Source organism: Corvus kubaryi, unplaced genomic scaffold (assembly GCF_017639235.1).
Source record: "Corvus kubaryi isolate FWS band 111438036 unplaced genomic scaffold, C.kubaryi_AGA036_p1.0 37397, whole genome shotgun sequence".
Lineage (NCBI taxonomy): Eukaryota > Metazoa > Chordata > Aves > Passeriformes > Corvidae > Corvus > Corvus kubaryi.
Window position 1 is genome coordinate 15,217,928 of NW_024581136.1, and position 144,179 is coordinate 15,362,106.

Sequence of the window (144,179 nt, forward strand, 5' to 3'; positions counted from 1 at the left end):
TCTGTGAGATAATCTGTTTGATCTCCTACGAGGGCCAGATATGTCTTGCTTGAAACTTCAGAGGTGTTCGAGAGCAGCTGGGACACACCCTTTTTCGTAACTGTGTTAAAATAAAACAAGTTTGGATTTGCTCAGCCACTGTAGGATGTAACATCTGAGTTACAAGCCCGCTGTGAAGGGAGCTTTGCCATAACCTTGGCGTTAACAGGGGCCTCTTCCATCTTAAAAAATGTGCATATTTACATATGCAAAAAACCCCAAAACTCAAAAGCCAAAAAAACACACCAAAACAAGAAAGGAACCCAATCCTTAGCAAATGATTAAAGCCAAACAGAAATTTGTTCCCATGCCTGTAACAACCCCAGTTCACACTGGAGCTACAGTGCTGCATCTGCAATAACTAAACCCGCTGAGGTCAGTTTGTGTCACTGCCCAGAGTGAGGTCTATATCAGCATCTTTCCTTGTCATTCACTCATTTTTCTCCTCTTCTTGTGTGAAACCTCCACCAGTCCTCCTGGGACTGGATTCTGGATAGCGAGGGACGATATTCAGCTTTTATTTTGTCCTCCCTCTTATGCCAGGAACCACAGTGGGAGCTCAGGTGGGCAGGGATGTTCTCTGCCCTAAATGACAGCCCTCCATGGGCAGGGAGGCCCTGGGACTGCAGCAACAAACCCACTGGTTTTACTCTCCAAAAAAAAAAGGGACAACGCACCCCAGTAGAAGCCAAGGTGCAGGAACTTGGTGCAGGGTGCTTGAAGGAGTTCAAGGAGTAGGCATCTCTTATCCTTTGTTCCTCTCACTTTTCCTTTAAAAATCTGTTTATCTGGCACTGATCTGGAAGCTCTCCTTGGTGTGGCACATCCACACACCCATCTGTGTTCCTCTTAAAGCCTTCATGGGATGCTGGGCCTCTGGGTGGGAGGTTGGCAGCAATAAAACAGTGAGGCCGGACTCTGCTTGGTAAGTATCCCCATCCTGCAGCAGTCCTGACCTTGGTCATTGGTGGGATGTGCTATTTTTTGGGGTCTTGTGGTAGATTTTGAAAATAGCAATGTGAAATTGCCCGTGTGCAGCAGGGCCAAGACCAGCAGCTGTGTCCTGCAGAAGCTCTGTGCACCACAGAGGGGCTGACCAGTTCCCATGTCCAAACACCAAGCTAAAGATGAACATGCTCTGAGCAGCATAACTTGTGTCCTGAAACTTCTGAAAGAATCACTTCATGGCTTTGGATCACACAGTTCATCAACTGCCTGTGAATGAGGGACTGTTCACCTGGTCACACTGTTCCTCTGCTCTTGCTGTTTATTCTGGGAAGCAGAAGCCTCCCAGATCGATCTGGTAAGTGTATCAATGAGAAGATTGCTTTGGGATTGACTCCTCCCTGCTTTATGGAGGTCTACAAGGTTATCTGTGCTTCGAAGCAACTGATGAAACTAGTGGTACTGGTATGTTGATCACCAGTGTTGGACATTTTTTACCATATGTGATCAATAAATGATGAATTACCAATGAATTTATGCTAGGGTGGGGTAGAAGATGCTCCCTACACAGAAAGAAGCCCTTTTCCAGCATGTCCTCTCCTGCAAAGAATCACTGTCAGCAGCCTCAAAAGGAATAAAACCCGTGCCTTCAGACCAGTGAACCTCCATTTCCTTTCTCAGTATGCACAACACAAGGACAAATAATTTAGAGGGTTTTTTATTTTATTTTGTTTTCTTTATGTTGATATCTCCCTCAAATTAAGGAAAAAAAAAATTAACTCTTAGAGTATGAAGGCCTCCAGGCCTAACTGTTCAGTGCTTCCGATCCAGAGCTCGCTGTCATAGGGAAGTCACGGGGAAATCGTGGTGGAATTGCAAGGGTGTGGGTGTACCTGCTCATTAGGATTAAAGTGCCCTTGTGGTTCACGTTAATCCACTTTGGGATGCAAACCGACAAAAGCATCTTTGTGGGGGATCCATCCACGTGGGGAGCCCAGTCCCTCCCCTGCCCTGCCTAGCCCGGAGCTCCCCCGTGGGAGCCTGATGGTTCTTCTGTTTAAATCAGCAGGGTTTAAGTCCCGCTGGTTTAAATATCAGGTTTAACTGGGGCTTGCCTGCATATCAAAGGCGCTATGGTAATTTTTACGAGGGAAAGTGTTGAGGGAAAGTGTTTGCCTGCTGCTGTCCAGGCTCCTCCCTGCCCTCCCCGTTGCTCAGAGCGGTGCTGAGTCACTGCCCTTTCTCACCCAGCGAGCGCCTGAGCTTTCCTGGTGCTGTGTTTGTGCAGGATGGGGTCACGCACGCCCAGGCTGGGGGAGCCCCTGCATAAACAAGAGCTAAAAATGAGCAGAGAGCCTTCCTGGTTCGCTGGTATTTATTTACGCGCTGCCCTGCGTGGCGAGCTCCATTCTGGCACCTGGATTGCATGCGGACTGGGCTTGAACTTCTCTGGAGCCAGCCATCCGCTTCCTGCTGATGCCTTGCTGTGCCTTCAGTCTCTGCACAAGATTTATGGATGGATATTATATAGATTTAACACAATACCATGGGTTTTATTATTTGCTGGAAAATGTTAATAAACCCCAAGTATTACAGATGCATTTTAATCCCTGAAGTGATTTTTGAGTAGAATGCATGAATTATTAATTGTTGTTATTGTTATTATTGCAGTGCATACCTACCTCACAGGGCATTGTGAGGATTAATTAATTCTTGTAAAGATGTAAAAGGCCGTACAGGTGTCAAGGGTTATGACTAAAGTGCTTTGAAAATGGAAACCACTCTGCAAGTGCCAAGTGTTTTTATTTATGGAGTCCAGGCAGTGTGCTTGGTGCTGTGCAAACACTGGGCCAGTTATTGCAAATATTTGCTTATATGTGCTTGGTAGGCCGAGCACTCCCTGTTACAAGTCATTTCAACTATTTTAAGGATATGTCTTTAAAATATGGGTGTGAGAAGACTTTCCAGTCATTGGGATGATGCAGCCACTGGCTGTGAGCAGCTGTGTCACTGAAGAACTTCGGAAGTGCACTTTTATTCAAACACAGGGATGAACCAAGACCTCGGATCTCCTCCAGTTATACATCTGAAAGTTAGGGGTTTATCCCATCTTTCTTGCTGCTTTGGGAAGGGAAACATAACAAGATTTATTGTTTAGAAGTGGCTCTCCCAGAAGGCAAAGCCAACTCCCTGAGATCAGCTCGCTCACACCGAACAATCCGCTGTAACCACAACCTGCTCAACTGCCCCGTGTTGCCCAACATCCGTTCTTGGAAACCTCCGAAAGTGAGAACTTCCTTCCCATACGCTCTGGAAGTGTCCCCTGTAGCTCTGAGTCCAGCTGCACATTTGGGCAAGAGAACTGCAAAATCTAAAGCCCATCACAGAGAGTGAGAGCCCTTTGTGCAGTCCTGCGGGGTGTTTGCCTTCGTGAAAAAAGAGAAACCAGAACAAAAGGGATGGGGGACCACTATTAAAGCATAAATCTGCCAGAATGCACTTTGTAGATCCTGCAGAGCAGAACTTCTCCTCGGGAAATCGCCCAGTTGAGCACGTCATCGTGTTAAAAAAGAGGGCCCGGCACTCCAGAGCCGCAGCTGAACATTTGGAGAACACCAGACCACGGAAACCTTCAGCCAGATGACTTCAGCTCAGCACATTGTTGCTGCTCAGCAGATGGATGGGAAGACAGTGTTTGTAGTTCCTGAGGGCCAAACAACGCACACTTCAGGGATTCTCCCTCCCCCGTTTCTCACACAAGCTTTCTGAACGTCACACCTCTCACCCCCATTTCATGGACTTCTCACATATCCTTCTTTAGGCCCCTGCTGGTCCCCAGTCCCCCAGAAGAGCTCCCTTTCCTCTTGCCTTAAGCTATGTGCATATTCCCATTTCCCTTCCTTCATACACTATTACTGCTTATCTTCTTCCACCTGGGAAATAAATCAGAGTATCAAGAGGTCAAACTCCTTTAGAAGCATGGACAGATCTAAGATTATAATGCATGAACTTATTAATGCCACTTTTTCTGCCCCTCTTAAATTTCTTGGCTTTCAGCAAATTTTGGAATTGGACTGGATGTAGTCTTCAAAATTATCACCTCTTTACATACCTAAAGCAGACAGCCTACACACCATTAGTGAGAAGAGAAAGTTGCCCACTTAGGCCACCAAAATCATTACAGAAATAAATGCTGCACACCAAGTGATTTGCAATTACAAATATGCTTCCTGGCTTTCTAGAGAGATTTAGGTTTTATGCAACTCTGGCCTCTTCAAGCAAGTGATCTGAAGGGCCAGGGTTTTCCCAGAATTAAATAATTTTGCAATGCAAAAAAAAAAAAAAAAAAAAGCACTCCATCCATGGCCATCTCTTTATCCACTTCCAGCTGCAGTGAAATCAAGTTCTGAAACTGAGAGTGGTGATGTGGATGCCCTGTTTGAGCAGCACCAGGGCTGGGCTGGGGTGCATGGCAAACCTTTGGAATGAGCTGGGATAACATCGGATGTTGCCATAGGATCTGTGCAGGGTTTGTGGTCATTGGGACTCTGCACGGGTGCCAATGTCCAGACATGAGAGTGCTGGACCATCGCCCAAGAGTGTGAAATGCTGTTGCAAAACCATTTTAAGATGGAAAGGGCTGCCTGGTGACGAATGTGGTTTTGATTAACAAAGCTCGCTTTCAAAAACAAACAATGCGGCCATATAGATGACAAACAGCATTTCAATTCTAAAAATGAGCAGCACCCAGGTAGGACACTGCACTACCGCTGCGGAGGATTATTTTCATTAAATAAAATGAGGGGGCAGAGGCGGTAGCGGGGCGGCCGCGCGGGGCCGGATCCCCGTGCCAGGTGCCATGGCCAACCGCGACGGGCTGCGAGCAAAGAGGCAAAACCACCATGTTACATCCTGCATTTACATAAGCTCTGTTGGCACCGCACTTTAATGCCTTTCCTAGAAAAGCTCCGCGGCCCGGGGCCTGCCGTGCCCGGGCGGCCTCCCTTTCCCTTCCCTCCCTTTCCCCGCGGCCGCCTCCCCTCCCGCACTGCCGGGCGCGGCGGGGAAGGGCGGGCGGGCGGCAGGGAAGGGGTCAGGGAGCGGGTCCCCGTCCCCGACCCCCGCGCTGGGCTTGTGTGGCCGGGCCGGGCCGCTCCTCCTCGCCTGGCCTCGCCTCCCGGCTCCGCTGCTTCCCTTCCTCCTTCCTTCCCTCCCTTCCTTCCCTTCCCTCCGCCGGCGCCCATTTCGGCGCGGCCGGGCACCCGGAGTGTCTGCGGGCCGCCGGCTGCTCCGCGCCGCTTGGCTCCTTCCCCCAGTAACAGCTCCTACATTCCGCCCCGATCCCTCCTCAATCTCAATCACACACACACATATTACTTTTTTTTTTTCCCCTCCTTCCTCGGGACTTAATCTCCAGCCCCCCCCCCTCGCCCTCCCCACCCTCCCCTCCCCCGGCCCCTGGCTCGGATATAATTGAATATCACAGCGCTACGCGCTGGGTATTTTTTTTCCTTCCTCCTCCTGTGTGTGTGTGGTGGTTTTGTTGTTTTTTTTTTTTTTTCCTGTTTTTTTTTTTCTCCTCCTCCTCTCGGTGTGGACACCTTAAAAATACATATATATATATATATATATTATCGATAACTATACGCGTGTACACACACACACTCACACAGGCAGGGATGTGCGCGTATATACACGCGGCGGTATAAAACACACGGGAGGAGGAGAGACAATCCAGGGTGAATTCCTCGTGCCTCCATTCCCTGGGAAAGGGGGGAGCAGCCGCTCGCAAGGTAAGAACCGGGGGGCTCCGAGCCCCGGGGGCGGGCAGGGGCCGGGGATGGGGGTGGGGGGCGGCCGCCCTGTTTGTGTCGGTGGAGGCGGGAGGGGGATGGGACCAGAACGCCTCTGTGACCCCCCCTTTTTTATTAATATGTGTATATATACATATATATACACACACATACATATATATACATATTTACCCCTTCCCCTCCCCCACCCCGCGCCGCTGGCTTCCCCTCCCCCACCCGCATTCATTTTTTTTTTTAATTAAAAAAAAAAAAAAAAAGGTGTAATGGAGCGGGGGATGGGGGGGACACCGGCCTCGGCAGCGAATGGCACACGGGAGCCATGGCGAGAGGCCTATTTTTAGCCCGATTTATGTGGAAGAGCGGCTTCCCCTCCCCCCCTTCCCGCATATTTACTTGGGGGGGGGGAGGGGAAGGGGGGGGCGGGGCCGGGTCGGGTGGGGGGAGGGGGGAGGCCCTGCCCCTCCCCCACTCCGCGGAGTTCTCCCCCATCCCGACCCGGCCATTCCTTGGAAGGGGATACACCCCCCACCCCCCCGGGCCATTCCCGATGTTGCTCCCCCCAGAGCCAAGTTATTGATCAGTTTTCCGGCGAAGTTCAGGGCGGAACATGCAATACCCCACGGTGGCAGGGAGCGGGCCCGGTTCGGGGCATAAAATAAGCTTTTATTTTCCCATTTCACAGCGTCTCTCTTTCCCAGGGCTTATCCCTGTCCGAAACCCTGGTGTAAATTGTGTGTCGCATCAATTCGACGGGCTCGCACGGTTGATGCAATGTGTACTGTTTCCTTGGTGGAGGATTTAAGTCCTGAAATATGTGGCTTGTTATTGTTGTACCCTCGAAAAGGTTAAAATTTATCGTGTTGTTCCAGGTGAATTTAATCTTTCATCACCGAATTTCCTTTTAAGGCAGCTTGACAGAATAAAAGTCTCTCCCTCGCTTGTCTTTATCCCCAGAACAGCAAAACTTTGTCTGTGCTTTATGGCAGGGGCTGGTTGCTGCAGATGACACGTGAGTCTGGAGGAAAGTTTGGTTTGTAGGTCGCTGTGTAGGAAAGTGAAGTTTGCTGGTGAAGTTTTTACTACTCTCCAGTGTGCTCAACTTCCTCATTTTCCTGTCTGTGTAAATCAAATTCCTAACTGATTTATGGGGGAGGGGATCACAAAACATATTCCTTCCTTATTGTTAAGGCATGGGAGGGAGGCATGATCAGGAGAACCAGGTCTTTGTTGCGTAAAAAAGAAAGTGTTGTGGGCTTGTCTGACTTGCTTTGCTGTCCTTGGGTGCTAAAATAAATGTCTGAGCATTGTGTGCATTAACAAGGTTCTTTGCTGTTGGTGGTCTCTTCCCTTTGGGTGTTGTGAGTTGTGCTCCTTTGGCAGCGAGGGCACCATTTGCAAAATTGGTGCTTGGGGTTTGGTTGTACCTGAGTTTTTGGGCAGTTTTGTGCTCTGAAGGCTGGTCCTCGTGAGGCTCACGTTGGTTTTGTGGCCTTCCTTTGGACAGGTGTGTTAACGGGCTTTTCAGAATGCATTCCAAATGAGGACTGAAGCTGCAAGTTCCTGTGTGTGTCCTTAAATTTAGTGGGTATGTGTTTGTGGAAGAGCTGTGAAGGGTTTATTCCCCTTACCCATTGAAAAAAAAGGGGCTCGTGATGGTGCTTAGGGCGCAGGTGGTGCCCTGTAATTGATTGTAACAAACTTTCTGTGGTTTTCTCTAGTGTTGGTTTTTTTTTTTTTTTTTTTCCTTTGCTTTTGATTAAGATCTAATGGAATGGTAACATTTTGCATTATTTACCTAAGGTCACCTGAGCTGGTACACTGTTGCTGTCTTAAGTTTTCTTGGGGGAAGTTGGGTTTTTCTCCGTGAGAACTGTGTCTTCTGGTACTGTGTCTTGGGAGCGTGGTGGCCTGCCTCCCAAACTGTTATTAGGAACACCTGGAGAACACTTAGCTCTCATTCCTTGAGGAAGGGAGAAGGAAATGTAATTTAAATGTATGAAAGGAGTTGGGGTTTGGCTTTTGGGCTTTATAATTTATTTTTAAGACTGTGCAAGAGTTTATAATTTTTGTTTGTTTGAACGTGCACAGCCATAACACATGTGTGTAGCATAAAGAGCGCAATAATTACAGAAGATTCTGTTGCTTAAGCTTTTTTCCCCCCTTCAAACAGATAGTTAAGATTTTTTTTTTCCTGTGAGTTTCTTTTTTAATATGAATACTTCTTTCAGTTTTACTCTATATATGGTAATTATTGATGTTTGTGTAATGCTTTGAAGTTGTAAGGCAGGGTATAAGCGCTAAGTACCCAACAGCAATACTTCATAGTCATTTCCCCATCATGAAAGAGTTTGATGCTAAAAAGTGCTACAGCCCTAAGCATAAAGAGGCTCTGGATGGATTAGGGAAAATGGCCAAAATTGCTGATAATGTTGTTTTCAGATAATAGTTTTAAGTTAGGAAGAACAGATCTGGATAATGTAAAGCAAACTGAGTTATTTTACCTAACTTCATTTTGGTCTGGAATTTAATTGAATGTGGACTTCACATTTGAGTCAGAATGTGTTTGCTGTTACAAGTTTTGTAGTGGCAGTGAAGACCCACATCCTACAAGTATGTAATCGTGCAGAAGTCAGGAAGTCCTGTAAAACACACAACTTTGTGAACATCAGCGGTCTCGTTTGGCTGAATGAGCTCTGCAGCTGTCTGTGAAGTTGCTCCCAGAAGCTGGGTGTGTTTTGTATTAGTGGTGGGCAGTAGGATGTGACTCTCTCATTACATTGATGCTGTTTTGGTATCACAGCACTGTAAAGTGTTTTGGGAAGGCTGAGGTAGTGGCAGGTGTGACACCCTTCCATCACTAATTCCTTTGCTCATTGGGAGTCCCAAGTGATGGTGGTCACCTCTCCCCCCCCAGGTTTTGCTTGCTTTGCCTGTCTCTTCTGTCTCCCCAGTCCCACAGGCGCTGAGGATCGTGGTGCCCGTGTGAATTCTGACACCTTGCTGGTGAGGACACTGCTGGCAAGCGGAGGAGAGACAGACACAAACCTCCCGCCAGCTCTTTCCCTTCCCAGCTGGGGTAGGGTGGTGGTAAAGTGGTCTGGTCTCTGCTTTGGACAGGAGGGCAAGGACAGGGTGTGCTGCAGGTCAGTGTAGTGTTGATACTGCAATATTGTGATGCTGAAATGTATCGTATCCAAGTGTGACTCATTCATAATCTAATTCATGTTGTTTATATTGAGTGGTGTGATACAGGTCTGCATGCTGGCCATCCTCATAGGGTGTTTGCACATGTGTGCACCCAGAGTTCAGGGTGTAGTAATGACTGTATTTAATGCCCTAAATATCAGCTCATGCAAGTAGCTGCAGGTTGGCAGAGAAGTGAAAGTGTGTGTGTGCACACTCTGTAATTATGCATGTTTGGCTCCTGCAAAAAGTAACTGCTTTGAGAATATACTCATTGCATGCTCATTTTTAAATACAAATTTAAGTGTTTGTGTTATGTGAAGAAGTGTCAGTAGCTTCCCATTAGGAACTATGATTGACAGCTCTTCTCTGTTTTTGAGTTGCATTGCTGCATTAATGTAGTAGCTTCAAATTAACAGGTGATGAAGAAACTATTTTTATGTTCCTGCTATTGATTTAGCTACCCCTGTCCCAAATGTGCTCAATTTTTTAAGTGTTGAAGTATGAAGTGATGGTCTTAATTTCTGTAAAGTCACTTAATGATGAGTGACTTTACTAGAAAAAGGTTCACCAGTGATCCCGAGCAGAATACATGGAGACTGCTTTATTCATCTCATAATTGGTTTCCTCTGAGATAAAGTGTGACAATGAAATGAGGAAGACGGAGTATCTTTTGATATGAAATTGTAGGGGAATATATTGGCTTTCTTTTAATTTTGCAAAATTGAATTAGCTAACTGGAGGTAAGAAGCTGTGAAAATGAGGCAGCATAGCTGTCACTTTGGGAGAGTTGATTGCTTGAGTGAAAAGGTTTGGAAGTCTGGTCTGGAAATTACTCTGCCAGCATGTATGAAAATTGGAGAACTTCTTAGGGTTCTGTCTTGTGGTATCTAATCCAAGATGAGAAGGCCCTTTCCTTCCTTCCTTCTCATAAAAAAACAAGCTGAACTTGTTTGTACAAAATACCCATGAATCTTAGTGGCCTTGTTTGAGCTCAAATTAAACGTTCCTTTGGTTCTGAAGGATCTACAGAACCGTAACTCAGCTTACACTCTGGAACCTTGGTCTTTAATACTTTACTGCTTAGCTTTCTGTGATGTCCTTTAGACTTACATTTTTATATTGATAAGAAGCCTTAAAAAAAATTCTTCCTTGATAAAAAGCGGTCATTCCAAGCTGGAGGTTGTGTAATTGCAGGGGAAAATGCACACACTGGTTGGGTGTGTAGGATTTTGCTGGCTTGGCTAGCCAAGGATTGAAATTGCTGGTGTCGTAGCTCACCCCTGCTCACTTGCTTTCTTGGATGGGCTGATTGCAGGGAAGGCTTTTGAGCATATTTCCTTACCTGTAGAAGTAGTAATCAAAAGGTCTGGTGAATTGGTGTAGCTTTCTGAAGAGCCTACTGAAAGAATCTCCGAAGCAATGAGGGAGAACGTTACGGAATTTTCTTGGCCAATATATGCAACATCTTTCAGAGTCTCCTTTTACTTTGAATGTAATTGTGCGTGGCCTAACCCAGTGCTACGTGGAGATACTGAGGCCCTTCAGAATATGGTAGCTGAAACGCCAGAAGCAACATCCCTAGGTATGCTATCAGCCTAACACACCATTTTTTGAGGATGAGTAATGCAGGCAGATTGGGTGTTAACCTGGCTGTGTGGCCCTTCCTGGTGCTCTGTGTGTCCTGCTTGTCTCCAGGAGCTGGATGGTGTGGTGGCAGTGGGGATCTGAATTTGTGCTGTAGTTGTGCTTGGTGCAAGCATGACTCCTCTTAAGAAGAGTATAAGCTGGCATCTGCATCACTAAAGTAAGATATTAATAGTCTTATTTTCAAAGATGCTGAGTCCCCTCAGTTGCATGTGAAGTTGGCAGTCTGTGTGTGTGCTTAGCATTTCTAAAAATCAACTCTTGTGTGTGGTTTGCCGGCTTTTACAAACTCCCGGGAGGGTGTAGTTTCTGTTCCTGGGAGCAGTATTAGTAAAAGGCTATGTTGTGTGCTCTGACTTGTGTTTATTGTTGTAATTCTGAAGTCTCCATGTTGCAGAGGAGCAATCTTGCTCACTAGTAATGTCTAGCAGTAAAAAATCAGAATCATCCAGAGAAAACAGTTGCGTGGGTTTTTTTGTTTTATGATCTGAGGCTCTGTTCAATCTCTGTTCAATGTCAGTGTGTTACAGACACTCTCTGTAACCGTGTGCCATATGCAGGCATGCTGGGTGTCATTTTGGATTGCTGGAGGTGCGTTGCTGGAAGTTTTAGCTGGTGGGGTGTGAGTAGTAGACCTTCCCTTCCCCTTCAGCGGGGCAATCGTTTTGCCAGCCTGTCAGGGCAGGCGAGCAGCTGTCCCTGCAGTAATGCTGGTGCTTCTTTTAACCCCTTGTGGGTTTGGGGGATAATTCAGTTGCTTCTCTGGCTGCATGCAGAGGTCCCTCTCACCCGCTGACATCAGGCTGATGGTAGATTTTTATGAATTGGGACTGTGAAAGTGGAAACTTTGCTCTGTGCACAGCTACGTGCCTGTTGGTGGTGATCAGAGAGCTACAGAAAAGATCTCTGTGCTGCCTATTCCTGGAACACTTTTCCAAGGTTATGAGTTAAGGGTCATATATTTACTGTTTGTGAACATGTAGTGCTAAATACTGTGCCCAGTGCCAAAACCACAGAAATTGTCAGGGTCTAGAGCCCTAAATAGAACCCGTCCTAAAAGTTGCATCCATTTGACATTAACGATGTTAAAGAGTTCAGGCTCTTCGCATGGGTGACCTATCGCCAGCAAACTGAGTGGGGAATTATGGATGGTGAGCACATGTGAGATGGATTTCAGTCCCCTGATGGTTCCCTAAAAGTACCAGGCAAAGAGGACACCGTTTGATTTCCTGGAATAAGTTGCCCAGGCTGGCTGAGGAGTGGAATAACAAGTTTCATAGCTCTTTAGTGGGTTTTGGACAGACTGATTCATGCTTGAGTGTCAGTATGACTTCTGAAAATACAGTTTTGCTTTGTAAAAATAGTATTAAAAAGACGTAGTTATTTTTCATTTATTATTGATATTGGTCTAACTTGCAGTCCTCTTGGACAAATAAGCGTTTTTGCCATTAAATTCAGCAGTTGAGAGAGGATCTTACCTTAAAATACCGATTGATCTTAAGAGAGATGAGTGAGTCTGACCCTCCCCCCCGCTTCCTGGTCTCTCTAGCTCACAATAAGCATGAGCACTTTTCCTCTTTTAGGTTATGTCTAAATTTATGGGGAAAAAATAGTTTTGATATTGCATAGACCTGTGGGGGAATAACAAGAGATCTGGGTCAAAAAAGTAGGACGTGCAAGATTTAGAAGCTGTTGAAGTGTATTTATTTGTCCTATATTAGGTTAAAGGAAGTATTGGTGCTCTCAGTTTGGCAACGTGTCCTTCAGTCTGCGGTGTGCTGTAAAGGGAAGACAACTGTTAGACAGTGAATCACCACTAATTTTTGTATGGATGTCCACATTCTTCTCTAGTGCAGAAATTTCTGCTTGGATATCAACAAGCCTTCCTAAATACAGACTCTTGGAGATAAATTTTAATTAGGAAGTGCTTTGTAAAAATACGGATTTTGGCCATGATGATGTTTGTGACTCTGTAACATATTTACTTTGGGGTTACATTTGTTCAGATTAAATACTTTTTAATGTATTTATAAAGCAAAGTTAGCATGAATGTGGATGGAGGAAAATGAGGCACAGTGTTGTCAAACCATCTATTAATGCTGACGTCAAATAAATTGTGCTAGAAACATATCTTGTATAGCAATGGGTTAGCTGTTTCCCATTGCTAGTGCAACAGCTCTGAGGTTTATGGGAATGGGGTCTGTACTTGCTGAACAACATGAATGTTTTGCTGATGCAGACATGGTACCTGATATTCTACTTTATTTTGAATGCACAACTAAATTTCACAATCTGGTGTCTTGTTTAGACTGTAAGTATCTAGCATTGTGGAAGATGAAAAAAGTATGACAAATATGAAACTTCAATATGTTGAGTTGTGATAAAACTTGAACACAAATACAATGAAACAATCTACTAAGCAGTTTTGGTGAGCTTGATCTGATAGCAGGAACGGATGTCTAAATGTAGCTGATTGATAGAAACCAACTTATTTTCCTTTTTTTTTTTTTTTTAACAGCTTTTGCCATTATAGTAAATATATGTCACAGTTGTTTAAGTTGTAAGAAAAATGCTTTGTATTTCTGTGAATGTCTTCCAGGGCAGATTGTGAATGGCCTTTGATTATGTTATTTAATGTGTTTATCTTGCTGTTGGCAAAGTCCACACCAGTTGGTTCTTCTGCTGTCTTACATGTGCAAGGTTATTTTGATATGGATTAGTTATTCCTAGTTCACCAAGGCCCTTTGTAAGATTCTTTCTTACAGTACATATAGTAGACATTAAATACATAACCAATTACTTTTTAAGAGTCTCTTTTATTAAAACAAGGCAAAAAGTTCCCCTTGGTCATCCCATTGAGGTGCCTGGGCACTACAGCCCTCCCAGTTGTATTATTTTCTGGTAATATGGGCTTTGCTTTTGTCTTAAAAAATGAACCCTCTCACTGTGTGGTTCTGTGGGCTGGTTGTGAAAGCGCCAAACTCAATTTTCCCGTCAGTCTCCTCTTGTCCCAGTGCCTGGAACACAGCTGGGGTCCCACGTTAGACAGATACTCACTGCTTGTACGTACTGGGGCACAAAGCTGGACTTTCAGAGATCCTGTGTGTATCGACAGAAATGGTGGGACGAATTAAAAAAAAAAAAATACACAAAAGATAAAGAGATGGAAACTTTCAGAGGTAGCCAGGGAAAACACTCTCAATGTGTTTTGACTTGCTCTTTGACGCTATGGATGACTTCATATGCGAGGCTCAGAGGGTATGTGAAATGCAGTGTCAGACTCCGGCTAGGAGAACGTCCCTTACATAGGCTGAGGTTGTCTGTTGTGCCAGCAGCAAGGCTTGTGTATGTTGGACACTGCTGCAGAGCTCCAGAAAGCTCCACTGATAGTGTTAGAATATGTGAAATTTCATTTGTGTGCTTAATGTGCCTCCCACTTTCCCAGCTGTGGCCTGTAACTACCTGGTTGCGGAACAGAGTTTTTTCAAGGTGAAACAAATGAAATGCACAGGTTTTAAAAACACATTCAGAGATCAGGTCAGTCAGATTTTAGGTGTGTTAATATTTTTGTAAATGGTGAAAGTTTGGAACTGTAATGTACTTCCGTGTGCCTGTTGCTGCCTACTTGTATTTGTTAATCTGGTGCTGTTGGACCTACTGCTGTTATGTGTAATTAAAATAACCCCCCAAGCCTACCCCTGTGTGATAAAAAGACAAGTGGTACAAGATTGTGCTGCTTTTTCCTTTCTGAATTAACCCCTTCCAAGTGTCAGGGTAGCCTGCCTTCTCCTCCTCTTGGTTCTGCTTCCTTGTCTGTGCTGTGGTGGGAAAGTGGCAAATGAGTGTAGTGAACTATAGTGTTTTGGGTCCATCCTGACGGTTTGCATCATTTTATTCTTACCCCTTCCTAAGGCTTTATTTGATTTTTCTAATCATTCCCGCCTCTCTTTTTTTTTTCCTGGGCTTTCTCTCTCCTTTTTGTTATTTTGGACTTTTCTTTTGCGTTCTCCCCATCTGTTCTCTTGTCAGTCCTTTAAATCAAATTGGTGCCTTTTTGTTTCTGTTCTCTGTGTTTTCTCTGCTTTCTTCCCCTTTCTCCTAATGCTAGTTAAGTTTATATGCAGGACTCAGTTCTGGTAGCCCTCTTGAACTGGAGGGGTTGAATGGGTTTGGATGATGTAGCCTGAGTCAGTGGCGGAGCAAAACCTGCTGGTCTGCTGGGGAAGTCTCATTTTCCTGTGTGTGCCGCTGGCAGCGAGCAGGAGGTGAGCAAGGGGCCTGCCTGCGGGCACATGAGTGGCTGGGATGGGCACACAGGGCAGGAAATGCAGAGGACAGATTTTGGCAGTGCTTTTATTTGATAAAAATAATCTTGGCTCTAGGCATACAGCATTGATCCAACTCTTGATGAAGTCAGAGGGAGGCTTTGGAGGGAGTTGGTGTCATCATTTAGTACAGACACGAGAAGCTAAGGAAGCTGGAGTGAAAACCTTGGTGCAAGGTGGGGTTGGCTTTGGGCCTTTTAAAATAAGGGGTTTTATGCAAGAAGTTTTTATTGACGTCGTGACTTATAATTAGCGAAAACTAAGTCAGTCATCATGAAATCAGTGGCAGCCTTATCTTATTGTTTTTATTGTGGGTAGTGTTGACAAGTCACATGCCCCATTGTTCTGGGCGAACAAACATGGCTTTGAGGCTGCGAGCTGGGACGTGCGCACAGGCGCCTTTGTCCTGTGTGGAACTGCGACTTCGGAGTGGAGAGATCTGTCTTTAAAGAGTTCACATCTAGAAACTGCATGATAAAATACTCTCTTGCTTGATATGTAAGCACCATTTTTTTTCATGTCTTGTCGTCTAGAACCTAAGAAAATAAATGCAAGTGACTTAATGGATCATAAACTCTTTCCTACCTCGTTGCCCAGCGAAACCTATGGATAGCAGGCTTGTGTCCTGGCTCTGGAGTGGATGTGCTTGGGACGTAGAGAACACAAGATGTGCTTTTGAGAAAGTCAATAAAAGATATTTGCTTGAAAGTCTTCCAGGTGTAAGTCCTTTACCACAAAGCTGGTGACACTTGAGATGGTAATAGTGAACCTCACCTCTACTGAAATCACAGTTTTGTGATCCACCTCTAAATTACTCGTGCTGTTTATAAATCCCTGTAATCAGGGTATGTGTAGTGTAACTAAGATGGATGCAGTAGAGACTGGCTGCAGGAGCAGACTTGGCACGTGTAGGCTGTGGATGTAGTCATCCAGCCGTATCTGGGGGAGAATTCCATTGAAATTGCTGTGAGTTTTGCTTAAGAAAGTGCAGAAAGATTAGTCTTCCCTGCCTCCCTGCCTACAGTGATTTTTATTATGTGTTGTTTTTAGTACATCTTAACAATGCCAGTGTAGCTCATTGTCTGGTCCAGTATTTTTAATTTGTAGAATAAGTGTGGTTGTGGTTTGGTTTTTGTTTTTTTTCTTTTTTTTTTTTTCTTTTTTTTTTATCAGCTTGTAGTCTTGCTTTTTCCTCTTTGGAAACTAGTGCTTGCAGTGTGTTTTATACCTATACAGGACTGTTCAACAAAATGATCTTGAATTGTCAGAGCTCCACAGTAGGTATTACCAAGATGCTTTCATATGCAATGGCATGAAAGGTGGTAGAAACGTTCAAGCTGGTAGCAATTCTTGTAGCGATCTTGATTGCGTGTCGACAGTGTCAGCTGTGTGTCCATCTGCTCCCTGGTATTAGAAAACTTCCCCAGTTTGGGTGGCTTGCAGGCAGTTTGTAAAATACTGCTTCGATTTTGATACAGAATGAATGGCAAACTTTTGGCATCCTAATGTGGGTGTAATACAGCAATGGAATATATTCTGTGGGTTACTGCTCAAAGTTTTCAGACTTTTTTTTGAGCATGACTGCACTTCGTTTATACAGTCCCTTCATAGGAACTGCTTGACAGAGGGAATTATGGAATTACTTTCTGATTACAAATTCTCTCTATACCTTTCCACAGGCCTGTCTAGGTCTGTGGTGGATCCCCAGAGACACACCTCCACTCCCCACACCCACAATTTTGCTTTTCTGAGTTGACCTAATATATGTGTATGTAACAGATAACTGTGTTTACTTTGTTTTTCGTTTACATCACTGAAGATTTTCTGTCCACATAATGATTAGGACAGAAAGCTGGTGTCTGGATTATCTGTTATTTCTGCCACTGTGTGACCTTAGCAAATGGATTAACAAATTTACCCATGCACCAGTGATTTAATACTTAACAGGAGCTTTTTCAGACCAGTTCAGTGCCCTGAGATCTTCTGGTGAAAGGCTGTGTAGCAGCGTAAATTGGCTTTTGTTTAATTTTTCAGTCTCTGCTTACTTGGAGTTTTTGGTTTAAGCAAGTGCTCCTTTTTTTGTTTATAGGTTTTGTGTGTGTCTTTTAGTTTTCTGTTGGACAGAACATGGTTTTTCACATTAGAAATATTTTCTACTAGTGGCTAGGATGTGTTGAAATTAGGCTACATGGTCCATAAAGTTAGGCATGTTTGTGTCCTTAGTAAGGTGGAAATGCAACCTTATATGAAGTTTAAAGATGCGTGCACTTTTTCTGGACCCCGGCAGCATTTTGCGAGTGAGGAAAGGCTGAAATTTCTTTGTGGAGCCACTTCAGGAATGGGTTTTGGAGAAGAGCTACACAAGCAGCCACTTGTCCCAGCAGTGGAGGTGGGAAAGGGAGCGGTGGGACCCTTGAGCTGACGCTGTTCTTGATGGAGCAGAGGCACAAAAAAGTTTCTGTCCTGTAGTGTGGTATATTGAGTCCTCTGCCCTGCTTGATACAGGTTTATTGGTCCTAAAAACATCATCTCTGGAGGGATGTGTTAAACCCAACAGCTGTTTTGGTGGGGGAGGAGATTAAAGTCCAGGTAATTTTGCTGCACCAGTTTACAGCCTGACTCCACAAACAGCAGCGTTGCTACCGTGAACGTTGTGACTGAACCATAGGGGTGAACGTGTCTGGGTTAGGTAAGGGTGGGCTGTGAACTTCTTATCTCAGCTTTGCTATCAGACAGAATCTTCACACAGTGCAGTGGGCCAGCTGATAGCTCAGCCAGTCTGTGCATACAGGCTTGTACTGACTGTTTGGGTTCATCCATACATAAAATAGACATAAATCTTTTTCATGTGCATATAATTTCATTTGGGCGAGTCTTCTTTATAACTTCCTAAACGATTCTTGTTTATAAGTTTAACTATAAACTAATTTACAAGCTTTTATGAAAATCTTTTTTTATGCCCTTTACTGGGAGCCAGTGGTGTTTTCCTGGTCTGAGGACTAGGTTTCTGGTGAGCATTTTCCCTGTCCATATAGGTGTCTCCTAAAGCACATCTTGGTCCTGGCTGTCACAGCTGTGCTTGTGATGCTGATGAGCAGACATCTGCTGTTAAATTACCTTATTTTCGTATTTTGTTTGGACATTTTTTCATCTGCTGAAAAAACGGAATTTTAGGAAGTGTTTTAATTCTGGGAAATCTCTTCAGTTTGGGAGTAGTCCTTGCAGTTGTATACATTTGGCTGTAATAAATTGTACTTCTGTGTGGTGACTTATTTTCACCATACTCTACCCTGAGAAGTATCCTCTGGTTAATTTAAAAAGAAAGTCCTGCTAGCACTTTATTAAATACCTTAAACTTTGCAAAAATATATTTACACGCTCTGGCAGCGTGGCTTGAAGTTAAAAGTGGGAATTTGCAGTATGCTCACATTTTTTTTGGAATGACTCCAGAAAGAAAGTGTCTTATTCCTTTTTTAGTGTAATACATATCTGTGTATCAGCTGATATAGCTGTTGGTGTAGTCAAGCCCTAATTGTTTAAAAAAATACCACTTTTAAGTGTGATTCTTGGGTATATTTAGGAGAGCTGAGTGAAGCCCTTTCTTGGTTGAACCATTTTTTTGTGATCTGAGGCAGTTTACATGTTCTTCCTAAGAAATATATTATTGCTCCGTTGAAGTCAATTCAGGTTCTCTGGAAGTAATCCAACCTTCAGAAAAGAAAAATATTAGTGTGCATGTTGAGGGAAAGGGTTTCCCTTTATTTCAGAATTTGCTTGTTATGTGTAGCAAATAAGCCATTTTCAGATGCATTAAGGCTCTGTGAAACTAATTTTCAGCGCTGACAGTTTTCTAGTCCTGGGTTAAGCAGAAAGATTTAAATTTAATGTTTCCAATTTTTTTTTGTTTGTTTTAAATAGGAAGGGATATGTATATTTGCTTAGTTATAATTTGACTGCCCTGCATGTTTCAGGAGAACAGAAAAATGAACCATTTGAAATGATGAGGATGACGGGGCTTTTTTAGCTAGTCATTATTTTCAGTGTCTGAAATATTTTGTTGCCAGTTTAAATGTTGGAGTTTATGGAAGTAGCCTTTGCTTGGAAGCCTTAAATATTTGCAATGTGTTGTTTATTTGGTTTATGAAGTTTTGTGCCGTTTGAACACTGGTTTTTGTTTTAGCAATGAGTTTTGGCAGAGCACATTCTAGCATATGTAGTCAGTCATAAACAAACTAGAGACCACTAATGCTTTAGTCCTGTGGCTGTATCAAAGCATGTAAGGTTAAATTAAAACTGTCTGTCTGTCTGTACTTCTTGGACCTGTGCTCCACTGAGACCTTCAAGATGCTCACGTTAGAATTCTGTGCTTTCTGTCATTAAAGCAGTGACTCTCTTAAAGTTTTTGCGGCTTCAATCTTTTAATCAAGGAGGGGTTTTCAGGTTTCCAGGCTTGGTTTGTGGCTGAAGACCAGCGCTGCACACGCAAACCTTTCTCAGCTGGGCACCTGTTCTCCAAAGTGAGTGGAGCTTCAGTGATTTTTGCAGGATTTAATGTGCTTCCCCAGGGAGGGCAGGGATTTGGCAGAAGGCTGCCCTTCGGTAGCTCTGTGCTCTTGGAAGTTACGCAAGCTGGGTCATTTAGCAACCGGATTGTGAAGTCTGCAGACAGGCTGCACAAGGGTGGAGGTGAGGTGCAGTGGAGAGGAGCCCCAAGATCAAGGGCTCTCCTCTCAAGGCTGTGAGAGGCGGGTGTGGAGGCTGGGTGAGGTTGTCACCCCAAGGGAAGGACACGGGGAGGACAGTCGGGATCGCCTCTGGACGGGGTCAGCAGGAGAAGAGGTTGGAGCCTTCCCCTGAACACAGGAGTTAAATAGGCTGTGCTCAAGCAAGTGACCTTCTCCAGGAAGCTGCCACCCTCCCTGGGAGCTGCCCTTCATTCTCTCCTCAGATTTAGCCACCAAACCCATGGTATTCTTCCTACACCTGTTGAAAACACTTCTTGCAGTGTTGCTTCTGAACCAAATGCTGTCTTTGCCTCCCTGTCATTGCAATCATAGAGCTACAGTTTAGAAATTATTATTATTATTGTTCTAAATATTTGCACATATTTCAGTGTATTTTCCTAAATACTTTATTTAGGCTTTTAACATCTTAATGATTCCAAACCTCAGCTAGTTTTGTTTGGAGCAATTTCTTCCTCAGGCAGAAATCAGACCTGAATTTTTTTTTTTTCTAAAGTTTTTGAGGAAAAAGCTCTCTGGTAGCATTTCTGAGTTGTTGAGATTAGCTCTGAATTTCCAGATAATGTAATTTTCTTTTAAAAAAGAGCTCCCCTCCCCCCTCCCCGGCAAGCCCTAAAGTATTCTTTGTGTGAATGTACTATATGATCTCTAATTATACGATCACATACCATTCCACAAATAGTGCAATACAATAGCATAGAATTATTTCTAGGATCTGGTAGAGGTCTATTCACTAGACTACCTTAAACCCTGAGCTTGCAAGTTGTTTTGTGTAAATCGACTCCTTCGCCTCCCAGAAGCCCTGTTTACTGTAGCTCTGCCTTAAGCCCAGGTTCAAGGCTTGTTATGGAATCAGGGTTTGGGATGTCAGCCTGAAAGTTGCCATTTAACTGCTCTTATACATCACATGCATATTAAGTAGGATAGCAGAATAACAGTGAAATTGCTCACCTAGGTCTGCAGATGAATTACCATAATTAACTGCTGCTTCCCATGAATTGCACCTAACGAGAGCTGTGCTGTTGGCTGAAAATAAATTGCATAATGCATTGCTGTTGACTAAATTATTTACATACCTCAGAGAGGAGATGATATAAAAAGGCTGCAGAACAAGTGCTGGACCATTATGAAAAAGAAATGGGGGGAGGGAATCACAGCTAGAACATGGTGTAGCCTGCCTTCTCCTGGGTCACTGAGGAGCTCTGTGTCCTGTTTGCAACACAGTGTGTGCCTCCATGGTTACATATTTATCACATTGCATTGCATAATGTATGTGTGGAGAAAGCAGAGTTAGATCTGTGCACACAGCCTTGGGCCTGCTCTTAAAAAGACTGTGGCTGTGTAGTTATAAATTGCTAAAAATGGCTTTTTTTTTTATTCTCCCTCTCTGTATTTGGTCCCAAAATATCCGAAGTCAAAAGCAGAATGTGTCTTAAAAAAAGCCAGTTATAAACCAAACTGGACAATTTTTGAAATGCTTCCTGTTCTGTGTTTACCTGGGAAGTGTCCTTTGTGTGTCTGTTGTGAGGTGGCTGAGGATTAAGCTGTATCCATGGTGTGTGCTTCTTAACTTCTTATTTAGCCAAGAACTGTTTTAAAAGAGCTGCATTTGGATCTGCTATCCTATTGTTGTCTTGTGGAATGCTCTGCAGCCCTGTTTATTGATACTTATTAGAAAAGATGGCTCTACTACGTAGAGATACTTACGCTGATTTACCAGAAGAGTCAGACAGTAAATGTATGTGTGAGCTGCTCCGTGCACACACACTGGTAACACCAAAATAACTGCAACAACTGAACATGGGCTCAATCAGCGAAGGTGGTGGTTTGTGGTAGAATTTTCTAAAATAAGGCTTGTCACAGCTTGTGTTTTGCATAGGTGGAAACCAATCTGGAATTGTAGATCTTGATTCCTAATTTTTTGGGGGGGTTTGCTTTGGTCTGGGGCTTTGTTTTGGGCCTAATCTTAACAAAATCCATGACAAAACTTGAAAATACTTTTTTTCCCTGTGGGTAGGGTTGTCTATCCCTCTGCCTCCATCACGGAGGTGGTGGCTCAGGATGGACGAAGGAAGCTGCAAGTGGGGTCATGGCCCTTGCAGAAATTCAGTTGTTGATGTGATCACTTCTGGTTAAGATCCCAGTGGAAATGTGGTTGCAGTGGGGAAAAGCTTTGTAAAAACAACTCAAATTAGGAAATTGGATCACAAATAATTTTTTATAAGTAGGCCAAAACATTGCATGATGAGGTTTGTATTGAGTAGGCTCCTTTTCTTGCCAAAGTAGCTGGAATAGGTCAGCTTTTGTGACAACAGTAACAAGAAAAACTACTCAGTTGTTTTTGGTTTGGTTTTGGTTTTTTTTACCTATTAAAATTTTTTCTTGGAAAGCTTTGTTTCCTGTTTGAGAACATGTGCTTGAAGTTTGGCAAAGATGTGATCTTTGTGTCAGCAGGGGATATTTTTGGGTTGGTTTTGTTTTGGATTTGTTTTGTTGGTTTGGGGTTTTTCTTAATGGTGGTAGGGCTATTCTGTAAAACATAAATCTGACATAGGCAACCTTAGTTTTTGCATTTCTAATAGACTGTTCAGGCTGGTGAACCACTTGCTGTGGAGAGGTTGTGTGTAGTATTAAAAAGCGATAAATGACAAAGACCCATTAATTGTTATGCAGGCAAAAGTGTAAAGATAGCAGAACAAGCTTTGAAATAAAATACATCAATATTACCTAACATTGTGACATACCTAACAAATTATGACAAAACATTTTTAACAAACATTTTTCTCCAAAATTTCAGAATGCTTTCAAACATTTCGCACATGCTTTTTGCACTGTACACTTCATAGTGATGAGTGATTAACACTGCTGCAAATACATCCTGTCCAAAAAAGTGCCACAGAGGAAAATTTGTGTGTGTAGGTTTTTGGTTTTTTTTTTTTTTAATATTGTGTTTCCTATTTATATTTTTAGAGAACAATCCAAATTTAATTTATGGAAACAAATGTGAGATTTCCATAGAAAACTTTTGAGATCTGCAGTGAACAGAGAGGGGATCTGCTCGTGGTTATCACAGTCCTTCAGAGACATGGTGAATCTTGAAATCACTGCTGAAGGACAGAGCCTTTTCTGCTGTTCTTCTGTTGTTGTTTGTCACTGAACTTCTGAGCTGTTATTTAGGAGAGAGGGATGATCAGAAAGGACAGCAAAGACCTTGGAAACACCCTGCAAGTATCTGAAATCTGAACTGGGGTGTTGTAAAGGTGTATTTCCTTTTTGAGGACTGGAAGAGGAGAAGTAGCATTAATTCTGTTTCTTGCTCTTCTCTTTGGATCACTGATTCCATGAATGTCTGAGTTCAGTGCCCTGCTTTAATGTGGTGGGAACTTCACCAGCTTCCTTGTTCTTTCTGTTAACAATCAACTGATTTAGGGTCACGAGTGTGTTACAGGACACGGCCACCTGACGTAGCACTGCCTGTTGCCTGTGGGACAGGGACCCATCAGTGTTCTGGGGCTCAGTTGTGCCTTATTGTGTGCAGGTAGAACTTCAGTGAAAAAAATTGTGTGGTAGGGAAGGGATACAGAGAGAGCAAAGTGTGCATGGAATTACTGCTGTTAATTGTCTGGGAGGAGGAACGGTCATTTCAGAATGTGGCATAACTTCAAATTTGTTTGGCTTTTTGGTGGGCTGGATGAAGATTTTTGTGTGTTACAGAAAAATTGTAAGAGAAAGGTCACAAAGGGAATAAATAAACATAAATTTTGTGCAAAGCAGTGAGAACCTGCTATGAAGCATGAGTAGAAGGGGCAAGATTTTACATTTAGTGTATAATAATAGGTATGGAACAATTGTAAATTTGCAGGTGAGAAAATACTGTACTTTGCATCAGGCTTTCCAAGTCCCAGTTGAGCAGGGATGGTATTTGTCTTGGCTAACATCTGTTCCTTTCTGGAGTAAGTGGCTTTAAAGGAAGGCATGAAACTTTAATATGATTTCTGGTTAGCTCAATCTATCTCTTTCTTTGTATTTTCAAAACGCACTTTATTGTATTAGATTCAAGAATACGGGTTACCTATACAAACTGCTGGCTCCTTACATAAGTAATCATATGATAAATACAATTAGATTGAAGTTCAGCAATATTGAAATCACTTCCATAGGAAGCTGGCTGACTGCCCAGACATCTGACGTCATCTAGGAACCACACGCTCGGTCTTGGACAAATGTCTTTGGCACAGCCCTGTGAAAGTCACTGTGGTTGGGATCTGGGTGGAAATAAGCTCTGAAAGTCTGGGTGTTTATGCCTGATGCCTTCCCAGGCATCTCCCTCCCCTCAGATACCTTCCTGCACACCTCTGAGGATCCCTGCTGTCTGCAGGCACAGGGAGGAGGATGCCAATCCTTAGCCATTAAGGATTCCTTCATGTATAGAGACAAGTTTCCACTCAGCTGTCCAGATCCTTGTTATGTGCTGTAATAATGTGGGAGAAGGACTTCATTGTGGCCAACGTAACTCTTGGTAAACAGAGACAAGGAATGATGTCTCATTTAAAAATGTAGTGTGGCAATAGGAAAATCATGTTTATTACCAGTTCTAGAGTTGTATAAATAGAGATGTGAGACATCTGCTGAGCATTGCTGTAGTAGAAACACTGAATTCACGTTTATTCAAGTTAATAAATCTCAGAACTAGGAAAGAAAGTAGTGGAGTGAGGGCTAAGAGCAAGGCAAATGAAATGAGCAGTGGCAGTAGAATGATGGAAGACTTTTCGGAATGTATTTTCACAAGGACGTAGTTGTATAACAATATTCTGTGTTTTAGGATTTTTATCTCCTTGTGTTTGTTGAAAAGCAGGATAGACTAGGTATAACTAGGAAAAGCCTTGCATCAGGCCATTAATTACACTTTTATTGAGGTGGTGAATGAATGTTGGGCTGGTGGAAGTGAGAGCTTCATCTGCAGACCAAGTGTTATCCCAACAGTGGGGAGCTTGCTGTGTTGTTGGGATAGTTGTAGCGGGATGCCCAAATTTTAGATGGTTTTTGTCTCCTCCTCACACACCTGCAGGGTTTGGCCTTGAAAGATCACCAATGCTTATGATAAAGTGGGACTTGGGGTTTTTAGGTGGCCTTTTTTAGTTCAACTGGTTATTTATTTATTTATTTTTAAACAGTGGATGTGTCTCAATAAAATCCTGAAAATGAAAAAAAAGCAAAGCCTCTTTTTGTGCATTGTAGTTCTAAGCTGCTAAGGAGCAGAGTCATAGTCTAGATTTAAATCCAAAAGTAAACGAGTCATTTATTGCATGTTAAACATGAACAACCAAAATCCCAGTATATTGAAGAATGTCTCGAATCTGTTTTCATAGGAAACATAGACAAGAATCTCTCAAAATTGGTCACTCGTGGCCTAAACGAGGTAATTGTGTCTGCTGTGTGAAAAGTGTGTGTTCTTGCAGGATCACTGGTTTTATTTATTGGAGTGAGAATAGAAGGTGCAAGTGCCACAAAATGTAGTTCCACAAATATATGCCAGTATTTCTCTTTATTATAACAAACTTGGTTGAAATAAGGAGAAACTTAGAAATTGCATCAGGTATATTTCAGACTGGTTTAATAGAATTTTTCTGTTTTATTTTGTTTGGTTTTTTGTTTTAAAATACTTTAAGGTAGACTGCTGGATGTTTTTCTGCTGTATTTACTTACTGAAATTTGCAAGTTATTTTGTTGACCTCCACCTATCTCTCATCTCGTGAATTTGTATTCAGGATTTTTTTGTTTGTTTAGCAAAATATCTATAAAATAATGCTGTGCTGTTTTCCACTCAAACCCCTTCTTATTGCCTGGGTGAAATTGGTTTTGATGGTAGTAATGTTACCTCAAGACCTGTCTCTTCCCCCTCCAGTGTTGGCTTTCCTCAATAAAAACCCATTCTTCATCTATTTCCAGTTTACCAACCAGTTCCCCAAACCCATTCAGCTTTATCCAAGTCTGACACCAAACCAGATTCTCTGTGGAACATCCACCAATTTCTATGTTCTGATGCTACTATTAGTATGATGATTTCCTTTAAGGCTATTGTTAGAAATTTTATAACAAAAACCACTTGTGAAACAGCTCAGGAGGAGCAGGGCAAGACTTTTTTTTTTTGATCACTGGATCATTTTAGCTTGGACTCTTTTTTTTTTTTTTTTCCCCAATACATTTTTACAATGTGTATTTTGAGGTGGAGAAATTGTAACATTTTTAATATTGTCAAAACAGACCTGAAAACTTGGTGACTTTCTGACTGCCCTGCCAGCTGGATGTCTGCTCTAGTGTTCTGTGGGCATTTGTGTGTGTGAATGAAATGGGTGCATTCTGTTTAATCTGAATGGTGGAAATTTCTGCAGTATTTGGTAAACCAGTATGATTACTGGAATGGGGTGGCATGGGAAGACTGAGGGACTTCATTATTTATGGAGCAGTTTTTATTTTGCAGTTCATTATATTGACTTGAAATTAATTCACTGCAAGGTTCCTGTAAAATTGCTTTGTGTGAAATAGTATTTATTTTGCCTTTTAATAAAATACCCTGACTTCTATGAAAGGCACGAAAATAATTGAAATAAATTATACGCAAATAATTATTTAAATAGTACGGAAATATAATGTGTGGTGCAATTAAAATTCCTGGACTCCCATCAGTCTTGTACGTGAAGTCCTTGTAGTGGTGTTCTTCAGCTGCAGTTTGTCCTGCACTTGGGCTTTTCTGTGTGAAATTTAGCAGCAACTTGGGTCGACCAGAGCAATCCTTTGCATTAGAAACATGACCAGGATTGTCTTTCTAGTGATGCCATGGTGAGGATTTTAGGAACACCTAGACAGAGCTGTTCTCCTTGCTGCCTGGATTTGGGGCCTCAGAGGGTTTAAATCTATAACTCTGCTGGGGTCAGAAGCTGGTGGACTCCTCGTTGGTGCCAGGCAGGGCAGCAGCTCCAGCTGCTGTGCTCAGTGGGGAGGATGCCCAGATCAGGGTGTTGAGGTGGTGTTTGAGCTACACAGCAAACTCTTACTGGGATTTTGATATACACAACAGTAAGGAAACCTCTTTAGGACTGGCTGTAGGCAAGAAATTAAACTATAACCAGATCTATCCCTTTCTTGGGTGTTTCCAGGTCTAGTTTCCTCACATTGCTGGGTTTTCTGAAGCTCAAAATAATGCCTTGTTCTCAACCGATATTAATCATCTTGCATGCATTGAAGTGTGGATCTGACTGTGACTCAGAACAATTTAAAATCAGGCTTCATGTCTTAGGAAAATAAATGGCTCCCAGAGGAGAAAGGCCTTCTGTTTTCATTTATCGCTCGTGATGGTGAGCTGTGCCTCAGTTTGAGACGTCCCATCTCGCATTGACTTCCTCCACGTCCCAGTTCATGCTGACAATGTGATTGGCTTTGATCCCAGCCTTTACTGGGAGAAAAATCTTGTAATGGTTTGGGTGGCTTGTGGACGGATCTGATTAGAGACGGTTTCTGACGTTTCGTCAGCAGGTCAGGCAGGGATTGACAGAAACACGACCGTCGTATGTTTTAAGCATGGGGAGGGAAAGGGATCATTGAAGGGAAGACAGCTCATGGGAAGAATTGAATTGGCTTTGAGAACAGCCCTGGAGCAAGGAACTACTGAAGTAAAGGCTGTGAAGATTGATCTTTTGGGGGTTATTGCTGGAGGGTATGTGAAACATTTTGCTATCATTAAAATAAATTGTATTTGAATGTTTTCTAACTGGTACGTTTTCCCTACACGACAATTGAAGGAAGTTACTTTTTGTCCTTTTGGATTGCAGTGGGTGTGCCTGTTTCAGGGGGGATTTTAACCAGTTTCAGGGGGATTTTTTTTTACTTGGGTGAATGATCTTGGATGGGTGTACTTAAGTAACAGGTTTCAAAGTGGGAAGGGAAAGTTAAATTTTCAGCACTGTGTTTGCTCACAGTGAACTCAGCTGAGAAGAACATTTAATGGTTTCATTGAAAACTGTTGAGAGTCACGGGAATATTTGCCTAAATTAATTCACCACATTAATTTCTAGATGACACTGGGTAACAGGGGTATACAGGCTACACTGTAGTTCCAGGTTTGGGCCTGGACTAGTGGATTTTTTTAAAAGCATGATCTTCCGCATCAGAGGCAGCATGTAAGATTGGTTGCCCATTTGTCAGAATTTTTAGACAATCTAAGACAAAGTTGCTTTTGTAGATAAGTCTATTTTTGGAGTATGTTCTGGGAACAGTAAGTTGGGGTGGCAATTTTTATTTATGTTTTGGATGCTTTCTCATTGTCCTCATCCTTGTTGAGCTGAACAAAATGGTTAGATTTTAAGGCAAAAAATGTAATCTTGTTTGGGAGCTAATGCATTGCATTATTCAACAGCAGCCTCCACCCAGTTAAATGTAGTATTGACAGTTGCAGTACCACACTTCAATGTATTGGAGATTAAAATATGTGTGTATGTGTTTGTGGGAGAGCATTTCTGGTGCTTTTTATTTGATACATGTACTCATCGTAGCCCAATTGTCATTTATCTGTCTAGTTTCAAGCATGTGAAACTAGATCACACCTCTGATCCTTCAGAGAACTTGCAAAGGCAGGTGATTTTTGGTAGTCTTCCCCTAAAAAGTGGGAAACAGGCATGGAAGTTGGTGCAGATTTGGAGCCTGCAATGAGATTTTGTGTTATCCTGTATAGCTGCCATGGAAGTTTGGCCTCTTGTTCATTAGGTTATTTCTTTATTGTATTACTTCATTTAGGAAACTTGTTTTTTTATAACACTAGTGAAAGCAAAAATCTCAGGAAGCTGTGCTGAGTGGCTGCAGTTATTTGTGAAAAATTCAGAATGAAATTTACCTTCTTTTCTCAGCAAGCAAGAACACAAGAATTAGTAGTGATTAAGACCTTGTATGTCATCATCTTGTTAATTATAATTTTCAGTTAAGGCTTGGGGGGAGGGGGTCTGTCAATTTACCCAATGACTTAGGAAAAGAGTAGCAGGTGGAGAAGTGTGGTAAAAAGACTCTGAATCTTTGAGCTGTTCAGTCCAGCAAGCAAAGTCATGTGTTTGTGTGGAGGGGACTGAATTAGTTCTCCTTGCCTTGTGACATCTGGTTGGTCTTGTGCAGCAGCGTGTGGTTGGATTTGGGGCAGGTGTTGGATTTGTGGTTGGATGTGTTCTTGATCGGCGATGACTTTCTGTTGCATTTCATTGATCTGTGTGTTCCTGGAAATAAGCTCTGAGTGGCACTGGGAGATTCTGGTATTTTTTCATTGTCCTGAGCAACCTCTGTAGTCAACTGTACGGTTTCAGAGGGCAGGTGTCTGAGAACCCCAAATCTCTATGTGACAGTTCACACTTCCAGCAACAGTTGCCCTCAGTACACAGCCAAATGGAAAATGAGAATCCTATTTGCATTCTCTGTCCTATTTTCAGTCTGATGGGGAGATTTAGATACTTTAGTTACCTAAATGACATAAAAACCCAAGCAAGACTGGCTTTAGGCCAGAGCTCCATCTTTGTGCTAATGGGTGAGTTTGTTTTTTGTAACTGTGCTTCTTGACTGTCTTGTTTCCAGGAAATCAGCAAGGGCATGACGGACACACTGCCTTTGGAGGAGCAGTAGTGTCTGATCAAACCGGGCATGTGCCAGATCACAGCTGCTCCTTTTGGGCTTTTTCGTGCAAGTCCAATCTGGCAACATAATTTTGTACCAGCTCATCATTTTGCCTTGTGTGGTGATTTAATGTGGTGTTTCATGTTCAGCCCTTGACCTGGTTTAGCCAAAGTCCTTGGTGTGATTGCAGAGAGAAGGGGTAAAGGTTCACATCTGTAACAAAAACCCCCAAACCCTTGCAATACAAGCAACAGTATTTGCCGTTGTAAGAATTGCAAATTATTGCAATGCAAAGTGTGAGGGGAAACGGTCTCTGGTAGTCACTGGAATAAGATGTATTTCTTCAGTATCCTTCTCTAGCTGTTCAGCCTTCAGACACAAAAGGAAAAAGCATGTGGAAGTTTGTCCTGGCAGTTCCACTGTGGTGGACCAATCTACTGCTGTGGATTTGATGTGTTGTTCACACATGTTCTGGGAGGGGTGTATTTTACAGTCACAACTAAGGGCCATGTGCACTAGGTACAGCTCCTCTGTGTTCTAAGCATTCTGGTAGTCCATGGTTTCAAGCTTCTGTGGATTTATCCACTCTCCTCTAGAACCACAACAGCTGAAACAACTTCCATTAAACTTGAGGATAAGTAAGAGGGAGTTTGCTAAGTAAAGAAACAAACTCCATGATGTTTTCTGGATGTGAATTTCTAATATAGGAGTGTGCAGTGAAGGTAATTTTAAAGAAACGAAAGTTATTTTATGTGAGTGGCAGACTCTCACATCTCCATATGATTTCCTCATTGGTTCCCCTGTTGGTAATTCACGATCTGTCCTTCAGGCTTGCACTTAATGGGCGAGTGTTCACTGCATTTTCTGCTCCTAACTACCACAGGTGCTTATTTGCTCCTCTCTGGCCTGTGGCACTCAGAGGTATGCCTCTGGAGTGAGGAAATGAGGAGTCATTAAACTAGAGAAAACCTGAAAATAGCTTGCTTCAGGCAGCTTATTGCAAGGTTGTTTAGTGTTATTTTTTTTTCTAAAGAGCAGAACAAAGCCACAACAGTACAAACGTTTTAAAGGCCTTTTCCTCACTGCTGTGACTTGCTTGTCTCTCTTTTTTTAAATTCCTTTTCCCCCCTCACGTTATATTATGAAATTTTTGGGCTGTTACCTTTCCATAGCTACAGTTCTAGTGAAGATGAAAATAGTAACCTGAGCAATACCATATGCCAGGGATGGCAGCAACACCTCCACTGGATTGGTAGTTGAAGTTCTCACTCTCAGGTTTAGCCATGGGATAGGCGATATGTTGACCTCTCCTCCATGTTTTGGCACTAAATCCAAGCTGGGCTTTCTCCCACGGCCAGGGCATTCAGTTGTTCTCTGCAGACATGTGATGGGGAGCGTGGCATTATCCGATGGCAGCTGCCGGGCTGTGCTCAGTGGCCGGTGGCATGGCTGGGAAGCAAACTGTGTCCAGGTAAAGAGCAGGCAGAGCCAGGGCCCCTGGGCTTGGTGAGCAGCTCTTGGCAGCACAGGAGCTGGATTCCCTCGTGGTGATGTTTGGTGATGCTGGAGGTGAGGAGCAGTCCATTTTAAGGGGGAACCTGACTGCTTGGGGCTGCCAGGGAAAAGAAAGTGTCACCCCTCAGGATAAAAAGCAGGGAGGTATCAGGCATTGGGGGTGGCAGGATTTGAGAACAAAGGAAGTGGCAGCAAAGGCTGGGGAGGAAAAATGGCTGGAAAGTGTCAAGGCAGTAGACAGAGGTGGCAGAGGGTGAGTAGCTGGCAGAGGAGAAGCTTGTTTCAAAATGACTGGGACCATTTGGTTTATGTTAACACATTCTACTTCACAGTTTGGGAGGAGTGCAAATAAACTAGGTCATCTCATGCAAGCCTTGTTAAGAGAAACATGAAAAAATGGCTAAGTGTAGTAAGAGAAACTATGGGAAATGTTAAAGATAAATTTGTTTGAATGATTTTATAATTTTTTAAATGATTATTTTTATTGGATGTGCAATGTTAACTTGGTGAGGCAGCATGGATTTTATTTTCCCTGCTGCTATAGTTAATGATTATCTTGCTTCTTTTGGAGAGTGAAAAATAACAGTGGTCTAGTGTGGCTGGGGCTCTGGAAATATCTGTGACTCAGTAGGCAGCAGTTCTGTAAACAGATGTGAGACATCTCAGAAAAGGATATAAAATTATTAAACCATAAAGCAGTGAAACCATAGAACCTTTCAGTGTGTTTACCAAAGTTCTTACAGGTTCATGCTCAAAGGAAATAAAACCACTGCTAGAGAATCTAATTAATTTATGTCTCAGTCAGCTTCAAATCTGTACCAAAAATGCATTTCCTGACTTAAAAATATGAATTTATTAGGACACTACTGCTGTGCTGTGGGTATCATGGGGAAGTTACTCATCTAGCAAATTAATGGAGGCATGTGTGTTGAACTTCCTTACGCAGCCATTCCCTTTTGCTACCCAAAGCAGGAGCTGATGACTTTTTTCCTGCTGTTGCAGAATAAGGAATTGGACCAGAGGCAGATTAGGCTCTAACAACAGTTGTGTTAGAGCTGCTACTGAAGTGCACAGGAACCAGGTCTGTGGCTTCCCTGCAGGTTTCTGGTTCGTCACAGCAACCTCGTCATCCTCAGTAAAGTTCAGCCCTTGAGAGAAAATCCAATTCATTTTTCATGGTAGTGAGATGAGGTGTGGAAATGGAATAACCACAGCAGTGGGGGAGGATTTGACAGTCCTCAGTATCCCTCTCTGTCCTTTCCCTTCTGCTGCCATGGTCTGGGTGACATGGAGCATCTTTCTTACTGGCAGCAGAAATGAGCAGTGCTGACACTTTTCTTTGTACACTGGACTCAGCATCTAATGTCCTTGAGGTAGAACAATTACAGAATCCTGTCCTGCTAATGAGAAAAAACCCAAAGTGATTTCTTTTTAAGTCTTTGCTAGAAACTTAGTGAAGTGTCTGCTTAGAATTACAAGTTGGGTCATCCCCACAGTCAGAATCAGCAGTGGAAGAGTTTCATTAGGCAGTCGAGCAGTCTCCAGTTTGAGTGGCAGGAACCCATTAACAGCTGAGGGAGGTGATGGGAGAGATTTGTAAATTGGGGACCACAGTGATGAAGGTAATTAGGGAGTGATTGCTGTTGCTCTAATGCAAAGACTAAAGGCTTCAAATGAAACAAAAAAGTGATATCCAAAATAAACACAGGTATTTTTTTCCTAGAATATTCCTGCAGAATTTTTTGCCTCGGGACATAGTAATGCTAAAAGTTGATGTGAATTCAGAAAGCCATTATATATTCATGGAAGAAAAATTGACCTGGAGCTATTGAACACACAGTTTTTGAGCTGACATGGAAAGGGAGACTTTTGAAAAGGGATTGAAGGGAGACTTGTGAATTTAGGAGCAGCTCTCATAATGAGCATTGTGTGAGAAAGCATGCTGATGCTCATCAGAAAATACATCAAGTGCATCATTAGCCATTTGGAGGGAGCTGAAGTTGCTCTCTGGTACCAAATCAGTGGTAAGCAAAGTGCAGGTGCCCTTCTTGGCTAATAAAAGAGAAGCCTGGTAAGAGTGTTATGTTTGAGACATTAGAAGGTGAAGCTGGTGCAGGACTACAAAGAGACAAAAGCCAGTCACCTTTTCAGAAGGATTTTAAGTGGTTCTGAGTGGGGTGAGACTGCCTTTGCCAGGACCAGCCTAAGCTCAAGTGTGAGATAACAAAAAATTTCAGTTGTATGGATGGCTGGAATAGGCCCTGTTTTACTGGTGCTGAGCAGAAAGAATTGCAAAATTTAGGTATAACCTAGTTAAATCTATAGTCCATATAAAGACAGAGGCATGTACACCAGTAAAAAAGTGTGGGTTTTTAATGAGTGGCATTGTGCATCTTGTATATGTACTTGGGCATTTTGAAGATGTAGAGTAACTGTCTCTAAGGCTATGGAAACGCTTTCAAAATAAGAATACCTTTGGTATTTATTGCCATTTGCTTAAAGTATAAGGAGCCCTGGAGTGTACACTGAGGCTTCAAGAAGTAAAACAATCTTGCTTTTCTTCGTGGTTGAAGAGTAAATGCTCTGATTGTGCAGGCTTAGTTAAGAAGATTCTTTGAAGAGCAATGGAAATAGTATGGTGGTGCATGTCACCCTTTCTGCTCATATGCCAAATAATCTTTTTTTTTCTTCCAAAGTGATCATTACATGAGATTGTGGTTGCCTGAATGCAAAGACTAAAGGCATTACGTGAAAATAGAAAGTGATGTCAAAAATAAACATGGTTAGGTATTGTTTTTTTCATGGAGCGTTACTGGAATCTGCCAAGTACTGCTCAGATATGTGTCAGAAAGTCTTTCTTTTTAACCTTGATTTGTGAATGTTTTCATATTTCTGTGTTAGGAAATTGAGTTTCATTGTGGGAAGAAGTTCTACACTAAGCAGATATTTAGCTAAAGGGAGGAATTTGCAGGTATTACAAAATTCTAGGGGCACTATAAGCATCACCCTACCAAATTGAATTTTAACCTCAGGATGTGGTTTAAACCTTAATTTTTAAGAGAATTCCATCTAACAGCTCTGGTTTTTATTTAGCCTTGTGCTCACACAATTAGAATATGTCACCATAAAATTAAAGTACATCCCGTGTATGGTGAATGTTTGAGTATTAGCAAGGTGGGATGGGTTGAAGGTAGGGCTGCTGCTCAAGCTTGGGAAGACAGTCATGTTAAAGTTTCTTGCCTCTTTTTTTCCCCCCCTAGATGTTCAGTTTAATCTCCAACTTTCTGTCTGTGCAGCTGCTGTTCATTTTCCTGGCAGAAGATAACTTTGGGGTAGCATTGGTTACAGTGTGGGTGTACATGTTTAGCTCCCCTGGTATTTAGGGGAAATGAAGCTGGGCTCTTTGTCCCCAGCACACCTTGTTTTTCACTTTTCAAAAATGTGCTTCTATATAAAATATTTAAAAGTGTTTGTGCCTATATACATCTATATAAAATATAGTGTTTATATGAACATGCTTCTTGGATAGATTTGCCTTGGTTTAGGTTAGAAATAGCAATTATGTGCTAACAAATTGCCTATTACATATGCCCAGTATACAATTTTTCCAGTAAATTTGTAACAGTTTGCTCAGTTCCAAGCCTGTGTGAGTGTGTGCTGCCTCTCCAACCCATTCTGGTTTTTGCATGCGGAAATAAATTAATTTGGTTTTGCATGTTAAGTACTGTATTAATGAAAACTCAAATAGTCACATATATTTATGGGACTTTGCAATTGCTTGACTTTTAAGATGCTTGATAACGAATTAAAATTAAATACAAACTCAAGGAGCTCCTTTGGCAAATAAGCATAGATGCTCATTGCACTCATCATGTGGCAGTTTTTCATGCACACAGTATTTACTTTAGCAGCATGAACTGTAGAATGTGCCCCTTACAGTGCCAATTGTGGCTTAATTATAGACACAGAAATCACAATTTTAAGTTGTTTTGCTGAAGGCTGTGCACTGGCTCTCTCTGAGGACAAAATGCACATTTTGGGAACAAAAAATCCACTACCAGCATTTCCTGCTGGACATGGGTGTGCTGGAATTGTGCTTTCTGCCAGGGTTTATTTTATAAAAGAACTACCAAAACCATGTTATTAAGGTTTCAAAGTCAAATATTCCAAAGGCAGTGAATAGACAGAATAAACCATTGTAGGACCAAGATGTCCAAGAGTATACAACACCACTGGCTTGTCCAAGACACACAGGTTCTTCTCAGCTGTGGGTCCCAGCCAGGGATGATAGAAGGGCTCTTCCCTCCCTGGAGCAACACTCTGCATTTGTCCTTGCAGAATTCTGGTGGGTTCCTGGTCTCTCTGGGTGCCAGCCCTGCCTTCAAGCATAGCTGCTGGCTGCCCACAGACTGGTGTTGCCTACAAGCTTGATGAGAGCTGCACTTCTGGGCTTTCTCCAAGTCATTGGTAGTGCCACTGGGTAGGTCATGTCCCAGGAGAGATGGCTGCAGTATCCCAGGTGTTACTGGCCTCCCGGTCACCACAAAATGACTTGGGTTGGAAGGGACCTTAAAGACCATCTCATTCCAACTCCAACTTGGCCTTGAACAATTCCAGGGATGGGGCATCCACAGCTTCTCTGGGAAATCTGTTCCAGTGTCCCCTCAAAGTAAACAATTTCTTCCTCACATCCAGTCTAAACCTGCCCTCTGTCAGTTTAAAGCCATTCCCCCTTTTGCTGTCACTATGTGCCCTTGTACAAAGTCCCTCTGGTTTTTTTGTAGGTCCCCTTTAGGTACTGGAAGGTGCTCTAAGGCCTCTCTGAAGCTTGTTCTTCTTCAGCTCTCTCAACATGGCTTCGTAGCAGAGGTGCTCCAGCCCTCTGAGCATCTTTGTGGCTTCCTCTAAGTTGTTGAAGGACCCGTTAACTGCTGTGTTTGGAGCCCAGCTGTGTTTCCACCCATCATCCCACTGGCCACATCCCAGATTGGATAGGTGCATTTTTGGGGTATAAATTGGGGTAATACCCTCTGCTGTTCTCCCTTTTATTTAAGCATGGCAGAAAATCTGCCTTTCTGCAGCCATCGAGGACCCCTCAATCTCCACAAGCTTTCTGACATGACAATGGTGGTCCTTGGCTCTCTACACCCTTGGACTCAGCCCATCTGGTCCCATGGGTCAAGATCAAATAATCCCTGATAGGAGCTTCAGCCTTATCTCCCATCTGCTGTCACTAAATCATCCACCTCCTTCAGCAACAGGCCCACTTTTTCCATGTTTAGCCTTTTACTGTTACTTGCAGCATTAAACATCAAACTATTTTCTAAGCATTTCCATGAAACGTTGATTTGAAAAGTTATGGTTTATCAGTGAAATGTAATGCAGCGTGTTCCACCCCAATTATATGTGCATTAAACGTTCCCACAAGAAGTCCAAACTGAATTTTGCAAATTTTTATTTAATTATAGACTTACATTTCAGGATGTATTAGGCCACCCACTGAGTGTGAGGGCGTTCTAGATTGCTCCCAAAGAGCTACCAGTTGCTTTGGGAAAACTTAGTTCTTGTCAACCTGATGAAGTTTACAGGAAATCTTCCTGCAAAAATGACAGCAGCTCTCCTCTGACTTCTCTATCGTACCCAATAATTTAATTTTAAAAACATAAAATCTAATATTTGAAATAACTTCTTGTTAGTGACAAGTATAAATATTTTTCACTTTTATTCGATATTTGAGGCAAGTGCTGTGACTGTTTGTGTATGAATGTGTGCATTTGTACACTACATAGAAAAATACTCAGCATTTATGTGTACTTCATTCATTTTACTGTTATGAAAAAAGCCCTTGTATGTCTAGCCAGAACAGAATTTTACTGTAAACCTAATGCAGTGTGCTCATTTGTATGGGTTGCTGCAACTGGAATTTTTCAAATGCATAATGTGGTGGTCACGATAATGTGTTTACAGAGTGTAAAATTTGAGCTTGAATTATGATGACTAAAATAATTGATCGTCAGCATTTGTGCTTTGCATAAGGAGAGTTCAGGAAAGCTGAATATTAAATAAACAGCATGTTGGATGAACAGCATTTCTCTTTCCTCACAACTCATCAAAGAAACAAAACCTAAAAGAAGTGCGTGTATTCTTATTGCCAATTACTGTCCAAGGAGGATAATGATCCAATCTTTATGACCTGCTAGAACTGTATGCTTAAAATAAATTTCCCATTACATTCCTCTCAGTGCTAAAATACAGTCTTTCTACCAGCAGATAAACTGTGCCAAAAATAAAACCAGAAAGGTCTCTCATACATAGTTTCTGGTTATTAAATAATGTGCACTCTCCCTATCCCTTCCCAGCAGGATCTTCTGGTTTCTCCAAAGGCTTAAGGAGCTCCTGCAGGAACTCAAGGAGCTGGTAGATGCAGGGGGTGAATGAGCAAAATTAAAGTTCTCTCCTTAGAACTTCTCACTCGTTTTGATCACCTTGCAAATGAGTAGAAATGTATCAAATTTCTGTTTGTTGTAAAATAATATTTGCGCTGTGTCTCTGATACCTACAGTAGAGCATTCAAACATCAAAGGGGATCTTCCTTTTGTGGGAATTTTAAGTTCTGTGAGAAAATTAGTAGAGAAATTGTTAGAATTTAGAGGTGTGTAATTAATATGCGGGAGTCAAATGTGGTGTGCATTCAGTGTGTTGGATCAGCCCATATTCTGGGAGCGTAATCTCTTAGAGAGGGCCCCAAAGTGCTCTGTAGTGCCTGTGGGCCAGGGCAAAGGATGGAGTAAACAGCTCTGATCTGAGTGGAAAAGCACAGTGAGCCTCGTGCTGGTCTGGATGCGGAGCGTTTGCTGCTCCAAGGGAAGAAATAGCGCTGTCTCGGGGCCGAGGCCATGGCCAGAGCCAGTGCAGCCGGGGGAGATCTTTTAGGAGATGATGTATTAGTCTCACCAAGATGTTTACACCCCCGTGCCGTTGTTTTCCTGGAACTCTGTGGTCTGGCAGTGTGGGAGCGATGCAGCTGCTGCAGAGCCAACAGGTTGCAGGGGTTTGGATGTGGTGGAAAAAAGGGGAATGTGTCTGGCATGGCACAGGCTAGAGGAATACAGGAATATATACCCCCCACCTTTTTGGGTTTTGTTCCCTTAGGCAGTCTCTACCGTCTGTAGTACATCTCTGTTTGTATGCTAAAATGATCGCTTTCTTGGGGTTTTTATGCTTTTTCTTGTTTCCTTTCTGCAAGGAGTCCTTCAGGGCTTCTGAAGATCTCATTTCTATTCTTGTGATAGCAGGTGCCTTTGATAATCTGTTTTTCTCCAGTCTTGATTATTCTTTTTCTGTGTTGTTTGTTTCTTCCTTTTGGCAATTACATCCTCAATTTTGGATTATTTTAGATTTCTATTGCTAAAATCAAAACATAGTCACTAACCGTCTTTCTGCATTTGCTGATTTATTTTTTTGGGCAGCGAGGCCCCTGCCCCTTTGGCATCCTAGTTGTCTGCATATGGTAATTTATACTGTCTCTTAGCTGCAAGATATTTTTTGTTCAGCAAATTATTCGTGTTTGTTTGCAGTCGATCATTTTTGTTTAATAGCATTTTCTATTCCATGGCACAGCAGTGTCCTGGGAGAAAAGGATTTTCTCCTGGTGCTCTAATGAGTTGTTTTCTTAGCTCTCCCAAATGGTGTCCCATTCTTAGAAACAGTCCAGCAAGTGTCCTTGTGGTGTGGACGTACATCAGGGCTTGGCAGATTCATTCTGCCTTGTTTGGAAATTTCTCAGGCACTGAAGTGAATAAAAGCGACTCCGACAGCAGTGGGATGGAGCCAGGGTGACAATTAGATGCCGGTCCCAGCTTCCTGGATCCTTCTGTGCACGCTCTGCTCAGGGACTCCAGTCTGAGCTCAGCTGCTCCACAGGAGGAATGACTCGGCAGAACACGAAGCCCTGATGTCTCCAAACCAGGAATGATCTGAAATGAGAGTTTTGGTCCTATGATCAAAAGAGGTTTTTTGCAGTTTCTATGAGTAAAATCCCTCCAAAACTAGCAAAAGGGTTGTATCTGCTGATCAAAGGGTCCTTTGGCATCCCCGGCTGGTGAGACTCAATGCGAAGGGAATTTTCAGAAAGCTCATTAAAAATTAACAATATTGGGAGGGGAAAAAGCCCAGAGATAAAACCTTAGAAATCATGTTCCTTTAATAAAAGTTTTTACCTGAAATGTGAACTAACAGAATGCCCTCTAGAAAACAAGTTCTGTAATACATTCTTTGCACCACATTCCCTATTTGAAGATATGGGAGGTTTATAAATTCTGGATTTATAACTTGTTTTCTTTCTTGTATGGTGATCTGATTGATTTATCTCCGTGTTTGCTATCGTACAATTTACCATATTAAAAAAAAAAATATTATGGATTTCTGCACCTTAGGTTCTTATGGGTTGTAGTGATCTTTCAGGGCCTTTCATGTTTTTGAGGTGTGTAAGACAGTGAAACATAAATTCAGAAGGGGGTTTCTGAGGTTTACTTTTTTATAATGTATATATTTTATATTATTGATTCCTTATTTGCTACTGTACAAATGGGAACAACTTTATTATTCTTTTGACATTACTTGTAGTTAAAATCAGCCTTCTTTGTTTAGTCTTTGGTGTTTCTTACTGATGTTCCAGAAGGGATACAGAGGAGGCACTGTACAGAAACCTCTGGATGAGATGTACAAGTTAATAACCAATGAGCTGAGATTTTATGATATCCACAGTGAACTTTTGGGGAATCTCAGAAGTGAGAGCAAGTGTGGTACTGCTGGAGTGAATTACAGAAGAGAAGTGTAAAAAAGCTTAGTTTTGAATGCATACTGAATCTAAAAATAATTGCAGGCATAATTAAGATACATGACTTCCTGTGGCAACCTCTTATTCTCTTTCTTGGTGTAATTACCTGAAGATTACTGTAGTCTGGATACAATTTTGTGGTTTATTTCAATATATTTGCTGGTTTTGCATTCAATGGTAAAGCTAAGCTTAAAAAACAAACAAACAAAAAATCAACCCACCCAGGACAGAATAGTTAAATTTCCTTTATTTGTTTGTTTGCTGCTCACTGTTCTACCTCTGGAGGAGCACCAAGCACCTCAGGATGTGGGAATGTCCTGCTAGGGTTTTCCTTGGATCTGTTTTCAATGACTTGCATCCAGAGACAGAGAGACTGCCTGGTGCTGTGTGCCTTTGCTGCCCTATTCAAAATCTTTTTCTTTTGAAAGTAGTGAACGACTCTTTGAATATCAAGGCTGATTATAGATGTTGTTTTAAGGAGGTCTTTTAGGCTTTAATTTACACCTTTGACTACTTAGTACCAGAAGAAATGTCTGCCAGGCCCCAGGTGGATTAAAGGGAAAACAACTTAATCAACAGGCAGAAGCCCTTGTTTGAAGTAATTGATTGTAATTTTGCTTTGGATTTAGAGAAATCAAACTTTGTGGAGAAAACAACTGCGCTGCCATCTATTAAAATGTTTGATTTGCTACTAAGATTGAATTGTTGTAGTAGAAGTGGTATTTATTTTGCTAATCAGACTGATTTACTGCTTTGCTCTGCTTTTGTTAAAGCACATAACCTTTATTTATACAAATTATTTAAGTTTTTATGACTTTTTATGAAGTTGCAAGTTGATGAATACTGTGTTTCTAATTTATTGTGTCAAAGCACATTTAGAGGAAGGCGTGTATCTAATGCACAAAATCTTCACTTGGTTTACTGTTGCAGTGGATAAAGAGGGAAAACTGGATAAAGAGGGAAACTTCTACATTTCAAACTAGGAAAAAGTACTCTTTTGACAGTAATGAAATGGACTGATTTTCATGTTCAGTATTTTGGAATAAGTGGAGGTTTGTCATCTCATTACTGGCAGATTAATTTCTCATCCTTGAGTATCCAGAGTACATACAAGGCACTGAAGCCACTTGAATGCAAAACAGTTGTGGTATTAAAAATAATTTCTATGCCACTGTAAAAGCTGATCACTTAACACTTTTAGTTCATGAACGCTCTGCCCATGATTTCCAGCAGTTCCATTGATTGCTTAGTTTTTTTCAAAATTTAATATATCGCTTGATTATTTCATTTATTTGATTTTTTTCCTAGTGGATTAAAGCAGATTTTGGTACAGGTAGCCAAAAGTTTAAGTTGAATTTGAAATTAAAAACTGAACTTAATTTTGACATGATATTTCTATAGTTTCTATATCTGCAGTGGGTTCTGTTGTCAAAACACGGAAGAATTTCAGTTAAAGAATTACAAAAGGATTTTTTTATTGGCTTTTTTTTTTAAATAGAAATTCTTCGCAAATATGAAAAACCTCCCTCTTTTTGAAAGAAATAAACAGAAATGCTTCTGCAGAATTCTCTCTTCTGCTCCCCTCATGCTGTGAGGCAGCGGCACTGGGCAGGAGACACAGCCCTGCTGTAGGGAGCCAGTGGAGACACTGCCCCCCAATTCTCTTTAGGCACCATCATTTAGTTGTGTTTTGTTCTAGTTGGTTAAAATAATAAGCAGCAGGGTTTAAAATTTACTGTATGGTATCTGTAGGGATTTGTATTTTAATCTTTCTTAATTCTAAACATATTTAATGTTGATATCATGGAAGCATCTATGTTCTTTACTAGAATTTTTAAGTTCACCCTGACTCAGTCCTGGCTTTTTGGGTCTCTCTGGCCAGGAGTAACTCAGCTACTCATCTTGGGCAGTGCCCACAGTTTTTCTTTGCAAGAGATTTGGTTAATTTAAAAGAGAAAAATAAAAGCCTCAGGAGGGTTTGGGTGGAGTGCCTGAGATAGGACTGCTGAAATGACCTCACCAGGTCAAGTCTACTGGTGACTGAGGATGAGCAGGAGTATCTTTCTGGTTTGTTAATCAAAAGGAACGAAAATGTTGGCTTTAATGTTTTTGCAAGTACACCTCTCTTCCTAAAATGTGTCACATGAGAGACGTGAGGTGTGTTTGGACATAGAGAGTTACATGTGAAATCAGATTGCCCCCTTGGCAATTTTAAGTACTACCAAAAACGAGGAGCTGCTGCAGTGTTCCATTGCACCACGTTGCTTTAATCCAGGGTTATTTCCTTATCTTGCCCTTTATGGCTCTACAGCTTGTGCTGGGACAGAGGAATTTCATGCAGTGACGGGAGGCTTCGTAGATCTCTTCCATACGTGTGTTACTAACACTTTACACTGTTGTTGCTTCTCTGGCATGAATTATTTGCACTTCGCTGTGGCTGCCCCCCTTCATCCACACTCATCTTTGCCCTGTGAGCCTGTGGTTGGTTCTGGCTGGTCCATGGAGCCACTATCTTCAAAATTTGGTAAGAATGTTTGGCAAGTGCCATTTTGAGGACTGGCAATTGTTCAAGTCAGTTAAGAATTTTGTAGTAAAGTCGTTACACAATGAAGTTATAACAATTAACTCTTCATATGCAGGCTAAAATAAATGAGTGTCATTTCATTTTTACTGCTTTACGGGAAGATATTAGGAACAAAAACATAAAACTAGTAAAGTTTTCTGAATCACCGCATTAACAGGTCAGGTAAAAATGCCCCAAGGAAATTATCTTAACTTGACAAAAGAACAAATAGTGCTAATTGCTCTTAAACTGAGCTTGTTTAGTCTGCAAATGTTGCTGGCAAAACTGCATCCTTCTTGTTTTTGTGAGAGAGGGAGCGTCAGTGTGTAGGTGGCGCGCACACACAGCCTGCTACAAGTCCAGGAGGGTCAAGGAGACTTCTCTGAAAAAGTGTCAAAACCAGTCCAGTAGTAGTATTCCTGGGAGAATATGGCAAGTGGATTTATTTCTGGGTAAAGTTGGTATAAAAAAGAAGGGCAATGTGTTAAATGGGTCAGAAGTGCTAGTGTTTGAGACATTTTATAATTCCAAAATTTTGTTTGTTCCTTAGGTAGCGATAAGAAAGATAAGACACAAGAAGAAGTCTGATAAACAATTGCAGCTGTACAGTGTCATACAACAAAAAATACATATCTTGAATCTTGTTTTTATCTGATCTGGTAAACTGTCTCTTCTGAAGTGCAGCAGCTTGTAAACCTGTGTTTTTATTACTTGTTGGTGATGGAAGATGCGTCATTATTGGGCTGCCAAGTAGTGTGTGTTTATTACTCTGTGCTCTATAGGGTCTGTGTATCTGTTAGTGCTAAATACCTCATATTGTTCCATTTCAACATTCTGCCACTGATGTGGAAAGCATGGCATAAAAGCATCCTCAAAAAAACAGGGAAGAAAAGCCCTTGACTAGGTGTGACTAAAATAATATCTACCATGTTCTGTTTGGAGATGAACCAGACCCCAATATTTGACATTTGACACTGAGGGGAAATACTTTTGCTAGGTGGAGCATTTTTGACAAGTGTGTTTGTTTGATACTCCTCCCCCAAGCATTTGTCACTTGTTTCATTGGTTAACCAATGTGTGTTAGCATGATCACAAAAGAAAGCAGCAAAATTTATAGGCCTTCTGTTTGTTCTTTATCAATAAAAAGAACGAAATATCTGTGGATTCAAATGGAAAATAGAAGCATAGTTTTTTTGGGGTTTTTTTTGTTGGTTTTTTTTTTTTTTTTTTTAAGTTCATAAGCATTCATCATTTTTTCCTTTTAAAAATGAAAACTGGGCTGGTCTGTGGATGCTTTAGTGAATCTGTATCAGAGCAGCAAAAACTACATCAGGAGCAAGTCACTTCAGTGATGGCACCCATCTGGCATATTTTAATATTAAGGTGTGGGTAAATTTTCTATCTTTAACAAGTTGAAAGATTAAGGAAGTTTTATTTCCCAAATACCAGGAACAGAGGTCTTGAGTTTGTTACTTTTTCTGACCAGTCTAGTAGATCACATTGATAAATGTGAGTTGACTTAAAGAAGAAAAGCCCCAAACCCACCAGTTTCATGAAGCCTTGACAGCAGTTACAGAGAATGAGAATTCTGTAGGCGACTGCAGAGGCAGAATTCTGTAAATGAAATTCCCAAACGGTGAAATCCTATCCCCAGCCTATTCCAGTTTGAACGAGATTTGCAGGATGCACAGCTCAGCCAGTTTCAGATTCCTGGTGTGAAACAATCAAGATAAGAATCAAAAAGTAAAGAAAGGGAAAAGCCCTGTTAGATTGAACACTATGCACTAATCTTTCTCCTTAGGCAGAATTACTCCTTCCAGAGTCCTTACTACTCTTGTTTAAAATAACAGAAGCCCCATGGCACAGAGTTTCTCTTAACTTGTCTTCAGCTGCATGATTTTGTTATGGGGAATTTTTTTTCCTTGGTTATTTAAAATGTATTTGCAGCTACCCAATCTTCACTAGACAAATCTAATTCTTCTCATTACCCTTGACATTTGCTCCTGTGAAATTGCTGTTTCTTCTCCTGTCAGGGATGTTACGTAGCTGTACTTGAGACTGATACCTTAACTAACATCAGCATTCTTTTTTCAACTTTTTTAATGTTTGTAAACTGGTGTAATAGGTTATCTAATCACACTTCTACTATAAACACCTGCTGTGTGTTGCTCTGTGTGTGTAACACATACGTTCAAAGGGATATAAATTGAGCTGTACAGCTGCAGTGACCATAGGAAATTCAGCAGAAAATATTTCCAGTGAAACAAAACTACTGACTTCACTCATTTTGGCAGCAAATTAAGTTTGCTTAGGGTTTTTTTGCACTCATTTTCAATAGGGACGAACCTTTTCCTACACGTAAGAAAATCCAACGTAATTGAAATGTTAATTAACATATCAAACAGTATTTTTAGAAGGTTTTTTTTTTTTTAATTTCAGGATAGATCACCTAGGTATATCCTGGAGATACGTAGTTTAATAGTTCCATTGTACACATATAGGTAAACCCTCTTTACTGCTTGGAACAGGCTTGAATAAGGACATTGTTAGTTTGTTACCAATTAATCATAGCCTAGTTGATGATCTTTGTAAGACCTCTCTGCTGTGGTTTCATTTCCTGATGCTCATCAGTTCTTTTCAATGTGTTGTCTGTGATGAATCAAATACATGTTTTCCTTGGTCATGCTGGAGTCCTGTTGTTAAAAAAAAGAACAAGTGGCACGATTATATTAGTTTAATATGCTGCTGTTGATTAATGACTTTAGTCCATTTATTTATTAAATGCTGTTCTCCTTGACCATAGTGCTAAAGTAAATATTTTGCTATGTTTCTGTGTCCTGTAAGCTCCTTATTTATTGGAACATGTTTTGGTGTCTCTTACTCCCTGTACAAGTCTGATATTGATGCAACTATTTTGCTATTCAGTCAGTGTGACAGGCAAACAGCTCTGGTATCTAAATGGTTTGAAAAGACAACAGAATAACAGATACATGTTTTATACAGTTAGTTGTTGTGCTGTTGCTGGTACAACTCATACCTAGTACATCATTCCATGTTTGCTGAGAGCTTTTTGTTCTGGGCTCCCTTTTGCAGTCCAAAGCACCAGGCATCCCTTGGAAACATGTATTTTGATATGGAGCTATAGGGCTGCTCCTGCATTTCTTCCCTTTCAGGGCTGTCTTCCCTCTTCCTTTCTTGAGCCAGTTCTATCCTCCTTTGACCCTGCAGTGGGATGCTTCAAGAGCTGAGTGGTAGAAAACTGTTAATTTTTTTTAGAGGAAAGGAAGTGTTGAGAACACCCAGCTGGGAGAGGGTTGATGAGGGTAGACTGAGGTCTCCCCACGCAGTAGCAGTTAGATCTTGGCTTGGATGTGACTTGAGCATAAAATTAAACCAAAGCCTTCAGGTGAGCCACATCTCTGATCTCTTAGGGACAAGAGACAGCTCATTTGGGAACAAGTGTCCCTCTGTCTTCTGTGATTTTTAGCCCTTGCTGCAGGGAAGGCTTCCCTTCTCAGGAGGCAGGAAAGCTTTCCACGGTAATGAGAGGCACAGGCTTTTTTGCTATACCCTGCACTGCAATTTGTCACAGCTCAGTAGTTGCTGTGTAAGAATAAGTTGTCCTTTTAGCAGGGATGGCTGGATAACCAGTGCATGAACAAGGGCAGCCCTCTCCAGGTAGGTTTTAACTCTTTATGAATCAGAGCCCTCACATGAGGTTGCAAAATTGCTCTGTTAGAGAAGTGGTGGAGGCATGGAAATAACAGGGGCCACAGGTTTGTAGGGAAGATGGTATTGTCTACTGGTGGCACGGTGTGAAGAGCTGGAAAAAGGAAAAAACATCCTTGTGTTTCTTGGTCTTAGGCAACTTGTCTGCTGCTTAGTCACAGGGTTTACCTGTACAGGAGGAACTTAATCTGTAGGTTATTTGTGTGAAAATATGACCAAGACACAGTAGTTGTGTGGAAAGGTGATGCTGCTGCCTGAGTGCATTGTGCCTCAGGTATCACTCAGTTTTGAAAAATTCCAGGGGAAAGGAGAGGGGGCTGCAAGCAGAAGTGCAGCAGCTTTTGTTGACCAGTATTTTTGAAAACAAAAAAGAAATTATTCCTTGATGCATTTAATTGATGATCTCAGGGCATTCAGTGTTAACCTTTTTTGGCAGTGTGAGAGGCTTATGTTTTTCTCTGGCTTTGCACAAAGTAATTATAGTAATGATAATTTTAGGAAGAATCTGGAATACATTATAAACACTAAGGTGTTTTAGTGGAGCTGTATCCCAGGAACATCTGGAGTGTATGAGCCCAAGCTCCACCACAAACTTTCTTTTGGCCTCTGGTATGACTTAAAGTTTTCAGAAAAATATTTTCATACCTGTGGATTTGTAAGTGCTTTTGAGTTTTAAAAGTAACTCATAATTTTGAGGGCTATTTTAAAGGAATTCTTGGATCCTAACTCTTCAGCCTGTGCTATTACTACCACATACCCAATATCACAAGTAAGATGGATTTGTAAGAACGTTTTCGAATACCTTTGTTTTTAAACCTGACATTTGCTGCAAGGGCAAGTATCCTGGGAAGTACTCCTGCAGTGGGCAGACAGAAGGCAACCAGCCTTCCTACTGTGTCCTCAGACAGGGAGAGTCACTTCAGCACCACTGGGTGTACACAGCACTCAGGGTCAGTGGCCACAGTGGGACAACTTGAGCCTGTTGACGTCAAGCTGTCTGCAAACACCTCTTGCAGCAGAGCCCGAGCCCCACTGCATTGTCTGAATGTCCTCAGCAGCTCCTTAGCTTGGCTTGGCAAAAATGTAGATCTGAGCTGCTACTCTGAAAGGATGCCCTGTTTGACTTCTGGGTGCCCAAAGAACTAAAGGTGGTAGTGGCAGCAACACTGAGGGAAAACCAGCCAGGGCTCCCATGGTGGTTACACTCATTGAGGTTGAAAGTAACACAATATTGTCACATCCTTTTGTTATTTTGGGGAGATTTCCTTATTTAAACATTTTGAGCCTAATTCCAAATGTGATGTCTGCATAAAACATGTGTCCCCTCTCCCCAAATCATGGCATATTGGAGATAGAATTTTAATGAAATCAATAAATTAAGCTTGCCATTATCTAGATAAGTTCTTCTGCAAGGCCACCATGAATCCCAAAGCAGAGGAATATATTGTTCTGAAAACACAGCATCTGTCTAAAAACACAGTTGAGGCAGGCACTGTGAGCAGAAGAAGGTGATTTTCCAGGAAAGTGGTTTGAGCTTTGTTCCATATCGCCCCATTGGAGACCAATTTAAAAGTCCTTCTAACCTTGCAGCTATCAGTTCCCTACAAACACATTTCCATGTTGACAAAAGCAGCTGCTGCCTTCCTTCAGCTGTGAAGGCTCATCTCAGTTAACTGGCTCTGAGTAGGGAAGGGAAGGGTTCTCACCCACCAGTGCAGCTGAGTTGATTTAGCGAGCTGGAGAAGGTTGAATTAGTATCATGGGAAATATGTCTGTTCTTTGAGGAAAGGGAATGGGAAAAAATATTCTGATTTTTTTTTTTAAATATTCTGAACTTTTTTTTGTCTCTTGGTTCAGTTTTTTAGGTATGTATTTGAAATCTGTATTAAACATACTGAGAATAATAGAGTGGCTAAAAGTTACACATCAGATTATTATTTTTTTTTTTTAGAGAAGGAAAAATGTTTTTCTTTTTCCCATTTGAAGTGAGTCTGCTGACAGTATCCAGTTTGACAGGCTGTTTTTGCTGATTATTACGCCAGTGATGAATTTAAATTTAAAACTTAGTTCTAGTCCAAAACCACAGAAAAAATATTTGTCAGTATGCTACTGTTACGATCAATATGACACTAGTCATCAGGTCCACTATTTTCAGAAGAAAACCCCCACAAATTGGAAACTACCTTGAATTTTCACAGGTGGGCCCCCATCCTGGAGGTAGCAGTCTGTGAAGGTGGGGTTTTTGTGAGTGCTTTAGGTCCTTTGGCAGAGTGCTTTGAGTAATAACTGTTTATAGTCTTTCCCAGTCTAGACTGGGTTTAACTTCATTCTCTAGGACCTTCTAACTTCCAGTTTACATGAATTGGATTACTTGCTAATGAATTTTATTTAAATGCCTTGCAAGTGAAATGGTGCTGCAGCACTGCTCACCCTCCTTCTGTGGGTACTGGCTGATTGGTATTGACAAGATTTACTGGGGTGCTTTATGGGTTTTTAATGGAGCTGGCTAAGTTGGTTTCCTCTCCAGCAATTCAGCTTCCTTCCCTTTCAGTGTGCTAGGAGCTATTTTCTGTGATTGTCTCAGTTTTTGACTGTTACAGAAATTGGTGTTTAAACTCCTGCAGCATTCTTTTGCTCCGGTTTGACTTGTCCTGTGTTTGTCATTGCACAGTGGATCCTGTTTCTGTGGGCTTACAGTGAGTGGTTTCTGTATCCGGATGATCTTTTCTCCAGAATAGTGCTGTCTGGTTGCCCAGTTCTTATTCTTTATCCCCTCAGAAACCCTTTGTTTTGGCAGTTGGTTCACATATGTTCATAGACATACAGGTGCTTGTTCTATGTAAGAGTATTCCTGAAGTGTTGAAAGTTGTACGGATGTAATGTGATACGAATGTACAAGTTAAGCGTTTCTTCTTTGAAACATCTGGAAAGTCAACTTACATCAGGTTTTTCTATTTTTCTGATGGAAGAAAGGTAAAAGAACAAAGATCAGGAAATAAAAATCTCTCAATTGACAGAGAAGAGCTGTTTCAGATAGAGTTTAGCAATTTGTGTGGAAATGTCTCTGGGCAGGTCTTAGATACTTTCAGTGCTTCCTGATGAGGCTTCTTGTAAAACATCTTCGCCCACGCCGTGTTCCCAGAGTGAAGTACTGGAGCAGTCTGTGCATGTTATTTTGTCACTAGGAACCCTATTGCTACCTACCAGTTTCAAGTAATGACAGTTTTTAACAACGTCTTGTGTGTGGTGCTGATTTACCCCCCCACACACTCGTGCGTATTTGTTTCTCCTGAAATTTCTGAGTTGGTATTTGTCTCAGTTTAGCCTCTCCGTCAGATCTGAAAAGCAGATGTTGTTGTAGATGTGCTGAATTGCTTTAAAAAAATTGCCATACATCACTGTGGAACTGTGATTAAAAGGAATAACTTTGGTTTTCTCTGTTTATGTTCCAAGCGCAGCAGTGGTAGAATCACCATTAGCTTTGTGTGTGCCTATTAACCAAATGAAAGGAAGGATTCAATGGAGTGATTAGTTTTCAATTTAGGCTTTTAAAATTATTGTCTCATGCTTTTTGCAGCCTAGTTACTGAGGGGCATATCCAGGATTTAGTTATTTTTAATTCTATTTTGATTGGGACACTTTTTCCAGATACTGAATCTAGATAAAAGCAGGATACTGAAGAATAATGTAGAAGAAAAGATACTGTGTCCTTAGAAGGCTTTTGTAATTTGGAACATGCAACATCTAATGACTAAATTTGTTGTTAGAGCTCAAATAGCACCAAAATCTCAGAAAGTAGTATAAACAGTGTGATCCTAAGAGGATTAGGAAAAAAACACAAGTGCACAAGTTCACATGGGGAACAGGAGCAATTCAAAGCTCACACAAAAACCACTGGTTTAGCTGTAGCACGAACCCAGTGTAATGTCTGGGAAGGAGAAAAATAGCACCAATAGCAGCATTTCTGGAAGGAAATGGTTAAACATTTCTGCAAGTAGCTTTTAGAGAAATCCTTGCTTTGAACTGATTATGTTTGGAAACAGATAAGAACTAACATCAGTGTACAGCTGGTCTGTGTGTTTATAACCAGATTTGTCACTGTGTTGGTGCCAGGGTTGTTTTTATCTGTGGTTTCCTTTGTACCACACAATTATTACTTGGTTGATAGCAGCAGCCCAATCTGTGCAAGCAGCATGGATGGGTATTTGCTGCTTTGGTGAAGGTGGTTTGGTGTGTTAGTTTTGGCCCTGCAGGTGGGAACTTGCCTGTTTAAGGCCTGGGACGTGGGTGGTCTGTGTGCACCGCAGCAGGATGCTCTTCATGGGAGAGGATGTTGGGTGTTGTACTGAGTGTTTGGCCCAGAATCTCAGAGGGACACGGGCATCAGGTGTGTCATTCTGTGCAGAAAAAACTGGTGTGGGCAAGGCTGGTGAGCACTGGCTATGAGCACATGTCAGTGCACACATGGCAAAATCTTTCTTTTCAAGTTGAGGGAAGCAGTGTTCAATTGATGTTGAGCACATTAGTCATCAGGCAGTGGTGAGGTGTTCCCAGCCCCTCCAATATGAAGGATCCCAACTCACAACCTACTGTGCGTTCCCCAGGTGTGCCTTATCAACTTCAAGGGCATCTGGTGGATTATTTTTAAGCGTCACATAGTGTAGCTGTTACTACATCTGGGCACCTGTTTAAATCACCGTAATGTGTCAGAATATAAAGGTGAGAGATAGTCTAAAATCAATAAATTATAACTGTCACTTGCATTGTTTCAAGGTACATGCCAAAATCCAATAGGATAAATTTGGAAAGAAAAAAAGCTGCTGATGAGACATTTGTACTCAGCAATTGATTCTGAAGAAGGACATTGCAGAGTTTTCTAAATGTTTACACCTCGTTTCAAGCACCCTTATTTAAAACTGGAGCCTACAACCAATTAACATTGAGTGAGGAATGAAGCGAAGTCAGTGAACCCTTTCTTTTCTCATTCTCTGCTCTCTTGAGTCTTTGCTTCCAGCTTTTTCCGTGTCACTGCCCTGTTTAGATGTAAAGCAAAGGACAAGAAGCCTCTTCCACGGATCAGGCGGAAAGGTTTCCCTCTCTGGCTTTGATGATAAGTACTGCACTCAAGATTGCACAAGGGCAAAGAGGTGTTGGAAGGAGACAGTCTGGGCAGTGTGTACTGAAGAAAGCCTTTTTTCATTGAAGAAAATGGTTTATGTTTGTGCAATCATCCTTTTATTTATGTTTGCCATGTTCCTTCCCAAATGAAATAACCCCTACCAACAGGGTAGCAGGGCCTTCCTCTGCCTTTCTCTGCACACAGCTTTTATCATGATTTAGACTGTTCTCAAAAGAGTATTGGTTGGTTGCTATTTTGCTCTCTTTTTAAGGAAAACTCTTGTTATAAGCAAATACATGGGGTCTGCAGAGCGGGTGTTAATGCTTTCTCTTCTTTGCAGGTCTGCAGCTCAGGCTGTGGAAAAAAAGCTTTCTGAGTAGCCTTGCATAGGATACTGTACCACTTGAGGAGTGGAGTTTCACTCAGCCTATTTACATAATTTCTGCAGCACTAGTACAACTAAGCAAGGAAATAAGAGCATGTTTGCAAATTCTTTCAATTCCCTGCATTCCTCAGCATCCTCTGCAGTGCCTCTTGCTTGCACTGTGAAGGTGATGTTTCTGCCTGCTTTGTAGGATCTTCTAAGAATAAAATAAGCCCCAATGCTGCAGCTTTTCTGCTTCTTGTTTGTTTGTTTGGTTAGTTTTTTTGTTTGTTTGGGGTTTTTTTTGTCTGGGTCCAAAAATGGCTCTAATAAATGATTTCCTGCTGGTTGAGCCTGAAAATTGCACGTGAGAACCTTGTGTTGATCATGAGTCCCACAAACGATAGTTATTCTTTACTCATAGTAAAAGTTTTCTGAACACAGGTTGCAGATGCTTGGTAAAGAATTTAATCTAAAAATAGTCTGGTAATGCTTTATTAGTCACCCATGTCCATCTGTCACCCTTCCTGCTCTTTGAGTGGGGGATTAGATTATGTCCTAAAGAAAAGTCATCTGGCAAGTATTTGTATAGAGGGCAACCGCTCAGGAATATTAGTGTGAATAAAAATTGTTCGTCACTGCTGAATAAAAATGGATGTTGCAGTGGATGGAGTTACCACATATCTGGACATCAAAAGCTGTGTGCTTATACTTAGTTATTTTATTGTTGGGTGCATAAAATTATTATTGACATGTAAAGGAAATTACAAAAATGTAGAAGAGTGTGGATTTGTTTGGACTATGTTTTTGTTTGGGTTTTAATGGTGGACAAGATTTCTCTTGGATTTTGCACTAGGAAGATTTCTGTTATGTACATGTTGTCAAGTGTTGCTAGCAATTAGTATGAGCTGATGGGTTTTTTTTAATTACTGAGGTCACTGCTGGAGTTGGAAACTCTTTAGGCTCATGGGCACACCTGTGTATATAAATTGAGTTATTTAGTGTGAGATGGGTTAGGAAAACAGATTTATTTTTCTTCCACTGCTTCACAGTGGATGTAACCATTTTGGAAGTCATACCACTGGAATGCCGATTTTTGTTTGGGGCTTTTCAGGGTGTTTAGATGTCAGTAGCTGTGGTTTATTTCCAGAAGAAATTTGGCATGGACAGATGATACTGTAAGTTGCCTAGTTGCCTTCCTGAAGCTTTCTGCAGAGAACTGAGGCAAAATGCAGGCATCAGGGTTGTTCTACCCACGTTGCTCTGCGTGTGTGTGCTCCCGCTGAATGGGTGCGACCGTCTAGATGGTGCAAGTGTTCATTCAGCAGGCATGTTTGTTCAAAGGCCTGTGTGCCAGGCTCCCTGCAGGAGCCGGCTCTGTGATGTTGGGAGGACAGGATATGTGCAAAACTCCAGCTCTGTGTGCTGTGCCCGAGCTCTGCTCCGGGCTCTGAGCCCTTGCAGTGGGAACGCTCAGCTCTGGGAACTGAGCAGGCTGGGAGAGCCAGGAGGGCCCCAAGTTGGTAACGTTTTGCTGCATGTTAACAGCACTGTTTTCAAAATAATAAATATGAACGTTTCCTATTTTGTCTCCTTATTTCCCTGTCAGCATCACCCTTCTGTGGCAAGACGCACCCGAAAGGAAAACTTCTGCATATCAATGCACTGCCAATGGTAAGTACCTTTTTAACTGACTAAAGGTGGTGTGGTTCCTCTCTGCACACATACCATTAGCAGGCTTACACTGCAAATAGTATTTTTAAAATAACTACTTTTTAGTATTCAAGTGGATTATTTTCATTTTTTAAGCAACGTCTAGACCATTATGCTGTTTGACAAAAATATTACAATTGCACCTGGTTTTATCCTGTGGAAAGTAGGGCAGCATGTTAATTTTGAAGTGAGAAGTGTAACTTGACAGTAACATAGCTTATCCTGTTGGTAACTGGTGTTGCTTCCTCTTCTTGGCCAAGAGCCTGTTTGGGGTGAGCTGTAGCCAAGCCGAGTGTTCTGTTGCCCCCACTTGGATGCTCTCTGCAGTTTGTTTCAATTTTAGCAGCTTTTCCCAGAAAAAAACCAAAACCAACTCTGCATCGTCAGGTATATTTTGCTTCAGCCCATTTGTCAGTGTAAGACTAGTGAAGTTAAAATCTTAGCTTCTGCAGGAAAGGGCAATCTTCTTATTCCATCTCTGGAATGTTACTTGGTGTTACAGACTCTTACAAATTCACATTTTCAGGCTGTCCTTAGGGTTTGCTGGTGCTTTCTGATAGTTGTGCAGATGGAAAGCAGAGCTGAGGCCTGAAGGGAAGGACTGGAACTTACTGCTTCAGCTTTGAACAAATAACCTCTCTTTAGCAGTTTTGGTATCTTATGTTGTCACAGCTGAGGTGTACAGGAGTGGTACCTTCAGCGTTAGCCTTAAGCAATAAATGCATAAAGTGCCAGTGTGAGTTCTGTGTTTGAAGGATCTCTAGATCACTGTGCACAGTACAGAAGTTAAAGGGATAATATTTTGATCAGCTTGCTTTGAAAACTCAGTTTTGGATCTGAGAGATGTGCTGGTTTCCTTTGCTTTGCATGTGGACATGGATCTAAAGAATATATAAATCAATTACAGCTTTACTTATACCTTTGCAACTCCACTGCCTTTGCCCTGTGAGGAAAATGATGCTCCAAGAGAGTTTGCTCAGATGTAACTTCTTTACTTTGAGGTAGTAAGCAATTCTGTTCACTCCGAAAGACGTAATGGAGTGAAATGTAATATATTTGTCAAAAAGTAAAGCAAATATACCTCTGAAATCAGAAGATCTGCACCAAGTGTGTATGTTGTTTAATAGCCTGGTTTTTAGGCTCAGAGTTGATATGTGTAGAGTTTAAATTGATTTGGGATGAATTTCAGCTGGTGGGAACAGATTTGTTGAGTGAGAAAGCATCGTGTTTACCTGGCCACTCAGACTGGTGTTTTAACTTCTCAGTCCCGAAAGGAGCAGTGCTCTCAGCCTTTTCTAGTATTGCTAAATCTTCATTGTTGTTGTTGACCTTTTTCCAGCAAAAAGCTACTCTGTTTTCTTTTTATTTTGTAGTGCTTGAGTGTTATTTTAGTTATGATTTAAGATACCGATCTGTATTACTGCTTCTCTTAAAAACATGACTCATTTCGTATTAACCTAGTCCATATACTTCATAAAATTTTAAAATACTGAGAGACTGTACTTGAAATGTTACTGCACTTTGTCCTAATTTTCCCCCTACAAATTATATTAGAAATTCAGAATTGCACAGTCTCAAGGGCATGGTAGTTGTTACAGTGATCATAAAACATACTCAACTGTTACTTGCAGTGAAGTGAAGGACTCCCCACTCTTTTCTTTGAGGACTGTTTTTGTGCTATAAGTTGTTATATTTTATTATTCAAGAGATTTCTAAACCATTACTCACCTCTAATTAACTTTGAAATAGTTTGAATGTAGATTTAAGAGACAAGCAGACACATTTTTCATCATCCCCAAAGTAATCGTAACTTAAACCTGTACAGTAAAAAAGGCTTTCATAGGTTTTTATTATGTTTTTCCCTTGGATGTGTGTAAACAAAGTGTGGGGCAGAGGTTGCTGAAAAAAAGCAGGTTGTGTACATCTCCCAAACAGGACTTGCTTTAACCATGGTTGCCCATGTTCAACACATATATTTGAATAAGAAATTTTCTGATTCCCTTGAGAAATGGTTGTAGCATTTTTGATAATTTTTTAATCTTGATTGCCAGTTCCATTTCTTAGTAGTAAAAAAAAAAAAAACAAAAACAAATTACACATCCTCTTCTGTTGTTTTCTTAGATTTTCAATTTTCAAGGTAATTAAAAGAAGCTTATTTTTTGCATCATATTATGTTATGATATGCATACATATGTTATGTGTATGTTAACTGATAAACCAAATTGGGTAAATACCATTTACTCCTTAAAAAATATTGCAGTTGTTGGCAATTTTTTTGAAAATACTTATATTGTGATATAGCATGGCTGTTATCAGTGGATGTATAGTCTCCTTCCCATTCTTCCAGCCAAATTTAATGTTCCTCACAATGTCAAAGGAAAGATACAAAGGCTTAATGAAAAAGGCATGTTAAGTGCAGGAGAGTAAGTGTATAATGCTACTTGTTCTCGTATTTTGAAGGTTCCTTTAGAGGCTGATAACTGGGTACTTAATTTGTGGTCACAAGAATTAATGAATGTGTCGTAAATAAAAATTTAAAGTCTTGGATCTTTGCTCTAAGCAAAAGATGACATCAGGATTTCAACAAGGGCTTTAGGAGATAAATTTTCTTGTTATATGATGGAACAGGTAGCTTACCCAAGAGAGATTTTTCCATCATACCTTGCAAGGGGTTTTTTGTGAGTTTTGGAAGCAGACCAGTTTGCCTTTCTGTCTTCTGCAAGTCATTGAAGCAGGTTTGTGTGTGTACACATAAAAACATGTGGGAATATAGGTGTGTGCTTATCTGTGCGTGTATTTATACACACATATAGGTGAATTTAGAAGTATGGTATGGACTGTGCAAAACCCAGGAACTTACAGAAAGGTGGGAGCTACCAGTTTGTGACTCTGCTATGACAGCTTGCTGGGATGGTTTTAATTTTACAGCAGTAACCAGAAAGGGCTGTGAAGGACTCAAACTAGCAGGGCAATGTGGTGGCCTTCTTAGAGGCATCCTGGAAAGCACTGTGTCCAGGTTCTGAGCTCCATCCTTTACTGCATGGATAGTTTGACAGAGATCGACACCCTGATCAGTACAAGAGGTCTCATGCAGAAGAGAATAGAGGATGTTATTGTTTATTACAAGCTGGCACAGGCAAAGTCAGGATAGGCAGTGAGCACAAAATTACCTAGTCCCCAGGAAAGCGGTGTCATCAACAGCTAAGGCGTGTCCTCACAGTCTTAAGGGGAATACCAAGTAGATGATTTAAATCCATTCTTTCCAATGCTGCCTACTTTTAGGTGAACACATTATATTGTGTTTCGAGGGTGTAACACACCTATTGTGTGTTATGTCAACTGTTCCTGCATGTAAGACATGTTACAGAACAGCTCTGCAGGCACTGAGTCTCTTGGGCCAGGAAATTCCATGGGTGCAGCATTTCAGTGTAATTACCTACTCAGGGGATTTAGCTCAGAAACAGCAGGAGGGCTTGGAAGAGCTGAGGAGAATGAATAAGTCACTCCAAAGTGAAGGGGCTGGAAGATGTCTGCAAAAATTTCCACAAGACTGCAGCAAGTTGTTTTTAATTTGAATGCCTTCGTGGTGCCTTCAAGTAGTCGTGTGACCTTACCGCTCCTTAGAAGACAGGTGAATGAATAAATGCATATAACTATTAGCCCGTGCTTCCCCAGCAGCTAAACCCATCCAAACACTGATCTGCCAGGCTATTATGTTAAACTGCTTTCTTGCAAAGGAAGACAAACAAGGGAGGGGGCAGGAGCTGCACAGTTGGATTTGGTATGGAAGCCTTGTCTGTGCTGGCACCTGCCAAGGACAGCTGGAGGTCTGTGCCGCTAGCTCCAAGATTTTTGCGCTGGAATTGCAAAATTGGCTTTGTTTCAAGAGGAGCTGAATGGCATCTCTCAACTATAGGTATATAAAATGAGTATCTGCAGATGAGCAGCTCTTTGTAAGGTGGTAGAGCTGAAGGTCGGTTGTCATTATACTGAGAACAGGGACCCCTGCATTCCAGAGTTTATGAAACTTGACAGTACTAAAGATGTTGCCCTCAAGAGCCTAGAATAATTGATTCAAAATAAAGAACCCTGCAAGACTAAGGCCCTTATTCTATGAAATACAAATGCATGTGCGTTCGTGTAACTTTGAGTGTAGGAGTAGTTCTTTTGCGATATAAATAAGGAGCACTTGCATGTATAAAGCTAACCAAGCCTGAAAGCACTTTGAACAGTAGAGCCTAAAAGTGCTCATGAAATTTATTGTTGAGTCTGTTGGTTGTTCAGTTTATGGAGTGCAGCCTTAAAAGGAAAAAAAAAAAAAAAAAATTATTTCTAGCAGGTTCTGAAATAGTCTAAAATAACTGACAACATGAAATTTTGGACTGTTTTGCTCCTTCTGAAATCAGTGGATGCTGTTATCAATGAAGGAAGGTGAAGTGCAATGTATTTTGTGTGATAATTTTTTGTGGCTAAACAATTCTATTTCAAAACGTTCATACATCAGTTCTATTTACTGGACCAGCACGAATTAGTTAATCTAGTGGTTTATGTGTGGAAGGCAAAATACTACTAATAATGTGATACAAAAGAAAAGTTCCATCGTGCGGTAGGGTGCAAACTGTGATAAGCATTAAAAATTCTATGTACACCATTCAGAGTCGTTTTTGGAAGGGTTTTTGAATTTTCTGTTTCTTGACAGAAAGCAAGTTAAACACACTAGCAAGATCCCTTTCTGATTCAGAGGGGAAACACCTCTTTTCTCCTTTTTCTGCCATTAAAGTTCACCACTGAATAAATCAACTGAAACGGAAATGAACGTCCTTTAAAAAAATTTAAGCGTTGGCTCTGTTTTGAAGTACCATTTGTCAGAGAACTTTCTCTACTGTTTCTCCAAGCGTTTTACAGTTCAGAAATAAGCTTTGACTAAGAATTCTCGGCAGAATCATAAATATGTAATTATCTAAGCAGCCGGGATATTTAGCCCCTGGCAGGTGCCCAGTGCAGTGCAAGAGCAAAGGGAACTGGGCCAGTATCTCAAGCTAGAGGAACATCATCTAAAACAGGGTGAGGACCATTGCTGTTCCTTATCTACTTCCATTCCTAGGTTTTAAATCTTAAATGTACCTGAAAAGAGGCTGTTTCTGCTGCCATGGGCTATCTTCTCTTACAGCTGGTTTACTCTGGATTTTTCGTTGTTGTCTTCCTCTGCTTCATCTCCCCTGCCTTAGGTTTTTTTCTGTCTTTACTGCTTTATACTGGTGTTGGTGCAATAGATAATAGTAGTGCAGTTAGCATTAGATTATATCTTACTTGATCAACATGCCATCTGCTTTAGAGGAGAGGGAGATTTTGTGTTTCTGCTCTGGGTTCACTGCCATATGCCCGTGGTGAAGTCGTATAACCTGAAATGAGCCTTTTCCTGCTCTATTATAGGAAAGAATTAGAAATACAGTGTAAAATCTTCTTGACATTGACAAAGTTTGTTGCATAGTTAAAAAACTAAACTGGCTTTTGGGTGTACATGAAGTAGGATGTTGTAGAGAAAACCCAAGGACAAGCTCTTTTGTGTCCCAGCACGAGTGTGTTGCCATCTGCAGAAGAGCAAGGCTGATTTCACAGGAGACTGTGTTAATGTGTCACTTGTATCACCAGGCCTTGATCCTGGTTTCCTTCTTATCAACAGAAAGTTGATGTTAGTTCAAGTTAACAAAAGTAAAAGCTGCTCTTAGTTTCAGCAGTGCTGATGCTGGGAGGTAATGAATATTGCTGCAGAACAACAGGAAGTCTGTAGGCTGTGTGGAATGACACTGCTGATGCTGACTTTTATTTACTCAGGTGAAACAGAGACCTGCTGGCCTTCAAAAACCAGGACCCTGTGTGGCCATCAGCATGGATGGCAGGGCTAAAAGCCTGTATTTGCATTCCAAGCCTTTAGTTCACCCAGTGAATAGAAACAAAAACTGTAGTCAGTGGGTTAGTGCACCCATATTTGTAAATAAAGGTCATGTGTGGTGTTCTTATTGTAATTTAGTGAACAAATATAAGAAACTATTCAAGACAAGGGATTTGAATCCCATACTGAGCATACGTATGTAGGATCGGCATCCATGAATTTAATATTCACACAAATGGAGGGTATTGATGTCAAATGTGAGCCATAATTGGAATCTTTGACCTCATTAATGATATTCATGAAATCTTCCCCTTTCACTTAATTTCTTTGGGCTGTGGATGGACCATATTTTATTACTGTCTACACGTGTTTTAAAAATGTTTTATCGTATGTTCAGGTGTTTAACAGCTGTGCAAAAAATAGGTAAGTCCAGTAGCATAAGTTAAATTTAAGTCCATCATAACAATGTAAAGGAGAGGACTTGAATAAAGTAATGAACTGGGCATGTGGTATGACTCTTGGCAATGGCTCTGTGCAGGGCAAGGAGCTGGACTCAATGACCCTTGTGGGTGTCTTCCAACTCAGCTGATTCTGTGGTTCTGTGAAACTGGCAAATGAGCTTTTATAAAATCAGCCATTTCACTGTCTTGTAACGTGTTTTCTCTTTTAGCTCAGTTGACATTTTTTATGAGAACAGCCATGCACTTCTGGTAAAGAGCATACAGTAAGCCAAATAACATATATGTGATGGGCTATGAAGAAGTGATATTAAGTGTGTGCTTACTGATGAGAATCCAGAATAGAGTCACTGGTGGTTAAAATGAACAGAGGGCAGATCAACCATCAGAGCAGTCTTTTTTCATGAATAAAAGAAACAAATTTAAAACTATCAGGTACATAACACACAAATTAAGGGGGAAAATAGATGGTCAAAGGTTAAAGAGGGAATGAAAACACAAGTTTTATGGTCACAAGATCAAATGAGGCATTAGTTAATTTTCCTTTTTTTGGTGCAGTTCAGCAGGAGTTCAAGTAATTCAACCGAGTGATTGAACTGGAACAGGAAAGAGTGCCAGAAAAACTGGTTGCTAATAACATAAACAGAAAAAATAATCAAATGAAGTTAAGACTAGATATCAGCATTTCACATTAAAATGCATTTGAAAAGACCGATTCCATCCTAGTTCATGGAACCTGATTTACATAGAAAACAAATTTGTAACAACTATTTTTTCAACAGCTGATAAATTATTCTACTAATAAGCTGTCAGAATGGATTTAACCAAGAAGTGGCTGAGGCTCAGATGGTGTTTTCTGAAGACTGACCATCTGGCAAATGAGCAGTAACATGAGTAGTAGGTAAGGGTAAGGGTATTGGAACTGTGTAAGGAGGTGACTTAATTATGTAAATAGCAAATGGAAACCACATTAGGGATGCTGGGCTTTTGCTCTCAATTGGAGATAAAATACAACTTAATATTTCCTACCATTGATACCCCAAGGTGATGTGCTGCTCTTCAGGCAAGATCATTGCTGCCTTTTCTTGTACACATTTCATACTTCTTACGATAAGCAAGCAACTGGTATGTGTTTGAGTTTGTGACTGTGAATGCAGCTTAGAATAGACTGTTGGCATACCTTTCCACTGGCCTAATTCCTGGCTTCTTTTATATTTAACTTTTTCTAAAAACAAAATCCTTTTCTGCTGAACCGTTCAATTTTGGTTATTATTAAGATTTTTCCTATGCTGCTGCAGTTAACAAGGTTCCTGTTTTAAAGTCCTCCCCAGTTGGTGAGCAGACTCTTCCTTGTCCCAGTTCTTGGCTCAGACTGTGGTGAATAGGCTGTTGTGGAGCAAAGTTGCTTTCAATGACCCATCCAGTTTTGTTTTAACATCCTTTTTGCTGAAGCTGACAGAAGTTTCTCAGCAGATTGGCCTCCTCATTGCTTACAGGAACAGCTGTTGCCTTTTTGTTTTGGTTTGGTGGCTTGTTTTTTTTTTTTTTTGGGGGGGGGGGGGGTTTTAATTCACACATCTCCATGGTGGTCCACATATTTCAGGTGAATTTCCTTTTCATCATAACGCAAACTAAATGAACAGATTTTTGTCTTTTAAAATGCCCATGTCAAGGCAGTTGCAGGGATTATCCTGTTGAGTTTGACTTGCATTTGGACTGTTCCTGTTAAAGCTTATAATTTTCTTCAGACTGCTTCTCAGTTTGTCCACAGTTGGATGTGCACTGTAGCATATTTGGAAGAGGAATGCATGTTATATGTAATCCTCTGAAATGTCTTAGTCCTAACATCCAAGTGTCTGGGGTTCATGGGAGTTGGGTCATGAGGGAACTGAGAACCTGGGGCAAAAACTGTAGCCTGGGATAAAACAGTGTAATGATCAGGAACATTATAGTTCAGCAAATCCAGCAGCACACAAGCAAGTCCTGGACTCATTTTTTGTCTGATTTGGAAGACAATTTAATCCGTTATGTAAATCTTTAAATTTATGCTTTGAAAAAGGAGTGTTATGTGCGCAAATTCTAAATCATTCTGAAAAGAACTCGTGGCATCTATACATAGCAAACCTATGGGAAAAAATAGTCATTTTTAGGGTTCCTGAGGTTCTGTTGTTACCCCAAGATAGATGTGGGAAGCTTTGCAAGTGCACGAGTGGAGAAACATCAGGAAAGGCAAAGCTTGAGCAGAGTGTTACTAGAAGTGCCAAGTTACAGCTGTGGTGAGTGACATCAACTTAAAAAGATGTCAGCTATGCAGGACTCATAAGTTAGGAACCTCTGTGCTTGCTTTTGAAGAAAAGGCCTTGCAGCTTAAGTGAAGTCAATTGTTCCACATATTTTTGTGACTTGTAACTCATCTGGCGAAAAATCCGCAGTGGTTTGTAGGCACGGTGCTCTGTGTTGGGAAAGGAGCTTGGGGATCCCAGGAGGAGGTCTGGGTCACAGAGTAACACCCTTCCTTCCTTCCTTATTATCTTGCCCTGGCAGCAGGGCATTTGTGTTCTTGCTATATCCACAGGAATCTTCGACTGGAAAATTAATATATGTCAGAGAAGTTATGTATTTAAAGTAAATCCAACCTTGCCACATGTATCTCTCTGGCTACACCTATGAGAATTGCCAAGAGGTCAACTGAAAAATTGCCTAGAGGTCAGCTGAAAGGGCCTTTTTGGGAAGTGGGCGAACTCACAGCCCTCCCTTGGACAGCTTATGGGAGCTGAGTAGCACTTAGGACAATTTGGAAGATGATGCTGTGTCTCATTTCCACAAGCAGCTCTCTGCACACTGTCAGGGTTGAGAAACGACAGTGCAATCTTACCACGTGCGTGGGTTTAGGGGGTTTGAAGAGCAGTTTTGTGGCTACCTCAAGTTTAAATTCAGTGTGATACACAGCGCCTCTGCCAGCATATGTTGAAATCCTGTGATAAGAGTGCTATAATTAGGAAGCTTAGTTGAAGAATTGGGTGAAGGAAACACTTGCATTCCTTAAGTATAAAGGATTTGTCAAAAAGCAAAGCATTCCCTGACTTGCTATGAATTCCTAGGAGGATTTCATGATACATATCTTGGGTTAAATGAAAAGGAATATACTGAAAGGGGGAGGGGGACGATTGTTTCTGTTATAATGTGTGAATGCCATAAAATCCTCCTAAATGCAGCATTTTGAAGAAGGGGTTTTGCTGCTTTTTCCTTTTCTCATTCCATCTTACAGGAGGATTGTAGGATCTGTAAAGTGTGGACTTCACTGTAGGAAATGCATCTATTTATCACTTCAAACCAAATGTAAGCGAGCTGTATGGATTGTTTTAGTAACACCTAGCAAAAAAATAATTTGTTTTGGGAACCTTAAATCTACTAAATATTTGCTGAGTGAAGAAAGAATCATAGCCAGGCAGAAGTGCATGTGTAACGTTTTGCCTCACACTAGGATAATGGCTGCAAATTTCTAGATCTTCAGCTGTTTAATAAGGCATTCCCTAACTCAGCCCAACAGCCAGAGCCAAGAAAAGAAAAAGTGCCTGTTCCTGTGATGCTTTTACCTTCCCTCTCTCAGCCTGTTCCTGCAAAACACTTCCCTGCTTGCTCAGCTCTGGTCTAGCTCAGTGCCTGTGTTTCTGCTGGGCTCACTGGGGCTGAGCAAGGACCTGGTTGTAGGAGGCTGGTTGCTATATGGAAATAAGAGAAATCCCATGCTCTCACTACTAGCTCTATACAGATTGTTTGTTTCTTCCAGACTCGATTAGACTTGTTACATAGCTCTTTATCTAGCTCTTTTTCTAAAATAAACCAAGGACTAGCATTTAGTCCTCATTCAGTGCTACAAATATTTCATTCCACTGGCCAGAGAAGAAGTTACTGAATTTAGATAAAGGTGACAATATTCAACATTGTATTTATCCTAACTCAGTAACAACTGGCACTTGCAGGGATGTTTAGAAAAGCTGTGTTACATCTCAGCACTTGCATTATCATTGAAGACTCTTCAGTTTATTTTGTCTCATACAGAAGAGGAATCTTTTTAATGGGTGTGCTAGGAGGACAGACTTGGCGGCAGCAGCAATGCTGGCTCTCTGGAGGACCTTGCTCCATAAGAGAGAGCAGCAGATGATCTAAGGGAATACATATTCAAACAAAGCAACAAAAGTCCTGGACAGGAGACTTTGTTGTTGATGTTTGATGTTGTTTATTGACCTTGTCTGGTGAGATTATGATCTCTTCAGCACAGGAACGAAGTCCTACGTGTTTATGCAACCTTAGCACAATGGGGGCCCCATCTTAAAAAGGGATGTTTTGGATGATGCTGTTATTCAAATAAATGGTGGTAATAATAATGTTCATTATGTCTGGTTTTAATTGTTGTGAAGGTTCCTTGAGCAAAGAGAGACGTGCCTGAAGCAGAACGGCAACATTTTAAGTGAAATGAGTAAAGTCCCCATGATCCCTTGCATGTGTTGCTTTTTAATTGTCTGTGTATTTTGTAGATGTTTTTGTACCACACCGTTTTATCCAAGTGTGTATAAAACCACATCAGAGATTTTACAAGGGTTAGTATCAGTGCATTTTGTGATTTATACTCAGTAGTAAAGATGATGACTGCCAGAGGTTTTTTGGTTTTATATAATCCTGGCTTTTCAGCCTTGTAATTCATTTGCTGCCTGTTTTGCAGTGCAGAGCAGCGATAAAAACTTTGCACATAGACTTGTTTGACTTTTCCTTCTCTACAAGTCATGGAATCACAGCTGAGGGGGTGGCCACCCCTCCTCTGCATGGTACCTGCTCGTTTTCCTCCCAGGCACTGATTTCTGGTACCCTTGTTTTGTTGTTTTGTTTTTTTTTTCCCTCAGGTTTCAGTATTACAAATGGAATGGAAGGACAGTGTAAATAGAGATGAATTTGGTTACGTATGGCTGTGCTGTGAAAAATGCAGGTCCTTTGTGTCTAGAAAATGGGTCATGTTTTAATTGCATTGTCAAGGGTAGTTAATGCTTAAACAGTTTGCTTCTCAATATAAAAGGGAATAAAAATGGATCTGCTATTAACTTTTCCTGGCATGCCTAAGATTATAATATATATGTATAAACCCAAAGTACAACAGGTCTAGAAAGCCCTACAGACTTTTAACTACTTGCAAGTGCTCTCAGTTTTCTTCATGACAAAATGAGCTATTTTTGTTTTTCAATACTATATCTTGTGGTATATCTACAGTGAGCCTCTTCTCATCCAAGTGCTGCTATGCTGAACAGACAGACCAGTTCTCCTCACCTGAGGCAGAAAATAACATTTTTGGTATACTTTGAGTAGCTTTTCCAGCAGATTAAGGAGCTGAAGTTCAAGTCCATGCTCAGTTGACAGTGCTGCCTCATCCTTGTGCCTTGGACTGCCTTCCATACCCTGTACCTCACATTTGCTCTTGGTGTTATCCAGAGGTTGTGTTCATGAATAACCCTGTCTGCTTTTCTTGCTGTGGTGCACAGGGTCACTGGAGTTCACTCTTTTCTTAACTGCAATTCAGGTGAAGAGCACGATGGCAAAGGATTTATTGTTCCTGTGGTTACATAATGGGATAGTCAGTGACAATAATTTCAGTTAATTAGGTTAAATTCAGCAGAAAGGCAGCTTCTGTGGCATTTTGGAGGGAGAGTCCTCTTACCAGGAGATCCACCTTAGGCTGACCACGGAGTCTGTGTTCTGCCTGGTGGAAGCTCATTCCCTCAGCACTGTCAGGAAACCCGTGGGATATCTAAGAGCAGTCCGAGAACACACTGCTTACAAATGGGTGTTCATCTCTCAGCAGTAGGGGTAAAGTGTCCATTGTTTGCTTGATTTTTTTTTTTTTTTTCTATGATTTGAAGAAGCTTTTGGTGTGGATTTTTTGAGTGATCTGTATGAGGCAGGACTTACTAGAAAACCACTCATCTTCATCTCCTTAACATACCCAAACCTCTAAATTCTATCCCTATTTCTATTAAAGAGTAATTAAACCATAAAAAAATCATGTCAAATGTCCTTCCCTCTGTAAAGCCAGTTTTGCCTAGGATAAGCGTAGCCAAAAAAAAAAAAAAAGGAAAATAATGTTTTCCTACTGCTAATAGTGTTTGCAACTTTTAACATGAGCATTAGAGGTGAAATGATTTGGAATAGGAGAAACAGAAGATATGAACTAGGTCTTGACTTGGTGCTGGTTTTATATAAAGCAGGTGGTGCGAGAGTGGTCGTGGTGTTACAGCTACAGAGGCAAAATTGCTTATTGATTGCTGGGCTCCAGTTTTTATTCATAACTGTAAGACATGTGAATTCCTACAGCTGTTGCTTGAGTGAAATTTGCTGATAATGGAGACTTTCACTTAGCTGGTCAAGCCCACTCTAATCCTGAACATTTTTAAATGTCTCCTTAAGGTTTAAATATTTTTAGTATATTTAAAGAAAAAGCCCATCAGGGGATGGATGAAACTACATTCACCTTTTCTTTCTTACCTTCTTTTTGAGTACCTTGCAGCTTTTTTGCTTACAAGTGTGGCAGTTATTGGAAAAAATAGAGTGTACAATGGATAAAAAATAGCCCACATGATGAAAGTGGCTTTGGATCCCAGCTAGCTCTGTATTTGTTTCTTGCAGATTTTGTTTCATTTTCCTGATTTTCTTCCTCTAGTTTTTAAATAGTTATAGTGTTAAAGTGAATTTTAAGATAAAAAGAAAATTTAGGAATCGGAAAACCATAGACAATCCTGTTCCCAGACAGCAAGTGATGATCTTAATAACTCAGGATTCTCTTCCCTCCCCTTGGATTTAAAGATGAATTGGCAACGTGCAATATTAGTTACAGCTACAATTGATTTCTTTGTACAAGCACTTTGGTATGCATAAATACATGAGAAATTAAACAGCTGGCACAGGTCTCCTGGTTTTGTGTAAATCTTAAGGCTAGGAGGATGCATTTTTTTATTTTAGTCAAGATTCAAAGACCTAGCTATAGAAGGAAGTTCTGTAAATGGCATTATTAGGAGTGTGCTTCTGCAAGCTGATGGGAAGTGATGTGATTTTATACAAAGAGGAAAGCTGAACAGCAATGATTTTTGTGTTTCTCTTCAAGTCTGTCTTTCAAACATTTCTGAGTATTCCAAATTATTCTGCTGTACAACTACAACTGTAAAAATATATTATTATCCACTGAAACATGAGCACAGGTCACCTCTTATTGAGGGGGTGGTGTTCCCTAGTCTTAAGTGTGTTTCAAGAGCTGTTTCTATGTAATTCTGCCTCCATTTCTGTTTTCTCTCCATGGCAGGCGTACCTGAAACAATGAGTCCTGCTTCTCTCTCAGCAGAAGGCTTGAGGCAGTTTAGTGTGTGTTGGCAGGGTTTCTCCTGCCAGCTTTCCATCTTCACTGAGCATCCTCTGCAGGATGCTCTTTTTTCTGCTCTTCTGCAGATAGTGTCAGGCATCTGGAGAGAGAAAGGGAGCAGAACTGTTTTCAGGGCAGATCACAAAACCTAAACTGGAAGAAGATTTAGTGAAATAGGCGATATTCTTTAAAAATGTATCTCTCTTCTTCCAAAGTCCCCAACGCAGTCTGGTTTGCCAGAGGAGTCCTCAGTTGCATCATTTACAAAAGCTGCAGGGAGGATGTGTTCCATGGTGATTGTGCTGTCCTTGGTTTTGCCATGATGGAAGAGCAGGAGAGGCTGTGTCAGTAGTAGCCACGTGTGAAGTCTGTCCTTCCTCTCGGTGAGCTGGTGGTCACTGGGGTTGGGGCTGCACCGGTGTGCTTTTCTGCAGGGTATCTTATGAAGGTGCAGCCACCCCTCCCCACTGATGGATAAGATGTATCGTTGAGGGGTTTCTCCATTTTGTGGGTGACTCTTGCAAGTCTAGAGATGGAGTAGTACCTTGTACTGCATCTCATGGTGCACTGCTTTTGGTACCAGCAATCAAAGCTAGTCTTTCTCTGGGAAGTAATAAAATCAGGTCTAGGAATTTCTTATTGCCATCTCCTCCCAGCATCACTATGTCCAGCATCCCACCGAACTTCATCCCAGTGTATTACTTAACTCTATTTATTTTTATTGTTTTTTTGGGTTTTTTTAAAATTTTCTTTTGCATAGATTTCTAGATGGAAAAACGTTTGCACCAGCTTATGTGATATAATAAAGACTATTAAAATCCAACATGGCTTTTGTACGTATAGTTGCCTATAATGAAAGTTAGGTATCAGTTTGGGAAGGCACACAATAGGAATATTGTAACTTAGCAGTGGCTGACATGTCGCTCAAAACTCAAAGTAGGTTGTACTATAAATATAGTCTCTTGTTTTGCAATTGACATTTTGCTAGTGGGTGGCTAATTTGAAAGGAAATAGACCAGTGATCTAATATTAATAACTAATTAATAGTTATGTGGATATTTTAAGTCTATTTTTCTGCTTATTTATAGGCATATATTATTCATCTGTGCTGTGTATCCTTCTTTTCGTGTATGTTTAATTCTGAAACTTTTGCTTCGGTAGCACTCAGGCTTTGCAATCAAAAGCTTGCTAGCAAAGTCGGTGTGTTCTTCAAACCCACTTTTTAAGGATGACAATTTCAAAGTAATAACACTTCAGCTACTGAGGGAAGTCTCCCTCTTGAAGCAAGGCCTAAGAGGAAAGCCAGTGATGCATTGTCTACATCTCACCTGCATTTGTGAGTCCTAAATCAGCATCACTCCTGTATGTTTTCCTGCGTGTAAAGTAGAATGTAGGGCAGTTTTTAGGCCTCCACTGAAAGTGTGTAGCTCATAAACAAACTGGAGAGGAGTAAAATAAGAAGGAGCATCTAACAAGCAGCTTGGTCCTTTGGGATCAGAATAAAACATGCATTCAAGTGCTTGTTGCTTCTCACAGCATATGTGTTACTTTACCAAAGAGATGTGATGTTCTTGTTTGCTCTGATGGGACAAACTTCAACATAGGTTTTTTGTCTCTTCTACCTATTCCCCCTGCCTCCTGCTTTCTCTCTCGCACTCACATTAATCTGTAAATTAATAAGCATGTGTGATACTTGTCCTTTTAATGAATTCTTAATTGAATTGATAATAAGGCAGGAAGACTGTGTGAGAGATTGATTGTACTTTGTGTATGCTCGATATGTTTAGATCTGTTTTGTCACATATCCAAACATTTTTTAATGTATTCCACCAAACTCCACAGAGCAGTGCTGCGATATCTGGGCCCTGACTGCTAGCTGTGGACTTTGTGTGTTGTCTTTGCAGCTCATCCCTCTTGTGTGAATAACTTTGCTGTGAGTGCTCGACTCACAGGGAACAAAAATTGTTTCCCACTGTCTCCAGAGTTTGCATTACTCATTTAGCTATGGTCCTAGGAGGTTTAAGCCGTGCCCTAGAAAGTGTTTCCTGTTGTTGGATTAAAACCTGCTGCAGGAGGTTTTAATTGCCTGTGGAACTCTCCTGTTAGTGGAAGCACCCGCAGTCCCTTCGACCAGTTGCTGCATCATCTGCATTAAGGTGGTCTCAGCATTTGCTGCAGGTGCGAGGAAAAGCCCATGTTAGCACCAAATGTCTAACAACAAGCAGATACAGCATTCTGCCTTTTAATACCTGGCTCTGCAGAGGGTGGGGATTGCAGCTGTTGGCTTGTTGCAGGGCATGGCATTGATGATAGAGGAAACATAGTGTGAGGCTTTAAGCTTTCACAGCCAAATTGGCTGTGCTTTTCCAAAAGTGCTGAGCTCTTTTGTGTTTGGTCTCTCCAAAGCTGTGTCTCTGTATTTCAGCACAGTTCATAGTGTCATCATTGTGAAACAAACAGTTGTGGATAGACAGACTCCCTGAAGCAAGCTTCCTCCTTCCGTTTTCTTACAGATATCCAGAGACTGCAATTTCAAAGTGCTTTTGTTTGTTGGTTGGTTTTTTTTTTTTTAGAGGGGGATTCTTTTTCCTGTCTCTTATGTACTTTGCTGTGCAGAGGGCAGCTCTGGGCTGCCAATCTGAGAACCAATCTCAAAAATCTTGTGTCACTGATGCAGGGATCTTGCTGGGGATGTTGGTGTTTCAGGCATCGCTTGGGATCCAGGCCATTTCAAGAAGGGCTTGAGGTTGTTGTCCATTGATAAAATGCAGTTGGCAGTGTTTGTCCAGGTCAGAGGACAGAGCTGACACCACCAATGCCCTCACCTGTGCTAGTGCTGAGGGTTGTGTGTGGGGGCAAATAGTGAGGCACGTGATGTTTGAGTTCTCCAATTTCTCTAATTTCAGAGTCAGTCTGAGGCATGTTGGAAGTGACTGTCAGGGGGTTGTTTTGAAGTTTTTGTACCTCTGTATTTTTCTGACTCTTTTTGTGTGACAGTACGTGTTTATATTTTCAGTTCCTTGTGACTCAGGGAATCTTTTCTCTATGTATATGCTTATTGCAGGCAGTATTTAACATAGTCCTGTTGATTCTCATGTAATAATGAGAGCCCATCACAAGGTGCACTCTTAATCTGCCAAGATTTATAGACATTTTTTGATTCTCTAGCAATAAAAAAAACCCAAAAAGCTCTTAATGCTTTAAAAATTTGCAGAAATTCTCTTGTATTTCAAGGGTTAACAGGTGGTGTTGGGTTGTAGGTTAGACTTGATGATCTCAGAGGACTTTTCCAACCTAAATGATTCTGTGGCAACTTCAGTGTTTTCTCTCTGTAAAAAGCACATCTGCATCTGGGCAATCCTGCTTGCCCTTGTAATATTTACTTGCTTATCTTTTGTATTAAAAATAGTGAACCATGTTCGTCAAATAATGTAGCAGGTCACAGCACTTTAAGCATCTTGAAAATTACCTTTATGTCAGTCCTGGTGGAGCACTGGAAGTGTCTGTCAGACACTGGGAATATGAAGCAATGGTTCCTGTGCAAGGTTCTTGTGTCTTGAGCTGCTGCTGATCCACCAATAAATTCAAGGAACTTCACATTTGCCCTGTGAAGGGTTGTGAGCAGGAGCAACAGACAGTTGATGTGTTGGAAGTAAACAAGTAAAGTTCATGAGTGACTCTCACACATACATGAGTTGGAAGCATGGACTTTTTTAATGGCTGGGATCCTTCTTTGGTTCAGATGGGTAGCCTAGAGATACGGTCTTCCATCAGAATGGATTGTTGACTGTTTTTGTTTGAGTTTGTCTTACATTCCATAAGTATCTCACTAGTGCTGCTTTGGTGTTCATAGGTTTTGAGGTGGTGTTTTCCTAGACGAAAACACAACTTTCTGAGTAGCACTACAAACAAGTGCCTTTTGCAAACATTCCCCCTCCCCCCCCCCCCCCCGGCCCCCCATATTATTAAAGGCCCATTGAGTCTGAAAATTCAGTAATGTAGCTTCCCACAAACATGCATATTTTTCAGTGTAATTGGAAGATGTTTTGGATTACTGTCTTTAGGCCTGTGGAGCCAAGAACCCAATTATAGGCATGGTTAGAACGCGACCGTGTGCGTTAGTCAGATTTATAACAAGATTCCAATAATGCAAAATTGCTGCACGACAAATTAGTTTGTATAGATTTTGACAGTTGTTGCCTTTAATAAACTAAATTATTAAGCAATACACAGCTGCAACGCTTGCGAAATTGAAGAAAAATAGACTCATTTCCCTGTCAAAATCTTTTCCACAGAGCAGGACCACGGGCGTGCGTAAGTCTGGTTTGAGTTGTTCCATTGACTTTGTGAATCCATCTGTCCCAAGATGATTTTCTCTGTGAATAGATGAGAGACAGGTTACAAGAGCTACATTTAAGACTTTGTCAGGCACCTTCTTTTTACTGTTAGTGCTGACAGATGCAGTTGCAATCATTTGGGCTGACACTTATTAAGCTAAGATTTGGGGGGTTAATTGTAATTTATGGATAAATGGTGACTAGATTAATGCTGCTTGTTTATTTTCACTACAAACCTGAGCCAAGAATTTACCATCCCCTGGCAGAGTGCAAGAGCCATTGGTGTGGTAACTCCATCTACCAACTGAATTGGATCTCTGAAATCCAAGGACCTGTCGTTCCCTGGAGTAAAGTGTTACAACACTATAAAATAAAGCAAAATTTACTAAATTCTAGCAATCAGGCTATTCAATCAGTAGCTTTTTTACACTTTCCTGTCCTGAGCTATGTTCCAGCTGCAGATTTGAGAACCACTGTGGCTGCCAAGTGACATTTGTATCTAGAATGGCAAAGACTCTATTTTAGTGATATGGACTTTAATTAGATATGACATAATTATGATACAACCTGCTTTTGGTCCAATTTAAGACCAAGTTCCACTATTTTTTACATGCATTTCCAAGCAAATTAAAGCCCAGTTTGAGATATGTGCTCCATCCCAGCTACTTGATATCTATTCAAAAGGAGCTGAGATTCCAGCAGTCCATGGTCACTGCCCTGCAGTTTGGAGCTTTCCTTTTCACAGTCCAAGAGCAGCAAGGGCAGACCTTATTTCTGAGTGTCCTTGGCTGCTGTCGCTTGAGGTGTTTCAGCTCTTGCACTTTTCTCCTGGGAGAACATGATGGCACTGACTTAATGGGGGTAAATTGAAAGATGAAGGCTGCTCATTTTCTGTGCGTGGTGAGGGTGAATCTCTGGTCATGAATTCAGAGGCAGGCACAAAGTACAGAGCAGCCTTCTGCTGTTGGAGTGCTGACAGTGATGATGGTTGATGGCATAAAATAAAGCTGCTAGAGATTGTGTAGAATGGCAAGGGAGAAAAGAAAAAAAGAAAAATGTATTTATTTACCAAATTCTAATACAGTAAAATGGAGGATTTTCAGGAAGGAGAATGATGACCAACTTTACAGTGCTTTTGAGTGGCTTACATTTTGAAGGGTCGTTTTTTTGGAAAAAGAGCTGCAAGTTCCAGACATCACTTCTAATGAGTATGCAAAATAGTGGCTGGAGTATTTGCAACGCCAGTATGCATATGAAACAGTACTATTGGAGACAGCCTTTAAAAATTAAATATTGCTGCCTTCTAGTTTGGTAAAAATGATTCCTGTGTTTGATTTTTTTCAATAAGCCTACCCTTATAAAACTTAAATGTTTTAAGCCAAATAGTGTGAATTATGATCAGGCCAAAGAATTTGGAATATCTGTCGAATAGAAAGAATGAGAATTTCAGCATCTTGTTTCCAAAATAGTTGTACATACTTCTTGCTTTCTTCATGTGCCCTTGGCAGTCAGTCAAGACTTTTTGAGCACCATCAGTGTACTCTGAAAATATCCTCTGCACTTCATAAATCGTTAAGAGGATGAATTATGGAAATGACAGTGGATAAGGAAGAGAAGCAAAGACGCACATTCACTTGGGACATTGCCTTGAGGCTGGTGTCATTTGTTGGTTGGATGGTCTTTGAAATAGAGGCATTAGAGAGAATAAGTTGTAGCGAGCAGATCAAATATCTCATTTATAGTCATACGCTTCACACAGAAAGAAAACAACATCAAATATTATTAACAGGTGGTCTAGTGGGAAGACAGCAGTAAACAGTACTTCCTAAAAGTGGATAATTTCTCTCTCCCTGATGGGCCACATTCAATTTATAAAATGCACATCAGTATTTTTTATGACCACATAATTTACTTTTTTGTCTTGTTTTCCCTAACTACAGACAATTTAAAATCAAAACAAACAAAACCCCTAGTCAGCCATTAAAAAAGGTTACTTGTTTGTTAGTTGAAAAGCAACTTTTTTTTTTTTTTTTTTTAAATTTAAAAATTGAGACTTAAGTCCCAATCTACTAGCAGTAGGGATTTCATTTAAAAGAAATGGAAGAGAAGAAAAATCAAAAAAGGTTGTGGAAAAAACCCCACCCATGGAATAGGTAAACGGGCTCTGTGCTGATCAAGGAGCACGCTCTAGTGGTGGGTTAATCCAGCCTGGCCTTCTCGGGTGCCCATCCTCCACCTCCACTGATATTAATCAGCTTCTTCAAGAAAGTGACATTTTCACAGAATCTTTTTAAATTTACCATTTCTGTTGCTGTCCTGTGCCAAAACAAGTGCAATGTGTTTACGTGTGGCATCATCACTTGTATTGGTGGTAGTGAGATGAAATTCCTACTCTCTAATTAATTTTGCAGTGGGGAAGTATATGTCTATTTTTACAGATGGTTTTTAAATGCATAGATATTTTAAGCTGCAGAGGGAAAGATTTCATGCTCACGATGCACAAATTCTTATGGAGTGTGAGCATTTTAGTAACAGACACATTGTTAAGCTTGCCTGTTAACATCACGTAAAATGTTGGGTTCCTGAAATCCTGCACATTTTTGCACTGTTTTCTGTTCTTGTGCTCTCCCTGAGGCTGGTAAATCTCTTCAGTTCTTCCTCTCTCGTTCAACTTTTTTTTTTTTCTGTAATGGGACTTTAGCTTTACAGCTTGATTCTCTTCAGATTCCTGAAATACACGTAGATAGGCATCTTGTAAGAAAGAAAAATAAAATACTAAGTATGTAACTATGAAGCAATCCACAGCTGAAGAGTAGATATGGTAGGGAAATTATGCCCTGTGATTATAGGTGAGCACCCTGTGATGTGCTTCATTTCATCATATCACTTGGTAGGAATATAATTAAATGTGAAGTTTTTATCCTACATTCTTCACTGTATGTGAAGGGTTTTTTACTACAAATTCTATTCACATCACTAACACACATAAAAAACCCCAGACATATACTCTTTATGCAGTGTGTCTCTGCAGCACATGCAATAAATTTTACTCTTATTTATTAATTTGAAACAGATTAAAAATACATGGATTTTTAGAGGACCATTGGTCGTGTTACGAGCTGCAAGTGCCTGCAGAAGTAGCCGACTATCAGGATCCATCTGAAAAAATTGCTTTTGTTGCTTAGTCATTCTTAAAAGCCCTGCTAAGTTAGGCCATGCATTTAATTGTTGCTGTTCCCTCAGCCCTCTCCATGCCATGGCTAAGGTAACTGTGAACAGGTTTCTTGCTGTTGTAGAGAGGTTAATGCAATGGTGAATTTCTGGTGTTCAGTGTGTTTTGTGTTTTCTGTGTGTGCTCTGAAGGGTGCTGTGGAGAGGAAAGGAATTCCTCTTAAAGCAGGTTCTGTTGAGGGTGTGGTGGTTCTCTGCTCTCCTGTAGGGCCTCTGGGTTCTTTCTCTTGTTTGGCATCATTTTGGGGGTAATTTCAGTTATTTACTTGAGCAGAGTTTGTTGCAAATGAATGAAAAATCCTTAATGTAAACATGAAGTGTACAAGGTTCAAAGCATAAAAGTTGAAACTTACTGCTGTCTTGTTTGTTCACCCAGAAGGATCAACATCCCCTTTTAATGACCCTTTGCACTTAGAGTTAAAATTTTATAAGCTTGTTAAACTGTGTTTCTGATGATTTTTTCCCAAATTAAATTTTAGCAATGTAGTTGGCATATACAGTTAGGCTTGTAGAAATGATCAAAGCAGTATGTAATACCCTAGCAGAGAATTAAAATTACATTAATGGAGGGTCAGGACCTTTTCAGTTAGTTCTTGTGAATTACTGTCAGTGTGACAGGGAGGACCAGGACACTTTTCCAGTCCAAGGTGGTGGTACCATGGTTTTCGACACTACTGTCCATTTGGCTGTCAGAGGCTTTTCAGAAGGAAAAGAGGAGAAGTTTACTTGATTCTCTTGGGAATTGAAACACGGAAAATGATTGCTGACCAAAATACCCTGTGGTTCCTCAATCAAAAGAGGAAAAAACATTTTCAAGTCTTATTGAGCTTAGCAACAGGCTAAATAGCAGAGAGTTTCTTAGACGTCAGTGGTTGCTTTTAGGATGATGGAAAGTCTGAAATGCTAAGTCCTGTTTAAGGCATGTGTTGCTTTCCTTGGTTTTAATCCTAGTATTAAGGAGGTGCTTGGGAAGTTTTAGTGTTATTTGTAATGTATTTTGTCAGCCTTTGTAGCTGGAGTTTAGTACTTAGAAAATTGTTTGCTGTTTTCCAGATCCTCTTCCAGAGGGCAGAGTTATCTGTTTTACTATTGAGTGTATCCTGCTTCAAACAGCTTTTTTTTGATATGTGGATTCTTTTCCTGTGGTGCCCAGACAGTGTTCCTGTGCTTCTGCCTACAAATCTTCTCCTTAATCCCTTAGTTTACATAAGATCACTTTCTAATGATTTAATCTGTAATGAATATTGGTGGTAGGGATCACCATGGTACACAAATACAGAATCAGTAATTATTCTGATCACAGGTGTGCAATGTATTTCTAGGGACTGTTTAAATTTTGAAGTTGCCTGTAGAAATTAACTTCATGAGGGTATTTTAAGGATTGTTCATATAACACACTCTTTATAATTTGTTGATGTGAAATTCTGCTCCAAAATGGTCACTTTTGAAAACACTGGATTGTTTGATCATGGCCTTGTGTTTCCTGGTTTTCATCTTGCTATTGAATCATTTTAGTATGCATTGGTTAACCCTGCAATATCTATTGCATCAGTATTTACCCCTTTGTCAACTTTAATCTGGAGTCTCATAAAGAACAGAAATTCCTTTGAAGCTAATATGCTATTCTGTGGTGGTGATTTGCTTTCAACTTAGAGTGAGAAGAGGATAGAGTTGAAACTGTGACTGTAATTCGCTTTTAAAATAAATTCCATGTAAATAATCAAGGTCTCTAATTTTTTATGTTTATTTTCTTAACTAAGCATATATTGTTATCAGTAGGAAACTGAATGTTGTTTTAATTCTTTCAGTAAAAAGACTGGTAGAAAAATAGCTTTTATCCTTTTTTCATCCTTTAAAATAAATATTGATAGAAACTATCATAATATGGTTTGTGTTACAGGTGGTGTAATACCAAGGGCTGTACTGCTGCCACATCACAATTTTGTGGGGTTTCAGAGAGTAGTTCTGGTAAGGACACTCAATGATTTATCTATTTATTTGTCATAAAAGTGGACTGTAGTTTGGTACAATTTAGTATTACGTGCATTTACAGTATTTGTTAGGTATCAGTTTCTGCAGTTCACTGAATCCATACATTAAGTGTTCTTTTATTCAGTGGTCTTTAACAGCTCCTTTTGGAGCTGTTAGTGTCTCATGTGTAAATCCATATTCATTTTGTTGAGAGTTATGGTATAACACATCAATTGACGGTATGGAAGTATTAATAAATAGACTTTTTGTTAAAACACATTGTAAAAACTATGTTGTCTCCTTGAAGTGTGGAGTCACTATTGCCTTGGTGTGTATCAGTTCTTAAAAAAGGGTGGAAAATTACTGAATTTTGATTATAGTATGTTTTTTTCAAGTGCTAAAGTCTTGTCTTCCCAAAGGAAAACATGAGTGTGTGGTTCAGAGGGCAAATATCCAGACTGTGTGCTGTTATTACTGTCTTCTTAAATGTAATGTGCACTCATGATTTTGCAGTTGTTTCCTTTGAATGTATGTAACTGCAATCCTTCTATAATTTCTTTTGATTTTGGAAACTTTCCGTAAATATTTTTTCTTATCTCTTCTCTATGGCTAGAGTTACAAGGGAGATGAGATTACCTATGCTTATTCTTAGAAAGGGAAAAGGGAAAATTCCTTGTGCACCAGGCCACCAGCAGCCATGCTCACGTATTGTGCAAGAGCACAATTGAGCATTTGTTCTTTCAGCAGGAGATAACTGAGACCACATTGGTATCTGTAGCATTTTTAATATATACCATAATTTAACAAATGTCTTGTGGGTGTAGCAGATGTCTTTTCTTTCCCCAGCACACACCCCCCCCCCCTTTTTTTTTTTTTTTTTTTTTAAATTCACAGTCCCTTAAAGTTTTTGGCAAGCTCTCCTTGTGTGCCTCTCTTAGGTCTATGGAGGGCACTCAAAGACAGAGGGAATTTGTTTTAACAACCCTTATCTTGCAAGTAGACCCCCACAAGGTAGAGAAGGATATTGCTGATGTTCTTTGTGGCCTTGCAGGGTAGTGTTGGGCTGGCTCTACTCCAACACATCACTTAAGCAGTTGAAGGCAGTGGGACTAGAATATGTTTAAATGTTCTTCTGGATTGATCTCTGTGTGTACTTTCTGAAAACAAGGTGGAGTCCACAAGAAATTTTCAATGGGATTCTCTGGTCAAGCTAAGAAACAAATAAGTTCTTTATGTGCTGGAGATACTGAGGAGAGAGGGGGATGTCCTTGCTTGAGAAGCCTCTGGACTGATAAATAAAGGAAGCAAAAGGTGCGGGAAGTTGTGAGTGAATAAAGACTGAAGCCATTTTCCCTTTTGTCATTGCATTTGGTTGGTTTATCTAAAATAATTGGTCATGGTACTACTCACACTGCGTGGTTTCCAGCCCTGTAAGTACATAGTGCCTCGAGCATGCACCAGCCATGCATGTAGGCTTACTTTAGAGTTTCTAAGTCTTGGAGTGGCAGAAAATGCGCTTTCAGATTTACAGGAGAGAAATGGCTTTGGGAAGGTTTGAGTAGCATCACTCAAGAATGTTAAATGGCAATTCTGCAAAGTAAAAACATCATAGCTTTATAAATATTGTAAGAAAAGAAAGATGATGGGAGCTCTTTGGAGTCTGAGAAATACTGAAAATTTTTCAAAATGTTGTGAGCAATTTGTGCAGTACTTATTAAAGTATAATGTCATCTGGAGAAGTCATGGACTTCTCCCTCTCTATCATCTCTTTATTTTCAAATAATGCTCCCATTACTGGAAATGGGTGAGCAGAATTTTACATGCCTTGAATCTGTTTGAGGTAAGGTCAAGGTAACCAAAGACAGTGGGTTTCTTTTTGTGAAAAGCCGTCCTATCTAATTTGTTTGACTCTGAACCAGGAGAAGCTGTTACTGTGATTGGTTAATTCTGAAAAAAACAGAGTAGAGGTCACTTGTGGGACAAGCTGAAGACCATTTCAGTGCAGCTGCTTGTGTAATAGTTGCCTGCAGTTACAAGACAGGGTGTATTTCCATCTCTGCTAATGTTTTAGCTTGACTCAGCAAAACTGTTTTCTCTATACAAAGCTATGATTGTGTTTCCAACTGCATCAGTGGAGGAGCAGTTTAATTCAAAATAGCACCTTCTGATGGAGGGGGGGTCCTTATCGGACAGATGAGGTATTGTCAGGTTTTGAATAGTTTGCTTCAAAGGGGATTAATTAAAAAATTAGTGAGAACAGATGTCTGATGTTGGCCTGAGCAGTCAGAAAGAAGAGGACTCAGAAAGAAGAGGAAATGTCCTGGGTTTGAACTTTTTATCTTAATTGGACCCCTTGTGACTTTCAGCCCATTTGATAAGAATTTCTTCAGTAGATTCTCCTACTGTACAAAGCCAACAGCTTTAAATTTTAAGGTTTTTATGTGTGGGTATAGGCACTGAGGCAAGTTTTTGCATACAGCTTGGAAGGATGACTCCTTCACAAAACAAAAACTTTATATACCACAGGCTGCTTTAGTATAGCTTTTTTATATCCCATGTGCTACACAGAAAAGCAAAATAGTGTTCCTTTAAACTACATTTTAATATATTTTTGAATGTCATTACATATTCTTCTACAGGTGTGTTCAGGCTCCTTTTGCCAGTTAGACCTTCTGTAGAGTGCCAAATTAGCAAGAGGACCATTTGGTATGCTGCTTTAATCTTCTAAGATCAACAATGTAATTACTTCTAGAGATGCAGGTGACTTTGCAATGTGTAGGAGCCGTCTGGGGCTGTGTTACGGCAGGCACAATCATCCAATCTCTGGGAATTTTTCCTTTACAGTAGTATAAATATGCCTCTAGACTTAAGCACTGATGAAGTATCAGAACTTGGCATTTATTCAAAGTTGTCCTTAGTGTGGGATAATTTGAGTTAGGCAAAATATTCCAATTTCTACAGGCAAGGAAAGAAGCTTGTTTTTATTTTTTAGGGCGTTCTGTAAAAGAAAAGACTGCTCTTGATGATTCAGATATTGGAACAGTTCCCAGTGGGGAAAAAAAAAGGGTATATTGCAGGGTATGGAAAATCTGGTCAAGGAGGCTGATGACACTGACCGTGTTGTGTGCCTTTTCCACATATTATAGGCATATCATATCAGCATACATGCTATTCTTAATATTCTGCCAAACGACCCTTGGTACAGCTTCATTTTGAGAAAAAAAAAAAAAAAAAGCAGATGCTGAAGGCAGAAGGGGAATCAGCTAATGTCTAGACAACTTTTGGAGGCATGAGTGAGTTTTTCATCAAATATATATATGCTTGAAGGGAAAAATCAATACGACTTCTTATTGAACTTTGGGTATAGCTAATATAGATGGAGATGTCTCTGCCAAAATACACAGTACTAATGCCTAGACAGTATAGGTTTTGCTCATGAAAACCTCCACAGTCAGATTTGAGGTATGGTGCAGAGTAGGATAGAGAGATGCAGAGATGGAATGTCTGCGTTGAGGGTGGTGACTGTAGCAGAAACTGAAAACTGTCTAAATCAAGGGAAGAGGTACTTGCAGGCTTGGAAAACAATCTGGCCATTTTTGCAGAGTTCCTGGGGATGAGGTGGTTTTGTCAGAGCTGCCTGTGTGCCCACCAGGGTCTCGTGTTGTGCACTTGAATGTCCAGTCTCACAGTGGGGCTGGACCGAGGGAATCACTGCACTGCCGCTCTCATTCTGTGGTTGTCACCCCACTGCCTCCTGGGCCCTGTTCAGGAGGCAGTGACAGCCCTGAGGGACCATGAGGACAGAACAGAGGCCCAGGAATGCCCAATCTTTCATTTTGTAAAAGTAAAGCAGCACTCTGCCCTAATGACGGACCCCAACAGCCCCTTCCCCACCACCTTTTCCAGAGCTGTCTCAGGAACACGCTCCTTCCTCCTGGCTGCCTTGGCAGCTCTGAGATTTCTGCTTTATTCCTCTATGGCTTCGTGATAGATCACACCAGTATTGCAGATTGGCATACAGAGCAGTGAAAGGAGAAATGGGAATTTTTACACTGGTCTCACATTCCTGTTATTTTCAGTTGCAAATGGAAAATAGGATGAGTATGGTGATGGTGCTGTGTCACTGCCTAGGACAATGAATCAGTGCTGTCTGCAGCTGCAGTCGCTCGTGTTCATGAGTGGCCATGCCCGGTGTCTGTAGCAGGGCTGGGATCATGGGTATTAAACCCCTTCTGTAATATTTGATTTAACAAACCAGAAGAGCTTTGCCTCTTTGAATACCAGAAATAATGTTTGTCAGACAGTGCTTGTTTCTTAATTTCTTTCATGGCTTTTGAGAGATGGGTCTTGGTAGGAAGTAGCCACAAAAGTCAAGAACTTCACATCCTATTCTTTGTTAGAAATAATTTCAATATGGCATCCAAGTGTTCTAGGTGCTTCTGGAGAATTTAGCTGCCTAATTTCAAAGTTCACCTGAAATTAAATCTTGAGGTGCCAAAGTAAATACAGTTGGTTTCTGATCCACTTCATCGGCCCTTTATCTGAAATAAATTTCTGGGTGTTACATTTGTTTTAATTAGTACATCTTCTTTCATTTTTTAAATGAGGAATGTCTGATTTAGTGACTTTTTTCCCTGCTAACTGGTCTTTAAGTAATAAAAAAAAAACCCAACTAGGTGAAGATGGTTTCATAATGCCCTTTTGCACCTGATGTTGTTTGCACTGGTAACTGATTTCTGTAATTTATCCTCAGACACTGCAGTTTGATTATTCCTGAACAAAAAGGGGCTGTAGCTCTAAGATGGCTTCTTAAAGACTCAGAGCTGTGGTTTTCACTTTTTTATACTGGTGTTGCTTTTGGTTTTATTTAAGAATAAAATGGTGTGGTAGGTGGCATTGGTAGAGTGGTATGAGGAAAGGAGGCTTTTTTTGCAGATTAGCAACCAGTAGGGCAGGGATAGTGCAGGAGTGTAGGAGTAGAAATAGCTCATGGAGATTCACACGTATTCTGGTTTTGCATTCATGTGACCAATTGCAGAAACACGTTATCTATGACTTTTGGTTTTGCAAAAAGTGGGGGGGTTTTCCGCTTTTTTAAAGATCCTCCACTCATAATGGTTATTTACCTGCAGATTCCCACAGGCTCGTTTCAGGCTGCTTTAGTGAACAGAGGTGGATGTGAAATTGCTTGGGCAAAGCAAAGAGTTGAGTTTTTAATCTGAGGGTAAACTTTCTTAAGCTTTCTTTAGAACTCCATTCATACATAATGCTGCAGTCAGTCATGAGTTACATGTCTTTAAATCTCTTGAGGTGAACATATTGGGCCTAGAAGAACTTGTCAGTTTACATTTAATTTATTCCAGGCTTTAGGATATGTTTCATGGCTGTGGAGAAGTTTGAATACTAAATATGATGAATGTTAGCCTATATTTTCAATACCAAATTCTGCTGGCCAACTGCATTAGATTCTCAGCATGTTTAATATCCGGGTAAATGGAGAAAAGCTTGTTTAAAGTGCAGTGTATTTCTGCTATTAATGTTCACAAGTACCAATCTACTTGTTTGCCATCAATCCACAACTCATGAGTAATACCGACCTTGTTCTAAGAAGTCAGAAGTATTCAAGGTTTTTTGTTTAAAAAATCCACAACGAACCCTTGCATTGTTAGTATAATTAATTCATTGTTTTCCCTGTCCAAAGGGCAATATCTTCTTTTTCTTCATCCCAAAGTTAAAAGTAGATAAAGAAGTCTGGCCTCCTCTTCAGAAAGCAGCAGGTCCCAATGTAGTTGCTCATGAGCTGATTCTGTGATTAATGGCCACTAAAGCTGGAAATTATCTTTCCTTGTTAACAGTTGGTATTTTCTTGGCTTGAAATTTCAATGAATTGTAACTAAAGGATCTTCTCTGTGTCCTGTGGGGTTGTTAGGTTGGATTTTTTTCCATTTTTCTCACCCCATTATGGTATTCCCTCACAGGGGTTTTGTGTGTCATCCTTAATTTTTCAGAAACACAGGACTCAGAGCTGTTACTGTTCAACAAGACATCTGCTTCAGGAAAAGAATTGGCAGCTTTTATGCACTCACAAAGGAATTTCAGAAAAATTATTTGTTATTCCCAAACTAGATGCTGCCAGAGTAACATAATTCCAAAACTTCTTTTCTCATGGGAAAGGCATAAAAGACTAGTCTTAACAATGGGGAAATAAGCTGGGTTTATTTGCGTTTAGAATGGATCAAAGCTTCTTCAGGACCTGTTCTGAGCACTGAGCACCTCATTACCGTCTCTCTCTTTTTCATATGTTTATATCCCCAGCACTGCCAAAGCTGTGCTGTGCCTGATAATCCCTGATCTTTTCTGAAATAATGTAGGAGTCAGAAAAGATGCTCGCACACACAGAGAGCATCCTTCCACTCCAGGAAATGCTTCTCCTGCTCTATTTATGTGGTCAGTATTATTTATGGAGTAGTTCTGTTAACTTCTCATGCTCAAAATAATACCTGCACTTGAAAATAACTTTGTAGGTGCTGAAAAAGTTGAGGTGAGAGTGTTCAGGCTTAGACACGAGGGGCAGGGTAAATGAGGGAGCGGATCCTTTGTTGGAAAAAGTCATGTTCATGGAGCTGTCTGTGCCCAGACCGATGCATGTTTGGTTTTAATTTGCTTGTTCACTAGGAAAGAGGAACCAGTCCCCAAAGATATGCAGAAATTTAGTGTAGTTACCCGAGTAATGATATCAACTTTAATAAAACCCAAAAATACAGTGTTTTGCAAAAAAGCCTATTCCAACACCGTGAGGCAGGGATGGCCACCAATGAGTGTTTGCAGACTTGGACTCTAGTAGAATTCACTGCTCTCAGAACTGCCAGGCAAGGGCTGCTTGGATCCCTGCAGGCTCAGCCTTGCAAGTCCCCAGTCACACCACAGAGAACAATTTGGAGCTTTTTTATTTTGCTGTTGGTTGTGCAAAAATTCTAGGTGTGCAGTATGAAATCGCCCTGAGCAGGGAGGTGCCCAGGTAGTGCTGTGCTGAGTTGTAGGCACCAGCCTGGGGCAGAGAGGAGGTGCTGGGCAGTTTCAGGCGCTGGGAACTCAGAGCAGAGCTGTGCGTGGTTACTCTGTGCAGGTGCCACTCCGAATCACCCCGAGTTCTTGTTGTTATGGCAACATTAAAAAAACTTCCTTATCAAGAGTGAGGGAACCCATTCTGGTAAATACCCTGAAGTGAGTCAGATGAAGGCCTTTCTCCTGCAGGCAGTTCAGGACATGACTCAGGGCACAAGGCTAAACAAACAAGGACAAATAAAAGGAACAGCGTTTACTTGGACTAGAAAACACTGTTGTTGATGATTAATTGAATTTTTTTTTTTTTTTTCAACCAGCAGAATTTATTTCTGCAAAACATTAGCAACTTGTGTTGTAATGGAAAAGTAGGGAAAGAAGGACATAGAAAAAGAAGTGATTGAAGGAGATACAGATAAACTCAATACTCTGGAGAGCAGATGGAGAGATGGACTCAGGAGTGCAGAGTGTGTGTAGGCAGTGCATGGTGAGGAGGTGAAAACCAGGGCAAATGCGTGACCACAGGCTCGAGATCAGATGTCAGATCAAGAGATGAAAGCTGGAAGATGGATCACCAGCTTGGGAAAGATAGCAAGGGCAGTGGACAGAAACTGCAAAAGGGTGACAGTGCATGAAAAGGGGAGGGAGCCCATACAGCTGTATGAAAACATCCCCAGTCAAGATAGGGCTGCCTCTGCTGTTGTACCAGTGCAGAAATACCTTTCCACAGCTGCTTCTGAGAACTACATCTGCTGTTTTATTACCAGCAGGTAGCAATGTAAATATTTTAATCATAACAAATAGAATCCATGCCAGGCTACACAGTCACTAATCACCGTTCCACAATAAGATTTACTGAATACACAAACCCCCCCCCCCCCAAAAAAACCACAGACAGCTGAGAACTGGCTAATTACAAAAGTCTGCCCAAACTTCAGTGGTTTTCCATGGAGAAATAAGTAGTGTTAGTTTGAGAATGAATCTTGTTTTGTAAGCCATCAGCATCCAGCAGCAGCGTAGTGAAGAACTGTGTCACTGTTAGTGCACCAGTATCCATCAGCTCAAGCAATTGATGTAGATGTAATCACTGTCTCTAATAGAAATAAAGTCAGGGTAATGGAACATTGTCACAGGATCAATGTCTCCTGTTTTGAAAATAAACCCCCTCAGCTTTGCTTTTGCATTTATGTACCAGCAGGCGACCACATCATTCAATTCAATTGACACAGTCCCTCAGAGCCCTGAATGATGTATTGTGGGAACATCAGGAACAACATATTGGGGAGAAATGGAATGTTCCTGATCAGACTTACAGGCCATGTTATTCAGTAGGTTTTTTAGCAGTGAAAATGAGAATAAATCAGGTGAGAGCAGAAACTTAGCATGGTATGGAGATTTTTAACCCCGTTTAACTGTTAATTTCTCTAAGTTCTGGATCAAAAAGATTGAACCACAGGAGTTGTGTTTATTTTCAGTGGTGGTGTTCACAAACAGAAAAGCATTTTTGGACCTTGCCCCTCCCCACCTTAGTCTCAGCAGAAGCCCTTGATAGGGCTCATTTTGACTGACTCAAGGGCTCTTCTCAATCTGTTATTTTCTCAGAATTTTTTACACAGTTTGATCCAAGCGAGGTTTAATGGGTGTGCTCCCACATGCATCCATAATTAATTTCTTGCAAAGGCTTTTTAATGCAGCACAGGAGATCAGCAGCCATACAGTTGCATACTTAAAATCAGATGCGTGCCGAAAAGGCATATACAGGATTTTAAACAATGTTGCAGAAAAGGCTTTTTCCAGTTTTCCCCTTTCTTGGACTTGATTCCAGCAGCTGTTCTGTGTCTAGATCCAGGCAGCATTAGCAGGCTCCTATTTTAGCACTTGGTGAAGCCATTGAATAATTTCCAAAAGCCTTCTTGAGACAGGGTCTAAAAGTTTGACTGCAGAAATGTTTATTTATTGGAATTGGGTGTTCCTGAAGGACTGTAACTCTCTCTAAAGGGACATCCTTCAAATGGCCTAAGAATGGAAGCTGCAGAGCTTGTTTGATGTTCCCACTGTTCCTGAGATGGCCCCTCCAATAAGACAATTTTCCCTTTTGAGGGACAGATGGACAGATGTCTCTCCCAGGAGGAACGCCAAGCATTTGTCTGGTGCTTCCCTCTCCATTACAGAGATATATTTAGCACACAGGGCCCGGAATTTGGACCTTGCAGGTCATCTTGAAGTAACCCATACTGGCCAAACCTACACTAGTGCTCCCTCAGGTGACTGTGCCAGTTCTGGTCATTAGTCAAGACCCATCACTTTCTAATCAGTTTTACAAATGCCACATTTCCAGTTTTGCTGCCATAAGCATCTGTCCAGCTTCTGTGTGGGTAGGACAGTCTAACCCTGAAGGTCATCCCGTCAAGCCACAGATTATTCCTTTCTAAAATGCCTTTGGTCTGGATTAGACAATTGATCAAGGAGAATTTCATAATGTTTAGCTGTATTTCCTGGTGTGTTCTGATAATTATATAAGTATTGAAAGATGATGGTGGTTTCTTTTGAACTACTGTGTGTACTACTAAGTTTTCATTTAATCTCGGTTTGTCTCCATCAGGGAGCTTGAGCTCTGTGATTAAAAATCCTTCACTAAACAAGATGTTTGGGCTTGGGATCTTGTGGGGAGTCAGAGGGGGATGGCTTTCATGGAGTAATCAAAAATGAGGCAGGACTTACTGCTGGAGGTTTTACTGCATGTTCTGAGCAGCTGAGTTTGGCTTTTAAGTTTTAAAGGAACATATTTGCATCTGCAGAAGGATGTATCAGGACTAGCTCCATTTCAACAAGGTTGTAATTGTCATGCAGGAGAGTTGTGCCTTTAAAGAGATGTCAGAATCACAGAATGATTGGCGTTGGAAGGGACCTCTGGAGATCATTTAGTCCATCTGTCTATTTTCATTGTTACCCAGAGAGTTGCAAAGTCTTTAAAATACTAATAAACAATACCTCTTTGCTATTCTGATACAGGAAATAAGGAGAAAAATCTCCCCCAAGCATCATTTCTTCTGGTATTGCATTATAATAATGAAAAGAGAAAACAGTTTAAGAACCTAAAGTGTTGAATAAAGTGTCAATACCAGAAATATCCCTGTATCTTTAGTCAGCCTAGGGATTTACAAAATGTGGCTCCCAAGAATCACTGCAAGATGCCCTATAGCTGTCCAGGAAGATGTATTTTCAACTCTAGAAATCACAGAAGTGTGCAGCTTTGTAGCCATAGCCCTGGAAATACAATACTGGGTACACTGTCGCTTGTGTCTGTGCTGTAACATCCGGAATTCCAGCCTCCTGGGTCACACAGCATATGACTCTGGGGAGGAGATTGGTAGTTCAGTAATTAAATACTACTTTGCTCTAGGCAAAATCAACAAATGGGCTTCATCTGCAGCATATTTTGTAACAGTACTCAGGACTGTGCTGCATTTTTCAGATAAGTAGACAGTAACTTACTTTTAGCCAAGGTTTTGGGTGGTTTTGTGTTTTGCAGTGGGTTTTGTTTGGTTTTTATTTTTTTCCTCCTCTTCCCTTTCAGGGTTGTAATTCTTTTTCTTCAGAAGATTTCAGGCTGGCTTTGTCATCTTGTATTCTTCATACTCTCAAATTGGCATGGAAAGGCAGAGACTGTTGCCATAAATTAGGTCACTAAAGCTGAAGTACAGAATACAAATATTTATCGCCTGAGCTAAGGAAGGCAATTCAGATGAGGAGAGGAAAAGTTATTTTTTTTTCAATGTTCAGAAGTTAAGCTGTATTCCTGAGGTTAAAAGCAAAGCAGTAGAGTTAAGCAAAGAACATGAGAAGCATCTCTTGGTTTAAATTACTAGAAGGAAAACTAGCAAAGCCTGATCATATGAGAAATCATTAAGAGGGTTCGTAAGATAGAATTACAGATTTTTTTAATGCAAGCGCACATCTGACATATTATTAAATCTTAAACAAGAGGACATTTAAATAATAGCAGTTGAGAGGCACAGGTAAAAATGCAGAAAATGAGAACATTTTATTTTGAGATATTACAGAAAAAACGTAGGCATTTAACTTGAAAAAATATTTTTGTTTTAATTCAGAATGTTAGAAAAAATTCCTAACTGCAGATTGTCGGGTGGTAGGAAAACTTTACTAAGTGTTCAATTGTATTGTTCCCAATACAATATTGGCCCCCATCTCTCAAGTGAAGATGTGAAAGGGCAAATAGGAGTGTTTCGAGCAAGTAGTTGGTACACTTAAAGAAAAGTCAACTATTTTTTTTCTTTTTAGAGTGTGAGAAAATGTTCATTTTTATTGAAATTGGTGTCTAATAAATTCTTATGCAGAAGGATGTACCATACAAGTCATACACTGCATGTTTGATATAAAGGAACCACTGGCTTATGAGCTTTCCTTCATAGAAAGCATTTCTAAAGGGCTGTGCAGAACTCTTCTTTGGATGTAAACTTAGGAATTTCATCAGCCTTTGGGGGTAGACTTACCATGTCTTGGGGAAGAGGCTTTGGAGAAAGCTTGAGTAGAACAGCAGCCACCAGGAACAGTGTTTTGTGGTTTAAATCTCCAGTTCTGCAGGCTCCTCCCATGGTGGCTTTAGTATCTGAATGAAGTCCTGCTGAAACCTCACACATCCAGGAGTCTGCCTGGTCTGAGTGGTTGGATTGAAACAGAACCCTTTGCTCTTTTTATTTTAATCATCATGGCCATTAAAAACAAGAAAGATTCTTAAGCAACAATTAATAAATTGGTATCAGTGTCTATGTGCACATATGCTAGCAAAATATTTGTCTGGATTTCTTGCAAAAGAGGAAAAAATAAAAGCTCTAATGGCAATATTTTTGTTGTAGGGGACTTATTGTTTCTGTAGCCAGACTTCTGTTTTCCATGGATAACTGTAGCAGTCTGTTTATGTCTGAACATTAAGCATTCTTCAGAGCTACCCAGAGCATTAGCTGCTCCCTTTAACATATCATATTTGGTATCAAACTAATGATTGGTATGTTTTTGGGGAATTACTATTCACAGCAGCCTGCCAGGTTTTCCTGTTTTCCTACCTAATGAGAATGTGTTAGAGCCCACCTACAACTGCAGAAATATCACTTTCTTAGGCTGTTATTTGATGATGCAATAGCTCTAATTGTAGTGTAACTCCAGTGTACATTATCAAATGGTGATTAAGAGATACCCAGTAATAATCTGATGTATAAACTTTCTCTGCCAGTTCAGGTTTGTCTGAAAAAAAACCACTAAACAACCAAAAAACCTATTAGGCCAGGAGCCATTATCGGGTGGCATCTGTTCTCCAGCATTTGGCATGAACCTGGATGAGTACAAAGCTAGCACAAACATGTGGAGTGGAATAATGATTTGTCAGAAATACAGCCAGGTTTGCACTGTTGGCACTGATTAGCCTGCAGATCTGGTGCTGGTGAGAGTGCAATTCGATCTCCTTTTTAATGGATTTTACCTGTAAATTTTACCCCAGGTATGAAGTGTGTGAATGGTCCTCAAGGGACAGAGGTGCTGGGGTGAGAGCTGCCTTGGGACAGGCACAGAAACACAGGCACAGTTCTGCCAGGGTGGGAGCAAAGCCAGAGTTGGTGTTGTCTCTGGGATAAGAAACCTCATTTCCTTTCCAAAAAGTAGCTTCCAAATTAATTTTTGTGTGATTCCTGGCATGGAATGAGCGGGTCAGTTTGTCAAAAGCTCAGGTGTGTGTCTTGTGTGCTCCTGACCTGTTCTTGTGTAAATCTCAAGGCCAGCATCTCTACAGACAGTTGATTTTTATGGCTGATGTGTGTTATGCCTGATAAATTTTGGGACTTCAGGGACTTTCTGTAGCAGCATTAAAAATTACCTGGGATATCTGGATGTTGTGCTAATTCTAACTGAACAGTGGTGTTACAAACCACAGGCCCAATCTCTGGGAAGGCAAATCAAACCTGGGAAGAGGCCTGCTGAAATGGACTTGCTTTTGAGCAGGGAATATCCATCCTGGTGTGGTCTCAGAGACTCTCATGAGCAATTTGGGCATCATTTGTAAGCTCTCATACACATATTTTTTTTTTACCTGTCATGGGGTATTTTATTTATTTATTTAATCTTGGTTTTACCAGTAAGGAATCCACTTCACATGTGCTGTGCCTGCTCCAGGGTGCAAAACAAAAGTAGAGGCAAGTGGGAGAGATTTCCTTCAAAAGCATAATTGGATCTGAAACAGCAGTGTGGGTGCATTGTACTTTGCCATGTAATTTCACAGAATGTTTTGAGGAAGACTTGGAATGTTTCTAAGGGGAAAAAAAAAAAAAAAAAAGAAAGGGGGGGGGCCGTAAGGATCTCATCACATTTTCAGAATCGGTTTGGGACATAAAACTGCAAATATTTTAAGATACTTTTAATGGGTCCTATGCAAATTCGGCTACAAATCTAAGACTGCTAGGAATTACATGTTAACTTCTACTTATTTTTGTCTCATTTTTATGTGTCTCTTTGGCGATTTCATTTCTGCATCTGAAATAAAGAGCAATATTAATATCTATTAAAGTGACCAAAATAAGTAGTTGATTGCTTGTGGAAATAGTGAATTTGGGGGAAATTAGCCAACATCGATGAGGTGATTTTTTTTTTTTAGGGTTTGGGGTATATGTGTACATGCATGGGTCCATTGTCACAAACAATTTGAGGGTTGGCAGCATAAGCCTGGCGTTAATTCGGAATGTGCCAAAGGGAAATAATTATCGTATCCTTTTCTGCTGCATTTTCTCTTCAGTGTGGCATTTTCTTTGGGTTGGAAGGAAGATGCTTTGGTGTTGCTCGTTCTTCTCACATTTCTTGTGTCACTTGGCTGTGGGACGCTTGTCCCCAGACGCTGCCTGAGCCACGGGGCCTGGGATGGGGGAGACACAAAAAGGAGCTTCCAGAAAATGTAAATGAGCGCTGAAAACGTGCATAAAGCAGTATTTTGGTAAAACACTGGAACCTTTTGCACCTTTTCCAGTTTCAAGCCCCTCATCAGGCAAACTCGGTGTTTATTGACAGCATTTCTGTGTTTTTCTCGTGGCCAGGGTACCACAGCCAGTGCTGCAGTGCCACCTCCCGATAGCCGGGCAGGACAGCGGGTGGCAGCTCCCCCTTGCCAAAGCTTCTTGTGGAAAACACTGGGAACCAGCCTTGAAAAAATGAGGCTCCTTTGATTCGGGCAGGGTGAAGAACACTTTTGACAGACAAGCAAAACATTAGGGTTTTTTTTTCCTTCAGCTATCCAGCTACGTAACAGGTGAATTGATGTGGCATCTCCACAGTTCTGCTTTGAGGGGGGAGCCCTCTTTATATTAATAATTCAGGACTTCTCAGCGTGACAAATAGCACTTTCATCAGATTTCTGCAGTTTGATCTATCGTTTTTGGTGATGCAGCAAGATTTTAAAAATCGGTGACAGACCCATGAAATAAATACTGCCATTTGTGTGTGTGTGCATAATGTAAAAAAACCCCCTTCTTTATGAGTCTCTTTAAAGTTAATTACCTATTCCTCTGAGGGAAAATATTGTTCCTCTTCCTACAGCATTTCTCTGTAAAAAACAGTCTTAAAGAAAGATAATTTTCTCCATGTATGGCAACAAAACCTAACTGAATAAAATTAGCATTTGGTCCTGCACATGGTGGAATTGGTTGCTAATGCATGACATGGCTAAAAATGCCATTCATTTTACATTCTGCTCAGTAAACAAGTCCTCAAAGTATATATTGGAGTTTGGCAGGCATGTCTTGAACCCCAGGCATGGCTGGGGGCTCTGGAGGGGTGGTGTAGGGTTGGATCAATGTGCCTTCCTTTACCACCCGTATTGCACTTACTAGAAGTCATTGTCCTGGGGCAGCTTTTTCCTTTAGACATGAGAAGGATTTAAGTAGAACTGCATTTTAATATTTTTTTCCTTAAGAAACTAAAGTCATCTCCCCCTTTGACAACACAGCATGGCTGTGAGCTGGGTGACCACATGCCTGGGGCAGGTTTGGGGATGTCTGTGTGAGGTTTCAGGCAAATAAACTCCTTTTGATATTGGAGTTCATCCTTTAGCCTCTCCTCTTCTTGAGGGGTTTAATTGGATCTCGTCTTTAGAGCATGATGGGACTTGTGGGAAGGTCACATCCTGGAGGGCTGTTCCCAAGTTTAGCTGCAGTGGACTGGTAAAACTCAAAGTTAGGTGATAAGAAAAGCAGTGTGGTCATTTTCTCCTGTTTCCCTGGGAGTTCTTGCTAGGAAAAGATGCCCAGGGAGAATACACATGGCAGCCTTATAATGTCAGTCATAACCCTGTAGTTGTTACTTTCTATTGTGTTCACTCTCTGCTTTCCCTCTTGGAGCAGCAGTGGTGAATGGCCTGACCACACAGCCATGCAGCAAGAACTTTTTCTTTAGAACAATGCAGGAAAACCCATTCTCTAGTACCTTTTAACATCAGATCCCAGGTCAAGCTTTGTCAAATAAACAGTAGGAAAGTCACTTGCCTTCTCAGACTCCAGTTCCACAGAAGAAATAATGGTGGTTGTCAGCCGGGTAAAAACCTGGGAAGATTTGCTGATGAAAAGTGCTGGACAGATAATAGGAACAGGAGGTGGACATTATTTCATAACATGTTCTGGAAGCTGATGTTTTCACTTGCTTACTTAAAAAGGTCAGAGTTTTCAAACATTCAGACTTCATGAGAATGTTCTCAAAAATGAGGCTTTGAGTTAGAAAAAGTACTGTATTGTCTCTTCATGTTTTAAACACTGTTGTTGCCTCATATTTTCAAAGTTTATAATCAAAAGTATATATAGTCTGATATATTATTTGTCTTGCTAAATATTTGCCTTTACTAAAATCAAGGAAAAATCGTGTGTGTAAATATAGATATAGACATATATATCTATATATCTATATCTATTTATCTGTATATATATCCCATCAATATTTTTGAAGCACTGCTTGAAAGCCTAGAGAAATGTTACTAAAAACTGATGTCTCAAGTTGATCTCTAATGCCAAGAATTCTTTTTGCAAAGCCAAAATGTATGGCTGAGATGTTTTCTAATATTTAGTGGGATTAGCTGGGCTTGTTTGAACAGACACCATGTTGTAGCTCATACTGTACCTTTTCACTAGAGCAGGAATAACTGAAAATTGGAGTAGATTAGAACATAAAAGTGAGAACTTGCCTGGATGCCAATGTGAAACCAAGTTCTTGGTCTTTATTAACCAGGCAGAGAGAGACCCGTGTTATAAAAAATGTGTTCCAGAGCAGTAATGTAGAACGGGTGAAACTTACTTGATTATTTTTTAAAACCTGTGAAATGAGGCCTTTTTAGTACTGGTATTAAACAGCAGAGTTCTCCAGTCCTTACCACCTTGCATTGTATGAGAATCCGGCCCTGCAATATTTAATTTACTGACCTTTATTTTGTGGTGAGACAAATGACTTTTTAATGACTCCAGTAGACTTATTTGCATTATAAAATGAAGCTATTGTCTATGCTGCCAGGGAGCTACTTACTTTATAAATACAGCATTTGTTGGGAAATACCTATTAGGCACTAAAAATATTTGATTGACCTATTATTTTTTGTTTATTTGCAGGGTTGTGTCCTTTGTTGTGACCTCATGGTTTAACTGGGAATAAAGATGAGTATAAGCAGTGATGAGGTTAACTTCCTGGTATATAGATACTTGCAAGAGTCAGGTGAGTTTTTACAATTCTGGTTATTAAACAACGCATAATTTATTTAATCTTCATCTGCAACTGGCTTTAGCAAACACAGGCTCATTCAATTATTTTGCCAGTAGGCATGTGCTTCTGTCTGAACTGTTTCTTGGTGTTTCTTCTCAACAAGAGAATGAATTCCTGCCAAGTTACCTTCTGTAACTTAATCAGATTTAGTCATTTGGAGTCTTCAGATGGCAGTCAACCAGCCAAGGACTCACTCGATTGCTAAAATGCATTTTCCTGGAGATCACTTCTCTGCAGGGTGATGATGGCACTTTGCACCATTTTCTTCAGGGCTGCTTGAAGAAGAAAATAGAATGATCAGCAAAATGCTGTTTTTCCCTGTTGCCTTGGAGTGATGGTGCTCCTGCGAACCAGTCTTGTGTAGCCGAATTCCTTGCCTGAACGTGACTGTGGGAGGGCAGATGTGGCTGTGTTTCAAAGGGAGAAGTGACAACTGTGACTGTGATTTGTATTGCTTGACTCTACTTAGAGATGAACAGATTTTTTACAGGAATAACTCTTGGGGTTCCCAAAAGCCTTTGTCCCTGCAGGACGTTTTCTTGAGGACCTTGTCCTTTGGCATCAGGGTAGCCAGAATCTCCTGCTTCTTAGGAGAAAGAGCAAAAGACATTTGAATATTGTCAGACTTGGAAAGAAACCTTTTTCCTGTCGTATCCCTCCACACTGTGTCTGCACAACACAAGCAAGAATGCAGCAGTGCTCCCTTATTTGTAAAGCTTCCCCAACCCAGTCGGATCAGCAGTTTGAGTTTGTGTTGCATGTTTGGGTTCCTAGATGCAGCCATATGGCTGCAGGGAGTTTTGTGGTGGTGGTTATTCCTGAAGCTCTGTAAGAGACAACATCATCTTTTACTCACAACTGTGATATTGATTGCTTAACACAGCCTACATTTAGAATGGGAAGATTTGACTGGAAGTCAGGGCATGCCCCAGTAAATGAACAAGTGATGATCGTCAGCTGGCAGGAGGGAATATGATCTCAGCAATACATAAAAGAAGTCTGCATATTAAAGCAAAAATAAACTCCAGTCTTAAGATAACAGTGTAAGAGATCAGCTTTAATGTGTATACGTATAGGTAGATAAGAAAATATACGCATATATTGCGTATTTTACCTCCCTCTTTCAGCATTTGCTGGTTCTTAGTTTTGTTCAGTGATTGTTGATGGGTGGCTTCAGGCTTGTTGAAAATGCATTTGACTGATGCAACATATGTCCACTGCTCATGGACTTCCCAAGCTGAGGCAGAGAAGCACTAGAAGCAATGGTGGATGGCAGACTTTTTCAGTTTCAGCTTGTCAAAAGAAAGCTAACCCTGATTTTTCTGCCTGAATTTACTGAAAACTACTACACATTCTTATTCCAGTTGCTGATTGCTTTTGTCATAGAAGCCAAACTTACAAAATTGCCTCATCTTCATTTGAAAGTTTGCAGGCAGCTTCTTGCTTACCTGACAGGGAAAAAGGGAAAAAAAATGAAGTGGTTTAAGAAAAATGCCATGACAGTAGAGTTAATTTGCTGAAACAACTATTTTTCTCTAGCTTAAATTCACTTTTTCAGGGTGATCAAATAAATAGCAAGCAGCTGCCATTGCTGCACTGTAACATGTTTGCCACTTCTTAATCAGTGCACAGTGCTGATGTAGCTCTAAATGCCAGAGCATACACAATTATGGCAGCACTGTACCATGAGCTGAATTCTGTTCACATACAGATTCATTTCACTTTCATGGGTATCAAATCAGTGAGTAAAAGTAGGAAGTGAGACTTGTGTCTTGGATATTTATTTCTTTTTTTATTAAATGCTACATATGATACAACACATACATGTAGTTTGTGAATATATAAACATGTTTAAATGCTATAGTGAATTGTATATTTTATATTGACTCGCACACAAATGTTTTGCTGTTGATACTGTAATTAATAATTGTTGTGTTTATATATGAGCTTTGCTTTTCTCTTTTTGTACACTTGAACTATGAGGGAATTGAGGTGTTTTGACAAGTTTTTTGGTAGCTCAGAAGCATGCTGTAGCATTATACTTTGTATAATTTGCTCAGGTTTTAAACAGAAGGTCCTACCGTGGTACAGCAAGTAGTGTTGTCTATCTATAAATCAATTCTGATGTCTTTGCCTTGTCTTTAGGGTTTTCCCATTCAGCATTTACCTTTGGTATAGAGAGCCATATCAGCCAGTCTAATATAAATGGTGCTCTGGTGCCACCAGCTGCTTTGATTTCCATCATCCAGAAAGGTCTGCAGTATGTAGAGGCAGAAGTCAGTATTAATGAGGTAAGGAGGCTTTGTTTGCAGGAGCATTGTGTCCTTGCTTGCAGTAAGTTTGAATGTTAGTATTTTTTCTTAACTTTCTTGTATCCTATTTATTTACTTTTACTTCAGATTCCTTACTGCTGGTGTTCACCATGACTCCAGTGGTGGAACCAGAATGGAGTGACATAACTGGGTGGGGGTTCTGCCCAGTGCAGCCACACAACACCAGGCATGGTGTTCTGGCTCATTGCTTAAAGGTCCGTTGTCTGTAGAGTTTTTACCCTACTCTTATGTTGTAGTACATCCAGAGAAGTGCAATAAGATAATAATAATTGAGACCAGTAATCTCCTCATTTTTTGGTTTCGTAGACTGGCACTAGGGAGGTGGGAGAGCACTGTGCAGCTCTTGTTTGGGCTCTTGTGTCATTCCAGTGAAGTAATGTGAGCCCAAAGGCAAGGTTTCCAAGGAGAGAGAGGGTTTGAATTTGTGGCAGGAAGGCTGAAGGTATACACCAGTTTGCCTTTTGCCTCTGCTGGCTAATTCATCTTGAGCAGGATCTATTAAATTTGATGTTTAAATGGTTATTCCAGCAGTACAGAAAGCTATGTATCTTCCTGCCTGATGCTTCAGACACTTGCCCTCAATTTCCATTGTCATTTGTGCCTGGAAGGTGAGAAGCCTTTCTATGTGTCAGTTAGATTACAGAAGGAAACTTTTTTTCCCCCATTAATTCTGCTCACTTTCCAGTCTCCCTTATGTCTGCTGTTTGTGTGGTTTTCACAGTCCCAGTGAAGCAAATCCTTTCCCTTAGGAAGCCTCAGAAAAATAAAGCAAGTGATAGGAATAGAAGAAGACGACCCTATATTTACTGCAAGGAATCCTTCTAGCTCCTAAAAATAGATCCTTACAAAGCCCTAGCATATGTATAAGGGTATTTTTAACTGGGTCTTGTCCATTTCAGGATAAAATTCTTCCTTGTTGTTTGAAAACATGCCAGCACTGTTTAAAAAAAGGAAGAAAACTAGTCAACTCTCCAGATAATATGTTTATGGAAAGTATTAGTCTAATAAGAGTATAACTTCACAAGTCAGTGACCCGAGTTGCAATGTTTGCAGCTCTGTCTTCAAACAAACCATTAGATTTTGCTGCAGCCACTCATGTTTGAAATCATATTCATAGATAGCTTACAGAATTTTTTAGCAAACAATTCAGCAAACTCGAAGCAAATAACTTTTGATTCCACAGGCTCCCCCAGAGGCCTGCAGTGGCTTTTTTTGCATATTTATGGTGGCCACTTAACTTTAGACTAAAATTCCAATCCTGACCACAACAATGATGAGATATCACTTCCAGCACCATATGTAAACCACTTTATTATATTAAATCAAAACTTTTCCTTTAGTTTTGCTTGCAATCTTTGCCCGTAATGTTAATTTGTACTTGGTATTGTCTTTTTTTTTTTTTTTTTTTTTTTTTTTTTTTTTTCCCCTGTGGTGTAATTTAGGACGGTACCTTGTTTGATGGTAGGCCGATAGAGTCTCTCTCACTGATAGATGCAGTGATGCCTGATGTGGTACAGACAAGGCAGCAGGCCTACAGAGACAAACTTGCACAACAGCAGGCGGCAGCTGCTGCAGCTGCAGCCGCCACCAACCAACAGGGATCAGCGAAAAATGGAGAGAATACTGCAAATGGAGAGGAGAATGGAGCACACACTATAGCAAGTAAGTTGAGACAGAAATGGCCTTAACCTGGGTTAGCATTTCCTAGTTGTTTACCATAGTATGAGCTTTTAGATAGTGAGGTAAAAATGTAACTTGTAGTAACTGCAGCTTGCAGAGAATTCCTTCATCGTGGGTGATACTTGAACCACATCATGTCTCACCTTTGGCTGTCCCCAGTTTTGATATCTGGGGTTGCAAGAGATGCAGAGTCCTGAATTCATTAATTCACAATATTCCCTTTACCAGTCTCACTTCCTTCCAGTACTGCTTCTTTCCCATCACCTGAAGGTTTTTCACAGGACTCTTCCATAAAAAGGAAAAAACAATCAAGAGACATTCCTGTACAAGGAATGAGGAGAGGAGTCCACTAGTCCATGGCTGGTTAAAACTGAGTATCGCTTGTGAAACTTCACAAACTCCATCCAACAGGTTCTGTAAATCCCATGGATCCCAGAGCTGTACCCAGCTCCCAGCAGGACAGCTCATGCTGAGGTCAGGGTTGCTGGGACAAGCCCTGTGTCCCTTGTCTCCTTTATCAGTATCAGTTTTCATGATTTGCTATTCAGAATTGCTCGATGCAACTGCTCTCAGGTTTGCTTTATTCATGAATTCCATTTTAATTGTGATTGGTGAAATCAATGAGTTCTGTTTGTCATCACTGGTCAAAGGAACATACCTTACAATGAGGCTTAGTATGGAAAAGTTTAGGTCAGGAATTAAACTGTGATTTTGAAAATAGTCTTCTGGAAGTCTGCATGTTTACATGTGGGAGTTGCAGTTCTTTCTGTAAAAACACCTGAAGAAATGACATTTTTGAGAGAATATTAATATCGAGCCGTGTACAAGTTTTACAGCCTGATTTTACTAAGTTTTTTCATTAGTACATATGATAAAAAGCTGGAAACACAATCTTTGGCTGAAAAAAATGAGTTGCCTACTTTGATGCTTTCATTTAGAAATCTAAAAAGGATATTTACTTGATAACTGTGGATAGAGGAAGGGTAGACCTCGGATCTCAGCCCTGTTAAATGTGATCTGCCAGCAACCCCTGCTGGCTGTACAGCACTTCAGACTGGCATCGATCCTCTGACTGAAGCAATGCTTTATATGGTGCTCTTTCTCAAAAAATATGCATGTTTTAATAGCCTTTTCTATTTTCTTGCATGTGCAAACAGAGAGAGAAACCCTCAATGCTAAATTAAGCAATAGCTGTGAAGTGATTTCTTTAACTGCAGTGAATAAATATGGAACAGGTGAACTGTGCAGCATTTCTTACATTCTGCATTTGCACTCATCGTGAATTCATTTTTAATAATAGAAAATGATTGATGGTAGATGCCAGGAAAACTGTTTTGTCAGTTGAATTACCCCCAGAAAAATATGGATTCAACCTCACTTCCACGCAGAAAGTTACCCTGCCATAATTCCACAGTAATTGCTGGTGAAGTTTGAGAAGCTTGGTTATCAGTTTGCTCTATCACCAAATGTGATTATATTAATTAAAGCCATTTTGTAAATGGAGTGTCAGAGATGTGGATTTAAAACCTGTTTGACTGAAATTGGTGAAAAGAGAGATTTTTGAAAATGAATGTGTTATAAATGTATTTTTAAAGCACAAGCTGGACTAGTAACATATTGTACAATGCAGCATCGGGCCTGAAAAAGTGAGTACTTGTAACAGCATTTGTTTTTTAGCATAGCAAAAAATTAACTTTTGGCCCCAGTTCTGGAGCTCCAAAATGAAATCTGTTTGGATGTGAAGGTTTACAGGGGAGAAGAGCTTTCTCACATTTTTGAAACTCCCCATCTGTTTATAGTGCTTCATTAATTGAAACCCAAAAAATAAAAGAATGTGACAGCTCTGTCAAATTTTTGAATCACGTAAGTTGTGAATTCTTGCACTCATCCCAGAAGAATCTGAACCATACAGGAGTCACAACGTCCCAAAATACTAAAATCCACCTCTCTACTGTTGTTTCCCATAATGCAGATAATCACACGGATATGATGGAAGTAGATGGAGATGTCGAAATCCCTCCCAACAAGGCAGTGGTGCTGCGTGGCCACGAATCTGAAGTGTTCATCTGTGCCTGGAATCCCGTTAGTGACCTTTTGGCCTCAGGGTATGTGCACTGACCACGTGTGTATGGAATTATCTGTGCTGGGGGCACGCTGCTGTGTGGGGAGGGCAGCAGGCTCAGGGAACACCTACCCCAAACATCACATGCCGTGGTGTTTGTTCTTTAGAGAATAGTGCTTTAAAATGGAATTTATTATTATTATTATTATTATCATTATTATCATCATCATCGCTATTGTTATTAAAAATAATTGCAATTAATATATAATGAATATGGAATTAATATCTAGTATAATATTAAATATAATTATACTGTATTGAATATAAAAATATATGATTTATATAAAATTTGTATCATATATTGTATAGCACATATAGTATATTGCTATATTACATATTGCTGTTACATGCTGTATGTAATATAAATAACTATATATAACTCTAAATATATAACTGAATATGGTCTGTAATGTATTATTATGCATACTATATATTATTAATATATTGTATATTGCACACTGCATATTCTGTAATAACCCAGGCTATCATTACAACGATATCTATGAATACATACACGAAATAAACGGCATTGCCCATGTTTAAATGGCAGCATCTCTCTCCCCACTGGCTGTTCTGCAGATCTGGCGATTCGACAGCGCGGATATGGAACCTCAGTGAGAACAGCACGAGCGGCTCCACGCAGCTGGTGCTGCGGCACTGCATCCGGGAAGGGGGGCAGGATGTACCCAGCAACAAGGACGTGACATCGCTGGATTGGAACGTGAGTACAAACGGCGGCGCTCAAAATGCTTCCAGGAAAATCGTGCCTACAGCACCTCCTGGTCCAATCCTAAGTGACAGCAGCGGGGTCCTCTGTGGCAGCACCAGAAATGTTTCTTCACTTTGAGCAGTGTAGTAACTTCTTCTGTTGTACTTCAGGAACTTCTTTTTAATAAGCTGCAATCAATGAAATAAATATCGTAAATCCCACGCAGATCTATTCTTCCTCAAATTTGCTTTGTGCTCTTTTGCTTTGAATTATGCAGTAAAAATAAATAAATAACCTTTTTGCTGACAGAGTGAAGGTACACTTCTAGCAACTGGGTCTTATGATGGCTTTGCAAGGATATGGACTAAAGATGGTAAGCAAAATACTTTTTAATTTGCAATATATTTTCCTATATTGTGGCTCACAGCATAGTTTTTTATTTTTTAATGTATTCATATCAATATAAATTTTCAGGTAATCTTGCCAGCACCTTAGGGCAACATAAAGGTCCTATATTTGCGTTAAAATGGAACAAGAAAGGAAACTTCATTTTAAGTGCAGGAGTGGACAAGGTGAGATAATCTTTGGTAAAATTAAAATTCTTTCCTTCACGGTTATAATCTAACTGTAAGCAAAATAGCAAAACTATGCAAAGTAAGTAAATGAAACTAAAGGCATGGGATGTAAATATGTGCTTACAAAGATCTTGTTATGCTTAGCTATGTTTCCTTAGGTTTTATAGTAGTTTATTGAGATATTATAATTTCTTAGATTTCAGTCTGTGGATCTCTTTCCATTAGATTAGCCTGAGTTGGAAAGTAAGTGCATTGAAACCAGAAACATTCAATTTATTGTAAAACCAAACCATGTAAAATCCAGTGGACACTTCATGCAAAGCCTCAGGAGAAAGAAAATTGTACTAGAGGAATAGGTTCAGGCTGAGTTGGATATCAGTCAAACCTGAAAATGCTTAAAAAGATTAGAGCTGGAATATACAGAGAATTGATATATGTGACTGGGGAGGTGCCAGTGGTGTAATGCCATGGAGCTCATTGTTTGACTGTTTTATTTTACATCTCTAAACAAATTAGGCTCACAAGGTCTTTCAGTTCAGAGCTGCTGTTAGTGTGAGAGGTTTTATGAATGGTAGGAAGGGCACAGAGTGATGAGAAATGGACTTAAAGTGAATTCAAAGAATCAAATAGACTATTGCAAGAGTAAAGAGAGTTGATTTTTTCCTCTGTAACTGATTCAAGGTGCAGAAGTTGGCACAGGTTTTCTCTTAGTGAGAGTGGCAAACTGTAACCTCATTACAACCACTTAAAACTGGCAGTGTTACTGCAAAGTAGTAAATTCTCTCCATTATTTGTTTTTTTGGTTTTTTTTCCCCTGCGTGCATTTACCTGGTTTGCTTTAGTAGCCAGCTTTATAAATGCTTGTGCTGGCACAAGGGAAGGAAAATTTTATGTCTCAGAGCATGGAAAGGATGTGTTTACTCTTTTGGCAGCTGTGATGGTTATGCCAGTTTTTAAATATTTGTGGAGGTACAGCTTTCATTTGCAGGAAAATAATTAAGGAAGAAATAGAAGCCTCATTTCAGTCAATAAAACTTCTTAGACAAACTGAGATTATGCTTTGAAAAATATTCTGCATTAGCAGAGAGAATGACTCAAACCTTAGGCTCCTTTTCCATAATTAATTTATATGGTCAGTTCATGCTTCCATTGGCATCAAAATTTTCATTGATCATTGAGGTAGGCCAGGGACTTTGGCATATAATATAATGATCATAAAATACTAATTTTGTCATGTAAGATTTCTTTAACCAGAAGGTTTTCAAAGTATTGGCAGAGAACAACTTAGAATGAAATTACACCCTTAAATCTTTCAGTATGTGACTAATTGTTAATAACGTCTCCTTAGGGACACGTGAGTAGCTGATATTACAATTTGAATATACAAGTATTTGAAATTAAAATAGGCATGTGGAATGGATTACAAGAATATAAATAGGACTAAGGGGATAAAACTGGGTAAAAACCCACAAATTCCTTCTTCCCTCCAGACCCCAAAATTTTGTGACTAAACACCTTTCTAATGCAATTCTAAGTGTTCTACTGTTGTCCGTACATCTATTACTATTTCTTTTAGTACTGGGTAAAACTCTAGAAATGTATAATCAAGAGCAGATTTGGGTGATGGGGAGCAGGGTAGGTATTCTCATACTTGAGAGTGGTGGTAGTTGTGGGGAAATTAGCAATTTGTACAAGTTTGTTCAATGTTTATTTATTTGTTTAACACAGACCACAATTATTTGGGATGCCCACACTGGCGAAGCCAAGCAGCAGTTTCCTTTTCATTCTGGTAAGTCTTGATTTTATCATTCAGGCTTGTCATCTGAAAAGACAAAAAGGTGTTATTTTTAAAAATAAATTTAAAAATCTGATGTTTATTCTGCTTATTTGCATCATTTTAAAATCTTACAGGTAGTCCTGGGTTACTGACTCCTGTATTTGAATTTTGAGAATGTAAACAAAGCTAGATTTGTTCTGATTTTATAACTTGCAGTTTTACTGCAGTTCCATGAAAGTCATAAGAGATAAATAATCCAAGTATTTCTGACTTTCTGTAGTATGGTGGCTGACAAATCAAGTGGGTGGGCCACAAGGGATTTGTGTTTATCACCTAAGGACCACATTTGCCATCCTCCTGGTGTGGTAATCCCACCCCACGTCCCATTGTTCTGCTGTCCCCAGCTTGTTTGGCCAAACCAGCTGAAAGCTGTTCCCTGGCCAGCTGGGGTGGGAGTGCAGGAGGTCAGACAAATTGCTTTGTGGGCTGCATGCTGAGCAATCCTGCCAGAATCAGCTGGAAAACAGAATGGAGAGGATGACAGACGTGTCATTGAAGGGCCTTTAAGAAACGTGTTTTGTTCCCACTTTTTATTCCGCTCATGCCACATTTCCAGTGCCATGACAGCAGTCAAAAACATCAACTCAGCATTTACTCCAAGCAGTTGTCTGTGCAATTTGCCGTAAACAGCTGTCTTGATCAGATGGAATATGTTGCCCATGATTAAGTTTCAAGTTACCACACCTTACAATGCTGGAATTAAGAAAGGAATAAACCCTTACCTTTCCATGGCTGCCATCCCTGAGCACGAGCAGCAGTTGTTGGTGGAGATGAGCTCACGCATGATGATGTGTGAAGTTGTGGGAACCTGTTCCTTGTGCTGACTCCTGAGATTTGTTTGTAGATGGCTTAAGTACAGCTTGATGTCCTGCTGCACTGTCTTCTGTATAACTTTGATTTCAAATATGTTCCATATTATGATGACTTACATTAAATTTGTTCCATTTTGTGTAAGACTTGTTTGGGCTGCATTTCTTCCTGTTCACAGTGTTTATCTTGAGAACTAACTGCTGTAAAATTAATGATTGTTTCCTGTTGGCTTTTGTTCCAGGGTGGTACGTGCTAAATTTGCACATCAAATTCCTGCAGAATGCATACTGTAGCTTTAAATATCTTCCTTTTTCTTTTAGCACCAGCATTAGATGTTGATTGGCAGAGTAACAACACATTTGCCTCTTGCAGTACAGACATGTGTATTCACGTTTGTAAACTAGGACAAGATAGGCCCATCAAAACCTTCCAGGGTCACACGGTAAGTACTGCAAAAAGGGGGTTGCTCTATGATATTTTTATTGGTGAGAGTTTGGGGGCTCAGTAAATTTACCAGTACCCAGCACTTGTATAATGGTTGATTGTTGGCTACAGGCAGTAGATGCACACATAGGTAGTTGTGGTTAAGGTTTTATGGTAATCACAGTCTCTGTGATTATCAGGACGATTCTCAGCCCCGTGTGCAGCTTGTTTTACCAGTGTCAGGATGCAAAAGTGAGCTTTAGAAGAAGAAACATGGTAACTTCAAGACTTTCCCACATGGTGTACAAGTATGCATGGGGAATGTAATAAATGGATAGCAAAAAGCTGTTGTTATTGAAGGCCAAGCTATGAATAAAAATTAAGTGCTAAAATCCTGACAATTATGCAAATGCTCATAACTGCTGTCCAGCTTCATCTTTTGTAAGCTGTCATTTGTAATGGAAGGGAAGACTCCAACTTACTCTCATTGTTCACTTTTAGAATGAAGTAAATGCAATCAAATGGGATCCAACTGGTAATCTGCTGGCATCCTGCTCTGATGATATGACTCTAAAGGTAATGGGAGTTCTGAGGCTGGTGCTTGTCTTTGTAGGACTCTGGAATGCACACCATGGAATGGACAATCCAGCAGTATCACTGTACTTGCCGTGTGGTCCAATATTTGCTCTTTTTTAATATAACAAGGTTAGGCAATCCTAGAAATCCTTGTTAATCAGAGCCAAGCTTTGGTCCAGAGAACTTGTTACAGGCTGCCAGCCTGAAACTTGGAGCATGATTTATTAGGTGCTTTTAGCTGTTTACAGAATCAGGTCATTAATCATTAAGCTCTCACGCCCGATGGTTGCTTTTGGTTAAAACAAAAAGTTGGAATGCATGTCATGTAACACATACAAGAATGGGTGACTTGCTCCTTTCCTGGTTTTATTCTGTTTTCCCCTTCTTTCTAGTTCAAATCTTTGGCATGTTTTTTCTTCAGAGGCTGTGTACACTCTTGGATTTTTCCAGTTCATCAGGAATCATTCTGCAATTTTCAGTCACACCTACACTTGTCCTCCAAATGATTCACAGCTACATTTCTTGTAGAACAGGGGCAAACTTGTGAGTGCAGAGGACACTGCAACTTACACACGTGACTTCAGGGCACACGAAGATCCTTACAAACCTGCCACCAGCAGAAATGAGGCTGTTCATGCCTGACAGACCTGTGCTGCTTCCATGGTACAGATGCTTTCTGTGACTCCTGCACTGCTTTACATTCCCTGGCAGCTTTAGCACTGTGCTTGGTAGAGTCTCAGGACACGTTTTTTACATTGACAGCACTGTCCTGCTAGTAGCCCTTGGGACAGTTAGTTCTATCCAGCTCACTGTTACTTAATCAGGGAATGGCTGAATGAGCAGCCACATATCCCTTGTACTGGCACACGGTCAGGCTCTGGCAAGGGAAGTCACCTTATCTAAATACAAACACTTAAGCATTAAGCCTCCTATCTAGAGGTGGATGTCTAGACATCTCCAGTCAGCACTGCTGAAGAGCAAGTTATCCTTTCCTAAGTTAAGTGTCTTAAGTCAAGTGTGTAAGTAAACCCCTGAGAGCATCAGTTGTTCTCCCTTGGCAGTGGATGGAGTCAAAATAGCCAGCTTAAGCCAGGTATTTAATACTTAAAGCAGCTGAAACTCCAGGGTGACGAATTCCAGTCTAGAGCTCGAGCTGTTGCTGCTGCCTCTCCATGAGTAGAGGTGATAACTGGGAATGTGTCAGCATTTGTGGGATTCAGGCATTAACTTCTTGGCAGCTGTTTCGAATTGAGCCCAGGCTGCAAAGAATGTTATAGTTTTGCTCAGGATTAGCTCAAACACCAAGTGCTGGGGGATGAGTCTACACATCACTAATCACTTGTGGATCCCTTACTTTTCAATGGCAGAGGGAATAAATACCAGGTTTGGAAGCACATGGAAGGGCTTAGTGATTTATTTACTTGGTTAGTTTCTATCTACAACTTGATGTTCTCTAGGGCAGCTGATACAGACTTTCATCCATGCTGGTTTTGGGATGAGAAGCTAGATTTTGATCCCATCAGTTTAAACTGGAAATACAATTTCAGTTCTGTCTGCACATTGAAAATCAATTTCCGCTTCAGCAAAGCAGCAGTTCTGAAAAGCACCATTTATTTAAACATGTACCTCAATTGCATCTTAAATACAGTTGGGCTTAAGCATGTTCCTGGTAGCTTTTTCTAACAAAAAGTGATCTAAAAGCATTACTGAAACAGATACTATTTAAAAAACCATTCCAATGGTTATTTTCCATATCCAGTTTCACATGTAGAAAAAGGTATAAAAGCCTTCCAAAATCCCTTCTGTAGGAACAATGTAGACTCTTAATAGAATAAAGTTATTTTGTTTGTTGAGCATGGTCATACAGGAGTTGGAGTCCTCTAATGACCTCTGTGAAGTACTGAACACTGAAATCTGGCAATGCAAATGCTAATAAGTCAGGAAAATGCCATAGTGGTATTTGCATCTCTGGATTTGTATGGAAACAGAAAATTTCTCTACTATCCCTTTATTTCACTCAGTCTGTGTAGCAAGAAGTTCATTTAAAAATAGGACCGTGATATTTTATCAACTCAGACATGAGCATTTACATATTGCTCTTCTCATTTCAGCATCTGCTCTCATCCCTGCACTTCTCAAGGGGTTTGCAGTTAACTCAGGCAGATTCATTTCTATAGGCAGCACCTTTATTACTCATTAACCTCTCTGGGAACTTATAACCCAAAGAATGAAAGGTCCTGGAATAATACTTGGCATCATTACTCTAGAAACCTAGCAATCATAGCAAATGTTTTGAGTGGCCTAAAAGGTAACAGCCTGCAAATGATACAGAAGAACCATGTCAAATGTATTTTAGTACAATATTGTGCTAAATTATTTGTGTTTTCTTCCCTTTTTATCGTAGATCTGGAGTATGAAACAAGACAGTTGTGTCCATGATTTACAAGCACACAACAAAGAAATTTATACTATCAAATGGAGTCCTACAGGACCAGGAACAAATAATCCAAATGCCAATCTTATGTTAGCAAGGTACTATTTAATCCTGGTTTTAAATGCTTGTTAAACATTATTTCTACTTCACTCTATAAATGTAAGTTCACAGAATGTTTTGAGGCACGTAGGATACTTTATCATATTTTGTTTGTATTAGCATCAAAGATATGTTGAATTGAGATGTAATTAATCTCTGGTTTTTTCCTTGACAGTGCATCCTTTGATTCTACTGTTAGGTTATGGGATGTAGACAGAGGAATTTGTATTCATACTCTGACAAAACATCAAGAACCTGTGTACAGTGTAGCTTTCAGTCCTGATGGCAGGTACCTGGCCAGTGGCTCCTTTGATAAATGTGTACACATCTGGAATACACAGGTATAGCTCTTCTCTCTGTTGAGAAGTTTGTGTTTTGGTCTTTTCCATCCTTCCAACCTTTGTTTTTCCATCATACTTCAGCCACAAAGAGCTTTGTCATTCCTAACACACTTGTTTTCTCTTTGTTCTAAGATTATTTCCTTTAATGGATGTACATTTAATTTCTCACTTTGAATGCTTGCCTATGGTAAAGTAGTACTTGTTTTTACATTGTCTTAGCAAAAAAACCACAAACAAACCAAAAAGACCCAACCAAAAACTCACCGACAAAACCCCACATTCAGCAAGGTTTCTCCAAGAACATATTTCATCCAAAAATAGTATTTGTTAACTCTGAACTTTAAATTCCTGATAAAACAGGGGTTTTTGTGAAAAATGATGACTCTGTAGACATACTAATCTGATTGGCTGTTCCACTGAATTTCACTGACAAACAAGAGAATATAGTTGAGGAAAGAGAATGATGACAAAGTGTTTCTATGTAACTTTCTCAAAAAGGACACTATTACTTGTTTTATATTTCTGGCAAAAAACCAAGGGCTTGTTATGTTTGAAAGTCTAAAGATGTTGTCAGGCATGATGCAGTCTCTGGCTACTGGGAATTGGGTATTAATTTCTGAAAGGCTCATTTTAGTAATTGGAAGTAGTCGTGACCATCCCCAGTTTTGCCTATCAAACACAGGAGCTCAAGGTGCAGTGGTTATGTCACATTCTTTAACAAGGTGCTGAGACTGTCCACAAGTCTCTCCCTGGACCACTTTCCTCTGAGAATTTCAGCTTTTGAAAGCAGTGGGGAATTTTTACATGTACAAATTGTGCTTGTTCATTTTGATTTTGTTGTATTAATTACTTGGCTTGTCCCTTTTTTAGACAGGTGCCCTAGTTCACAGTTATCGGGGAACAGGAGGGATTTTTGAGGTTTGCTGGAATGCAGCAGGAGACAAAGTTGGAGCAAGTGCTTCAGATGGTTCAGTAAGTGTTGCTTGATTTGGTTGATGTTCTAATAACAAACATCTTCTGGTAATCTTTTAACCAAAAATGGAGACAAAATTTCCTTCTCTAGCTGAAGGTTGAATACAGCCAGCTCACCTGTAGGTTTCCACCTGTAACCATGCTGTGATATTGTAAGGAGAATATCTTTATTCCAGTTTAAGGCATCACTGTTCTAAATCCCCCGAAAACCTCAGAAGGTGGAAATAACTCCAATTTATGTTTTCTGTTCCTGCTGGGGTTTACTGTGTCAGTGTGTTCAGTGTGGCTGGTCTGGAAACAAATTTGTTTATCTTTCTCTGCCCTTTTCAAGTGAAAAAGCTCAGTGTAGGTGATATTATTATAATGCATGACAGGAATGAAATACCTTCTGCATTGCATTCAACAGCGAAACAAAGTGCAGATTTCTAAATGCTTGTAATTAAAAAGTTCCTAGAAATGTCAGCAGCTATATATAGGTACCAGTCTGCTTACTTTGCTTAGAAAAAGCAGGGAATAAAATCATGTTTAACTAATCAGGAATGCCCCCACTGTCATTTCACTGCAGGGTGTTGGAGCATCACCTTCTGGCTGCTCTGACACTGTCCTGCAGAGAGCTGCAGTGGGATGGGAATGTGCAGGGTCTTCAGAAGGAAGCACAGTCCTGGGGTTTCTGCTTGCCTCTCTCTTGCCGTTGTTTGCAAAGAAAGGAGAGGAGAGCCTAAGGAAAAGCAAAATTAAAACAAGGCTGATAAGGGAATTGTGTTTTGAAGTGCTCCAGCTTCCTTTAACAAACATCAGCAAAAAGCAATCCTGGCAGCTTAGTAGTGCAGAGTCTCAGGTGGTATTTTAACACAGGTGCCAAAGCATTTCCTTCCTGAATGCTCCATGCTGGTAAGTAAGGTTGTTTTGTTAGAGTTCAAAGCACAAAATAGGAAGTTCTGGATTTTAAGAAGCCTAAATTCTAGAGAATTAATTTTGATTGGTCTTTCATATCATTTTAGTCCTGTAACTATAGGCAATATCATAAAAGGAAAAAAACTCAAGGCATATCCTAAGTAGAAAATTAATTATCATTCCCCCCAGATGACCCTTTTTTATACATGCTGTGTGACCTTTCCAGTCCTCCAATTAATTTAGCCCAACAGGCTGATTGTACTTGGAATAGATTTGTTTTCATTTAGTTTCTGATATTTAAAAAAATGCTGGGCTTAATTTGTTCTATATTATTTGCTACCAAAACCCCTTCTCATCCACTCTGTTTTAAACGTGCTTGCAGCTGGTATTATCTTGTGTGTGGTTATATTTTACTAATAGACTTCTACATCTGATAGACCCAAAAGCACTACTCAGTGGAGATTTTGGGAAGACTAAAACTCGAATTTGTACACCATTAACTGTTTTCCTCATCCATTTTAGTACTTGTCCACGTATTTTAATTTCATTTTATATTTTTACAAACTAGACTCGAGTAAGTTCTCAGCCTCACAGTATTAAATAACAGGCGAACAGCTTACATAAAATGTTGTTGCTGTTCTGATAGCAGTTCAGGAGGCAGCAGTGCCCTTAGCACTGGAGCTGGCTGGGGGCTCATTTAGAGCTCACATGGTCATTTTGATATTATTTAACCACTGTTAATAGATATAAGGTTAAGCTTACACAATCCATGTTGTAGGTTTTGCTCTGATACTTCACACAGAGTTGTAAAACCATGTGGTCTTGTGCAGCTGCTCTATCTGTGTCTCTCTCTTTGCAGGTTTGTGTATTAGACCTCCGGAAATAGCGCTCTTAGTTGGAAGCCATGGACCGACTATGAATGTGTACATAGCCAAAATGACTGTCCCTGACCCATGTACTGCTATAGTCCCAATCGAACCATGGCCAGTCCACTACAGCCAAATGTAAAAGAAATATATACATATACTGTATATAAAAAAAAAAGGAGAAAAAAAAAAAGGAAAAAAAAAAAAATTACACCCTGAAGAGGATGACAGAGTTTTGTCACAGCTTGTGAATCCTGTTCACCAAGTGCTGGAATCTGCTGTGCCCCAAAATAACATTTAAAGGTTTTGGATATGAAAACCAGAAGAGAGCGAGAGAGAGAGAGAAATATACCATATACAAGAGCAGACCCATATACATACCAAATTCAGAAGATACTAATGGCAGCCTTCATTACCCCTTCCCCCATGAAATCCATTCTCACGTGGATTGTGGGGTATTTTTGTTTTCCTTCTCAGTAGTTGAGCAGTTTGTGTGTAAAGAGAAAATGGACTTACAGAAATCTGCAGCAGTAGTTTTTTCTTTGCTTTTAAACATTGGGTTTTCTGTTTTGTTTTGGTTAAGTTTACGAATGCATGAAGTAAGGGAGTGAATTAGTTTCTTGTTTATATTTTTTTCACCTTGGAAAAAAAAAAAAAAAAGGCGTTTCTTTGAAACATGTTTTGATGCATTCTTTGAAGAGGTAGTTTGAACCTGATAACATTTGGTACATTTTGTGGCTCCCAGAGCACAATCTCTTTGAACAGAGGGAGGGTGGAAAAGGGATTAGGGAGAGAGAAGAAAAAAAAAAAAATCCTTCTTTGCGGCGTGATATTTCACATCCTTCTCATCTACGAAGTATGATGGAAATGGGTATAATGCTATGTTTGATTTTCTGGTGACATGGCTGAAATGCAGTAATTTCTTATTTGGGACATAATTCTGCCAAACTTAAAAACAGAAGGGCACAAAAACACAGGAGAAAAAAAAAACCAGGGATGCAAAAAAAAAAAAAAAAAAGGAAAAAAAAGCGGAAAAATGCATCTTCTGTTGTTTTAAAACCATAGCTAAAATATGGTTAAATTGTGCACTATTGTGAAAAGGAGCAAAGTATAGCTGGGGGATTTTGTTTAAGAGGTTAAGATCTTTCTGGACAAGGGTTCATGCCACAGCTTCTTTGAGAGTTGCCCATCATTATTTGTAGGAGCTTAGATGTATAATTGTAACCAAACTCCAGTATTAAAAGTATTCCATGTAATTTTTCTTTATTAAAATAAAATCTTTGGCATATATTTGATAACACTGCCATTAAGAGGCAAAATGTTTACTACCTTAGATTTAAAAAAAAAAACTTAAACAGAGGACTTGCTTCAAGTTTATTTTAATAGCAGTGATTCAGCTTATTTAAGAGATGAATACTTGCACTAATTCCCCTGCTGCTCCAGTCCTGCAGTTTATTGTATCTTGTGACTACATTTTTTTCCAAATATAGGGTAGATGTAAGCTGCTATTTTTTTAATAATCACTACTATATAGTGTCTTTTACTCTGTTTACAATATCAAGTATTTTTCTTACAATGACAGATGTATATGGCAAACCTTTTTCTGCTCATGTGATTAAAAGTATACTAATAGTGATTTTATTTGTAAATGATAGCATGAGGTTGTGTTTATGTGTATGTGTAGTCGAAAAGGTTGCATCATGTCTTGCATAAGATTCCAAGAGTGTAAATTTATAGAAAGAGAGGTTGTCAAATTTATGTCACAGACATTTTACTTAAGGAATGGTTTATATTACAGAGCTTTGCAAAGTTATCAGTTTTATAACACTATTTCAATCACAATTAATTTTGTGGCTTATGATTGTTAGTCTCTAACCTATTTTTTTATTCGTTTGGGTTTTTTTTTCCCCCCCCTCCAAGTTAAGTATAAATTCATCTAATTGAGATAATGCAGCTTTGACATTTTAACCATTGTTCTTTAGGCATCAATTTCTGCTATTTCCATGAAATAAACATGACTTGAAGCAAGTCTGAGTTTGGCTAAGGTAGGGTAGCAATTTGCCAGTGGTAAAGACAAGTCAACAATACATTGTTTATATATACCCCAGGATTATACTGCTATCATACACAGTGTTTAAAACCAACACCAAGTCATATCCACAAAGACAGTTATCCATGGTGGTTCTGTGCCAGCTATTTTTAGGGTTTTGGAACATATTGCAAATGTTTAGAGCAATTACCCTGTGAGTTACAATATGTAGGAAACCTAATATATTGAGTGTCTGGCACTTGAAATATTGCTTTTATTGCTGGAGGTCCATGACTGTGGCTGACCTCTGTCATTTAATGAAAAAAAATAAAAATAAAAAAAAAATTCTGTGCAATAATTTTAAACTGTGCTCCCAGGAATAGACACAAATGTTTTGAGTATGTTTAAGCTGCATTTTTTGTTTAGCAATGCATTTGTCAATTGCACTGAATTTAAATCTGAAAGTCAGAAGTGATTCTTGATAGTACTTTTGTATTTTAATATGGACAGTTTATTCATTTTCATAAAAGTTATTGGATGATTCTTTCAGCCAATCTAAACAATTGTGGTGGAATTCTGTGACATAGCTGCAAAATCACACAGCCATGTTTTAGGGTATTGCCATTTTCCTCTTTCTCAATCATCAGCTGTTTTGGTTGTAATTCTAGTTGCTTCAGCATAGCATCACACACTCAGAAATAGAGAACACCAGAGCTTCAGTGTGTCCAGGCCAGGGCTGTCAGGTGCTGGCTCCGGCAGGAACGTCGGCTCCGTTGGCTCGAGCGCTCTGGCTGCGCGGGCGGAGCCCCTGCCCGGCGAGGGCCAGCAGTGCCCGCTGCCACGGGGCCAGGCCAGCGGCCCCGAGCCGAGGTGTGGCCGTAGCTGTCCTGCTGTCCTGCCTCGCATGCCACAGTGCTGCTCCTGCTCCCGCCGCCCCGCACGCCCGGAGCCGCCGCAGGCCGGGTGCGCCGGGTTCTGCCATCCTGCCAACCGAAACCGAGACAAAACCACCACAGAACCGTGACGTTAATTACTGTCTTTTATAGCACAAAGGCCTCGTGTTCCAGGGTGAGGTGGACTGTCCAAATTGCTCCTTTCAAAGGGGAAGCCATATGGCAGCAAGGCCCTGACTTTGTGTAGCATGTACATACATGCTCAGTCTTACAGATGGAGTCATTCCTATTTTTATCAGCTCAACGCAGTAACAGGCAAATATCCAAACAGAGGATAAAAGGAAGGGCAAAAGCTGGGCTCAGAATTAATGATGGGGTAAGAAATGAACTGCTCTTGAGTTCGCTGTCTTTCTGTGCATCCATCTCAGAATCCCGTTTCTCATTTTTGCATGACCAGATCCAGGTTTCTGTAGAGTTCGTCTTTTTCTATTTTTACTTTACCTTTTTCTGCATTTTTAAATTGATGTAAAGATTCCCAACCAGTGGGCTTTTTAGTGTAGTTAAGAGAATATCTAGGTCTTCATAAAAGCTTTTTTAGACTCTTTGTAATGTTGATAAACTGAGTTTATTCTGGGACTACCATTGTGCAGGGTTATTTAGCATGTCTACTAGATGATTGGAAATCTTATATGAAACACTAAAAGTGCCTCTTTTTTTGGGTTGGGTGGAGGGGAGGTAGTAGTTACCAGAGTCAGAACGACATGGCATTTTGAAGCATGTTTCTTGATTTTGTGACACTTTAATGCATCTTGAGAGAAAGGCCAAAGATTTCTACCAATTTTAATTGATTTTCATTTTAAAAAGCACTCCTTTTTCCTTACACTGCTTACCTCATGCTAGGGCGTCTGGTGGGGCGTTGTACCTTGGGAATGTCCTTTGTGTTTAGGGAGAACAGTGGGTGGCCCGGGGTGGCCATGCCGGTTTGCCAGCAGAGTGGCCTCAGCCGGTGACACGTTTAACTCTGCTGAGGGAAGGAGTTTCATTACCGCTGCAAACTGGGGGGTTCAGCCTGTAGATACAAGGTTGTCCGGTTTTGTCTGTTTAGTGAAGAGAGGAGCCTTGGGACCTGATTCTTCCAGTCTTTACTTCACCAGAAATCCCTTTGTCACTTCATGAGGAACCCCGAGCGCTGGAGGTGCCGGGGCTCTGCTGGAGCCCCAGTGTGGGTAAAACGAGCCACATCCCCCTCAAGCCGAGGGTCCCTCGGTGTCCACGGGGTTTTACCAGAGCAGGGCCTGCCGGATTTAGCCCAGTGTTCCTTTTTGGCTGACGAGCGGGATAGCTCCTCCCTTCCCAAAGCCCCGTAGAGCCAGCCCCCGGTGGGATCACTTCCACACTCTCCAGACGCCTGAAGAAAGCAGAAGCAACATTGTGGCATGTTAGAAGCAAATATGGCTTCGGGAGACAGCAGTAAATCTCCATCAAGATCCCTGACATTTTCCGTAGGGAGAGAGACATGGAGCAGTCCTCACTTCTCCCTCTAGAGAAAGCTCTGAAATACCACGAGCTGTGAAAGTGTGACTGTCTTCACTGTCAGTCTGGTGGGAGGCAGACAAACCAGGAAAATCTGCCTTTTCGAGTGGATTGCAGATTTAGTGTTAATAGTGCTTCAGATCAGTAGTTTTGAGTACATAATTCGCTTTCTCTGCCTTTAAGTTTGAAGCTTGACAATAACTTGAGGCATGTTTTGGTTTTGTTTTGTTTGTTTTTTTTATTTTTAAATAATCATTCATTTTTACTTCATAATGTTTTTTGACATTTGTGGGTAAATACAAGAAAACAGTCTGCATGTTGTTGCTAGTCCAGTGTACTTTGCAATCTTGTCCTCAACAGACTGCAGTGTGCAGAACAGTAATTCTAGAATACAGAAGTAATTTTCTCTCTCTCCTGACATTGACATTGTAGTTGTTATGGTTTCATTTGGAGTTACAAATCCTTTGGGTCTAATTCTGTGAGCCTACCTATAGCACTGGATTAAAATGTCTGCATCATTTCTTCAGTTATCCAGTTAAACTACAACTGTTGTAAAAGTGTAAACCAGCCCATGACAGTTTTTTGTACTTGTTTAAAGGACTTTTATTGTTCAGTTTTCATGATTATTGTCTAAAGAAGACTGATATAGATGTTCTATACTGTCCTGGACCATGTTAATTACACTTTATGATGTATTTTGGTTCTACATCACAATGATTTGTCCCCAAGGCCCTTATATCCCTTCTAGGCACATTTTCTGTTGCAGTTTCCCTTTGCATTGTATTGCTTTGACAACTGTAATTTGAATCAGATCTGAAAGAGGTCCAGAATAAAATATATTTTGATATTACCTTGGCTGAATGTTATATAACCAGTACTTTTAAATGTTCAGGATGGAAGATTTGCAGATCATTAGGCTGGGGAAGTGACAGACTAAAACACTATTTTTAATATTTAGTTTGGCACATTTTCAGGTAAGACAAGGTGCAAACAGCAGCAGGAGGTAATTCACTGTGTGGCTGTAGGATCTTTGTGAGCACACAGTAGATCCTGTGACGGTGACACCATCCCCTGCCACCATGTCCTGCTGTTCCATTTAGGGAAACTGATTTATTTTGTGTTTCACATGCTCCATCTTCCCCTCCCCCCTACACCTGTGGAACAGAAGCAGAGTCCAGTGGTGCTCACAGCTGCACCCCAGCTGTGTGGAAGGTTCTGGAGGTGTGGGAGCAGCTCCTTCATGGTGATGGAATCTCACGTCGGGGAGATCTGGTGTTACAGAGCAACTCAATTTGGTTGTGCAGAGCAATGTTGTTTGTGTTACTGTATTTCAGATGTGTGAAACCATTTAGATTCCCATGTGAGATAGCATACATCCATCGTACATATAATGATGTTTTAATTCATTCAGAATTGTGGGTCATGTCATAATCCAGGTGAGGGAACCTGGACAGTTTATTTTCAATGTGTCCAGAACTTTATGGTGAAATTGCTGCTTTTTCTTGTAGATTACTGATTTACTCTATATTCAAAAGTAGTAGCTTTCTTAGTAATGCTATCAAAATCAGTTGATCTTAATTTTTTGAAACTTGCTGTTGAAAAGTGCCTGTAATGAATTGAAAAGAGAGGAGGGACTCTGTTTTACAAGTGTAAAATCAGTCTTGACTTCCCTTTACCTGGAGTCCAAGTGCACTGCAAGATTTCTGCATCACCTGGATTTTGAGGCAGCAATATTGGAGCAGTTTCATAGTTCTGAGAGACTGTGAATTGATGTTTCAGTGCAAATGCAGGAACCACGAAGCAGTGTTGTTATGTACATGTTGCTCTCACGTGGTAGTGATGCCCAGATCCATCCTGTGAAGAGGAGACAACATTCCAGGTGGGTGCCTTATGCCACTGCTTCCCAAATCTTCCCTTTGGACTTCAGTTACAGTCTGGTTCTTATAACTCTGCAGGAACTAGTGATCTCAGGTATTCATAAAGTCCATGTTCCCTACCTCCTAGGGAAATTATTTAATGGAAGTTGAAGCAATATCTTCTGTTTGCTGATGTCAGCACAGGGCAGCTGTAATGGAATAATAATTTAGGAGGAATTTATTGATGATTCTGTGGAGAATGATGATGCCCCAGTTAGTGTTTTGTCCTTAAGGAAAGCGGACCCAGGAGTTCTGCAGTGCAGGGGCTTTCCTGTTTATCTGACTAACTAAAAATTGGTGCCATAAAAGCTCGGTGAAGAATTAACAAAGACAGAGGTTTTTCTTAACAGATGTAACGTGAAAATGTTCTGCTTCTAGATTAATTCTTCAGTTACCAGGTCAAGATTTTGGACTCAAAAAAATGTCAAGATGTCTCAATAGAGGTTGAGTACTTTCAGTAGACTATTTTCTTTTTTTCCACAGAGTTTTTCTGACTTGTTCTAGATGCTGAGTGCCCTGATTTTAACCTTGAGAATGCTGTGTTTTGAGCTTTCTGAGTTACACGTTCTTGAACATTTCAAGACTTCACTGGACTGGTGACAGCTCAGACTGAGTGTTTTGCCTTCCCAATTAGAGAATCAAAGGGCTCAGCTCACAGTGATGCTGAGGGGAAATTCCCAATTACTTCAGTGCAAGCAGACCTAGGGCAGCACTTCTGAAAAGAAATGGTGGATGAAGGATTTTTTATTCTGACATATCACAAATCCATCCATTAAAGATCAAGTTTCCTGTGCCACTATGCTGAAGTGCTCACACCACAAACCTAAGGCACCCTTTGCTATTTGCATGTTGTCTTAGCCTTGATGGAAACCATGAAATCTGCAGGCTCCATTTAGTTTAATTTGTACCTTTGTCCTTGCTTCAAATGTTTTAAGCTGACAAGAATATCTGAGGTGTGAGGTCTGCCTTTAATAAATGCCAGGCAGAGGGGCAGAGGTGGGGTTAAGTCTTGTGGACATGGCTGGGGGCTCTCCAAAGCTGCATTGGGTCTCCACAGCCTCTTTCTTGCTCAGGGAGTGGTGCTGCTGCATCATTTGCAGTTGCAGAAGCCACTTGGAGCACAGTGTCTGCTGGCTGTTACACTTGGGCTGCACTGGGGCTCTCTGCTTTATAAATATGGAAAAAGACCTTTTTTTTATGATACAATTCATAATACTTGGGAGCCACAGTAATTTTGACATATATCCCTTAATTTCTCATAAGTGATTAGTTTTAAAGGTAGCAAATGTCCACCACAGGGGAATTGTGAAGAATTGCACTTACTTAGTTTACTTCTTAAATAGTTATTTGAAAGTTTTGCAGTTCTTTCACTTTCTATTGCCACAGCCCATCTGTCTTCAGTTTGCTTGAACACTGCAGCAAAGTCAGGTGCTGATTAGGTGGATGGGAACAAACTACTTTCTAGCAGTGAGTAATTTGAAGCCAGGAGGCAATTCCCAAGGCACAGAAGTAGGAGTTTGTGTAGTTTGTTGCAATTGTGTTGTTTACCATCTCATGCTCAAATTGGCAAAACTTGCTGTGTGTGCTGAATTAAATATTCTATTATTTTATTCTATTTATTTCTATTCAGTTCCTGCAGCTAATTCTATGGGAAAATCATTCAATATAGTTTTCATAGGGAATAAATTATAACTTTGCCCTGCATGTTGCTCCGGCAGGGAATTCTCCAATACTTCTTGGAAATGTCAACTGTATAGAGGTTTAGTCTGGTGCTGTTGCCTGGACAGTGAGTGATCCTCCAATTTTGGGCTTTAGGTATATAATTTTTTATCTTGAGCATTCAAGAGTGAAATACTTGTTGACACATTTATTTATTTATCTCCTGGCTTATTACTGTTTGCTTGTCTGGGTGGATAAATCAACTCAGTGTTTCCATCAAATGCTTTTCTAGTTGCAGGTAAATTGTGCCTCTGAATTGCACAAGAAATAAGACACAATAAGGATAAGAAATCTGTGCCCATACTGCTCTGTTAGTATGAAATCAGCACATTGTGACTTTCTTTGTCATTTGTTTTTACATGGATACAGGAATTCCAAGAGTTCTGTCTCTCTAGCTCTTCAGCCATTTTATTCCACTTTCTCTAGTAGGAGTTGTAAATAAGCAGAATAAAGGGGAATACTTTTGCTTTTGGAGGTCCTGTTTGAAAACAATGGGAGTCACCAAGTGATGAGGAAGGTGAGGGGAAGTGTCTGAGGTTGTAGGTGTGGAAGAGGCCTTGGCAGTCAGGGAGCTGCATGTGTCTGGTCCTGCCTGGCTGCTCTCCAAGGTTCTCCTGTTGAAATACTGCAATAACCTTAATGGTGAAGCACTTTCTAATCTGACTCTTCTTTGCAGTTAAAAACTTAGCATTTTGTCCACCCTGAATGTGGGGGGAAAGAAAAAGCTGTTTATTGTTCACAGCAGCCTTTTACGTCTTTGAAATCTGCTGTGTCGTTTCTTCCTTAAGCTGAACTGTCCTCAGAGTGTCTTAATCAATTCATCAGCACCAGCTGCTCTCCTTGACAAACAATCTAATGAATACTGAAATAAGAATCTTGTTTATAAGAAAAATGGTCTCTGAAACAACTTGGGGAGAAACTGAAAACAAAATAAGTTTTCTGGTTTTGCAGTTCTGCTATAATAACTATGAGCAGTGGCTCAATAATTTATAGGTTTTTGCATTGCTGATGTCCCAGCAAGGACCCACTGGTTCTTGGAAGTTTTACATAAACACCTTTTCTCCCTTCTGCAACCTTTGTGTTGCTCCCCCTTCCCCATTTTCAGCCCATGACAGGTTTCTGTCCAAGGCTGCCTAGCAGATCTGTGGCAAAGCTAGGAATTAAACTTAAAAAATCCCCCAAAATAGGATGGAGGACCAGGCTGAGGATTGTATCTGCCCATAGCTTCCACCTGGGATTCTGCTCCCAAACCAGCACTGTGACAGAAATGTTCCAGAAACCGTGAGAGTGGAGAAGGGCCCCTGGGAAGCAGGGCCTGCAAAACAAAACACAAAAGTGAATTCAGGAAATGCTCCAGTGATGTGTTAATACACTTGGTAAGAGTTACAAGGAAGAGAGAAAAAATTTTAACTGCTCTATGTTAAACATGCTTTCAGGCAGTAAATGCTTTTTAATATTATAAAAATATATTTCAGACAAGGCTGCTTCTGTATCATGGAGACCTACATATTCTTGCTTTCTGACCACACAGGTATTCTGTCTTGTGAAGGACTTCTTTTATAGAGACCAAAGTCACAAGGATTCAACAGTATCCAAATCTGTTGTGAATAAAAAGCTTTAAATGGATACCACATTTTAGAACTGGAAAACCCCACACACCTGCAAACTAAATAGAGGCCATTGCTCAACTGAGACTGCTGCTGCCATGGGGAGCATGGAGAAAATGCATCTCCTTTTACAGCCCTGTTTGAGAGAGGAGCTTTAAGGATCCAGCAGTCCCAGTGGTGATAGGGAGGGTAGGTGTGTGCTGTATTTTCCGCTGCTTCCATATCCCCAAGGAGAAGTGGATTCCAGAAGAGGAGATTTTATTAGCGCGGGATCATATATCATGGTACGTGTTCATTAATATTAAGAAATTACCACTGCTGCTGAGCAGGAAGGATGTGCTATTTTCCCATTAGATTTCTGCATCTCCTCTGCTTTCCAAAACTTGCAATTCCAGCTGGGATGGCTGCAGCAGTGCTTAGTGTTCACAATAAGCTGTGAGATTTTGGGTTTGCTTCCTTCCCCCAGAGTTAGGGCAGGAGTTGTGCTTTGTATGGGTTCCTAAGCAGTCACAGTCTGTTGAGAGCAGGAGCATCCAGCAGAGCAGTGTGAGCTCAGGAGCTGCTGCTGTCCCAGCAGGACTCACCTGGTATTCAAGGCTGTTTCCAGAAACACAAAAACCAGCTTGATCTGGACTAACAGGGCTGGATTTTAAGTTTCAGGGTGTGGGTGAGTGACTCATTAAAGTATCCTGACAGCTCTTCTGTCCTCGAGTGGTGCTGCTTGTACAGAACTATCCCGTGTGTGTAAGTGAGGACACAGGCTAAAAGGGCAATATGGTGTTGCAATGGCTCGTGTAATCTGAGCTGAACTACGATTGGGTAGCAGAAAAGTGTCTTGGAATGGGAGCAAGTGTAGTCAGTCAGATTCAGAGCATAAGTGGTGTTATTATTTCCCATTTCCTGCAAGCCAATTTACTGCACTTCCAGCCTGCCTGCTCCTTCATACAAAGCAGCAGCCAGAGGAATCATTAAAGCAAAGCTTGGATCCCAAGATTGCCTGTAATTCAGATACTTCAGTGATAGAAAAATGTATAGTTTCAAGAGAAAGCATGTGCAAGTACCAAATTTCCCCCAACTGCAGAGATGTGTGTCTGTTCAAACAAACCCCTCTGTGCTTTAGAGGAAACAATTTACTACTTAAGTAAATAAACACAGCTGTTAAGAAGTTAAGATTAGACTGTCAGATTCATCGTCCGCTGAGTAAATGATGGTGTACAGGCCTTCCCTGTCTGCAGATGGGAAGATGGAGCATGCCTCAAGGGTGGAAAAATGGAGATTAAAAGGCAGATAAAAGAGCTGATGCATTGGGACCATGATCCTTCCAGCTGAGGGGGTGAATGGAGCGCCCTTCCCAAGGGAATTATAGCAGGTGCAGCTGTCTTTGTGGGTGTACGGGGGAAGCAGGGAAAGATTAGGATTTCAGGAAGAGTACCAGGCTGTCAGCTTTGCAGAACAACAGGGAAACTTCCACAGGCACTGTTGGATGTTGGAGCTGGCCACTGTGCACTTACAGACCTTCCTGTTGCTTCCTTGCATTAGTTTGTCTTGCAGGAGTGCTGGCTCTTCCCACTGCTCTGGCTCCCTGTGGCACAGTCCAGGGCCATCAGCATCAGTGCAGGATTTAATATCAGAGCAGTCTCCTAACCAGCAACAGGGAGGGGGATATGAGCAATGCTGTTTTGCTTTTCTCACCCATAAATGTCGTACCCCTGGAGGGTGGAAGGTGTTTTCCCCTCTTGGAATTACAGATACTTCTAGGGGGGCTGACAAATTCAGCAGCCACATTTCTGGGAACTTCAGTACAAAAAAATCCCAACCCCTGTCTCTGTGACTTGGGCTTTAAACACTGATTATAGACATTCAGTGCGACCTTAGATAGTGGTTGCAACTTTGCATGAAAATCCACTGCTTTCCTGTCATTTCTGGTGCTGTTCTGCTAAACTGTGCTGCACTTTTTCCTAGTGCCAATGCCACGTTTGAAGCGTGTGTTTTAGGTTTTGTTTCATCTATTTTTGATCAGCCCAACAGACTTTGCAGTGGCAGGAGCTGCCTGGGAGCCCAGTTCCTTCCTCCTCCCTCCCTGCCTTCCCCTGCAGGGGCTGTGGCAAAAGTTCTGTTGATTTTCCTGCTCTTTGCCTGTCCCTGCACCCTTCACCAGTGCTGTTCTTCCTTGGCCTGTTTCTGTTTTTGCATCTTCTGTTGGTTTCAGTCAGTGACTCACTCTCCCAGCTGCCTTAGGAGGAGACATTTCAGTGCAGGTCATCACTAACACCATCTCACGGCTCTCTGGCAGCTGAATGGATATGGGGTTCTGGTTTTGGAAGCAGCAGTGGCTCAGCCCGGCCAACAGGTCTTGCTTCATAATCATTCCTTGCGTTTTTCTCTTGAAGGAAGATGTGGTGAGGGTGCTGAGGTTTTGGTGCTATCTATTAAATCATGCCTATTGCTCATTTTAAAATAATATATATCCATATAGAAGTGTACAGAATGAACATCCATGGTTAATAGCAATTTAAAAACCACAGTCATCAGGTGATTTATCTAAGTGATGCGCATTGGACGTTTTTGAGATTACAAGTTGAATGAGAAAATGAAGTTGTTCTGTTTCACTAGAAAATGCAGTAGTTACTTACTGGGCTTAGTTATTCCATATGTTAATGCCTTGCTGCTCTTGCAGCTGCTGGCAGAGAAAGGCTCCTTTCAGGCAGTGCCGTGCATGCTAATGAACCCCAAGGTTTGTTTTCCTGGCTTTTACATTTGTGATACCACTCCACCCAGCTGTGTATGGCCCTGGATAACTACAGCAAAGAACCCCATACTTAGTGGAAACAAAATCTATTGATGACAAACAAGTTTCCTGTTATGACAAGGACTGATGTGGATTCAGTGTGTGCTGGGAAGACAATGATGGGACTTGTTAGAGAAAGCAGATATGCCTTTGAAAAGCATGGAAGAAAGCTCCAGGGAGTTGATTTAATTATTTAGTCAATGTCATTCAAAATGTCTCCAGGAGATCCAGCTCTTTTTTACTTCTTCCACCCAGGAGCCTTACAGCTCCAGCAGTCTTGGATATGAGTTATCCCTGTAGTACATCTCATGAGCCCACAGCTCTTTTAAGCCATGTTTCTGTTACAGACACAAGTCTTGGCTGCAACACTTTGTCCAGTTCTGTTTCTGTTATATTTATGGCCCCACCCTTGTGCCTAATATCTGCTTAAGAGTCTATGTCTGCCTTATTTCCATTTGTGGTGTTATTTAAAGTAGAGCTGCCAGTGCATTCATTGCCCGAAATACCAGCACAGTTTAGCAGGGGTCTCTTTCACAGCTGGTGCAGAATCCTTGGATATGTGGCTCTGCACATCCACAGGAGCCCGGGGCTGTGCCTGTCGCAGCATACACACCCCAGCTCCTCTTTTCTGGCTGGGCTGTTTGGGCCCTACTGCCTCATTTTGTGGTTGTTGGTCTTTAAAAGCAAAGTACAAAATAAATAAATGAAAAAAAAAAAAAAAAATAGGGGGAGGGAAGAGAGAGAGGAAACAAGCCAGGCTCTGCTCCTGCTTCCTCTCAAGCCATAGTCAGCCCTCACACATCCTGCACAGCTCTTCAGGGGTGTGTAATTATCTGGCAGTGCCATGTACTTTGCTCTCCCTTCTCTGTGCTGAGAGAAAGCTGCTGAGCCCATGTTCTTTTTGAAAATAACAGTAATAAAAGAGGCTTTAAAGAAAAAGATGCTGTTCCCCTGCAGAGTGTGCTTGTTTGGGCAGTTTGATGTCCTATTTTTATTATAAATATAATTGAATTTCCAATAGTTACACACAAACAACTGTCGTTTGGGAATAAAAAGAAGAGACGTATGCTAATCGCAAGCTCCCATAATTACACAATCTTCAAATTAATTAATGAGCCAAAGGCAGCCAAACATTAGCATTTAGAAAGTGCTTTGCTGCATTAACCACTAATGAGTTCATTTAAATCCATCATGCAACCCATTTTGGAAAGCATGAGCCGTATTTAATCATATTCAATCAGATTTAATAATGGAATTCCTAACACGAGGCATTGTTGATTGTGAAATTACCATAGAATTTTATTTGTTAAATACAGGGGATAAAAAAAGGTATTTATTTTTGGCTGAATTGTACCTTGAGAGAAATGTGAGGGGAAAAAAAAATACACGTCTGGGTGAGTATATTCTTAATATAAGTGAGAAGTGGCAAAGGATTTTGTTTGGTTGCTTGTTTCGGGGGTTTTTTGGTTTGTTTTTAAATTTGTTTTTGTTATCATTAAATGAAAAGAATTGATGTCACTTTTGAGAAATGAACAAGTAGTTTCCAAAATATACTTGGGAATTCCATGATAAAATATTTTTGCTTGAGCTATTTGCTGGTTTCAGCCTGGGCAATTATGGCCCAGCTCTGCTCTCCATTCTGTTCTTTTAGAGCTGAAATAACACAAAAGGAGCCACAAGAGCTTCTCTGCATTTAAATCAGAGCAGCTGAGGTAAAACCTCTATTCCTGCCTTTTCACAGGCAATCTAATTTCTGGTCCCATTGAAAGCACCGGGGCTTTGTCACTGGACTTAACCGAGCAGATAAATCACCATCAGCTCAGAGAGGAGACTTCTTCCACCAAAGTCAGGGCACTTATGAAACTCAAGACATTCTTTTGAATAAAATACCTTTCTCTGCAAAGTCTTTTGTTGAACGTCTCAGCCAGGTAGAGCTGTTTCAATGGGAAATTTCAACCCAAAAGATCCTTGAACTCTAAGCTACACTGGCACATGCAAAAGCCAAAGGTTGGGCTGCCCACCTGGCACATGGCAGACCAGAGAGTACACCAGTAGAGAGCTATCCTAGGATAGAGGCTGTCCTGGCATGGGATTCTTCCCTTTTTTCATGAGAGGCTTTGACAGGGCTCGGTTTTGTTCCCATATCTTGAATTTTCCTGAGAATTTGGTCCCCAGGGCAAGTGAGGACACTGGAGATCAGCAGTAGCCCCCCAAGTCTGTACAGGTCCGGCACCATCCTGGCGTGGCTCCGTTGGTGATGAAGTTCTCATAAGAGTAACAAGAAAGGCCTACAATGCTAAAAACTGTGGGACTCTCCAGGGAACTGTTCATAGTCTTGTCCTTGAGGACAGGTTTATTAGGAATAGAAGAAGAACCAGAGGCTGAGATTAGAACAATCTCTGGCTGGAGTTACCTGCCTGGGTCTCTGCAGGTATGGGAGAGGAAACTGAATGCTCCCTCTAAGCTTCCCTTGGGATTTCTGCAACACAGCTGGAGCTGTGTCCCTCTGACATCTCTGCTGACGGATTTTCTCCGGGGAATCCTACTGCCTGTCTGCCCTGCCTGTTCCTCAAACACTGGATGTGAAGGATCTAGGAGCATGAAGGTTAGATGTTCTTCTTTTTTATTGAACAAACAAATCTCTAAAATTTTATTAGAAATGGAGAAGTTTTCAGTTTTTGGGTCTTGGAGCAGTAGTGGTTTCATTTTCTTTCTGATAAGTTGGATAGTTCCAGAAAAAAATTAATCCTCTCCCCAAATAAAAAGGGCTTATTTGAAAACGCCTTTAGTAACAACTCAATTTCTCTTTAATTTGCTCGTAAACTTCTCTGTTCTACCTCTTATCCAGTATTGTTGCTTCAAATTCAGCTTCTCAGCTTTATGACCCAGGTCAGAGACAAAGGGAATAACTCATTAACCACCCATAAACACCAATAAAACTATTCTGAGGATCTCTGAGAACCTTAGCAGCAGTAAAATGCCCTGAAGTGAGCATGCAGGTGAAGGGATCAAATGACAAAGAAAGCCACCCTTTCATCAAATATGTTCACAATAATTCCTTAGAAATATTAGTGTGCATTCTGTGGATAAAGGAATCAAAGTGACTCACTTTGGGGACAGCACATTATGTCTGTCCCACAGCTCAGCAGAAACACAAGTATTCAAATTCCCAATCTCTTGGCGTAATTACAGAAGTTTCCTATGTGAAATGTTAGTTGTAGGAGTTGCTCCTTTGCATCCTGATGCATAAATATCCACCGTTAATAGCAGCATAATGGAATAAATTTGCCAGGTCTCATGAAAATACACTGACTGAAACATTTGATGAGGACAAGTTTAAGACTTCATAGAATGTCTTCAGCTGCTTGTAAAGATAAAAGCAATCATAAACATTAAGTGACTCTCAGTTAGAAGCTGTATTCTTAAGCTTTTAAATGCACATTCCCTCTAATTATCAAGTACTTCTCAATGCAGTGCACTTCACGAGTAACAGGACAAAGTTTTAGAGCATTGTGTTTTTGCAAGTTGAAAGCCATTAACATTTTAGAGCTTCGTAACAAACGCAAAATTGCACTGGTAGAAGGAGTGATTTTCTGTACTTAAACCTGTGCCAGCCAATCCGTGGGTGTTCATTTTTCATTTAAGAACTGTTTATTTTCCCTTAACTTAAATCAATCAAGAATGCATTCAGGTTGAGCTAAATGCAGTTCCTTGAATCCAAAATGCCTAAATCCTATGGCTGCTGTGCTGCCTAAACTTTAGGGTTTCTGAAGCTGAGGTAAACCAGGTTGATGCAGCCAAATGCAGATAAAGCCTTTTTTCAAAAACACCACATTGCCTCTGTCTACCCCAATATAAGTGCCTTTTTTGGCTGATCTTGTAACAGGTTGTTTAAAACATCCCTGACAGGAAGGGTGCAGGATCCCACTCGAGGCTTGTCCCTGTGTCCCACTCAGGATGTTGATCTAGGCTGGGGCATGTGTGCAATCAGCCTGAAACCTGTTCAATCTACCCAAGGGAAAAGACACCTCATATTGAATTATATGGCACTCCAAGGAATGCTCTCATGTTTTCAAGGAGGATTATTTTAAGTGATGTGTGAGACAACCTCACAAGATGCTTTTATAGCAGGCAGTGCGTGTCACACTGTGCTCAGGAAATATCCTCCTCACTTGAAATCACATTTAAGAGTAAAAATACCAAATTAGATAGGCCACTATAAACCTTCATTCCTTTTACAAGGTTTCTCTCTCGCTTTTTCCTCTGAAGGGATAATGGTAAAATCCCAGGCCTGCTAAGTTGAAACAGGAAGAACTAACCTTCCTTTGTGGATGCTAAAAAGCAGAAGCAGAGGAATTTTCCAGCTGAAGTTTTCTTTCTCATGCTTTGGCTGAGAAACAGTGAAAGACAGTTTTGTAAACTAATTCTCTATCTCTGCACCTGGGTTTGTTTTCCAGCCTTGTTTTGGTACTCTGGGAAAAAATATTTTGAATGGATGTTAGAGAACCTCAGCCAATCCTTTTAGAGGGTGGCTGGTCAAGTGACCAATCATATCATGCTCTCTTATGTACAAAGATATATAACCTAGCTTGTATTTAATAAAAGAATTCAATTTTCTCCGTGGACTTGTGTCGTGATTCTGGCTGTTTCTTGGTACAACAGTGACGTTCCTTCACTTCTAAATCAAGGCACAGGAAATCTTCTTTTAATTCTGACATTCCCAGATCTCCACATTTCTGCTCTCCCTTGTTTGAGTGATGTCCTTCAGTTAAGTGTCCAATTTGGTGCTGAGGGTGGATTGCTTTTAGGGCAGGATTCATAGTGCAACCCAGTATTCCCATCTGAGATGCCCTCAACATTCAGGCTGCTTCCATGGACTGAGCAAGGCTTGTGGATTGAGCTCAGGCTAATCTGTGCTCTTACAATGTGTAAAGCCAACCTGGGCAAACATGGTCATATCTGGTAGTAAAGAGACAAAATCCAGCACAGTCCTGCTGGGAGAGCTGAGGCATTAGGGAAGGGGCAGCACTGTGGGGCTGTCAGCTTGCAGTAAGTGAGGGCTGACTCCTGAACCCTCATACACGGTCACATGTGTAATAGGGGAGCTGGAGCCTCTTGCTCTGAAGTGAAAACCTGTGTGTCTTCAAATACCAGGACTTCAGAGGCGTTTGAAATCCAAATCAGGAGTTTAATAGCTTAAGCCCCATCCCTAATTGACATAAGTGAGAGTGCCTATATTCTTTACTAGTGTTGGTGTCATAAATATCTCCATTAAGTAGCAATTAAGCTGCTGGGATTTGGGCTGTATGCCATTATAAGAGGTAATTATAAAAGAATTGGATTAATTGGTTCCTGAATTATTTATGTAGACATAAATATTGCACATGAGATCAGTGTTAAAGAGGATACTGGCATGAAGAGAGGAAGGGGATGATGCATTCATTTATGCTATTTCTTTAGTTCTTTCTCCCAAAAATATTAGAAAGGTAGAAGTTTGTTAAAAACTATTTCCACGTTAATGTGCATACATCACCTTATCAGCTTTTACAGAAATACACTCCCCAGATAAAGCCATTCTGTGTGCTTTTGTAATCTCTCCAAGTTCCCACAAATAATAAGTCTTGAGAGCTCTCTCTTGTCAATACAATGAAGTCAATCTTCTGTCTGTTGCGGTATAATTTAGAGCTGGGGGAAATTACTGATTTCACAGATATTAACTTTATCGAATATACAAACAACAGATGTATTATAGGGGAAAGAAGGAATTTTGTGTGAGCATCACAAAGAACTCCAGCAATCAGCAAACTCAATCTGCTTTTGACACTGCAGCGTTCTCACAGTCTAACGGTGCTTGTCAGCTGTAAAAATAATATAATACAAAGAGGTGGCAAAGTGAAAACAAGGCAGGCTATTTAGTATGCAAACAACAAAGAAACTTAGAGAGGTTACATTTATAAAAACAGAAGTTATGGTTTGAATTAAAACAGTCATCTCTAAATTGATCTATTTTTGTGTTTCAGGGCACTACTTGACCGGGTCAGGAAGAAATATCCTGGAAAGTAAAACACTAGCAAAGTGGGGAAAAAGCCACACTGCTTCTGACAGGGCAGAGGGAAAATGTACCTGGACCTTTGTGGCCCTTCCTGTAACCACCCTAGGGAGACCAGACTGGCTGATGGGAAGGGTTACCTGGCATAAATATATTAACTGAATATTTTATGGATCTCTCTTTTACCATCCCCTTTGAAGATAGATGGAGAAACCATTTAATGCCCCAGCAGTGGGCTCAGACAGGGGAGGTGATGCATGCAATGGCAAGCACCCCAGGGAACCCGCAGCCAGGGGAGATGGAAAACAAAGTGTCAGGGAGAGGATCCCTCCCTTGTCAAAATGGTCTGTAGTGGCATTCATGTGAGGTGTGCTGGGAGCCAGGCTGCCTGAAGACTGGTTTTGTGGAAATTAAAATTTTCTCTCATTTTTTTTGACCGTCAATTGCATTGTAGCTGGCTGGCCTTGCTGTTTTGGGAGCTGTAACCAGTATTTGAAGCTTTGTGCATTTCTTAAAAGCGGGGCACAAACTAGGGTAGATGGGAGGTTTTTTGTGTTCTCAGGAGGAAAAGACATAGGGGGAATATTTTGGGCCTTGGCTTGCAGCATCAAAAACCACAGTCTCAGCCCTTTCATGGGAGCTGAAATACTTGAAAATGACATGAAAGAAAGGTGAGGCCTGGAACAGCACAGCCTGAAGTTTCTTCGGTAGCAGTAACCGTAGAGAGAAATGGAAATGCTAACAGACAGACTCTAACAGGATGAGTTTTCCAGCTTGATTTAAAAGAGAAGTCAATACAGGAAATCACCCACTCCTAATTAGAAATTAGCACAGATTGAGTGGTTTGGTCCAGCTTCAGAAGTCAAGATTGAAGTGTTCAGTCTCAAGCCATAGGTGCTCTTGGTGATTCCACAGAGGTGACAACAATTCTTTTGCAGGTTCTTGTTTGTGATGGCCACAATTTTCCTTTGAGCTGTCACCTGGGTGCCAGTTTCTTCAATTTTACCTGCTCAGTCCCAGGTGAAGTCCCAGGACCAGCAGAAAATAAAGCAAAGGTGGCCCCAAGGGTTTAGCATGGGTGTCGTACACACACCGTAACTGTGGTCAGCTCTTTACCCCAGGCCTTGTCTCCCTTCCAGGAGCTCCAGAAGAGTGGGATGTGGGCCAGGTAACAACAAAACAATGGATATTGCTGGGGCTGAAGTCAGCCTGGCTGTGATGCGAAGAGCTGGTCTAAAACAGTCTGGAAGAGTTACCCTGTATTGTTAGTGTTGAAATCTCAGGTTTCTGGTAATTTGACAATTTTTAAAGGAGGAAGTCAAAACAAGTAATTCTGACTTGCTTGTGTAAATTAATTTCATTTTGCCTTATTTAAATGTTTAATCTGTTTACTATTTTGCATAAGACAATATTTTAGATTGTTTTGACATTATCAAAATGAAATGGCTCAACATCATGGAAACAGAAGAGTTCTGTGACTTTTTTTCACGGAAAAGCTTGTTTTACTCCTAACAGTGAATAAGAGTAAGTTTTGAGATGTCAGTATTTCCCCTGAAATTCAGAAATTCAGCTTTCTGCAAATCTTTCATTTTACATCATTCACCTTTGGTAAGACTTAACTTTAAGTTCCCTCTCCTGGTGGAAAGCAGACAGAAAAAAAGATTTAGGACCTGGGAATTTCTGGGTGTGACTGCTGGTGTGAGGAGTTTGCTTTTGGGACATGTGGAGTCCTTTTGTCCCCATCTCACCCACATGCAAAAGGGAACATCCCTGGTTATTCAGTGCATCTTCAGGAGGCACTAAGAGAGGGATAATGCTCCCCAAAAAGCAATTCTGAGGTAAAACACAGTTCAAGTGTACAACTCGACCTTTACCTAGTGTTGAGTGCTGTGTCCCTGGTGATGCTGAATACCCCAGCCCCCCTGCTTGGGATCCTCCTTGGGGCTGTGAGCTTGGAGCACCAATGGCACCTCACTGTGTGGTTTGGGATCACCCTCTTCCCTCCCAGCTGGCTACAGCAGAAAAGCTTAAGCACACAGATAAAACCAAATGGTTTCTGCAGAGAAATGTAAATGTTTGTACAAGGCATCTGCAAAAGCAGGCTGATGGCTTCCCAACTGCTCCAGCTTGTGCCAATACAGGGAGCAGGCTGCCTCTGGGCATATCCTGCATCTTCCCTCTGCTCTCCCAGGCTGGCAGCAGGGCACCGTGGTGACATGTCTGTTCCCTCGGATGGGAGAGACCTGGAAGGGAAAGGTTTGTGGCCAGATTAATTCACATACCAGTGTTTCACACAAGCCCCATCAGCAGTCACCTGTCTTTCCACTGATGATGATTGGGAAACTGAACTGAAGGTCCACTCACCCAAAATCACAAATACTCCACGGCTGTGGAACAACTTTTGCATGTCCAGGTTGTGGTGCTGGGAAGGGCCTCTCAGATCAGCCACGTGAGCCTCAGGGAACAGCTCAGAATTAAATATGAACTTCCAGTTTGCATTTCAGCTCTTCTCACCTCGAAAGCCAACAATGCTGCACAGTCAAGAGACTTCAGTTGAGGACCTGACATATATTGGTATGACCCCTTAACCCGTGGAACTGGACAATACCATGATACGTGAGTAGCTTGAACCAGTATCTTTCACACTATTTTACTGAAATTATTTAAGCACTGATACAGCCAAGTGTGTCTCAGACGGTGGGTTGTGATTGTTCAAGCAATGCAAAATGGTTTGTTATTTGGTTTGGTTTTGGTTTTGGTCAGGTTTTTTAAGTGGAGGAGATGGAGGGGTAGATGGCAGCAGTCACTCAGCAGCTCAGATGGGGAAGTGATTTTGGTAATTACTGGTTGCAGATGTTTGCAGAGTTGAGTCTTTAATTGCTGGAAGAGCTAAGTTCCTGCAGAGCAGGAATTGAGCACTAATGCCAACAATACTCATTTCTGCCAGCTCTTACTCTGGCACTTTGTGGGTGAGACAAAGTCCGCTGGGAAATAGGAATGGGCATCACGCAACTCAGTTCCCTGTTGCCTCGGCTGGCAGCTGGTTGTCCAGAGGTTCACCCAGTGATTTTTCAGAGGAGGCGCTGATGCCCAGCACCGAATTCACCCCCGTGCCAGAGCCCACCCACCAGAGGCCCAGGGGCTGGTCCCAGCCCAGCACTGCAGCTTGGATGCACAGCGCAGCATCAGCTGAGCAGCACAGCCACCGGGCAGAGTGTCTCAGAAACACAGAGCAGGCGCTGCTGGCTCTCCCAGGTGTCCGGCTGGCCAAATCCTGCTTGCTGACGCCGATAGTGACCGTCCTTGTGGGTGACAGTACACTGGCTGCTGTCGGGGTGTCTCCAGCCTGCACGGGTGTGAAAGGCAAGAAGCTGCATCAAAGAGTTTGATAACTTAACCTGTAGTGTTGCAAATAATTTAATTATAGACGGCGGTGAATAGGTGGCTGCCGGTCCTCCAGGCGCTCGGGAAAGCTGCCGGCTGCACAACGGCCATACACGCGCTATTACAGGGTCTTCGGCCCTTTTATTCAGGCGAGGGAAGGCCCAGGCGGGTCCGGCCTCTTCCCAGCGGCGGGAATGCCGAATGCCGGGAATGCCGCGTCCCGGGAATGCCGAATGCCGGGATGGGCGGGCAGCGGGGCCGGGTCCCTGCGCTGCAGCCGCCGCCCGGCGCCGCCAGGTGGCGCTTGCGCGCCGCTCCCGGCCCACAGACCGCGCCGGGTGCCGGACGGACGGACGGACTGACGGACGGACTGATGGACTGACGGACGGACTGATGGACTTATGCCCCCTGTCACCGCTGAGGCTCTCTGAAGATGCAGGCAACCGCGGCCGAGCTGGCTCACACTCATTTCTCACTCGTGAGCCCATTACCGCCTCACGCCGCCGAGAGTCGCGTCGGTCTTCCCGCAGCGCTGCTGCAGCTTCGCGGGGAACAGCACAAAAAAAGAGCCTGGGAAACCTTTTTATTGAGGACCTCTTTGGAAATGAGTATTCACAAGAGAGGCTGGGTTTGCGGTTTTCTTTACGAATTCACTGAGTATCTGCTTGAGAGCCCCAAAGGGAAGACATGGAAGCAGTTTCTCATATAAGCTGGATCTAATTCAGGGAGAGTGGGTACAAGTTCCCCAACAGCAGCTGAGCCTTTGCTTGACAGTGGCTTTACCTCTAAAGAGTTACCCCAACCTTATCAATGTCATGTTAGCATAAAATTCCCTGTACTTGTGATGGAGCTGGGCTGGTGGTACATGTTTCCTCTTCAGGACTCTCTTTTGCCCCCGGATTTTCGTGTCTCCTCCCCTGCACTGCGGGGATCCTAGGGGAGCCAGCAGGCACGGTAATGACTTGAGTAAAACTCACGTTTTTTTTGGTGACAGGCACAGCTAGTAGGTGCTGATGGCCAAAAACCAGCATTGTCTTAGTGAGAAAACATGACACGAATCACCTGGTGCCCCTACGGAGTTGCTCCTGGGAAGAAAAGGTGGAAAGGGGAAGCTTTTTCCTTTAGGAGAACGGATGGCTCTGCCAAGGCGTGGGATGTCTTTTTGTTTCTTAGCCCCAAATCCAGCACTTTCTGGTGTCAACCATTCTGTGCAGATCATCTGCTGGGTGATTTCCAGGGGGCAGAGCCAGAACGAGGTAACACAGGAGAGACAGGCTAGAGATGGGGAGGTGTCACCCCTGAAAGCTCTTCCCAGGAAAGAAGCTCCTGATCCAAAGTACAGGGGGCAAGGTCGTCTCCCTGACAAGCCTGTGGTGCCAGGGATATGTGGGGCACCCCAGGGATATGTGCTCCAGCTGCAGTTGGGCAGAGCCTGGAAAATCTGGATGTGCTGGCAGCTCCAACCCCGTGGTTGTCACTTGGCCAAGTGCATCAGGGGCAAAGAAGAACAAAACCATGTAAGACACAACAGTTCAGTGCAAGAGCCAAGTGTAAATCTCAGGAGCTCAAACTCTCAGTCCCAGCCTGTGACTTTTAGGAAACCTTTCCAATGAAAGACTCTTTCTTGCAGTATTTTTAGCTTGACTGAAAGCAGCAGATTTTACCCAGAAATTTTCTGGAAGAGGGGGAAAAAAGAGCCCTAGTCTGTCTGTGAGATATTTCTAAGCCCATCTCTAACACTCCACAGGAGGAAGGATTAAACAGGGAAAATAGGATGCTGTGTATTAAAATTGCAGATGAAATCCCCTGTCACTCATTGTAACCACGTTTTTTGTACTAGGGTTAAAATGCACAGAAAATTGTAGAACAGCCATCTAAACATTTAATGGTCCACCTGTGGCAAAAAAATTAATTATAAACCCCTACTCTCCCCCCTTCTAGAGGTTGATTCATCACTGCCAGCACCAAACTCAGTGTTCCAGTGCCTGACCTGCCATCCAGTGGGAGCATGAGGCTGCATGCCCAGCCAACAGCATGCCTTCATTTCTGTCTCAGCATGCTGCTCTGTGGAGAAGAGATGAACGCTGTTTAGCACTTCAAAAAGAAAAAAAAAAACTTAAAAAATTGCTAGATCATGTAAAAGTGGAAACCCAGCTCTGTTTTCCAAAGGGCCTGGAGAAAAGGCATGCCTCGCTGCCTCTAAATTAGATCACAAATTTTCTGGCTGTTGGCAGTATCTTGGTGTTCACCCTGAAGGCAAGGATCTGAACAAATTACGTTTTGCCATCACAGGTCTGCGTACCTGTGCTGTATTCCCACTAAAGCACAAGGAATGTACCTATCTGAAATGTGGGGGCTTTGGGAACCTGCAGGAATTGCTGTTCTTGGGAAGGCACAGTGGCAAATGATGAGGAAACCACTGCTTTGTGTGGGTGGTTGACAGCCTGTGGCACTTAACACTTGTCACCAATTTGGTGAAATATAACACTCTGGGGGCAGAAAAGGCATGTGATGGGGGGTGTGTGCTGTAGACTGGAATCACTCAAGGAGTTTATTGCCTGATCTTTTGTTCAATGAAATTCTTCATAAATATGGTGAGCACTAATGTTGACAATGTGCTACATACCTACAGGTGTGCCCCTGCATCTCTTCCCATGTCAAAAGCATTTTCACTTGCCTCAGATGTGCTCTGGCAGTGTTGAGTGATTTTCCTCACAGGGTCTCTCCTTGCCATGTTCATGCAGCTCTCACCTCTCAGCTTTTGCATCAAAAGCAGGATCAGGCCCTCAGGAAGCACAAGGTGACACTGGTGACAAAAGAGAAATAAATGCTGATGCATTTGTAGTCCTGGCTCTGCTCTTCCTTTGTTCCTCTAATTGATTGTTTGCTGCTGATGTTTTCTGTAGAGAGGATGTTTCCTGAGCAGGAGGCAATGACACTCGTGCCCTTGGCCAGTCTCAGCTCAATAAACTTCTTGAGTTCTGCAACAGGTGTCAGAGTGACCAGGACTCCCACAGACCCAGGTGGGGACATTGCCTCCAGCTCCCAATGCTGCTGACCTCTGTAGAATTCAGGTAGGTTTGATTTTATTGGCTTTTGATGATGCTGATGGAGAACGCTAAAAATTAAGGAGATGGATGAGCCCAAACTAGGCAAAAATGCATTTGTTGTTCTTAATTGAAGTCCTCACTGGACAACAGCAAATGTAATTAGCTGTATCACACTCCTGGAAAATAATTCCTGCCTGCTCCAACACCCCCTCCTGCAAAGCAGAATTCTCAAAAAGCCTTTTCTATAGAGTTCTGTCCCAATTTCATGTGGCACATGAAACCTTGTCCTTACCAGCATAAACAATTTGGAGAACTGACCTGAGAGGAGTCCCTTCAGGAGGGATGAGGCAGTGAAGGGTTTTCAGAAGAACCTGTAGATAGCTGTGAAGCTCTATTCCCTCTCAGATGTGAGTTTGGCCACACAAATACAGTAAAAACCTTAGTCTAGACTTAAGCTCTTGCCTGTTTAGCAGACGTGATTAAAGAGCAATTTTTTCCCTTATTGGACCGCAAAGCTTCCCTCCCTCTGCCACTTTCCATCCCTCCTCCAGGCAGCTATGACAAGGATGGCTTCTCTGCAGGTCTGTGTCCCCAAGGTTCTCACCAGCTCCCTAGAGCAGCTCTGCTCTCACAGATCCCTGTAGGACAGGTCCTGCTGTGCTTGTGTGTCCAAGTCCTGTCCTGGGTCTGCTGGGAGCCATCTCTGTTCCAGAGTAATTTCCAAATGAAGGAAAATGGTTGCAGCTGTGACATGTTGCACAGGCTGGCAGACAAATGGGTCAGTGTTATCTTTAAAATAGGGAGGGTGTGAAGTACCTTTGCCGCTCTGCCCCCCTGCCCCTGGGCAGGTGTGTGCAGAGGAAAGGGATGCTTTGTTTTTTAGCGGAAGATAAACAATTTTTGCAGTGCTTTGAGAGAGGCAAAGATAATACCTACTCAAACATCCCTGAGTAATTACAAATAGTGCTGCTCTCTGAGTTTTTCTGTTTGTTTTGCATGGATGGGCTAGGGATTTTTGCAACCAAGCTTCAAAGTTTAAATGCAGAGAAGTCATCAGGAAAATATGTGAATTTAACCTTTGGCTGTAGCCAGGTAAACCACCTAATTTCACAAAGTTTACACTGGAAAAGCCTGTATTTTATGATTGTCAGAAGGACATAAATTGAGTGCAGGCAGGAAGAGGAAAACAGGTCAGGAAAATGCTCTTCAGAGTTTGCTTGTGAGTGCACTTCCCTGGTGTGAATATTTTCATGGTGATGTACATGCAGACAACTTGACCTTCTCCAGAACTCTCCTGTGGGGCAGGATCCTTGAAAAGCTGAACAGAACATTCTTGCACTAACACTCTAAATGCATTTTGCACTGCTGCTGCTGTGTACCCAAGGGACACAAACTCACCCTCCAGAGCATGTGGATGCAGCAGAAGAGGGACCCGACACCAGCTGTAGTAGCTCTGGTCTCTCCAGAACAACGAGGCAGTAACAGGGTTGTTGTTGGCTGTATCACAACAATAATAAAAATAGTAGACTGGGCAGGTGCCATCCAAGTGTCTCTGCTGCAGTGGTGTCACCTGGTCAAGCAGCTAAAAATACCCCCATAATAAAAACTAGTCCGGTTGCTATAGTCACAATATTTTAGGCAAATCTCAGCTTTCATTAAAAAGGAAAGGAAAGGGAAGGAAAGGTTAGGCTCTCATCTTCCTGAGCTAGAGAAAAGTTTAAAACATAAAGCAAACATGACCCTGCATTTCAAAGATCAGGAGTTGGGTCCTACCCAGAGAAGCACACATCATCCACAAATTGCTATTAAATGCTGTTATTATTTATTGAGTGGGGGTTTCTTTCGTTATTTTAAAGGCTGCACCATGATGGTGGGCAACTGCTGCCAAGATTTTAATCATTGAAAATTGGCAGAGCTTTGTAAACTGTTACACAATCAATGAAGGTTCTTCACAGCATTTGGGAAGATCAAGATAGATATTGGATTAAACTTGTTAATTAGTGCTAAATACAAAATGCATGTGCACTGACTGCCTTGCTAGGTAATCATATCAGGATCAAGACAGACTGAATTGTTATTCCTGCTTTTTTTCTTTTCTACTTGCTGCCTGTCTGCTACTGAAGTTTCCAAAATATCCACTGAGTTTGCATTGATTATACAGTTTCTTTTGGTGTATATTTGTTAGGAAACTTATTATATTTTCTTATGCTTGCTGACCGAAGTCATAGGAAAAAAAAAGTCCTTTTGTGCCTTTACCAAGTTTAATTTTGGTAAAAGTCTCTTCTGGGGACGTGAGCAAAAACATGATGATGTTGCTATGTCTGGGACCATACTTTAGTGTCAGAATTTATAATGTTTAATGCCTACCTGGAGATTACTTATCATGTAACATATTTTGTTATATTTATTGAGTAGCAAATGGGTGAAACATGATGTGTGTGCTGCACAGTCTGCTGCCCCATGGCAGTGAGCAGGAGGGACAGACACTGGCTAGTGGGGTGTTTGGGTAGGATTCCTTGCAGGAGCAGAGCCCTGCAGCAGGCAGGCGGCTGCAGCAGGACCAGACCTGGCTCCCATTCAATCCTGGGGTGGCCACTTTCCTGAGATTGAGGTTATTGGGATGTGACTGCATTTAGGGAAATTGGAGATAAAATTCTGATAAGCAGCAGAGGTAACTGCGATCGGGAGTGATGTGGTCCACAGAGGGAGATGGATGTCTACAAAGGGGAGTTGTTTTGTCAAATAACCACTATTTAATAGCCTAAATCAGGCACTTGAGACTAGACAGGGCAGACAAACACTGAAGTGTCAAAAATACCTTTGAAGCATTGTACTGTTTTGTCTACAGCATAATTTCCCCGTGTAGTGGAGGAATGCAGATGTACCTGCCCGACTGGAGAGCAGGGAAGCTAAACCTATTCGTATTTAAGAGTCTCCTCACTGTACATTTGGGTACTTAATGTCTTTTTCAGTGTCTCTACGCCTGAATTCCCTCATCCATAATTCAGCCATGTTTTGAGACTGAGGCATTCTGTGATCCTGTACAACTTCAGCACATCACAGCCAGGGAAGGTACTGTGAGCAGGGGTTGTTTCTTCCACAGTGCTTAGAAAAATGAACCTGCACCCCAACCATGACACAAAGCCATTGGAACAATAATTCCACTGGTGTTAATGACTGACTCAGCTTCTGACAGAGTTTTACACCGTTGTAACCAATAGCAAGGCTTGCTCTTTACTCCTCTCTTGGCTGTGACCATTCCCTTGTGTTCCTGCAAGAAAGGGAAACTTCAGGAAGGTTGGCTCATCCAAGGACAATAATGATAGCCATAATATTTTCCATGTCTTTTGTTGGAAGGAGGGAAGGGGGAAGATGTGATTTTTTAAAGCAGTACTTTCTTAAGTGGGGAAGTATGCCTGAAAAAGTGAATTAAGTTTACCATGAGCAAGTTAGAGTTTATTATTAATGTTGATTGGTTTTGTTCTTTCAGCTTTTTGGAGCGTGTCTCAGTGATAAAAGGTGTTCAGGAATGCTTACTTGATTAAAACCAGCAACTGAGGCCAGAGGGTGGTTTCTTTTGCTTGGTGCTTTTTAATAACCAAGTAATTTCTTTGGTATCCTCTCACAGACAGCCAATATTAGTTGCATCATTTAAGACGGTCTTCTGTCTCCTGGGGTTGTTTCCAATGACATAATGATTTTTTCCTGGAATATTTGTCCTTTTGCTTCATGAAGAAGTGGATTCTTGCCCTCTGAATGGAAAGAAGCTCTGAAATAGCTGGCTCTGGCTTTGCTGGGAGATGTGTAGTAATTAAAAGATGACCAGTCTAGTTAGGTGATAGTATGTAAGTGTTCAACTCTGATTTCTACTTGAAATGTACCAGATAGATTTGCAGGAGAATTGACTGCTGAGTGACTCAAAATTATTCTACTCCTGAGGTAATCCCAGTCTGTAAAGGCTGAGTTTCTGGTTATTGAAAGACAGCTACCCCCAAAAACATGCCTGTGAGGCAAAATCCTAAAAAGACCTGACTCACAGCCATTGTATGCAGTATTACCATCATCTTCCAGTTTGTCTGGAAAAAATAGCATCAGGACTGGATCAAGAGTGGCTGAATGGTGCCTCAGCGAGGCTGGTGGTGCTGAGTATCTGCTGGAGGCAAATGCAAACTCCACCCAGGATGTCAGCAGAGATGAGATGTATTTTGTGTAGTTGAAGCATCTGAGAGGGAGGCATGACACAGACATTCCATTGCTTTTGACATACCTGCATCTGGTGACTGCAGTAGTGCCATGCCAAGGTGTGTTGGTTTGGAAGCTGATCCTGTCAGTAGGATGTGCCATCCTTCCACAGGCAAGTGAAGATAGATTGTGCATGGGATTCCTGCATCTGATTTTTATTTAAAGGACAAACTTCCACCATATTTAGGTGGAAGCAGCAGGCACCACAGAGATCTCTCCTGGACTTGAGCTAACCCCTCCGGACTAGCTGTAACACTTAGATAATTTAATGTACAAAGCTTCAGGTTGACGTCATTATGCCCCTTCATGTAAAGTACTTTAGGAACAATTTGGCCAAGGCAGCAGGGATACTTCTGTGTAAATATGTCATGAGATCAAGCCTTTTAATGTTCATAAAAAGGCAGGATGTCAATTTAAGCTCTTGTCTATCCAATGCATCTGAGGTCTGCTGATTTATGGAGTACTGTAAATTGCAATCGTTTAAGCCTGTAACACTCTGGCAGCTATTTAAATAGCAAAACTTTCTTCCAAAAACATGATATATGGAAGGTATAAAATTTTTAAAGCAGGAGCCTGCCTTAATAGGGAAAGAGTATTAGCATTCATTTACTGACAAGAAAGAGCTGATTTTCTTTACAAGAAACGCTCCTTCCATAGCCACCCCATGCTTGGTATTAATCAAGTCATTGCTTTTCTGCTGCCAAGATCCTGGGCAAGATTTGCTTGCAGGGGAGTTGGAAAAGGTTAATATTCTCTGAATACTTGGTGACAGAGCTGAGCAGTCAGGGCATGGATTGAATTCCTGGTCCCCAGTAAAATCAAAGGCCAAACACTCATTTGCTGGTGAAACCAAACGAGGTTTTGTGACCAGAAGGGAAATGGAAGAATGACAAAATAAATCAAGCTGAAGTGTCAGTCTGCACTAGGAAGGTCCAAGGGCCAAATGTCACTCTCAGCACTCTGCCATTCACCATGGATGTTCTCATGAATCCTGCCTTCCACCCGACATTTCACGTGGCTCCCGTGGGAGGGGGATGCCAGCAGGCAGAAGTGCAAATGCCTGCCAGTTTTAAGTGCATTAGATTGGCACTTTTGAGGCGATAAAAGACATAGGAGTCTCATGAGAAGGGAATAGGGGATTCAAGCAGTCTGGCTAACTCGCTCATGTTGGCGCAGAAACCTTTGTTTGTAAGTAAGCTGAAGTCTTCAGCATTTAAAATAGCTCTTACCTTGCAGGCCACAAGGAAGTGACTGTTTATAGATATGCACACTCCAGAAGCAAGGAGGAATAGCAGAATACAGGACAGAAAGATGCACTGATGTGATTTTACTATCAGAAACGAGTAGCATATCAGAAAAAGAAAGATATTGACTTGCTATGTAACAAATATATATAATAAAAATATTTACACACAAGCTAGTTCTTGCTCTTTAACATGTCACAGTAATTGACCCCCAGTCAAGAGACTGTTAGAAAAAAACCTATTTTGTCAAGCTGGGATCTCTACTAGTTCTCTAGATCAGCTTATAATTTTGAATACCTTGGGAGGATAAAAATCCCATTTAAAAGGGTATTACACATGATATTTTACAGATGTGCTACATGTGCTCTTCCTCACAAGTGATTGGCCCAAAACTGCACAGACTTCTGTGACAAAGAGAGAATTAGAAACATGAAATAGAACGGAGAATGGGGAGGTCTCTGTTCTAAATGAGGCTGGTTTGGTAATGAGGGTAACTAATTCTTGGTACAACACGGGGGAGAGCTGGGGTTTGGCTTTTGTAAACTCCCTGGTGGGAAGACACATGGAGTGGCACCTCTCCTCCTAAGGAAGGTCATGGGTCTTCTCGCTTTCAGTATTGACAACAGGCTGAAAGGGAGAGATGAAATCCTGCTTTTAGATATAAGTCTAGCACTGGACACTTAAATGAGCTGTGTCATTTAGGAATAAATGAGGCTACTGGAGCCTCTAAAATAGTTGCTCACTAATAATGCTAAGAGCAGTGCTCATCTTACCAAAAAACTCCTGTCCCTTTTGCACATATAAGACTAAAGTTTAATTTCCTTTAAACTGAGGTACCTATTGTACAGCATTATCCTTCAGGTGTAACAGGATAACTGTTATGCTGATATTAAGACTTGGAAAGGCCACTGAGAGGCCTCTGGGAATGGTGCAGTGGAGGACAAGGGGGTGTCTAAAGCAGGAAGGGTCCACATACACAAGCCCAGCATTTTGCATTGAAAGGTGTCATTAAATTCATTGAGCCTCCCTCATCCTGCTTTCTTGTGTTGCAGAAGGGAAGGGCTGTTCCAGCTGACAAATGTGCTTTATTTAGCTCTGGCTTAGTCTGTTTTTTGTAAGAAGCCAAACTGGAGGGAAGACCTCTCTGTTTAATCATTTCTGGGGCCAATAACAATGCCTGTTTAACCTGCTGGCTTTTAAGTGTAGGTGTTGCTGTCCCATGCACTCCACTTGTGCCTCCCTTAATTCTGATTTCAGTGTGGAGTCTAAGGTCCTGAAAAGGAGATGTAAAAATATTTGACTCAACATATGGTGGTCTCTTTAGAGTCTGATCATATCCCCATCTCCAGGCCAGCTTCTCAGAGAATATTAATTCCTATACCACACCTAAATTTAGGGGTATATGAATTTGACTCATATGCTTGAATTTCTGTTCCAAAACTGGTATTTTGTGCTAGTAGTCAGTTTTATTGGATTGAAAGAGTTGAAAACTGAATTTTAAATGGATTTTACCCCAGTGATATGGTGCAAATTCTAGCAAGCATTGCCATGGGAGGTGTAGACAATTTTTATCTCAGTCATGTCAGGGCAGGCACTCTTCTGTGCTTTAGAGGGGGTCTGGTGAAGAGCCCATCTCCTGTGTAAGCATCACTCCCAGGGCCAGATCTCACAAGTGGCCCAGATACAGCTGATGTTATGCCATTTCAAAGAACTCTCTTATCTTTAGTCCAGAGAAGATATTGGTGGGTTTATCTTACTCCAAAATTCTGGTTTTACCAACCTCTAAAGACTTGTGTGCTATAACAGGTGAGAAACTGCCAGAAGCATGTCAGGCATTTTACTTGATGCTTTTTTGTAACTTCTCTGAGGTATTTTTTTAATTTCTTCTTGGCTGTGTCTTGTTATATCCTGTTTGCACAGACATGAAGCCTTCCAACAGAATTGGGACAGTGGTATTAAAGCTGACAGTATCCTCTGTATGATAACGTCTGACCACGTCTCTCAGAGACTGCTGAAGAAATATTTTCAGTGGCTATTTTCTTTCAGGTTTATATTGGAGTCTGCACCACATAACATCCTCTTGAATCCAGAGCACTGCCACAGAGCCAGTCCTGAAGGAATAGATAGATCACTTTAATAAAGTAATGACATTTCCCTTAAACCTGTTAGGAAGAAGAATATTGTTTTGGGGCAATGATTTTCTTTTAAAGCTTTAGGACAACTTTCAGTGCTGCTTACAGTCCTGTGTTTCCTCCCACTGGATTTCTCTTTTGAACACTTTCAAATAAGTGCGAAGGCCTTCCCGCAAATGTGAATAAGCTAAATGTGCATTCATTTCCAGTTCACCACCTTCTGAAGTGTGGCATTTTCTGCCTTTTGAGCTGGTCTTCCAGTTGGCCACAGAAAGCATCACAATAGAATATTAACTTTATTGTCTTGAGAAATCTTTTCTCTTGAACACTTCCATTGTCCAGTGTATTAAAAGCTTTTTCTCTCAGCTGAATTCCCAAGCTGGTGAGTCAGATGGAAAGAAAAGAAAAAAAAAATTTCTTCATTTGAAGCTAAATACAGTCATTGTTTTCAAATATCTTTTATTTTCTGATGTGGTGTTTATGTCAAGAATGTATAGATTAGACCATAAAGGAAAATAGGAGTGCTCATGCTTGGTTCGAATACACTGCTTTGCCTGGCAAATCCTAAATATCCTGTTATTTTGCTGCGATTGGTCACATTGTCTGCTCCCTGACTTCTGGAGTTTTGCTGTGGCAGCAGCTGAAGCTTTGTGCTCCATATCCTTGAGCTTCTGACAATAAATCAAGAAGAACCTCTGAAGCAGCAATGGTTTGTGATGCACAGATGAGCCTGGTGGCACAGTTCCACAGAGACAAGAGTCTGGGAAAAATAAGGTCCTGAATGCCAGGCAGTGTCAAGCTAGGACATACACACAGAGCTGGTTCATTCAGCTAGATGGTTGTATATTACTGTCTCAATAGATATACATTGAAGTTTTAAGTTTCCTGTGGCTGTGAGTGATAGGTGGGAATGGCAGCATGGGGAAGGGGCCTCAGCTGGCAGAGCAGAACTGAAGTGTGTGCTGGAGCAGTCACTCACATGAAAACCAGTATTTGAGACAGATGTGGTGGAACTGCAGCTACAAAAAGGTGTCTAGAGATTTTTCACTCCCTGGAAGAGACAGAAAAAAAGCTTAAACTGGGACTTGGATGTTGCAAGTTTGCACTCAAGCTCCTGAAAGTCTCTGAACTTGGAAGGACTCAGCATCTCAGAATAATAGTTCAAAAGCAAATTTTGGATTCATGAAAAGCTGCTCTATTTTGCTCTGCTTCAAAGCTTAGGCTGGTTTGAACCCATTCTAAAAATGCCTTTTCCAGACACACCAGATCTCCCTTGGCACAAACCACAACCAAGACAGCGGTGCCGTGGCATTGTGTGCAGAGAGCAAAGCCTAATACTCTGAAGGAAAAGACTAAAAATTTCCTTGGAGGAGAAAAGTGTATCATCAACCACTCAACATGAGAGAACATGTTCATAAGGAGAGGGAAGCTGGTGTCTCTATCAAAGATGAGGCTGTAAGTGATGTTTATCCTTTTTAACTCATGCTTACACTACAGGGTAGTACATATCCCATGATAAATCTATGCCACTGACTTTGCTTTCAGGGGTTGTTCCTGCTCATGTGAAAGGGAAGATTAGTGTGCTGTTCTA

At 41.1% G+C, this 144,179-nt stretch overlaps 1 protein-coding gene across 4 annotated transcripts; it reads left to right on the forward strand.

The window, feature by feature from the left end:
• The first annotated feature begins 5,577 nt into the window (after window positions 1-5,577).
• Window positions 5,578-115,307, forward strand: TBL1XR1 (TBL1X receptor 1). 4 transcript variants are annotated; one of them, XM_042041811.1, is made up of 17 exons: window positions 5,578-5,777; window positions 53,082-53,146; window positions 76,404-76,471; window positions 93,181-93,283; window positions 95,477-95,622; window positions 97,107-97,326; window positions 99,299-99,449; window positions 100,046-100,187; window positions 100,485-100,548; window positions 100,650-100,747; window positions 102,479-102,539; window positions 103,718-103,839; window positions 104,322-104,396; window positions 106,801-106,928; window positions 107,105-107,270; window positions 108,141-108,242; window positions 109,996-115,307. In XM_042041811.1, the coding sequence occupies exons 4-17, from the start codon at window positions 93,226-93,228 to the stop codon at window positions 110,020-110,022; spliced, it is 1,560 nt and encodes a 519-aa protein (XP_041897745.1). In that variant the 5' UTR covers window positions 5,578-5,777; window positions 53,082-53,146; window positions 76,404-76,471; window positions 93,181-93,225; the 3' UTR covers window positions 110,023-115,307. The 4 variants fall into 4 exon arrangements, with proteins under 4 accessions (XP_041897745.1, XP_041897748.1, XP_041897746.1 ...); XM_042041814.1 differs by having other exon boundaries at window positions 99,317-99,449; XM_042041813.1 differs by lacking the exon at window positions 5,578-5,777 and adding an exon at window positions 6,785-6,807.
• Window positions 115,308-144,179: the final 28,872 nt, after the last annotated feature.

Coding starts and splice junctions, on each gene's coding strand:
- TBL1XR1 (XM_042041811.1), top strand. CDS start 93,226: ATGAGTATAAGCAGTGATGAGGTTAACTTCCTGGTATATAGATACTTG. Junction 97,327..99,298: donor TGGAGCACACACTATAGCAA/GTAAGTTGAGAC, acceptor ACCTCTCTACTG/TTGTTTCCCATAATGCAGAT. Junction 108,243..109,995: donor CAAGTGCTTCAGATGGTTCA/GTAAGTGTTGCT, acceptor CTCTCTTTGCAG/GTTTGTGTATTAGACCTCCG.